The sequence below is a fragment of the Paramormyrops kingsleyae genome, chromosome 23, assembly GCF_048594095.1.
Source record: "Paramormyrops kingsleyae isolate MSU_618 chromosome 23, PKINGS_0.4, whole genome shotgun sequence".
NCBI classification, from domain to species: Eukaryota; Metazoa; Chordata; class Actinopteri; order Osteoglossiformes; family Mormyridae; genus Paramormyrops; species Paramormyrops kingsleyae.
In genome coordinates this window covers 12,309,807-12,448,736 of record NC_132819.1, presented here as the reverse complement: position 1 = coordinate 12,448,736, position 138,930 = coordinate 12,309,807, and the positions used below count along the sequence as shown (strand labels likewise).

Here is a 138,930-nt window from a genome sequence, read left to right as displayed (position 1 = left end):
CTGACAAAGAACTTCTTCACACGTTTAGCTCCAAATCTTGGCACCCTGTGGTAGCTATTCGATGGAAGTTCCTCAGGAGTGAAGCCCTAGGGTTGTAGTTTATGATGTTTCGGTTGAGCAAACCAATTCCTCAGGACGCATGAATATTATTGAACTCAGCAGACCAGCAGTTTGCATGTGCACTAACCTTAGTGAAGAACTTGTGGCTCAGGATTTGGTCTAACGTGGGCCGATCCTGTGGATCCCTTTGAAGCATCCAAGAAATCAGTTTCCGGGCTGATGAGGAGAGGGTCTTGGGTAGAGTGTATTGTCCTTCTGTGACACGCTGCATGATTTCCATAGCTGTGCCATCAAAGGGGTATGCACCAACTAGCATTGTATACCTGTATTGAGAAAATGAGCAAAGGCATTTGAGTTTCAATTGCATATAACAACATTCTGCATAGGTGCATTTCAGATACCATGCATTCTTGACTCTGCATTCTGACTGTGAGGACGATTGAGAAGGTATACATACATGATACACCCCAGCGCCCAAACATCTGCCTCTGGCCCGTGTCCCTCCATCTTCCACACCTCAGGAGCCGCATACTCTTTAGTGCCACAAAAGCGTCTACAACACACACAAAATGAAAACAGTATACACGTCCTTTAGCCTGCTGCATGAGCAATTTGAAAGATTTGCTAGAGAATCTAAGAAAAACAACCCACTTCTGCCTCATTTTCAGTGGCTCCAGCTTCGTTGCCAGTCCAAAGTCGGCCAGTTTCAGTTGAAGGTTCTCCGTTAATAATAGGTTCTCTGAAAGACCAATGACTCAAATACTTCACCTAATAACACCAGGCATTAAACAATTGCAGAATACAACAGCAGGCAGCAATCATATAAACCACACAGGAAATGCCATGTAAAATACCAACACTAACGTGAAGAATAAAACAAATCACGTGTACGCGCACACATACCTAATTTGAGGTCCCTGTGGAGAATGCCTTCACCATGCATGTATTTTAAAGCCTCGATGAGCTGCCTCAGGTAAAAGCGCACTTCAGGCTTGCTCAGAGTCTCTCTTTCCTGTAGGATGTCTAGCATCGACTGGAATGGGAAAAGGAAGGACGGCGTGAGTCGACATATAGTCTTAACCTTAACAAACTGTCTGCAAAGGCCAGAAACAACTGGGCTCACCCCCTTACTGCACAGCTCCATGAAGATGTACATGAATTTCTCATCTTCAATATGATGGGAAAAATTCACGACTTGCTGGTGTTGCAGCCTCTTCATAATCTCCACTTCTCGGAGACTCTGAAATGTCAGACGCGTTACCACGATGAGCATAAGGGAAATGCAGTTTAACTGTGAAGGGGGCTGACTTCAAGCAGGATTCAGACCACATACCTCTTTTATTCCAGCAGAGTCCTTTATAGGAATTACCTTGACCGCAAAGATCTCTCCGCTGAAAATGTCCAACATCTTATAGCATTTCGCAAAACCTCCCTAAAATCACAAGTGTATTAAGATTTTAAGAATTTCTGCCATATCTAATTGTGTGGCTGATTGTCCATTTTCCGGAATCTACTCTACAGTAAGACTAATAAATTGCAACTTAATTGTGTAAAATATCTTTATAGTTCATACTTCTCCCAACAGTTCCAGTTTGCGGTAAAACCGCTCATTTCTGGGATCAAAGACGATCTCAGGCACTTCATTTCTCCGCTGAGCTTCGAGCCATGCAGGACAAGCCATGTTGCAGTAAGACTGGAGAAAGACAGAGAACGCAGAGGGAGCGTCTGTAGTAACTAGGCAACGGAACAAGGTACGTTCCATGACTACGCAACTGCATCGGAAATTCGAACGAAAACATGAACATGTTTTTTTTTCAAAAAAATCACAGGTATTAAATAAAACTTTTCTGCAAACACACCCATCGGCATTATATAGTTCGATCAAAAAAAAAAATCAATTTCCGTAACTCGATCGTGCTCTAGTTTTCATGAAAATATTAAATCAACCATCTGACACGCTTTTTGTACCCTTTTCAGGTACCCAAACCCAAGGGAGGGAAACAAACACCACGGGCAGCGGCTGTAAATGGCGCGCGGAGCCCTGCCTCCGTACTGCTAATATACCGAGCGGAGAGGAAGCCGGCAATTAGCCAATGTAACTGTTGCCATGATATTATTTTATAAAGGGGAATTTAAGTTGCATTTAGTTAAGTATATTTATTATTTAATTTAGGAATCGCACTGTTATTGTGCTGGAGTAATATACTTAATATACGATTAATACCAAAAAAGGGGGAAAATAGAAAAAAAAATATATATACTGTATATATATATATATATATACGATTCCTGTGATAAGCAAGCCGCAAGCACGGACATTGTTGAACTCTGGAAATGAAAGTTAATTAGTTACAATAACGTAGACCGACAATTTCCCTTTGTGGCATATGCAGCCAAGGATGTATTTAATGTTTCTTTGCAAGTTTTTTTTAGTAATTCTGCAGGCTGTGCACGCTATTAATTTGTTACATATTTTCCTCCTCACTTTTTTCAAGCTGGATTTGGAAAGGCGAAATTAACCAGTTCCACGAGGGAGCTACACCGAGGGAACATCGTTTTTTTGCTATAATATAGTAATATAATATACATATTTATACTTCATATAGGCCTATTATTGTTTGTTAAACTAGCAAATACAGATGGAAAAACAAAACCTTTAATTACTACTACTAGAAACTTTGTCTGTGCATCCAATTGTTTTATGCGTCAGTTTGAATATCTTGCAAGATGCCCAAGCTAGCGACTCCCAAATCACTCACTGTTTTTCTCATATTACGTACTCGCGTTGTCAGGCACAATTGTCTGCGCTTTGTTCAGTGGGATTTTCCACTAAACGCTACTTCTGCCTCTCAAAACTTTTTTTCTTCCTTTTACAGAGATTGCAAATTAGCGTCCTACTAGTTGAGAAAACCGTAAAATACTTCCAGCATAATCATCATCTTCTTATCTGATATTCTTACGCTCCTCATACTGCAAAGCTTATGCCCTTAACGTCACAGCAGACGGAAGTCACTGCGCTCACACCCGCTGAGTGGCAGAGATACTGAGGGGCAACGTTAGCGTTCGGCTTGAATGCTTGGAAAACACGAGATATTTATTTATGTTGCTGGATGTACATGTGGTATCATATTTTCTAATGAATTGCTATGCATTGTTATGTATGTAGACTATATATGTAGACAATATTTTATCTCTGGTATTGTTCATTGTTATATAATATTTTCTGACGTTGTATGTAAATTATTCTGAATAAAATATATATATAAAAAAACAAAAACACATGAGTTATAGGAAAGAGCTGACATACGAGTGATTGTATAAATCTATTTAATAAGAAATATAATAATAGACTGCTAAAAACTAAATGTACTTTATCGTGTAATTCTGTTTCTGTTAGCTTCTTTATGTTAGCCCTGAATGTATGAATATCTAGCTTTATTAGTGTTATATCTTATCACTATGTTGAAGGACAAATATATCATCAACCCTCTACTTAGACAATGTGCAACAGGCTGAAGCTGCCAAGGTTTGGTATGATAGGAAAATGTATAAAAATTGGTGTAAAACAGTATGGACACACTTGTAAGTGTCCGGCCTTGGTTGCAACCTCATTGTTGTAATAAAGACTGAACTTGGATCTACACGAGTGGCTTCTGACTTCTGATTTGGCGGGGAAGGAAAAACCACAACATTAAACAACAAGAAGTCTTCTTTACCCCTGTTGTTTGTGCTTGTCTGACATCATGAGCAGCGGGTTCCAGGGGCGCTAGGCAGTGAAACCACATGGGCCTCCAATGATTCTGGATGCACACATAGTCATACACAATGGGAAATTCAGAGACATTAATTAGCCTGACTGCATGTGTTAGCATGTAGGACACACATGGACACGGAGTGAAGGCAATAGTCCAGGAGGTGCGAGGCAACAGTGTTACTCACTAAGTGTTTACAATATGCCTCAATACTCAAAAACATACATGAATATATCACAGCATAAGAGTGTAATTTTTTTTTTTAAATATAGTGATTGTGTTCATTAAAACCACTGACCTATTCTATTTTGCATTACATAATGCTGACTTAGCATCTATCCGTTACATTGTGTCTGCCTTTTTTCCCTTAATTGATGAACATCTTTCTGGCTGCTGATGGCAGCACTAGTCGCTGGGCTGCTGGCAAGAGATCCAGCGCTGATGAAGATGGAGACAGAAGAGCCCAGAGACCCCCTCTATTCCACTGCTGAAAGAGAGAGTGCAGGGAGTCTGGTGGTGCACTGTGATGTGACATACGCTTGTCCAGACTGAACATACATAATACATAATTTTTACATAATAAAACAGCCACATCTCATTGCGGTGTGGCAATTAGCAATGAAAATGTCTCTCTGTGTTCTTCTTTTAAAATGTTGAAAAAAAGTGGCAAGGTCTGGCAAGCAAGGTTTGGTATTTCACAAAGGAGACAAACCAAGACTGCAATGGGTTATTCCCTGCCTTGCTACCACAGGTTTTTGCATGAGACCTGGACCTAAGCAACCTTGAATAGGACAAGCAAGTATGGAAAATGGATGGATGGATGGATGGATATATCACACTCGGCTGCGAACTGTCCCAGCGAGAGCTGAAGGTCATGGTCCGATGAGGCCAACAGGACCACATCATCTGCAAAAAGCAGAGACCTAATCCTGAGGTCACCAAACCGGACACCCTCAACGCCCTGGCTGCACCTAGAAATTCTATCCATAAAAACTATGAACACAATCGGTGACAAAGGGCAGCCCTGACGGAGTCCAACCCTCACCGGAAACAAGTCCGACTTATTGCCGCCCATGCGGACCAGACTCTGGCACCGGTCATACGGGGACCGAACAGCCCTTAAAAGGAAGCCCAGCACCCCATACTCCCGGAGCACGCCCCACAGGACTCCCCGAGGGACACGGTCGAATGCCTTCTCCAAGTCCGCAAAACACATGTAGACTGGTTGGGCAAACTCCCATGAACCCTCCAGAACCCTGCGGAGAGTATAGAGCTGGTCCACTGTTCCACGGCCGGGGCGAAAACCACACTGCTCCTTCTGAATCCGAGGTTCGACAATCCAGCGGACCCTCCTCTCCAGAACCCCCGAATAGACCTTACCAGGGAGGCTGAGGAGTTTGATCCACCTATAGTTAGAACACACCCTCTGGTCCCCCTTCTTAAAGAGGGGGACCACCACCCCGGTCTGCCAGTCCAGAGGCACTGCCCCCGATGTCCATGCGATGCTGCAAATGCGTGTCAACCAGGACAGCCCCACAGCATCCAGAGCCTTAAGGAACTCTGGGCGGATCTCATCCACCCCCGGGGCCTGGCCACCGAGGAGCTTTTTAACCACCTCAGCGACCTCCACCCCAGAGATAGGGGAGTCCACACCCAAGTCCCCATACTCTGCTTCCACATTGGAAGACGTGTCGGTGGGATTGAGGAGGTCTTCAAAGTACTCCTTCCACTGACCCAAAACGTCCCGGGTTGAGGTCAGCAGCACCCCATCCCCACCATAAACAGTGTTGATGTTGCACCGCTTTCCCGCCCGGAGCCGCCGGATGGTGGACCAGAATCGCCTCAAAGCCGTCCGGAAGTCATTTTCCATGGCCTCACCAAACTCTTCCCAAACCCGAGTTTTTGCCTCTGTTGCAACTATATATTTAAAGTTGTTTGTTCGTTTAATTATAATATATTATTTATGTTTGTTGATTTAATATGCATAATTATTTCGTTTCTGATTAGACTGAATTGTATTTGATGATAACATAATACAATATGGTTGAACATCATTACCCATGATACCATGCAAATACCAGCATGCAAGAGTTTTTTTTGAAGAATAATAAAGGAGAGACCTTTTGAGTTGTCGGTGGTTTTATGCTGGCTAACTTGAAAACGAAGAATACAATAGTAAATTTGGTGCCGAAACCCGGGAAGTTAGTCAACAAACGTCGAAATGGAAACGGATGAACAAATGGGTAGATTAATTAGGAAACGAAGAGCAATACGAGGGGCTACAACTAGACTTCTGCAGTGTATCGACACGGAGGTTAACCAAGAAAATGCTGATGTTGGACGTTTGAGTGAGTTAATAGCGAACTTGTCTGTTAAACAAGAAGCACTGATGGATTTGGATAAAGAAATTGAACAAAGAACTGCCACGGAAGATTTGGAAGGAGAAATCATGAACGCGGAGGAATATAAGGAACGAGTTATTACGATGAAGACGCGTGCAGAAAGAGTGATCCGGAATGTTCAAGAGAACGTGAGTAGCCTAAGGGAGCGCGAGGCAGGGAGATTGCCAAGCCAGAAATCAGTAAAGTTACCTAAATTGACGATTCAACGATTTAGTGGCGATTTAAGTTTATGGAGAGATTTTTGGAATCAATTTGAGACGGCAATACATAAAAATGAGACGCTATGCAAAACTGAAAAGTTTACGTATTTAAAATCGTACCTTACCGGCGCTGCAGCCAAAACAGTGACTGGACTAATGTTATCAGACAGCAACTACGACCATGCACTAGAGATTTTACAAAAGAGATATGGAAGGAAAGACCTTATAGTGAATGCTCATATGACAAAGTTGCTGAATCTTAAACCGGTGAAGAAATCATCTGACATTGCTGCTATAAGACAGCTCTATGATGAATGTGAGATACAGATACGTAGTTTGGAGTCACTAGGGGTTGTGTCAGAGACTTATGGCAGTCTGCTCTGCCCAGTCCTGCTGCAGCTAATACCCGAGGACATAGCTCTCCTGTATAATAGACAAAGATGTTTGAGTGAAGAATGGCAAGTCTCAGAGGTGATGAAATTTCTACAAAATGAGATCCTGAGCAGGGAGAGAACAACGCAGTTGTTAAGAGGCAATATAGAGAAAGATAGTCATAGCCTCCATACACCATTTAAAAGGACTGATGCAACTACTGAGTTAAAACATAAAAGGAGTCTGTCATCAGCTGCTGCTTTGCACACTGCTAGCCAGAGGACACTAAATTGTGTATTTTGTGATGGTGTAGAGCACAAACCAGAACTTTGTCCTAACTACAATGTAGCTGATCGAAGAGAAAAACTTAAAAGGATGGGAAGATGTTTCGTGTGTCTTGGACCGAGGCACATAGCAAGAAACTGTAGGTTTAAGGACACCTCATGTGACCAGTGCGGAAAGAGACATCACAGTGCTGTATGTGGAACCCATGAAAGGTCTACACCACTCACCAGTGACAAATTAGAAGATGTGGTCTCTTCATTTGCTACACATTCAATGAAGGTGAAACCAAGGAACCAGAATACAGTGCTGCTACAGACTGCCCAGGCTCATGCAGTAGGTCCAGGTGGACGGAGATTAGTACGCTGCCTGCTAGATGGAGGAAGTCAAAGGAGTTTTGTGTGTGAAAAGCAGGCGAGAGCTCTGAAGCTACCTGTTATAAGACAAGAGACCTTCACTCTTCATACATTTGCCACCGCTGCACCTGTAACAACGAAACGCAATACTGTAAAGGTAATTCTGGAGAACATTTGGGACAAGGGACAGAAAATAGAAATTGAAGCAATTGAAATACCACAAGTGTGCACTGCTGTGATGAAGGTTCCAGGAGACCGCATTCAGCATGAATTGAAAGGAAGAGGTCTACAGTTGGCCGATGTAACTGAAGATGGCGTTGCTGAGGTCGAACTGTCAGTGTTAATAGGGGCAGACTATTACTGGAGCACAGTGTCAGGCCGCGTAGAAAGACTTACTGGCTCGCTGGTCGCTCTTGAGAGTGTATTTGGATGGTGTGTGCAGGGACCAATGACAATGTCAAGCGTTAATGAAGCAGCATGTATGCATATTCATGTTGAAGAGGATAGACTGATCTCAAGCCAGCTGAAAGCCTTTTGGGAGATAGAATCTCTTGGCATCACAAGACTGGACCCTGGTGATCCAGAAGAGGAGAAGGCACTTCAGAGGTTTGAGAAAACAGCACAGTTTAAGAATGGGCGATATGAAGTGGAGTTGCCATGGCGGCATGAGAAACCAGAACTCCCTGACAACTACAGATTCGCAAGAAAAAGATTTGAAGGACTGAAACGGAGGTTGCGGTCAGATGCAGTCATCTTCCAGAGATACAGTGAAGTAACAGAGGATTATCTTCAACAGGGCATTGCTGAAGAAGTGAACCAGGGTGAGTGTTTAACATCACCTGTCGAATACTACTTACCTCACCATGCTGTGGTACGAGAGGATAAGATGACAACAAAGCTAAGAGTGGTGTTTGATGCCTCTTCGCATGAAGAAGGCTGTCCCTCACTAAATAACTGTCTGTCTACTGGTCCGAACCTGAATCCAGATCTGCTTGGCATATTGATCAGATTCCGACTGCATGAAATTGCATTTATGGCCGACATTAAGCAAGCCTTTTTGCAGATCTCTCTTGCAGAAAGGGACAGAGATGCGGTGAGGTTTTTGTGGTTCACTGCTACCCCGAAGGAAGATGTTGATGAGAAGCTGCGCGTGTTGAGGAATGTCCAGAGTGGTGTTTGGAGTGTCATCAAGTCTATTCTTGTTAGCAGCTACAGTGAGAAAGCATCTTCGGCAGTATGAAGAACAGCCTCATATTGCCCAGCTTATTAAAGAGTCATTATATGTTGATGATTTTATTGCCAGTGTTGGTGACGTCGAAGAGGCAGTCTCTGTGACAACCAGAGCAAAGGAAATCATGTCTGCTGCTGGCATGAACCTGTGTAAGTGGATGACTAACTCTATAGCACTGAAGGAAAGGTGGAAGCAGACACCTATTGGCCAAGCTGAAGAACCAGAGGCCCATGGAACAGTGCTCAAGGTACTTGGCTTAGTGTGGAGGACCCAAACTGACGACTTTGTGTTTGATCTAAGACCTCTGTTGAAAAAACCAATGAGGAAGAGCACCAAAAGGAGTGTTCTTCAGCACTCAGCCAGCATCTTTGATCCCATAGGGTTTTTAACCCCTTTCACCATAAGAGTTAAATGTCTGCTGCAAGAGATGTGGGAAAGAGGGCTTGACTGGGATGAAGAACTTCCACCTGATCTGAATCAACAATGGATTAGCTGGTGTTCTGAGCTCCCAGTGATTCACCAAATATCTATACCACGCTGGTATGGAGAAAGAGTGGAACAGAGTGGCAGTGCATCTAGACTCCATGTGTTCTGTGACGCCAGTGAAAAGGCGTACAGTGCTGTCGCCTACTTACAGTTGGAGCAGAAAGACAGAAAGCTGGCTGCTAGACTGGTTGCATCCAAATCCAGAGTTGCTCCTTTGAAGAAGCTGTCATTGCCGCGTTTGGAGCTAATGGGAGCACTGATAGGAGCCCGGCTGGGAAGAAACTTGATAAATCTGCTTAAAATGGAAACCTATCAACTTTACATGTGGACAGACTCAATGATCGTACTACACTGGATTCACAGCTCAGCACATAAGTGGAAACAGTTTGTTGCCAACCGAGTGACAGAAATTCAATCCCTGACGGACCCTGCATCATGGTCTCACTGTAAGGGTAAAGAGAACCCAGCTGATCTCCCCACCCGTGGCCAGACTGTGGTGAACCTGAGTCGGAGTCACCTGTGGTGGAGAGGGCCTGAGTTTCTGGTCTTATCTGAACCTGAGAAAGAGTCTGATGACTATTCAGTGGAAAATGACATGGTCAGAGAAGAGCTGGAAGTAAGTGAATATGTAACAGTACAGCTAAGCAGTGAAGAGCATGAAGCAACGAATCCAGTATTAGACCTACAAAAACACAGTAAGCTGGTGACAGTATTGCGAATAACAGCCTGGATAAGAAGATTTGCCGACAACACACGCTTGACCACAAAAAGGAAAGGAGAACTGACCGCAGAAGAATTGTTTGAGGCAGAAAAGTTCTGGATGAAGTTGACGCAACGACAAGGCTTTGCAAATGAAGTGTCACTTTTGGAAACTGGGACGGCTTTAAACAAAGATTCAAAGATTAGAGAGTTAAGGCCGTTCTTGGATGAGGATGGATTGTTGTGTGTTGGAGGCAGGTTGCAGCAATCCGACTTCAGCTTCAGGCAACAGCACCCATGGATCTTGCCTGCGAAAGGCAAATATTGTGAACTGTTAGTTCAGCACAACCATGAACACCTGATGCATGCAGGTGTGCGAGACACTCTGGTTCAATTAAGAGAAAGACACTGGATATTGCGAGGGAGACAGATGGTGAAAAGTGTTCTATCGCGGTGTAATGTCTGCAGAAGATTCAAGGCGAAGCCTGTACAACAGGTTACTGCTCCATTGCCTCGTGACAGAATTACAGAATCTCCTCCATTTGAAATCACTGGTTTGGATTTTGCTGGGCCACTGTTTGTCAAGAGCGGCAGCACCCTTGACAAGGCCTATGTTGCATTATTCACTTGTGCAGTGACCAGAGCAGTACATTTAGAGCTCGTCTCCAGTCAAACAACAGAACATTTCCTGTTAGCTCTGAAAAGATTTGTCGCTAGAAGGGGACTATGCAAGGTCATTTATTCGGATAATGCAAAAACCTTCAAACGAGCTGACAGAGATCTGAAAGAGCTATGGCAAGGAATTAAAGAGCAGCAACTTTTAGAACATTTCTCAAAAAGGGGTATACATTGGCGATTCATCGCTGAAAGAGCTGCCTGGTGGGGTGGTTTCTGGGAAAGGCTAGTTAGATCAGTGAAAAGCTGCCTGAGAAAGGTTCTAGGACGTGCTTCCCTGAACTTTGAAGAGCTTACCACCATTCTGACAGAGGTAGAAGCCATCCTAAACTCCAGACCACTTACATTTGTCAGCAATGACCTGGATGAACCACAGCCACTGACGCCAGCCCATTTTCTTGTGGGAAAAAGACTTACCTCTTTACCACCGAAGCAGTTTACGGCTGACTCTGAGAATGCCAATCTGAACAGAGAAAAGATTACAAAGAGATGGCGGTACCGGCAACGGCTCCTTACAATTTTCTGGAACAGCTGGCGAAAGGATTACCTGTTGAGCCTAAAGTCAGCCCATTGTTCCAACACATTGCAACCTACTTTGTTAAAGGTGGGAGATATTGTCCTCCTTGGGAATGACAACGTGCCAAGACAGACTTGGAAGCTAGGAAGAGTGGAGGACCTGTTTCCTGGTCGTGATGGGAAAGTTCGGTCCTGTGCAGTCCGCACATCGTCTGGAACCTTACTGAGAAGACCAGTTCAATTGTTATATAATTTGGAGATTTAAATGATGAACTAAGGGTTCATCGGGGGGGAGTCTGTTGCAACTATATATTTAAAGTTGTTTGTTCGTTTAATTATAATATATTATTTATGTTTGTTGATTTAATATGCATAATGATTTCGTTTCTGATTAGACTGAATTGTATTTGATGATAACATAATACAATATGGTTGAACATCATTACCCATGATACCATGCAAATACCAGCATGCAAGAGTTTTTTTTGAAGAATAATAAAGGAGAGACCTTTTGAGTTGTCCGTGGTTTTATGCTGGCTAACTTGAAAACGAAGAATACAATAGCCTCAGCGACCGCCGAAGCTGCATCCCGCTTGGCCTGCCGGTACCTGTCAGCTGCCTCTGGAGTCCCACAGGCTAAAAAGGCCCGATAGGACTCCTTCTTCAGCTTGACGGCATCTCTCACCACTGGTGTCCACCAGCGGATTCGCGGATTGCCGCACCACAGCTCCGGTCAGCCGCCTCCACAATGGAGGCGCGGAACATGGCCCATTCGGACTCAATGTCCCCCGCCTCCCCCAGGACATGGGAGCACATGACATTGCATAACATACACCTTATAAATGTCTGCAAACAACATCTCACGTAAACCATATAAACAACGGTACCCATTACAGAGAACAGTTGTATTAACAATTCTGCTGTTAATTCCTCAATTCGCTTTTACTGTTGAAGCATTCAAATTTTAGGCGCTACTCTGTTCAAGGTAGGATCATTAGAAATTACATCTAGCAACAGTGCATTCAATTGTGCTAAAATATGTGCTAAAATATGAACCGAGTTCAATAGGACCCCAGTTTCTCACACTTGTCATCAAATGCACATTAAGAGATGTTCATCTTACTGTACAACCTTTCAAACACCATAACAAATTTCTTCAGTACTTTCTCAGCAGTAATAATGTCAACCAGTTTAACCTTTTCCTGAAGCAGAGTATAAATTCCAAAAACAAGAAGGAAGAGGTGCTTCCAGTATTTTGTGGAAAGAACACCATACAACACTGGTAATGCATATAATAAGAGATCCCCAGTCAGATGCTTTCCAGTATTTCTGTTCTTTTACTGAACATGGGACTCCTGTTAATTCTACTGGAGATTGGACCATACATAGTTAGGTTATATACAGTACACATATGTAACTGAAGAATGAGTTACGACTGGCTTAATAAGTGATTTCATAAATCACGTTACTGTACACACACACACACACACACAAAACAGACAAACAATAATAAATAGACAAATATAAATATTAAAATCCCTCTGGGTTAAAAATAAAAAGCCAATAGACAATAACCACAGTAAAAAAAAATCACACTGATTTATTTGAGACACATATGGCAGGCAGGACAAATGAACATTTAAATTTGCTTGCCCAGCATAGACTCAAGAAGTGTCCATGTGAAAGATTTGCCCGGAAAGACATTCTTGACTTCTTTGCTTCTGATGCGATGCTCAGCTGCCTGTTTTCAACCTTGGCAACCACATGTGAGCTGGCATTTGGTTCCACAAGCTTCACCATAGACCAGGGGTGTCCAAACTACGGCCTGCGGGCCGACTGCGGCCCACTGTCCATTTCTAATTGGCCCACTTCAAATTGCAAAAGCATAATGGAATGTGGCCCACACATGAAAATTGACTGTTGTACTTCTAAGATTTTACACTAGATGGTGCTGTTTTTAACAAGATAGCTCCTACACCAGGGATCTCAAACTCCAGTCCTGGAGGGGGCATGGCACACGGGAGGAGCGGACGAGCAGGGTATGACGTAAACAAATTAAATTATTAAACATAATTACAATTTATTGACCAAATTTGCCGAATTTAAATTAAATACGCAAGAGATGGGCTGATATAGCTAACATCTAATATGTTGGCCCAACCCTCAGAATATTTTTCTTTATGTGGCCCTCACTAAAACAGGTTCGGACACCCCTGCTACAGACCAAAGGGCTGCTGTTCTCTCTGCTGATTTTCACTTTACATTGGCTGCCGGGCATATCTGCAAGAAAACATGGGAAAATCAGGTATCTGAGCCTGATGAACTGAGAGATACTGGACTAGCAAGGTCTGTGTTGAAGGAGCTTACCTTTGGGCCTCCTTTTTCCAAACATGCGCCAGAACAGCCTGACAAAGAACTTCTTCACACGTTTAGCTCCAAATCTTGGCACCCTGTGGTAGCTATTCGATGGAAGTTCCTCAGGAGTGAAGCCCTAGGGTTGTAGTTTATGATGTTTCGGTTGAGCAAACCAATTCCTCAGGACGCATGAATATTATTGAACTCAGCAGACCAGCAGTTTGCATGTGCACTAACCTTAGTGAAGAACTTGTGGCTCAGGATTTGGTCTAACGTGGGCCGATCCTGTGGATCCCTTTGAAGCATCCAAGAAATCAGTTTCCGGGCTGATGAGGAGAGGGTCTTGGGTAGAGTGTATTGTCCTTCTGTGACACGCTGCATGATTTCCATAGCTGTGCCATCAAAGGGGTATGCACCAACTAGCATTGTATACCTGTATTGAGAAAATGAGCAAAGGCATTTGAGTTTCAATTGCATATAACAACATTCTGCATAGGTGCATTTCAGATACCATGCATTCTTGACTCTGCATTCTGACTGTGAGGACGATTGAGAAGGTATACATACATGATACACCCCAGCGCCCAAACATCTGCCTCTGGCCCGTGTCCCTCCATCTTCCACACCTCAGGAGCCGCATACTCTTTAGTGCCACAAAAGCGTCTACAACACACACAAAATGAAAACAGTATACACGTCCTTTAGCCTGCTGCATGAGCAATTTGAAAGATTTGCTAGAGAATCTAAGAAAAACAACCCACTTCTGCCTCATTTTCAGTGGCTCCAGCTTCGTTGCCAGTCCAAAGTCGGCCAGTTTCAGTTGAAGGTTCTCCGTTAATAATAGGTTCTCTGAAAGACCAATGACTCAAATACTTCACCTAATAACACCAGGCATTAAACAATTGCAGAATACAACAGCAGGCAGCAATCATATAAACCACACAGGAAATGCCATGTAAAATACCAACACTAACGTGAAGAATAAAACAAATCACGTGTACACGCACACATACCTAATTTGAGGTCCCTGTGGAGAATGCCTTCACCATGCATGTATTTTAAAGCCTCGATGAGCTGCCTCAGGTAAAAGCGCACTTCAGGCTTGCTCAGAGTCTCTCTTTCCTGTAGGATGTCTAGCATCGACTGGAATGGGAAAAGGAAGGACGGCGTGAGTCGACATATAGTCTTAACCTTAACAAACTGTCTGCAAAGGCCAGAAACAACTGGGCTCACCCCCTTACTGCACAGCTCCATGAAGATGTACATGAATTTCTCATCTTCAATATGATGGGAAAAATTCACGACTTGCTGGTGTTGCAGCCTCTTCATAATCTCCACTTCTCGGAGACTCTGAAATGTCAGACGCGTTACCACGATGAGCATAAGGGAAATGCAGTTTAACTGTGAAGGGGGCTGACTTCAAGCAGGATTCAGACCACATACCTCTTTTATTCCAGCAGAGTCCTTTATAGGAATTACCTTGACCGCAAAGATCTCTCCGCTGAAAATGTCCAACATCTTATAGCATTTCGCAAAACCTCCCTAAAATCACAAGTGTATTAAGATTTTAAGAATTTCTGCCATATCTAATTGTGTGGCTGATTGTCCATTTTCCGGAATCTACTCTACAGTAAGACTAATAAATTGCAACTTAATTGTGTAAAATATCTTTATAGTTCATACTTCTCCCAACAGTTCCAGTTTGCGGTAAAACCGCTCATTTCTGGGATCAAAGACGATCTCAGGCACTTCATTTCTCCGCTGAGCTTCGAGCCATGCAGGACAAGCCATGTTGCAGTAAGACTGGAGAAAGACAGAGACCGCAGAGGGAGCGTCTGTAGTAACTAGGCAACGGAACAAGGTACGTTCCATGACTACGCAACTGCATCGGAAATTCGAACGAAAACATGAACATGTTTTTTTTCAAAAAAATCGCAGGTATTGAATAAAACTTTTCTGCAAACACACCCATCGGCATTGTATAGTTCGATCAAAAAAAAAAAAATCAATTTCCGTAACTCGATCACAATGTACACCCTAAGAGTTTTAATAAGATATATATATTATAAGATAAGAAGGGAATATTTGTAATAGTCTATTTTATTAAAGTGGTCTTTTTTGTGTTTTAGTATGAACTGCCATGTGTGCCTGTTGGATGAAATAAAGGTTTATGGTAAAAGGTACGTGGTTAGTTAATTGAAATGTTTGTAATGCATCCATTTGCATTTGCTAAGTGTGGTTTTTGTTTGGTTATAGTTTGCCGCTTCTCTTTATGATTTAGTTTGTATGGTTTCTTCAGTTAGTCCGCCGCGTGAGTAGTCGAAGGTCCGGGCGAACTAACTTTTATTTCTTTTTCTGTTGTCTTTTGGTTTTGTGTGTTAGCACTGCTAACGGGCCAGCTGGGTTTTTGCAAGGTCATACTGGCACACGTTTGAAGTGTGCACGGTTTATTGGTGCATTTGCAGTGTCACAGTGTATGAATTAATGTGCATGTCACTCTGAGTGGAACACGTGTATTTGTGAGAGACATGTTCAGTGTGTTAAATGCCTACGTGTGACCGCGCGGAAGCTAACCCGATGAATTATGGCTAGTACTATTAACTGTGGAGCAGTGCTAACTGTTTGTTTTCCATTTTGTGCAAATGTTACTCTCTTTTTGTAATAAAGAATCAATTTGTGTATTTGTATTTGTGACTTGGATATTGTCAATCCTCTTAAGTTTACACACACACACACACATATATATTATATATATATATATACGATTCCTGTGATAAGCAAGCTGCAAGCACGGACATTGTTGAACTCTGGAAATGAAAGTTACAATAACGTAGACCGACAATTTCCCTTTGTGGCATATGCAGCCAAGGTTGTATTTAATGTTTCTTTGCAACTTTTTTTTTAGTGATTCTGCAGGCTGTGCATGCTATAAATTTGTTACATATTTTCCTTCTCACTTTTTTCAAGCTGGATTTGTAAAGGCGAAATTAACCAGTTACAAGAAAACCACTTGTGTCTGCCTGTGCCACGAGGGAGCTACACCGAGGGAACATCGTTTTTTTTTGCTATAATATAGTAATATAATATACATATTAATACTTCATATAGGCCTATTATTGTTTGTTAAACTAGCAAATACAGATGGAAAATGTATGCCAAAAAACCTTTAATTACTACTACTAGAAAGTTTGTCTGTGCATCCAATTGTTTTATGCGTCAGTTTGAATATCTTGCAAGATGCCCAAGCTAGCGACTCCCAAATCACTCACTGTTTTTCTCATATTACGTACTCGCGTTGTCAGGCACAATTGTCTGCGCTTTGTTCAGTGGGATTTTCCACTAAACGCTACTTCTGCCTCTCAAAACTTTTTTTTCTTCCTTTTACAAAGATTGCAAATTATAGTATCCTACTAGTTGATAAAACCGTAAAATACTTCCAGCATAATCATCATCTTCTTATCTGATATTCTTACGCTCCTCATACTGCAAAGCTTATGCCCATAACGTCACAGTAGACGGAAGTCACTGCGCTCACACCCGCTGAGTGGCAGAGATACTGAGGGGCAACGTTAGCGTTCGACTTGAATGCTTGGGAAACACAAGATATTTATTTATGTTGCTGGATGTACATGTGGTATCATATTTTCAGATGAATTGCTATGCATTGTTATGTATGTAGACTATATACAGTATGTAGACAACATTTTATCTCTGGTATTTTTCATTGTTATATAATATTTTCTGACGTTGTATATAAATTATTCTGAATAAAATATATATATAAAAAAACAAAAACACATGAGATATAGGAAAGAGCTGACATACGAGTGATTGTATAAATCTATTTAATAAGAAATATAATAATAGACTGCTAAAAACTAAATGTACTTTATTGTGTAAATGTGTTTCTGTTAGCTTCTTTATGTTAGCCCTGAATGTATGAATATCTAGCTTTATTAGTGTTATATCTTATCACTATGTTGAAGGACAAATATATCATCAACCCTCTTCTTAGATAATATCTAACAGGCTGAAGCTGCCAAGGTTTGCTACTGAAGGGAAGGGATTCGCTTGAGTTCGCCAAAAGTTCACGGCTGAGCATTTTTAAAAAGCCAAGTAGAGATGGACTGAATTTGGCCCGTGTGTTTTAAGTTGTGGGGAAAAGTGCTGTTACTTTATGATGCAAAGATATTGTTAAGTTGCAAAGGAGATGTTTTAAGTGAAGGTACTGTTGGATTGCAAACAAAAATATTGGTAAAGTAATAAGGCCAGAGAGAGCCCAAGTATTAAAAGTTGTGGGGATTTTGAAGGTCTGCTGGATCGGACTGGTTGTGTTAGAAAGATAAGCTGAGAAAAATGTGCCTGAAGAGCCTTTATTTTAATGGGGAAATATTGTGCAGAAGTGGGGAGAAGGAGCATATGTGCAATTTTGGGCTGAATCAGAGGAAGAACACGGATATATTTGACAGATAAGGGTTAAGGTGAATAAAGCAGAAATAAGTACCTCAGAGGTGAGAAAGATTGAGACTAAAATTGATCTGTGCATTTCCATAGAAAGTTATTGACAGTAGTGCAAGTGCGGGTAGGTGAGTTTAGAACTTTGACAAATCTTAAAATAATGGTTTAATGTGCTTAGGATATACTATTTATAAGAAAGCGTTTAAGACACAGGTCATTGGAGCTATTAGCTACGTTGGAGATTTAAAACCAATATATCGGATGAAAGGAAGAAACAGGATACTGAACTCAGAAGGGTATTAGAACACATTTTTTGGGGGAGAACAATAGTTCATAAACAAGAGGTTTTTGTGACCTCTGATGAAATTAGGGAGTGTAGCTGAAAAAGCATAAGGAGGCTTGTGTGTACAGTGGACAGATAAACGTAAATAAGGCTTAATAAAGGGAGAAAAAGTCTTTGAGGATTTGGCAGAAGGGAGGCTTTGGTATATTAGTGCCCATAGATAATTGGGTGCAACGTTAGTGGTTTTAGTCAGGAGAGGGAGTAAGTAGAAAACAAATAATTTAGAGGAAGTGACACGTCAAGGTGAAGTAGGTGCAGTCTGGGAGAGAATTATTATTAAGAAAAAAAATATAGAAGAGGGGCTGACCGTGGGGAAATTAGTTAATTCCTATACCAGACGGGAAAACAGCCCCAGTGAGGGTAGAGTACAGGAAAGCATCAAAATGCAGGCCCCAGTAAAGGCAGCAGAAATACCAGTACAGCAGTTGGGGAGAGAGCACCCCCTGCTTAAAGCGAGGATACAAAAGATGTGTAAAAGTGGGGGAATAGAACAAAGGCCCTGGTAACTAAGTGGCCTAGAGGGGGCACATGGGATGTGGCAGTGTGTGAGGAGATGGAGACTCTGATAAAGTATCATAAGGCTAATAAGAACACAGAAAGGCGTAAAAAGAAAAGGAGTGAGGAACTGGAGGTACTGAGGTTATTTAAAGCAAAGGGAGAGGCCTGGAGAAGGGAGCAGAAAGCCATGAGAAAGGCACTAAATGAGAAGAAGGGGGGAGAGAAAGAAGAGATGAGGCAGGAAGAAATATGGCCGCTGTCATATCAAAGTCAGTGTCCGTTAGTGGAAGCCCCCCCTCCTTCATACAAGGGTCAGTTTCCAGTAATAGAGGGGAAGGTAGAATTCAGAGGTGAGGTGACACAGAAGGATGAAGGAAGTAGGGATCAGAAAGGAACGGCAAGTTGTTTAGATGGATACAGGGAAGTGAGTGCATTGCTGCGGCAGGCGGTGGAGGAAGGACTGCGAGGGAGTGAGAGAAGAACAGAAGGCCAGGCATGTGGGCCTGAGAAACAAGGGAGTGAGATAAACGTGGGGTATGGAGCAAGTGGAGTGGAATATTGCCAAGTGGAGAAACAGACTAAGGCAAGTGGTGGGGCTCGTTACTATGCCTGAGGAGCAGTACCGTGAGCAGCTGATCTATGTTATTGACTTGTACAGAGAGGAGGAGGACTCTGCTAAAGAGCAGAGAGAGAACTGACAAAGAAATTGAATCAGACACAGCTGGAGGAGCTGACCGGCAAAAAGAAAAAAGTCCAGGCACCAGTGGTCTCTCCGGAACATTCAGCTGAAAGCACCAGCAAGGCTGATCTTCACTCCCTGTAGGATGTTTCCTTCAGATGGTGCCGGAGCAGAGCTCCCGAATTCAGCATATGAACATTCTTGGATTGAAATGAAATGTTCAGGGCGGACATTTTGTGCTCATAGCAATTGACACGATACAGAGGGGAAGGCTTTGTTTTCTATGTTAAAACGTAGGTCACAGATCATGCAGTTGTTTGTGATGGGTGGATCCTGCCTATGCTGTGCTTCCTGTGCTTCTTGGGGGACCTTCGTCTTGAGGTAACATTGCTTTGGACACGCATGTACATACACTTGCATGCAGCCCTCCAAGCACACACAACAATTTTGTATGTTTGTATAGCCGTGTTACTTTCTTTATTCCTTATTTTTGTTTGTGTTCATAAATTTATCCATTTCTGCACTTCTTTCAGATGCTGTTGATCTTTTGCCTTTTCTTTTCCTTCCCTCTCCTTTACAGGTGCAGCAACTGGAAATTTTGTATTGTGTTTTCTACTTTACTCATATCGTTTTTTTCTGTTTTTTTTTTCTTTTTCTTTTTTTGGTTCTTTTCTTTTATTTCTTTTTCATCCCCCTCCTAACGTGTCTCTCCTCTTCGGCCAGCTCAGCCACTGCAATATTTTACATGTGCTTAAAAAAAAAAAAAAAAAAAAAAAACATTGCTTTGGATGGATGAATGGACAGATGGATAAATCTGTGATTGATAATTATTTATATGTGCAAATAATTATTATTTTGTAAAATACTTCTTAAAACACTTTGCATACTACTACTGTTTCATTGTTTACTTCATTCATTGGACATTGTTTATACAGTATATAGACAGATGTACTGGGACACACTGTTGAATCATTAAATTGAGCTGTTTCATTTGTTCTGAAGAGCTCAGTGAATTCAAGCATGGTACTGTCGTAGGATGCCACCTTTACAATAAGTCAGTCTGTGAAATTTCTTCCCTGCTAGATATTCCACGATCAACCGTAAGTGGTGCTATTGCGAAGTGGAAGCATTTAGGAACAGCAGAAATTCAGCTCTGAAGTGTCAGACCACGTAAAGCAACAGAGGGGGGTTCCTGAGGTGTAAAATTCACCAACACTCTTGACTCAATAACTGCAGCGTTCCAAACTTCCTCTGACATGAGTCCTCCAAACTTCCTCCCCAGCACAAAAACTGTGACCATGGAATGGCCTTCCACAGCTGAACAGCTGTATGCAAACCCCACATCACCATCACAATGCCAAGCGTTGGATGGAGTGGCATAAAGCATGCTACCACTGGATTCGGGAGCAGCCGGGACTGTGTTCCGTGAAATGAATCATGTAGTGATGCCAAATGAAGCTTCATGAACCATTTTCTGCATTCCCCACTAGATGGCGCTCTTGGTATGCGATACAGGCATGCATTGAGCTCTTTTGTTAATAAAGACCACCATCTAGTGTCAGAAAATATAGCAAATGGTTCATGAAGCTTCATTTGGCCATCAATAGAATCATGCTTCTCTGTCTGGCAGTCTGATGGACGAGTCTGAGTTTAGCAGATGCTAGGCCAGGGGACAGCAATCTTTGTAAAGCAAAGAGTCACTTTTTTTTACTACAAAAAGTATATGAAAGAATTAGGAATCCCAATAAATGTTGAAGCATACATCCAATCTCAGGTGCTTAAGAAAACTCAGAAAAGCATACCATTTGACCGGAGACATACTCCCGTCGTAGAGAATGACTTTGAGGATGATGTAAATTATGCAATTAAGAAAACACAGAAGCGCGCGATGAACTGCCGCATTCACATATAGCTAAAGATATATCTAAATGAAAAATAATATTAACCCATAAATAAATAATTTATCTTTACGAAAGTATTATCATAATTATGTTAAGACATGAAAATGCAAATGCGGCTGTCGTTCTGAGAAGAGCCACAGTCACGTGGTCAAAGAGCCGCATGTGGTTTGCGAGCCGCAGGTTCCCGACTCCTGTGCAGGAGAATGTTACCTCCCTGACTGCATTGTGCCAACTGTAAAAACTGGTTGAGGAGGGATATTAGGGTGGACAGCGGACCTTCACAGCAAGAAGGTTCTGGATTTGGTTCCGGGTCCTTTCTGTGTGGAGCTTGCACGCTCTCCCCGTCTTCATGTGGGTTTCTGCCTCGAGCTTCGGTTTCCTCCCACGGTCCAAAAGCATGCAGGTTAGGTTGATTGGTGAGTCTAAATTGGCCGTGTGTGTGTGTGTGTGCGTGTGCGCGCGCAACTGCCAAGGGTTGGTTCCCACTTGCACCCATTGTTCCTGCTCCGGTCCCCCCCCCCCCGCGACCCCAGTTGGGATTAAGTGGTTTCAGAAAATAGATGGATATTGGGGTTGTTTTTCAGGGGTAGGGCTAAGCCTAGTGAAGGGATCTCTTAATGATTCAGCATACTAAGGCATTTTGGACAATTCTATGCTTCCACCTTTGTGGGAGCTGTTTCGGGAAGGGCCTTTTCTGTTCCAGCACGCAATGCACACATGATTAATGCTACACACATCAGTGCCCGCGATCCCCAGAGCCGATCCCAAAGATAACAATGCTTTGAGGGCGGTGGGGGCGTTCATCTTCTATCATCAGTGATTCCATCATGATATCATCTACTTCTCGTCCTGGTCACCAGAAGCGGGACTTGCATCCTGTCCTTCAATGTCTGCAGACTGGAACCTTCCAGCAGTGGCTGGTGTGGATCTAGCTGTGCCTTTCACTGATGAGGAGGATCTGGAACTGGCCATTCCACTGGGGGAAGTTCCATTTGGCCAGCACTCAGGCTGCAGGCTGTGCAGAGTCCCCCCCATTTGAGATGCAAGGGCTGCTTTCAGCCCTTACACGCATCTAATTTTAAAAAAATCATATTTAATAGCAAAAATATACACAATGGATTTTAGTTTAATATTGCAACGCAATTCCAACAGAAACCTGTAATGCCATTTTCGACCACAAGATGCAGACATAGACCATAAAATGCGGACTCGGGGCTCAATGCGACCCCTAGTGGAAATAGGAAAATGTGAGTTTTTCGTATAGAGATGCTGAAAACCATGCTTTCAAAACAAATCAGTGAGTTTACAATAATCTTGAATGTGTTTTCTAAACTGAAAAGCCACAAATAGGGCTGGGCGATGTATCAGTTTTTTAAGATATATCGATATATTTTCACGCGAGATATAGATTGAGACAATATCGTTTATATTGGTAATATTTGTGCTGCTTTAAAATTACACTCGTAGAGCAGCAAATTCGCCTATTTCATCTGAAGGGTCAAAATGCAGTGAGGGGCATTCCAGTGAAAACAGAAACGCCCCTCATCATTTAAAATGGTTCTTAATCCATTACATTTAACACGATTGCCCACAACAGGAAACAAATTTTGCCAGGTGTTTCCTGCTTTGCTTATATATAATAAAACCATTTTCTCGTGAGAGACAACGAATATAAATAGTTGTAATTGGCCTACAAAGCCAGGACTACTGCTTAACCCCCCTGTGGTGTTAGGGACCCGTTTTTAAGTATAAATGCATAAAAGCACCACATAAATTTGTGTACTGCATCAAGGCTTTTTGACTTTGTCAGGAACCTGTATTTAAAAAAAAATCACTAAATTGCAAATGCTCTGGTGAAGATTATAACTGCTCTGGTGTTCAGGTCGGCACCAACCTGCTTGTAAGTTTAAAATGCATAAAAACACCACAAAATTTATGTACTGCATCAAGGCTTTTTGACTTTGTCAGGAACCTCTATTTAAACAAAATAAATTAAAACAAAATGAAGGCAAGGTATGCCCATACGTGTAAGGCAAGATAAAACCAATTCAGTTTATTTATATAAATCTCTTGAGGTTTATTTTACCATTATTTTTTTAGTGAAAACGAGAGGTATGCTGCCAAAAGAAAGGTCCAGAATGCCACACCAAAAAAATTAAAACCATTCTTTTCATGGATAAGGAAGCCTAACAAGGTAACCAAGAGATAAGAAACAAATTGGATGATAAATAATTGTTTTGAGGGTATTTTATGGCTGATTTAAGATGGCACTGATCCGTCTAACATAAGAGATAGGAACAAAAAGCTAACACAATTCGAAGGTTAACTTCAATACCGATTGAATGCCGTTCACATTACGATACCACTACTACTGTTTAATTGAACTGCTGTTAGCACGTTTGTTTTAGACAGTGATTATAGTACATCTAGACTGACCAGCGATACTCGTTCCTGGTCCTCACGATCCCCTGCCCTACATGCATTTCCTACCCCAAAACACCTGATCCGACTACTAATTATCAGTGTAGGATCGGATGTTTTGGGGTAAGAAATACACAATATTGCCAAAAGTATCGATTCACCTGCCTTTACACACATGAACTTTAATGACATCCCATTCTTAATACATAGGCTTTAATATGGAGTTGGCCCACCCTTTGCCGCTATAACAGCTTCAGCTCTTCTGGGGAGGCTGTCCACCAGGTTTAGGAGTGTGTTTATGGGAATTTTTGACCATTCGTCCAGGAGAGATCAGGCAGTGATGTTGGACCAGAAAGCTTGGCTCGCAGTCTCCGCTCTAATTCATCCCAAAGGTGTTCTGTCGGGTTCAGGTCAGGGCTCTGTGCAGGCCAGTCAAGTTCCTCCACATCAGACTTCCTCATCCATGTCCTTATGGACCTTGCTTTGTGCACTGGTGCACAGTCATGTTGGAACAGGAAGAGGCCATCCCCCAACTGTTCCCACAAAGTTAGGAGCATGAAATTGTCCAAAATGGCTTTGAAAGCTGCAGCATTAAGAGTTTCTTTCACTGGAACTAAGGGGCCAAGACCAACTGCTGAAGAACAACCCCACACCATAATCCCCCCCCCCCCCCCCACCCACCAAACTTTACACTTGGCACAATGCAGTCAGGCAAGTACCGTTCTCCTGGCAACAGCCAAACCCAGACTCGTCCATCGCATTGCCAGACAGAGAAATGTGAATCGTCACTCCAGAGAACACGTCTCCCCTGCTCTAGGGTCTGCTCTAGGGTAATCTTTTTCTGAGTGATAATATATACATATCCAAATATATATACATATTTCCAAATATCAATCAAACGAATGTTGAATACCTAACTTTACCACCATCAGAATTTTCAGGGTGAAGACCCCGATATTCTCGACTTGAACCGTCCTTTTATCTTGATACACAACACAATTTAGCCTCTAATTAAATTCATTTTTACACTTTAGTATCTATGTCTTCAGACAATCTTGAAGTATAGGGGTGAACTTCCACAAAACATTGCCATATATTACTGGATTAACGTGCGGCCAACGAGTTTGCAATTTGGTTTTTCCCAATGGAACGCAATTCGATCATTAAAACATGATTTTCACAGTACTCAGTCCAAGGAGCCTTGCTATGTGTTAAAATTATTTCTGAATCAATCTGGTAAACATTCTATCTAGTAACTTTAGGACAGCATATTATCATTACATTTACATTCTTATTCTCTTCATTAAAACAAGCCTTCAGGTTCCCTTAATAATTTGAAGGAATCACTTTCAGTGAGCCGAGACCAGGGATCGGGGGTCTACACAGAGGTGCGTCTGGCGTGCAGTCTTGAGGATGGTCTCAGCCAGCAGGCTAGTAGGCTTAATCTCAGACGAGCATGTTAAAGAAGTTTCAGCTGGAGACTTAGTCCTTAAATGCAGAGAATACTCTGCTTCATACTTCGGCTAGGAAACTACATCTTGGGTTGTTGCAACTGAGCCTAATTTTGAAACTAATTGGTACTCCTGATCTTACTGCATCAAAGCTGGAAAGGACAGTCGTGGCCAGAAGTTTTGAGAATGACACAAATATTAATTTTTGTTTGGGAGAAGTTGCTCTCAGATGATGTTTTGGTTCCATTCTTTATTCATGACTGTTCTTAGGCAAAACTGTGAGTGAGAAGAAACTCCACACATGGAATTTCAGGATGCTTTACTGTTGGCATGACACAGGACTGATGGTAACGCTCACCTTTTCTTCTCCAGACAATCTTTTCTTCTGGATACTCCAAACAATCAGAAAGGGGGTTCATCAGAGATAATGACCCCAGTCCTCAGCAGTCCCCCAGACCTTCTGCAGAATATCAGTCTGTCCCTGATGTTTTTCTTGGAGAGAAGTGGCTTCTTTGCTGCCCTTCTTGACACCAGGCCGTCCTCCAAAAGCCTTCGCCTCACTGTGCGTGCAGATGCACTCACACCTGCCTCCTGCCATTCCTGAGCAAGCTCTGCACTGGTGACCCCGATATTCTCGACTTGAACCGTCCTTTTATCTTGATACACAACACAATTTAGCCTCTAATTAAATTCATTTTTACACTTTAGTATCTATGTCTTCAGACAATCTTGAAGTATAGGGGTGAACTTCCACAAAACATTGCCATATATTACTGGTTTAACGTGCGGCCAACGAGTTTGCAATTTGGTTTTTCCCAATGGAACGCAATTCGATCATTAAAACATGATTTTCACAGTACTCAGTCCAAGGAGCCTTGCTATTTGTTAAAATTATTTCTGAATCAATCTGGCGTTGGTGGTGCCCTGATCCCACAACTGAATCAACTTTAGGAGACAGTCATGTCACTGGAAAGTCTTCTTTACAACAATTGAACCTCCCTCTTTGAAGTTCTTGAAGATCCGATAAATGGCTGATTTAGGTGCAATCTTACTAGCAGCAATATCCTTGCCTGTGAAGCCATTTTTGTGCAAAGCAATGATGACACACAAGTTTCCTTGCAGGTATCCATGGTTAACAGAGGAAGAACAATTTCAAGCACCACCCTCCTTTTAAAGCACCCAGTCTGCTATTCTAACTCAATCAGCATGACAGAGTGATCTCCAGCCTTGTCCTCCTCAACACTCTCACCTGTGTTAACGAGAGAATCACTGAAATGATGTCAGCAGGTCCTTTTGTGGCAGGGCTGAAATGCAGTTGGAAATGGGTTTTTTAGGATTAAGTTAATTTTCATGGCAAAGAGGGACTAATTAATTAATTAATTAATTAATTGCAATTCATCTGATCACTCTCCATGACATTCTGTATTATATGTAAATTGCCATCATAAAAACTGAGGCACCAGACTTTGTGAAAATTAATATTTGTGTTGTTCTCAAAACTTTTGGCCACGGCTGTACAAAAGAAAGCTTCATTACACTGCCCCCTGGTGGACACATTTTTTTATTTTCCTGATTGACGTAAAAGACTCGTGTAGCGGCCCTTTGTGCGTACATGGAGTTATACACTCACCTAAAGGATTATTAGGAACACCTGTTCAATTTCTCATTAATGCAATTATCTAATCAACCAGGCAGTTGCTTCAATGCATTTAGGGGTGTGGTCCTGGTCAAGACAATCTCCTGAACTCCAAACTGAATGTCAGAATGGGAAAGAAAGGTGATTTAAGCAATTTTGAGCGTGGCATGGTTGTTGGTGCCAGACGGGCCGGTCTGAGTATTTCACAATCTGCTCAGTTACTGGGATTTTCACGCACAACCATTTCTAGGGATTACAAAGAATGGTGTGCAAAGGGAAAAACATCCAGTATGCGGCAATCCTGTGGGCGAAAATGCCTTGTTGATGCTAGAGGTCAGAGGAGAATGGGCCGACTGATTCAAGCTGATAGAAGAGCAACTTTGACTGAAGTAACCACTCGTTACAACCGAGGTATGCAGCAAAGCATTTGTGAAGCCACAACACGCACAACCTTGAGGCGGATGGGCTACAACAGCAGAAGACCCCACCGTGTACCACTCATCTCCACTACAAATAGGAAAAAGAGGCTACAATTTGCACGAGCTCACCAAAATTGGACAGTTGAAGACTGGAAAAATGTTGCCTGGTCTGATGAGTCTCGATTTCTGTTGAGACATTCAAATGGTAGAGTCAGAATTTGGCGTAAACAGAATGAGAACATGGCTCCATCACACCTTGTTACCACTGTGCAGGCTGGTGGTGGTGGTGTAATGGTGTGGGGGATGTTTTCTTGGCACACTTTAGGCCCCTTAGTGCCAATTGGGCATCGTTTAAATGCCACGGCCTACCTGAGCATTGTTTCTGACCATGTCCATCCCTTTATGACCACCATGTACCCATCCTCTGATGGCTACTTCCAGCAGGATAATGCACCATGTCACAAAGCTCGAATCATTTCAAATTGGTTTCTTGAACATGACAATGAGTTCACTGTACTAAAATGGCCCCCACAGTCACCAGATCTCAACCCAATAGAGCATCTTTGGGATGTGGTGGAACGGGAGCTTCGTGCCCTGGATGTGCATCCCACAAATCTCCATCAACTGCAAGATGCTATCCTATCAATTTGAGCCAACATTTCTAAAGAATGCTTTCAGCACCTTGTTGAATCAATGCCACGTAGAATTAAAGCAGTTCTGAAGGCGAAAGGGGGTCAAACACCGTATTAGTATGGTGTTCCTAATAATCCTTTAGGTGAGTGTATGTCACAGCTGCATACTTTTAACACATCATAGTATCTCTGCATTCTAGCTGTGTTAACTGACATTCCTCTTCCACACTTGTACATTTCTGAGTCTGGTGATTATAAAAAAAATCATCCTCTGCAGTGAAGGTGACTCTTGGTCTTTCTTTTCTAAGGCAGTACTCATAGCACTTGGTTCTTCCATCTGCACTTTTGATATTAAAGTTTTTGATCTTTTCCAGAATGACTGATGACTGTATTTAACGACGGGCCCTAAGTCACACTGAGTTGCTAAGTTGAGCTGTTCTTGCCATATGATGGACTTATACAGCCAGAAACAATTATCTTGTCTCATGATATATGTGAAAAAACATTTCAGAGACATTCATGTTAATTAAGATATGATCGTTGTTCAACATTTTCTAGCTCTAAATTTCACTGAAATGCTAAATGAAACTGTTTTGGGCGTAAACCAAAACAATGAAATGAGAAAGCAAAAATGAGAAGCAGTGCCCCCTGTTGCCAGTTTACAGCTTCGCTGGCAGTCTTTGTTTATGTTTTACTCCGAAAGCACGTTGTTGCCCTTGCTCTGATCCTATTGGCTAATCCAGTCCAGATGCAGCCAATGAGCGCACACTTTAGGATTCGTCCCGTTATTCAAAAGTGCTGAAAAATCCTTTCAAGCGTCTACCTGGTTAGCCAGATGGCGTTGTCAATTATAGCATACTTTAAAGTCTGATGGTGTGTCATAACGAATTCGATTTTTGTATTGCGTAGTGTCATTATCGTTTTCTTCAATTGTATAAAATATTTCGTTATATAAAATATTCATAATCGCTTGATGGCATCTATATGCCGTTAGCCAGACACGACCGAATTTAATCTGAGTTAATCTGACGTATATTTCGTTTTCTTATTACGAGAAACGTCTTTGTTTTCACCCTTCAGTGCTCCGAAGACAGCCGGAGGGCGGACATGCGCACTGGCCGCCGCACTTGGCGCCAGCTGACAGCCGCTGCGCTTCGCGGTAAGGAAGGGCGCTTTGCCGCCCGCTTGATAAAGAAAATAAACTTTTTAATGCAATCACATTTTTGTTTCTCTTAAAACTACTACGAGCACATAGTGTCATCGTTGCCCATTTTTGCATTTTTAAAATTGACTTTTTGTTTGCTAGTCATTTGCAAACAACACGGCAAGTAAAACTGTAATTATGTTGTTTAAATAGTTTATAATGGCATCCGTTGCAATTATGTTAAATAAAATTATCGAAAATGAAAAGAAATGAAATAATTTTGCCGTAGAAGTTTTTATTCCGTAATATCTAGCTGTGTTTAGGGCCGACTTGAAAATGAAACTATGGTGTCGGCTTAACCTTTTCTCATTCCATCCTTGTAATAATGGTTTACTCATGAACAGCTATTTTGAAACATTGAAAAAGAGATTCATGTAAAGTAAAACACTTTTAACTTTTAATTGGGGGTGTTTAAATACATAACGATATGAAAACAGTCGATCGTTCCACCGGCTTAAATGTGTTTACTTTAAATACGTTTTTAAAGAGGTCTAATTACAAATAAATTCAGAGGTAAAGTTATTTAATGATAGACATTGTTATGTTTCGCTAAGGATGAACGAATTACACGATCAATACGGCATTTGAATGAAATCTCGTCTTGACTGCTAGAATGCCGCGATGAGGCGGAATACGGAAACGTAATGCATTCAGTTTATACTAAGGAAATCATTTATTATGAACATAATCTACGAGTTATAACATCTACCATACCCGGGCTTTCCATATTATAGGTGCACCTCGAATGCATGGCATCAAGGTCTTTGATGTCATAAATTTACAGTTATACAGTAACTATTCGGCCATTACTGAACTTGACCTACATATGGAATCTGTTTCGTGTCCCAATAGGGGCGCCCGGAAGATTTATTTTTGGATTGTTTATTCAAAGCTTACGTGATTTGTACATAACCAAGGACATTTTAAAAAAATCTTAAATGTTGCATTAATTAAATTAGTATTTTCTCGTTTCTCAGGAACTGTCGGGGTAAAGGAGAATGTCCAGACGCAGGTAAAGGACGGTACTTCAAGAAGGGATGTTTCCAGATGATTGCTATCTGGACAGCACCTTAGTGTAACAGAACTAATGTAATGTTTTCTCTTTTTCTGCAGTGCACGTTTAATAGCTAAAGGTAGGAATGAAGCCATTCAGAAGGTCACAAGGACAAGAAAAAGACTGTTGCAGGTGTGTGATACTTCATAGAATGTCACTTGGTAATTTCATGTAGAAATGGACGCCGGTAACACAGAGGCCTTGTTTTTCATTGGGCAGTGCGACAGACGGCAGACAGGACCTGCTACAGCTGAAACTGAACTATTCAAGATAAAGGTAATGATTCATAAACAATAGACTGATTAACTATATTTTTTCACATCAGTTTTGTAGAATCTTGCCATTTTGTACGACGGGTTCTTCATTTCGCTCCAAGGCAGTCAAGAGCTCACTTCACTGTGCAAAAATGTATTTTTCCCCCACACTGAAAAAGTGATAAGTATTTGACAACTGTAGTTTTCATTACTTCCTCCTGCGATGGGTTGGCTCCCCATCTTGGGTTGTTACCATAACTATGGCATTTTATATTTATAAAACATTTTTCTACATTTCCTTCAAAAGCCTTTCTTACAGATCTGTAATATAATCGTTATGGCTCTTTGTATACATTTTTGTCTCAAATTTATGTACCGCGTTTAGCTTTGAGAAGATCATAGTCATTTACATGAATCATGCACGGAACTCCAGGAGTGAAGATGATTCAAAATTATATTTGACAGAGTGTTTATAGGTCAGTGTTTATAGCCAAAGTGGATTCCTTCCTCCGCAGGGTCGTTGCTCCACAGTCAATGACCTCCTCCCCATTCTGACGGAAACTCCACATAAGGAGCTGGAGGTGTCCAGGTACCTGTCCGAGGTCAGGAATCTGAGCACATCTCCGCTGCCTTGCCTCAGGTAGGCACCGCTTGCCACCTCAGATCGTTCGCCTGCCTCTTTGTCAAATTAACGCATGTCCCGTTCAGCCCCCGCCCTAATGGTACAGCCCCACGCCATTACACTTAAGGCTTCAAGCGACTTATGTTACTTCCGACAGCTGGGCCAGCTCAGAAGATGTGTGGATTAAGATGCTCAATAAGGATGTCAAGTATGTCCATGACAAGAGCTTCGTGCAGCGACATCCAGGCCTGCATCCACGCATGAGGTCCATACTGTTAGACTGGCTTATGGAAGTAAGTAAGAAATAGGCCGTTGTAACGATGCACTATGTAATTACTCAGCAAAGTGTGAATGAAGACAAATATTATTATTACATTTTCATCATAAAAAAGCGCAACTTCCAAATTTTGTAATAATTGCCGCAATATGTAATAAGTTATTACAGAATGCGGGGAGATTTATTACATATTGCTTTCAAGCTGTCTATTACAAAATGAGGCAGATTAATACAAAATGCAGGCACTATTACATAATGAAATGAAAATTTGTTTCATTTTGTTGTTACATAATTATTACATAATGCATGTGTTGTTTCATTGGCAGCTTTTATCATCCTTACTCTGTATATCATGAAGTTTGATTTTCTTAAATCTAGGGTAAAAAAAAAAGCATAGAATTGCTTGAATTAGCATAGAGAATGGTTTCACTTTCCGTTTAATAGGTCAGTTCTGCAGTGTTGAATTGTGTTTATGTATCCAGGTCAGCGAGGAACACACCCTACAGCGTGAAACGTTCTACCTCGCGCAAGACCTTTTCGACCGGTTCATGCTGACACAAGAGGCGGTCGACAAAACCAGATTGCAGCTAATTGGGGTCACAGCTCTGTTCATTGCCTCCAAATTAGAGGTAATGATTGGCTTATGTAATTTTTTTTATTAGATTCAAACATCCATCCATTGCACTAGTATTTTTATTATTATTTGATGTTGTGGCTTGGCCAACACTTACGCCGAGCAACCAACCATTATACTTACTTACACAACTTCAAATGAAAAGCCTTTTCTAAGAAATTTCCAATCTATTGGTAGAATACAGGAACTCTTTGTGCCTATTAAATACATTAGTGTACTGTACTACATCTGAACCCACCTGATTTAAATGAGAAGCTTAACAGAGCGAGCATTGTGCTAACAATACAGAGGTGGTGGGTTCATATCCCAGGGAGCAGACATAAATTATAACCTTTCCCTCTACTATAAATTGCTTTGGAGAAAAGCATCAGATAAATGAAATGTGAGTTTGGTTATAGCAAGATTCATTAGACTCTCTGCTGGTTCCTCTCTATTGAGAACAGAGACTGAAGGCTTCCCTAAGACATTAGCTAAAATAATTTCATTGTTAACATTTAGATGGACTGAAGGCTAGGCTATTGCTTTATACATTCCTGTGTTCTGTAGGAAATCTACCCTCCCAGACTTGAGGAGCTGGCTTACTTCACAGATGGGACCTGCTTTGAAAAGGAGATCCAACAAATGGAACTGATTCTTTTAAAGGTGTGTCACCCTAATACAAATGATACCCGTGTATTTATATTGTACATGTATGTTATGGTGTGTAATGATGTGTAAGTTGTTTGAGGACATGATTACGATGATTTTGATTTGCTGTGATTTCGTTAAAATATTTTGGACGTTGTTTTCCTCAGGCTTTGAATTGGGAGATCCGACCTGAGACTGTCATCTCATGGCTGAAGCTTTATGTTCAAGTTTCATCTCTGAAGGATGACCATAGACTCCTAGTGCCCCAGTTTTCCCCAGATACCTACGTACGGATCACACAGGTACTGTGCTCACCTCCTGCCTCTTGAAAACAGCTCAGTAATAAATCACCGTAACTCTCCCTGAGCTTTCTAGTTCTTTACATGAGTATGTTTTTTTAACCGTACCTTGGTGGTCTCTCCCGATTTCAGCTCCTGGATTTATGTATTCTTGACATAAACTCCTTGGGCTACCAGTATGGAGTCTTGGCTGCTGCAGCCCTCAGCCATTTCACTTCCTTCGACGTTGCCCAGAATGCATCAGGTAAGTGCCGCATTCAGTCTGAGGCTCATTCTTCCCGTTGTGAAGTTTTACTGGGGATTCAGGAATGCCCTTTCATAGAAAGAGTTGAGTCACATGGTTTGCTTTGTATGGATGAGGGTCTCTCCAGCATTGGTCCATAATGGGCTGTCTCAGGTACCTGAATGCCGGCTGGTAAAAATGACCAAGCCCCCTCGCCCCCAGTGGGCCACTAACACTTCATTAACAACCAAGCATTGTGGTTGGAAAGTTTGAGAATCCCTGGTATAGTTGGTACAGATTCTGATCTTGGGAATTTGCAGGAACATATATAGGCTACAAAAACCCATCAAAGATTAAAGCAATAGGAAATGATGGGAATTTCTCATAAGCAGTTTTTGGGGAGTGAATTAAGCTCAGGTCGTGGTTGACATTACCACTAGTGACAGGTGGAAGAGAGGAACAAGAAGCCTGCTGAATTCACTGCTGAATTCACTGCTGAATTCACTGCTGAATTCACTGCTGAATTTACTTTCCTTGCTGTTGTTATCCAGCATCATAGAGGAGAAACGGGAGGCTGAGGTTCCCTGGCTGATTTCATTAGGTTTGTGTTGTGATGTTCTGCTACTGAAGGCCTGAGGCCAGACGTCCTCGCCGACTGCGTGAGCTGGATGCTGCCGTTTATGAGGACAGTCAGTGAGTCCCGTGGCACACGGCTGAAGGGCTTCCCGACCAGGTCTCAGGAGGATGGATACAACATCCAGACCCACACGGATTACCTGGCCATGCTGGTGAGGGGCCCCCGTGGAGCCACTTCAGCTTAGCACAGAGCCAGATGCTGCTTTTGTTATCATTAACTTCAGCTGTAGCTGATTCCAAGTCGGTGACTATTCTCAATGTTTGTCTCACCCCAGAGAGATGTGCAGAAAATGCAGCTGGAGACTGTTAGCGGGTTATCGCCTGGGGCTGAGAGCACGACCCTAACGCCACCCAAGAGCGCAGAGAAACGATCTCCACACTGATCCTCAGGTCTCATCAGGGGATCTGGAGGTGTCTCTACACCCCATCAAATGTTCAGAAGCTTGGAAGGCTGGTCTAACTTATTAAAGCATTTTACACCTCTGCAGATTAATAATTAAGCATTAAAGGTATGCTAATGAATACTGCCAGCAAACATGTACAAAATCCTAATTTTTAATGCTTGAACTGGTCAGAGGCCAGTTTTGAAAGCTGTCAATAAGTTTTGATATGCCAGATAGCTAATACTCAGTGTCTCGTTCACAGTAATATTTATGTAAACTAAATGCACAATGTGAAGCTACATGAAATATTTGTTTCAATCCAAGGAAGGAACTAGCTTGTGTCAAACAGACATCAGCCGTCTGTGTGGCAGCACTGCCTGGCATTCCTGCATTCCTGTTTTCAGAAGAATTTAACTTTATTGCAGGTAAACTGGGGGAATGGGTTGATTTTTCCTCAATGTCTTTTTTTTTTAGCGTGTTGTACATAAAGTCTGCGTGTGAAGCAAGTCTTAATATTAAAATTTGATTTGACTTAAAAGTGCCTGTAGTCACTGGAAGTGGGATCCTCGTGCATTTGTGTGTAACTCTTTACCCTATTCTGTCCTGTCAGTAAAGTGCACAAATTGTATCACCTAACTGTCGGTATCAACCGATACATCAGCAATTAGTCATCAGCCAATGGTTAAAATTGGGCCAATATGTGCTGTCGATAATTCCCTTTAAAATGGTGAAAGTTAGGCTGGGTAAGGGTTAAGGTCGTCATGTTGGGATTAGTGTTTTCCCCATAGAAATGAATGGAGAGTCCACACTAAGATATAATTACAAACCTGTGTGTGTGAGCAGGTATACCTTATGGGGACACAATGTCCCCACAACGTGATGAATTCCTGTTATTTTTATATATAATAAATACTGTTAACCTAAAGAGTAGAATGTGTAAAGACCATATGAAGTCCATATATCAGAAAGTACAAAAGACGTGAGCAATACATGTGTGTGCAATTGTGTGTGGTGTTTTGAGATGCCACAGTGTACTTCACATATAAACAGTTAATGTGCTCTGTGAAAAAGATGCTCTGCTACGAGTACAAGCTAACAGAGAAACATATACAGAATGCGTAAGGTTTAACTTCAAGTATCAGACAGTGTGAAAATAAAGACGCGTGTGTGACAGTGAGGAAGAGAGTCGTGTCATTTAAGTGGTTACTGGAAGGAACACATTTATTATCTAAAATTGTCAGGGTCAGAGCCCGTCCGTCTCTGTCCTACGTGTCTCACAGCCCGTCCGTCTCTGTCCTGCGTGTCTCACAGCCCGTCCGTCTCTGTCCTGCGTGTCTCACAGCCCGTCCGTCTCTGTCCTGCGTGTCTCACAGCCCGTCCGTCTCTGTCCTGCGTGTCTCACAGCCCGTCCGTCTCTGTCCTGCGTGTCTCACAGCCCGTCCGTCTCTGTCCTGCGTGTCTCAGAGCCCGTCCGTCTCTGTCCTGCGTGTCTCACAGCCCGTCCGTCTCTGTCCTGCGTGTCTCACAGCCCGTCCGTCTCTGTCCTACGTGTCTCAGAACCCGTCCGTCTCTGTCCTACGTGTCTCAGAGCCCGTCCGTCTCTGTCCTACGTGTCTTGTCCCCTTTGCTGGCTGTCCTGTTCCCTCTTCTGTCACGTAGCCCCTAGTCCTTAGTATGTGTGCTTGCTCCCCTTGGCCACCATGCAGCTTAACTGGCTATGCGATTGGCCACTGTTGCCTACTGTGGGTTTGAGGCTGGCCTCTCGTCTGTTGGTTATTATTGTCTTATTCTTAGTTTGATATTGTTTTTCCCTGTTTAATTTGTCTTGTTTATGGTTCTCTGCCCTTGCCTTGGTTATGTTCTGTTTTACTTGTTTCTTGATTTTCTTATAGTGTATTTCCCTGTTTTTCCTTAGTCTCAGGTCTTATAAGATCCATAGCTCTGTGTTCATTAGTGTAAGTTACTTGTCTTGTGTCTTGTTGCCCTGTGCCCCTGTTGATTGGTTGTTTTTGGTAATTTGCACCTGCTTTTGTTAGTCCTCGTTATCATGGTATTTAAGCGACTGCCTTTGTTCATTTCTGCAGTTGGTCATTTTTATGTTACTCTGTGTTTTCAAGTTATGTTTTCAAATTCGGGGGCCGGGTCCTACCTAAGATGTGGCCTCCGTAGACCGCGAAGGCTGGAAGAGAGTGGCTGCAAAATTGGACGGTGTAACCTTCAGATCTTTACCTTGAAGCTCCTGCCACCTAGCAACCGTGACGGTACGTTCACGCGAGCAGCAGCCAATTGTGTCGTATCCCGAGCGAGAAGCAATGTGATTGGCTAAAAGTTGCTACGGCAGTCGCGGTAGACAAGCCCACCATCAAGTGGTGAACATACCAAGTGGAGAAACTTGAAAATGATGGAACCCCTCTACTTTTTAACATTTGCACCCCTAGATTTACTTGCATTTAACAGTGTATTCTGCCTCTTCCGCTACTACCGTCATTTTTTAAAGAATCCCAAGATTCATCACGGCTTTGGTCCGTAATGAATCTCGGGATGGGGTGGGCTGTGAAGGATCCACCCAACCCATCCTTCAAAAGCCAGGAAATGAAGGACGCATTTGTGGGCCACATCTGTAGGAGCCTTCGAATTTGGACAGCCTGTCGCTATGATGTAATCGGTCTACGAATGCATCCTAGGTAGCAGAACCTCCCAAACCTCGTTATCTGTATTTTTGTAATAATCAGCTATCGGTATCGGCCTGAAATGTCTTTATTGGTGCATCACTACCTGTCAGTTATGCTGCCCATCTGCATGAGGAACATTCTTAAGGTTCCACATTGACTCATGTACATGAAACACCTGAAGCTCTTTACAAAATGTTTATTTTCTAAAGCAAATTTAAAAAAAAAAAAAACTCCAGTCTAAAAGTAGAGCTTGACCATGGCTTGAAGAAACCTCTTCTTCCTTTTTTGTGCAGCCAGCTGCAGGACCTCGTCAGGGTTGCTGGCGTTCAGCTCTGTTTGCCCGATGGCTTTGATCTGACAAAAGACAAGCACTCAGCAAGCTGGCTTGCCCCACTAGAAACGTAAAAACACTAGACAGATCTCTGGGCCCCACCTCACATCAAAGCACAGCTCAGTACACTACTAGGGGCCGTTCATAACTGGCCAACGAAAAAATAGAGCCATGACTTACAGCTATTTGTCGTTTTTCATTCTCCCCTCGCTTATGGTGAATGTCTGAGCGTATGGTTAAAGAGGAATTCCATTTCACAAGAAAACAAGCCGACAGCTTTAAACACCGTAAGACAAAACAAAAGCAGGATACGTGTGAGGTACTCGAGGATGGTGACGTCCCAGATGTAGTCATAGAGGCCGTCCATGGCATCATGACTGGTGGAGAGAGAGAGAGAGAGTCAGGTCTGTCCCCACTCACGCCCGCCTTCTCAAATGAAAAGACAGAATCGGCAGTACTCAACCTGCTCTGCTCCTGAAGAGCTTTGAATGCCGTCATGTAGTCCACTTCTCTGAGGAACTGACAGAGCACTGCCACCTAAACAGCATCATTAATCACACTTAATGTAGCGCAGTGTAGGGCTGCAGCATATGGACATCATTATGTGTGATATACTGAGATAAAAATTACCTGAAATAAACTAGAGCCAAATAGAACTTATCAACCAACAGTGTGTGTCAAAGAAGTTGGTGGTGATGTAGCGAGTTATTTCAGACAAAAAGCAGCACCGATGACATTACTGCACATGCGTGCAAAATATTGTGCAGCCCTGAAACGATGTAATGTGCAGCCCTACCACAGAGCCATAAAAATGTCCATTTTCTTCGTCCACATTGAGGCAAAGCAGGTGACTGATACCAGTGAATGATGCGTGTAAATGGCTGAGCACTCTTACCTGAGTATGACAGTTCAGCAGGGAACAGCACTTGATCATCCTCTTCAGAACCTGATAAGGAAGAGTCCAGTCACACTGGGCTACAGACACCAGTATCTGTGGCAAACACGGCTCCATGGGTTATTCACACGGCGTTTCTCGGCTTAGGGATGGAACAATAAACTGCTGCACAGCCTGAGGGTGTTTTTATTCTGTGCTGCTGACCAAGTGCTTCTCGAACAGCTGACAAACATCTAAAAGCTAACATCAGCTAACAGCTACTCTAACGCTCAGTGTTCTAAAACGTTAACATGGATGGTCAGTTACAGACTTGAAAGAGGGAGACGCTCGGAGGTCACCTGGTCGGTGTAGACGTCCGGAGGAACGGCCTTGCTGAAGAAGTCAGAGCAGACGGCTCCGGCCTGGAGGTAGTAATGCAGAGCTGCCGAGTGCTGGCTGGTTACTGGGAGAAAGAAACGAAAGGATGCGGATGAGAGAGAGCGCGAGCGAGAGCGCGAGCGAGAGAGCCACCGCGGTCCCAGGCGCGGCACCCCCGTCTTCCTCGTTCCTGCGGACGCAGCGACGGGCCCTTACCGAAATATATGTCCGCCTGCGTGATGATCCAGGAGTGGTTGTTGGGGTTGAGGCTGAGCGCGTGGGTGACGAGCTCCTTGACCGTCACGGCGACGGCCTCCACATCTACGGACTGCAGACTTCAGGGGTGACGTGACAGAGTCAGAGTATTCAGGGCTAAGAGCTACACTATTCTAAGCAGAGCAGAACTTTAACATGCGAGTAAGGAAATGTATGTCTGAGTGCTGTTAAAGCATATTCATATAATCATACATGAATCATATAAACGAGAGAAAATCTTAATATTTACTTGAAGATGCATTAAAGAGGAGTGTATGGTGACAAACACTGTGCTCGATTCAAAGAAGCCTTTTCAGCAGCAAACACTTGCAAAACGGACATAATCCTTACTTTGGCAGAGCTGTGGGCCAGATGGACAGGTGCTCCGCTGTGACTTCATTGACAATGTCATCCTACAAAGCAGGAACAAGGTCAAGCAGAAGGGGGCGCTGTGTAGAGCATTGTTTGGGAACCGTTTGGCAAGAAACTTACCCTCACGATGCTGTGTAGTCTCACAAACAGCGAGATCAGAGTGGTGAGGACCAACGGCTCCTAACGGGAAGGAAAGGAGCTTATTAAGCGGCTGTCACACTCATAGCAGGCCAACGGCTTTATCCATCGTCTGTATTCAGAAGGGAAAAAACCTGCAACTTACCCGCAGTTTCTTGATGAAGGTAATAAATTTGCTCCTGGAATATCCACAAAGATAAAGAGCATTATTGGAGGGGGGAGATTAAAAAACAAAGGAGCAATTGGGGGAAAAAAGAATGAGTTCGACATTGTCCATGGTTGGGCAAGAATTGACCAACAGCAAAGAGGAGCGGACCATCTGTGGAGGCCGGGTCCCGGCCGCAGTGGCTCAGCGTGACGTACCGCGGCATGATGCCCATGGTGGACTCCCTCTGCTTGATCAGGCTGACGCGGCCGTCGTTGGCCCGCTTGTGCTGGCTGGACACGCTGCAGATCTGCAGCACCACCTCCCACAGCTCTTTGGCCGTACGCCGGCTCTCCTTGGGCCCTGGCAGCTCCTTGCAGGTGGCGGCCAATAGCTGGCCCAGCTTTCCGGTTGCCAAAGATACATACAAGGAGGCCGGGGGGGATTGGGGTAAAGAAAAAAGACCCATGTGACCTAATAACATCAGACACCTGGTAAGTGTGTGGATGAGATTGTCAAAGATGGCGAAGAGATGGAGAGACCGGTTTGATGACAGGCATTTAAGATACTAAATCACTCAATATTTCAGGTATATATAAGGAGTCTATATCTACCTTGACGTAGGCGTTGTTCAGAACCAGAGACTGGGGCACCTGCAGGGTCAGGTACTCGTTCTCCCTCCAGTTCAGCATGAAGGCTACACACTCCTCCCCCACAATTTGACGCAGAGGAACATCTACCGGGAAATAAAAGCAAACTAAATGACTCAGGGAATGGATGGTTTTATTTTTTTAATTCTTCACTTCGGCAGATCTGTTGGTCCTCCTCCATGCTCTGTGCTGATGCTCACCGTGTACCCTCATCTCCAGATACCCCCGCACACGGCTGACCAGGTCCGCAGGGGGACGCTCGCGGGTCGCCCCGGACCCGGCCCCAGCCTCGTGAGCCCGGACCTCCAGCAGCAACATCTCGTTCAGCATCACCTGCCGCAGCTTGGGGGAGAACTCCGTGACGAGCTCCAGGCAGGCGGAAAAGAGCTGGCGGGCATGGGCGAAGTCCTAGGACAGAGAGCACCGTGTGACACGCTCAGCCCAATTGGCACGACATGCTTCACACAGGAGCGCTGTAAGCAAAGGCAAAAGCCTAGTAGCTCTAAATTACGACTAGCTACCAAATAATGGTACAACCGAAAAAATGAACATTTGACAAAATGACTGGAACAGAAGAATTAGATTAAAAATTCAGTTTCAATGTTTCTGAAGTTGCTTCTGAGGAACATGCTGGGACTGGTGCATTCACCCAGATGACTGACCTTTATTGTGATGCAGTGCAGGCCTTTAGCCATGAGAATGTAGACAAGGTCTCGCGTCAGGTTGTCCTTGATGCCCAGAATTACGCTGACATAGTCTGCTGGGACCTCCCACTAGGTTTAGAGGGAAACACGAGTGAACTGTGTGTGCATGTGCAGCTGACAGTAACCAGACCATGTGTTGAGATGTACTCCAAGAAGCTTAGAAACTCCACCGCCAAATCCCTGCATTATGAGGACATGTGATGTGGTTCATTGTGGGCACAATTCCCGTGACCCCCGACCTTGCTATTTGCCCTCCAATAGGGCCGCTCCGCCATGCCGTGCAGCTCAATCAGGATCTGCCGGATCCTCCTGGCATCCAGAGACAGGATGAGCTGATGCTCCAGCTGCCCAATGTTCACGGAGGCCGAGGCTAATGGCAGGGTGGAATGAAGGACAATCAGAAGATTTGTCTCCAGGTTAATCATGGTGGATGGCTAGGAAATGACAGGGTACAGTCTACAGTGAAGAGCAGGGTTCCCCAATCCGGGTCCTGAAGGGCCATAACCCAAAACACAGTTCACAGATCTCCCCGTTCAAACTCGCCTTCTAAACCTGGTAATTACCTGATTAAGGTATGTTTGCATGGGGAAATCTGCAAACGGTATTGGACTCCAAATGATATTCTGGCCCTCCAGGACCGAAATTGGGTTTCCTTGGTTAGAGGACCCTGTGGAACCCGTATGAGAGTACCTGGGATGTCGTAGAATGAGGGTAGGGGCTTGCTGCTGTGGCTGACGCTCGTGGACCTCTTTCTGATCTGTTCCAGGAGGGCCTTCTGCTCGTTCTCCTCCAGGAGTTCCGTGAACAACTCATGGGAGGAGACTGTGAGGACCAGCGATGGGTCCGTCAGGCTCTCACACAGGGTCCTGCGAAGGCAGACACTCAGGGTGGGACCTTGGCACCTTCAACTAACTGCAGGCTCCACCTGACCTCCGGATGTGGTTCTTACTTGAGGAAGGAGGCCATGTTCCTTCTTGAGGACTCCAACGTGCTGGTCTTGTCTAAGGACTTCGTGCACACCTGGAGACACCGTACAAAGTCAACGGCACGTAACTCGCCTTTCTCTGCAACCGTATCTGCTGTCCCACTGACCAGCCGGCCCCATGCCACGGGCGCCCACCTCCAGCAGGTAGTCAATCATCTGTTTCCGGGGCCTGAGGAGCAGCTGGAAGAAGTGGACACTGACCACCTGGCCCTCTAGAGCGTCTCGCACGGCGTTGCACATGGACAGCTTGTGACACACCTCGTCCATCGCCCTGTCCCTGTTCAGCGCACGCACACACACACAACCAGTTTCAAATCTCGTCTTGTCTGGTACCAGCTCAACACCATCGCACTGAAAGTCAAATGATAAGCTTCACGTTCGAGGACAAGAATAAATAAGTGCAAAAGTGTGTGTCTCACCCCAGCTGGGCCTTGTGCGTAAATTCTCTAAGGATGGACTGTCTGAAGTGGTTGGGCAGACTGAGGGTCACGTTGTCCTTGATGAATGCATCGAAGAGCGCCTGGTGAGGAGGGAGGGGCCACAAAGCAGCGAGACTGTAAACGTCACACCGGAGGGGTATTTGCGAGCGGAAATGACACTTCTTGAGGTCACTGGTGTTTTCCATGCTCCTATCCAGACCTGATAGTTCTGAGTCTTGATGTAGGTGTTGATGGAGTCGAAAGGGGTCGGCTCCGTGTCGCCGGGATCCGAGGCGCCGGTGAGCACCCTGCACGCGTTACAGTACCCAGCCAGGCGCTTCTCGTCCACCCGGCAGTGCTGGGCTCTAGAGTCCAACTGGAAAACAAGCCAAAAGGCAGGGGGCGCCATACTCACACACAGCGAAGACTACCCACATTTTTCAGCTTGACAGACCTACAGCATTCATACACAGGGTAACTGTTGAGGCTGAGCACCAAAATAACAGAAATAAACCGGTAAGGGTACGACCCTTTCACCTAAATTAATTCATCATTATAAATTAAACAAAAAAGCTTTGGTACTGGAGGCTCATGGAGAGCATTTCAAATGGTTACATTTCAGATTAACTCCCTCCTCTGTTATCATCTGACTTTCTTTTTCTTTCTCTCTGTCTTTCTTTCTCCCTCCTCCTTTTCCCCCCCATTTTTGTATTATTCTGTCTTAATGATGCAATGCATCACAACACACCCATGTAAAGTGCCTTGGAGCGACTGTGTTGTGAAAGGCGCCATATAAAAAAATGAACTGATTTACGACCTGGCAACCAATGTGCTCAGCTAGTCAAAGAATTTATTGTACAATTAAAATCTTAAATGGAGGCTCAAATTTGTCCATCTCCGATTTCTATTTTTCCATTTCCCATAAATTCCGGATACTACACACTAGTTGAGCTGTTAAAATGACAGGGAAATGATCACTGGGAATTGAAGGGACTAGATTATGATCTTCATACCAGGAACAAGCAGAAGGGCCCATTTTGTTACCCAGTAGACATTAAATAAAGTTCTGGGTGGTGTAGCCGCCCTCTCACAGGAAGGAATCTAACAAGCAGGTTAGGTGAACAGCGGACACAAAGGCAAAGGAACATTCCAGAAGGCAGAAAGGTGCCGAGGGACACTGCAGAATGACACCTCACCTTGTGCAGCAGCTCCTTGGTTCTGAAGAAGTGCCCCTTAGCTTTCTCATAGGACGCTGCGTCAGAGCAGCCTTGCTGGAAGAAAATGGCGCCCAGGTCGTAGTGGACCTGTGTGGGATGAAGTGCAGAGGTGGGGAGGGGGGCGGCGTGAGAATAGGCCAAGAGGCTCATCGAAAGCACCAATGTCGAAGACAGACACTGTATGGCTGCTCTGCTTCATCCCTGCAAATCTTACTGGGAAGGAACTCTTACTCCAGTGAAATGGAAGTTCAGACAAACAGGAAGACGCACAAGCAATGACCTCCGAGTGGAAATAACTGTCAAAGACAATGAGGGCTGGTCATGCCTGGACAGACCTCTCGCTCTGATTTAAGATCTTGTCCTTAAACTTCATTTACCAAATTACCTGTCTAGGGCTGCTGGATTAGGCAAAAATCATAATCATGATTATTTTGGTCAATATTCAGAACACAAATATTTCACACAATTACTCACTGACTTTGGAAATATCATGCATTTGTCAAACTTTAAAAAAAAAAAAAAAAAGCTTGTCTTTTTAACGGTGGATTTCCAAAAACATTTGTGATTATTTTGTTTTGATAATCGCTGGAAGCCAAAATCATAACTGAAAGTAAAATTCAATGAATTGCGCAGCCCTACCTCTGTCTGTATGACTGAATATAAAGTACTTTGCACTTTTAGAAAGACAGGGTGAGCATTTTGGTATAAAAACACCCCCTGCTGACAAGCATTTAGTGAGGAGAGAGACAGGACCTCAGAACCCAGGGTGAGTGCAGCAAACACTAAGACTCTCTGGCAGATGTAACCCAAACCCAGCTATGAGGATGAGGTATAGGTTTGGGTTAAACCATGCAGTGCATGATCGTTCATGCTAATCTCAGCCACTGCAGATCTCTACTGCAAAGTGTGTTGCTCCCATCACTGAAAACAATACCAGAAGATTAACCAACGCTGACACAATATCATACATGTACCTGCATATGTAAAAAGTAATAGATCTATTCTTCAGACTGTAATGCCTATTTTCCTGACGGATTAACTGCTAACAGCCACTGCAGCGCCGGCCAATCACAAGTCCCGTGGACGCTCACCTGGCAGTGCAGCTCGTCGGCGCTGACCCGAAGCCCAGCGGTGGAGCTCTCCGTCTCGCCATTGGCCGCGCAGGGCTCGGCGGCCAGGAGGTCCAGTGTCCGCATGGTGTGCACGTAGAAGTCCCTCCTGATCCCCAGAGCTCCCTCCAGCACCGTGATGGAGTCGTCCAACTGCTCCCTCAGCTGCCGGAGGTGGGCGTGCGCATCATTATCACCATTACCTCCCTCCGTGGGCCACAAAGCACCTCCAAGCTCAGCGTGTCTCAGAGGGACACGCAACTTACCACTTTCAAAATGTTGTCTGTCATTTCTTTCTCCTGCTGCACAAGGCTCAACCTTCAGGCAATGACAATAAGCAGCTGCTTATGATTCAGCAAAACGGGACAGTCAGGCACCCTGTGAATATGGTGGATAGGCCCTTAACCGCTAAAACTGCACCAGGGGTACAAATCACTGTGCACTCTGACCCCAAACTTCCCTCTCGTGTGTGTGTCACATATGGAAGGTGGGATATGCAAAGCATGATTTTTGTTGTACCATCTACCTGAACAACAACAATAAAGGCATTCCATTAAAATAAATTCTTTTCATTCATGTGCCTTATCGGTTATCAAAAGAGTATCTTGGGAACATTTGTACCCATTTAAGGACACCAGTCTACATAAACCACGTTTGGACCGTGGGAAGAAACCCAGTCGGCCCAGAGGAAAGGCGAGCATGGTCATTCTGCATTCCTGTCATCTCGATATTTTAATGAGGCATCAAGCCAAAGCAGTTCAGAAAATCCACACACGTGAAAATTTCCCAGACAGAATGCTTAGTCTATAAGGCTGCTGCACTGTAAAAAAGCACCAATATGTACCTTTGACAGTACAATTACTTGTCACTGGGGCTGTACCCTTAAGGATCTGCCAATTGTACCCTATAGCTGTATGTAAATGTACCCTTTAAGATACAGAAATGGACTGTAACAGAGAAATGGAGGAACATTTTTGTACCCATGGGGGCACATTAATGCTGCTTATACCTGATAATAATAATAATAAAATAATAATAATAATAATAATCGTTACTTTATTGATCCTCTTGGGGAAATTGTCTTTACGCCTCCCTCAACTTGTTCTTTGTGGAGTAAGATGTCTGTGAAGGGCAGCCACCTGTAGTGGCGCCCAGGGAGCTGGGGGTTAAGGGCCTTGCTCAAGGAGCTGCAGATGTGCTGAGGCTGGGTTTGAACCGGCGACCTTCTGATTACAGGCACAAAGGCTTAGCCTACTGAGCCACACGCTGTCCCAACTGTTCCAGGTCTGTAACCTCTTGTCTGACAGTGTAGGAAATGACATTAACTTGGGACTTATTAATATGATAAAAACAGGATGGATACTATGAAGAGAGGTTGGGGGGATTCAAACTAGTGACCTTCAGGTTACAAACCCAGGTCTTCCAGCACCATGCGACCTACTGCCTGAGAGTAAGGCAGGGACACTGACATGTTGAGCTGGTGCGGCCCGGGCTTGGTCTGCTTCTCTGGGAAGCTGCTGAGGACGATGGTCCGGATGGCCCTGAAGGATACAGCAGGAAAGCGGTTCCATGAGAAGTCCTGCTGGATGCTACGACCAAACGACTGAATCACGGACTTTCTGCAGGTTTCATCTCGTTAAAAATTAAAAACTTTTTAAGACCATTATGAATGCAATTTAAGATCTATTTCATAAACATAATGACAGAAAAGTATGAGGGATATGAAAGAAAATCAGATACATAAGAACATAAGAAATTTACAAACGAGAGGAGGCCATTTGAACAAGTTGGGAATGATGCTCAGGATTATCAGAAAGTAAGTTGATTTGTTCACATTTAACACAAACATCCAGTTTTTGTTTTGCTAAACAGTTTGTGCTCAGCAGTTAGAGGTTATTGGTTCGATGTCGGTTTTGTTTTTTTAGTTTTGCTATAGCATGATCAATGATGAATACAAATTTTTCCCAAAAACAAATTTAAAAGCAATTTCCGCGAGTAACATGAAAAAAGCAGTGGATGGTTTGGGAGTCACTAGCTTGGGCTGTTTTGCACACTCGCTGCAGCGTGTGATACACGAGCGGCTGATGTCGCAATGATGTATAAGTGACGCTGTTGCCAGTGGGAGATTCCCAAATTGTGTACCATCGCTTGGTAGATATATTCAAACGGAACTGTAACTGTAAATGTCTCAAAAACAAGATGTACAAGGTGGAACAGTACGATATGTATATGTCTGGTAGCCCAATTAAAGATTTTGTGGCTTTTTTCCATTTGTATTTACTAATTAAAAAAATTATATATAAAATTTATCATATGAAAATATTAAGGTAAAAAGAGCTCTTGTATTGCCGTGTCGGCAGGTGTGTATCAGAATCATACTTAAAACACTAAGACATTGTCGGATTTTAGACTTTAAAACTTTATCGTTCTATGTGTTTCTGTACACCCTCCTCACCCAGTGTGGTCATTACCAGCGGTTGTAGATGAGCACAGCCATAGTGGTGGTCGGGGGCAGAGCGGACAGGTCGAGGTCGACGTGTTTCACGCCAGGGGGCACCTTGCTGACACACAGCAGCTCGTTCAGGAGCATGTTCAGCACCGGGATGGAAAGGCTGCAGGAAGCGACAGACATCGCACGTCAACATGCCGTTCACACCGTCTGCAGCTTGCAAAAATGTAACCACAAGCTCTGGTGTCTGCTCAGAGTAACCCAACCCTAACTGTGCAAGCCTGAGGTCTAGTCAGCCTCTCCCAGCCTGAATCACACACCCTTTCTCCAGCACATCCAGGTCCCATTTCAGGTGCGCTGACACCTTGAGGGCCAGCAGCTTCAGGGTTCGGTTCCTGCGGTTGTCTGCTGGGGGCTGCACCTGGTTTTGCTCATTCACAGAGGGCTTGGAAGCTTGCTCCAAGAACTGGATCACAAGCTGCACTGGTGACGGATCTGAGGATCATCACAGGGGTCAATTCAAAATTCTTTATTGTCATCTCTTTGTATACGCGAACAAAAACATTTGTGTACCATGCCCCACATTACCACCATGAAATGTCATTTCTCATCCCCACAGACACACCACATATAATTTTTAAGGTTATAGGACACTGACGAATATCTTTATATATATTTATTTTTTTTTTACTACTAAATAACTGATTAAGAAACAAAGGAATCGAGCTTACCCGGGGAGCTGCCCTGCAGATGATGTTCCAGCAGAGTTTCGTCCAGCAGAAACTCGAACCAGGATGTCTGCGGCGGAGTGCAGGGCCGGCTGCCGGTGGCCGCCTCACGGTCCGCCGCTTCGGCGCTCATCTCTGGGCGTAAGTAAAGGAAGCAAAGTGAGCAGGATGCAAGGCAGATAATGGGGAAGCTTCTGCAGAAACTGGCAGCCGGTAACACCGCCACAGCTTCTGCTGTAGCAAAAGAAAAGCTGCCTTTAGGGGACGGGATTATAAAGACTGATTACCGATACCAACCGCTGTGTTTTTGTTAACAGGATAGCAGGTATACCGTATTTACCCATTAGAATGCCACTCATTTTTCTGTCTTCTCACTTACTTTTATCAACGAAGATCAATATTATTTATGCACATCAAATTAATACCAATACCGTTTTTTAAATAATGTCTACAAGGCTTGTAAGTATACTATGTATATTAATATTTCACCCATTGAAAAAGATAATTCCGGGTCACAGTATGTAGGCCGCCATTGATCTTCTTCTGTAATTGTACCTCAGTTCGCACACTTAATGTATATCGCCATCTAGCGTCTTGGAGTTAAAATGACACTACATTCAACACCGCCTGGTCGGGAAAATCCCAGTACCCACTATCACAGGCAAAAGGATCCATGGCCATAATATGGACTAATGATATAAATAGAATACCGAACACAATAATAAGAATTCTGTTAAATTTACCAATTCGATACAATGTATGCGTATAATTTGCTAATGAACTTTATATTTTTTTTTGCATAAGTTCTGTTACTGTTTTATTGTTTATATGAGTGTCTGAATGAAAATGCAATATATAACTCACCATAAGGGGGTGGCGTTTGTGTATTAGAAATGTCAGGCAAAGGCATGGCAAAAAGGATTTTTGACTACTATCATTCTTTAAGTATTTTCTCCATTTGTATACCTTACGGGCTTAATATTCAAGCATGTTTTGTGATTTTTTTCCCCGCTGTGAAATTACATTAAGTTATAACCTACTGGAGATGTGTGGAAAAACCCTCCACCACCGATTTATCTGGCCACGGATTTAACAACAGTACAGTGTATGTCCATAGTGTACCTTGATGACCACTGCTGTAAATGAATGTAGCATAGAGAATAATTGAATTAATAATGCAATAATAGTAATAATAATAATAATAATAATAGTAATAATAACAATAATAATAATGCAATAATAATAGAGGTAAATCACTTAATCATGAATCATGACACTCAGGACTTCCACTGAATACGGAGAAAAAAAATACAACAAGAAAATGTAACAATTTTGTAAGACCATGTGCTGTTTATTAGCATATGAGTTCATTATTATTTGCAATTACAGAAATTTAGTGACCACTGCCTTGTTCTCTCTCAGTAGATTCCAGGCTCAAACTAACCCTTTACCAGATAAGCAGATTTGGGGGAAAAAAAAACAAAAAACAAAAGCAAACACCTATCCATCCATCCATTTTTTGTAACCGCTTATCCAATCCAGGGGCATCAGGGGTCATTAGCCTATCCTGTGGCTGCAAGGCAGCAAAAACAAACAATAGACATATTATACAAAACTTTTATATTTCTATGTAGAACCCTTCACAAGAAATATTGCCTGAAAACACAACAGATTAGGCATCTCATTAGATTGGCCTTTAATTAAACTAAAAAATAACATAAATCAAAATTTGGTTATTGTACAACACAAGTACAAATTTATAACATACAATCAAATACCATAAAAGCACTTTATTAAATATCACAGTATAATTCTCCAATTATGATTTGCATTTACTTATGTTTAAGTATCAGACATTTTGAGATTCTGTAATATTTAGATGAATAACTTAGCATAGTGTTATTTAGAAAAGAGAATGTAACCCAAATGTTTACATTTGTCACTTATTATTACCAGCAGATCCAGGTTAAGTCACTTTTATTAAATATCCTTTAATATGTGAGCATACTTTACTGTAACACTATAACACAAGAGAAGAACACAAAGGACCATCTTGTCAGAAGTAAAACAGACGCTGGGGTAACATGAAGAGCTGTTTAGCATATAAGTTTAACTAGTGGCCATTTTGACTTTCTTTCAATTCCTAATATCCCTTAAAACACAGTCTGGGATAGTGTCACTATAATTTGAAAGATTTTTTTAAAAAGAGCGGTAAAGAATCACCTGCAGTATTGACTTTTCTTTAAATACATCCCAGATTGTCTACTATTCACCAAGAGAGCTGCAGTCTGCAGAACACGGCTTAAGAGCGAGTGGGCAGCTTGCCGACATCTAAAACCATTCTACATTTACATATTTAGCAGACGCTTTTATCAGAAGTGACATACAACTGAGAGCGCAGGGACAGTCAGTCCCTGGAGCATTTGGGGATAAAGAGCCTCACTCAGGGGCTCAACAGTGAAATCATTCTGCCGCAGGGGGGACAAGTCTGGGCCCCCTGACAAAATGTCACCCGGTCCCAACAAAATTCATAATTTTACTGCCAGGGAATCCATGCTTCTACTGCATCCCTGCACTGCAGACCCCGGGATTTGAACCAGCAACCTTCCACTCATAGGCACAGCAGCCCGCCCCCCACCCCGAGCCAAACACCGCCCCATTCTGTTACGACAAATGGTGCCTTGGGGGTGGAATGCAGAGTCAGACACAGAGCCGGACACACGGAGAGCGTGTTCTGGATGGAAATGTGGCTAGAGCACCCCCCCCCCCCCCAAGAAAAAGTAAAAGGCACAAGGAACATTTTGCAGAAGCGAGGCGTTTCAGACAGCAACTGTGTCATTCATGACGCTGAACAGATAATTAACGTCCATCTAATGATTCACTAATATCCAGGTAAGGCCTGACGCAACTCAGCCCATGACACAGACCCCCCTCCCACCAAGCACCTTCATCAGAATAAAAGAGAAACACACACACACACACACACACACACACACACACACACACACACACACACACACACACACACACACACCAGGAACAGAAAAGCAGCAACACCAGACATGGCCTCTGTGCACAAAGGATTCTACTGCCTGTGCACCTTCCCCTGTCCTCAGGGGGGTGCCCTGCATCCGGCTGACCTGCAGACCGGGTCCAGGCACAGTCACCCCCCCCCCCCAGTCAAGCAACAGCCTGCCCTTCCAGCGTTAGGCCTGCATCATGTCTGATGAATGCATAGAGTACCTAACACCTTGCCTTCCTAAATAAAATCCACTGCAAGAGAGAAATGAACTACGATGAGTTTTAAATAAGAATATTTACACAAATTCAAAGTATATTCAAAAAGCAGCTTTTGAAACCTCAGACAAGGACGTTATCTTTGGCGCAAACATCAGATACATCACATGGTTTGTAACATAACAAGACAGTTAAAAAAATCTAAAACACGGACAAAAACAAGCAAAAAAGAATTGAACCATGTAAGCCTACTGCCCCCATTTTACATGCTATGTTTCTCTTAAACAGAGCCAGACCCCTCCTGGTCTAAAAGAGACCAGAATACTCATCCATGACACCACCTCAGTCAGCACCTCCGCCTACGCCATTTGTGAGGAGGCGAATGCGGAACAGACGTCAAACATGGCTGCTGGATTTCTCCACTCTGCTCCACGGCGACCTCACGGCACTCTGAAAAACTGAAAAACCCAGCAGTGATTCATGGGCTTTGCTGTAGGTGCGTCCAACGAATCCGCACCATCAGGCAAGCAGCCTGCAGTGATGGAACCATAACAGCATTGGGATTTCTAGGCTGGACACAAGGCATTGATAATACCTACGACTTTATGTGCCTCATACTGGTAACTAGATAACTAGGCATTCTTTGGGAACCCAGGGGTAGGATTACGCAGTCAGTGCCTTGGGATAATTCACTCTGAATCAAATAGAGTTTGGAGGCCATAGATGCTAAGGGCTGTCATCAGACCGGCAGAGGCTGGATACAGATTACTGCCTATGTACAAAAAGCTGGTATTGGGAGCTGCAGCTGCGGTCATTCGGCAAAGGAGGGGCAAAGCTAGAAGACGTGTCCTGTAGGCTCACGCAGGTCATAGCAGACAGAGCTGCACAGCGCACGCACATACACACACACGCACGCCCCAAAGTGACAGTAAACACCAGTTATCTTCAACCCAGTACAGAGCAGAGGACGAATACCTGGATACGAACGACAACGACAACAAAAACAGCAGCCTGGGTCGCGAGAGCCTGGGTATTTGGCTCCTTTGGCCAGTTAAGAGATGCAATTTGCCCTGATGTTTGTCCCAGTAAATGAAACATCAAGGTGGCTTCATTACAGCGCTTTTTAGAGGGACTGAACACAACCAGAGACAGACCTACAGACAGAGACAGAGATGGAAAGGCAGACAGTCCCTGTCATCAGTACTGGAAGGAGACCACGGCGTTCACTTTGTAGATGTGGTATGAGCGGTTCCAGAAGACCCTGGTGAAGTAGTTGATGTAGGGCGAGTAGTTCATCTTGATCTCCTGGCAGAAGCGTGCGTACTTGGAGAAGGCATACATCTCTCCTTTCTCATAAACGACCTGCGGGGGAGAGGGGCATTAGCGGCCAGCCATGAACATGAACATGAGGAACATGAGGACCACAGAAGAGACCAGAAGAGCCGTACCCAAGTCATACCGCAAAGAGACTGCTTTCCATTGTAGCCCTTATGAGGCGTAACCATCCACGCTAACATTACTCTGTGACTCCGCATGTCCCAATCGTGATTTTCATGCATTTTTAACAAAACTCATAGATTATAAACAGACAGTACAGAGATATTCCTCCTTTTCCTCAATCAGCCAATACAAGGTTCAGACCTGGAAGGGGTGCTTTTTCTAAGAAATAAAAAAAGGAGAGAAACTGTTTCTGATGTAATGGGGTTACTTCCTCATTAGGTCAAGCGCTACACTTAAAGGAAAATTACGCTTTATAAATTACTATCATGCATGAAAACTTTTGATACTAACTGAAACAAAGGGGCAAGAGCAAGGTTAGAAATTAGGCACAGAACCACAACCCTGCACTGGGTGAGTGACTGAAAGATGGATGGATGTGGGCATTTAGGTAGGACCCACGTGGCCATTGGAGATGTCCAGCAGGTCTTTTATCCTGCAGCCCTTGGGTGGACCCAGCTCGCTGCAGACCGCCTCCTCGATGATCACATGACTGGCCTGGTACGACGTCAGGATCTTGTAGATGTCCTCTGCGGACCGTAGTGCATAGACCTGGTAAATCTGAGGAACACCAGAAGCACAGCGAATCACCTCTTTTGTACCTGGTCTGTTAAATGTGCAGGGTGATGGCTAATTTACAATAGCTAACAGGAGTGAGAATCGGCAGTCACCTCCTGACATTGACATTTGCAGATTCGAAATGCCACAATTTTTCAACAGATTTTGCTGTAGAGCATTTCAGGCCTACATTTAAAGTAAAGGCAAGAGCTGTAATACTACATGTATTCGTCAACATTTTCAGTTTGGAACATGTAATTAAACGACAATAAAAACTCTTGACACGGGTGAAATCTAAATTCGCAAGTCGTTGTTCAACACGGAAAACATTCCGCTAATTGTGGCTGTGAGTTGGCAATAGCTAGTGCTGGAGAGCTTAAAGACCCCCCTACACCACAAAAATCAGTAGTCTGGGAATATTTTGGCTTCCCAATAAATTATGCCAACACCAGAGAGAGAGAGAGAGTAGTTGATAAGACTAAAAACGTCTGTCTGCTCTGTTATACCGAACTTGGATATTTTTCAGGAAGCGTATCCAACATGCTACCTCACTACATAATTTTAGTCCTGATTTTCCGCTTGCTGAAAATATTTAGTGATAACCAACAAAAGCTCCAGATCAGAGACAAATTGGTGTTCGATTAGGGCTGAGAAATCGGTATTCGGTTGCTCTTGGTTCAAAGATGTGACCAGAAAGAGTGATCGAAGTGTCGCAGACACCCGTCAGATATCTAGCAGGCTAAATATCTGGACCTGACGGTGACGCCGGCTGGCTTTGAGTGTGGCGATGAGCTGGACACGGGGTGAGGCGAAACCAGTGGGAGGAGTTTACGAGAGGTGTAAATAGTTCAATTTGTCTGGAAACACTTCTTAGTGTTCAGGGAAGAGGTATAGAGATATTCAGTGAAAGTTTACACTTCACACAGTTGCGGTTAGTTGTGGCTTTAAACTGAGATGCAGGAACAGACTTTGCACATGCTTATCATTCATTCATAACAGCACTGGGCCAAACTCACGGGTGTCAGTCAGCCCCTTAACAAAATCAGGCTGTGTGCAACGGGGTGAGTATATTAGCAGTACCAAATTTGAAAAGCAATTTCAGTAACCCATGTTTAAACTGATGTTCAGAAATCGTTTTCACGGCATTATTAAAATCATGCTGATGAACAGAATCAGCGTCGAGACGCTTCCTGACAAAGCAAACAGAGCCCAGTGCACTTCCCTGGCGCCGGGGCCTCGGCCTGGAGAATATGCAGTGTGACTCACGCTCTCACTCCTCCTGAGGAGGGCACTGTCAGTGTAGAGGGGCAGGCTGGTCACACTGCATCCGGAGCAGAGCTTCACTGAGCCCAGGAGCTGGGGGCTGCCCGCAAACACGGCTGCCATAGGGGCCTGTGTCCTGCAGAGGGCGCACAAGGCAGACATAATGAAAACATACTCTTTCATGGGACAGTACACTGTAGTATTTAGACAGATAATTCCATAATACTGCGAAAATGAACAAAATAATTAAAGAATTAAGCCCTCTTAACATGCCAGAATGAATAAGCTTGGAAAATGGAAGTTGTAAATTCTGCTAATCTGCCACTTAGCAACCCCCCCCCCAGCTCCCTCCACCGCCGGCACTGATAGGTGTAGAATCTCCAAACTTAACCTTTAACCGACAAGTACTGTACTACGGAAAGATGAGGGGACACTCAGAGCGGAGGGAAAGACGCTTCCTCACTTGATCCAGTTCATCAGCTCCACCGTGTCCGGGTCGTAGAATTCCTGCAGCTCGGATAGCTCCGTGATCAGCCTGGGGAAGTACTGAGTGAAGGAGACACAAGGACGTGTGCATGGCGTCAGTGACGCTGCGGCAGTCATGTGAAACGTCTGGCCTGTGGGCGGCGCCCTCGTGCACTCACCTCTCTCCACAAGCTGAACCCGATGATGGTGGGAACAGCTGTGCTGAGTATGAGAGCCTGTGGGATGATGGGAGAAGGAAAGAGTCACATTAATGACAGGCCTCCGCTGTGTCAGGCCTGAATGGAAAGGGTGTCTGCCCTCAAATGTACTGTAAACACCTGTGACTATTAAAAGACCATCTATGGAACTGATGATTACTGAAAAATTATTAAAAAAAAAACTGTAAAAATCATGAATGAATGAGGCTGAAAACTTATTACATCTAGATATTTAACAATTTATTCTTAATTCTTGTCTATATACACAAAAAAAAAGAAAACGTTTCTGGACCCTCAATTGTGGAATACATAAAATACAAAAAAAAAAAAATGATTTCAGTGCCATGCCAAAACCAGATATTAACAGAACTGGCATGCGTCTGTAACAGAGTAACAGAACTTCCATGTATCTGTAACAGAGTAACATAACTACAGCGTGTCTGTAACAGAGTAACAGAACTTCTGTGTGTCTGTAACAGAGTAACAGAACTTCTGTGTATCTGTAACAGAGTAACAGAACTACAGCTTGTGTAATATCCGTGTGTAATATCCAAGGCAAGTTGGGACTGGGTCTCACCAGCACCACAGGATGGACCGACTTCAGCCTGAGCCACTTGAACACTGTGACCCAGAGCTCTGGGGAGCAGACGCCAAACGCTGTGAACATGCAGACATAGGGAGTCCAGAGGTATTTCATCCTGGGGGGAGCGGGGGTGGTGGGGGGGGGGGGGGGCATGGGAAAAGTGAGCAATGGGTGGCATTGTTAGTGTTCAGCTTGAATGCCACAAAAAAAAACATCTAAAATGGGAAAGAGCTATTATGCGATTGATTGTACAAATAGATTTAACACAAAATCAGAGCCATGTTTCTTTACAGACTGCCGAGAACTAAACAAAAGAAGCAAATGGCTGAAATGTGCAGCAACAACTGGAGTTCAGGCTCCGAAACATGGATTTGCAGTTGTCATTTTGTGTCCATTAGGTTGGACTTTACCTTAAGTTATATACTGTCTTGACTACTCGTCGATTAAATATTCAGCATCATTTATTTATATTCTGTGTAACTGTAGAGCATTTATTTAAAAACATCCATGATGATGATGATGGGGGGGGGGGGGGGGGGGGGGGGGGCGTAGATGCATATAAGGGCTGTAACAGCCAGTAATGGAGTAACTGCCAATAACAAAATATTTTAGTTCTTAATGTAATAAAGGCTGATAATGTAATAACTTACCAATAAAGTAATAAACATTTCTGAGTCAAAAACCTATTATTGGCCATTTATTACACTATCGTCTTTCATTACATTAAGATGGGAAAAAATTGTTACAGGCAGTTCTCAGTAATGGTAGATATTACATTGGCTGCAACAGGAACTGTTCCACAAAGCAAGTTTAGACTATTATCCGTAGCTGTGAAAGTTTGTTCAAAACATATTGTCAGGAAACCTGATTCTTGGCCAATTCCTGATTTTTCATTCAAGCAGATAATTGCTTGTTTCGCAGTTTCCCCGCCTAAAAAGCCATGTTGCAACATGTTTTGCCCCTCAGTCTGTCTGAGGGGGGTGTGTGTTCCAGCAAGAAAGTGACATCAATTCATACCCTATATATAGTGACATGGATCATAAGGCCACATACAAACCCACAGTCATAAGATTCCTTATCAAGACAGTAGGGGGCGCTGTGGTTAAGGACAAACATAACCTCCATTTCAGGCCCTGCTATAGGATCTGCACTGCTCCAGTAAAACATCCAAATATAATAATATTAGATACTTTATTGATCCCCATGGGGAAATTCTCTTTACGCCTCCCCCAACTTGCTCTCTGTAAGTGAGAGCAAGCTGGCCATGAAGGGCAGCCACCCATAGCAGCACCCAGGGAGCTGGGAGTTAAGGGCCTCGCTCAAGAACCTGTCGTGCTGAGGGTGGGCTCGAACCTGCAACCTGCAGACACAGAGGCTTAGCCCACTGAGGCACAGACTGGCCCAAGTTTGTACAAGTTTAAGATACAGTTAATTTCACCAAAGCATCGGTTGAATTGAAAATTAAATACAACTATAATTAGACTGAAACAAAAGGACACATTTTAAACAGCAAGCGTTTTACAGGTGTTCTGGTGTGATCTGCCTCAGAGGACTCACCCCACAAACAGCATGGCCAGGCCCCCGAAGAGCAGGGTGTGGAACACATGGTAGACGACCTCCGGCTGCTGCCCAATCAGGCCGTCCTCCAGGCGGGGGGAGCTCTTCAGTGGCTGGCCGCTACTCAGGGGACACAGGATGTGTCAGTGCCGCAGGACGGAGGAGGCAGCGCCCTTCACGCGGGGGAGGGTGGGCGGCTTACCTGAGGCGGCAGTAGATGGCCTGCAGGGCGGACAGGAGGCACACCAGCAGGACGAGCAGGTAGAAGGGCAGCACAGACGCCTGCGTCAGCCGAAGGAAGAAGTCCTGGCCGGGGCTCTGGAGGTCATCCTGACACAGCAGCAGGTTTGTCACAAAGTCCCTGGATCACGGCGGGGGGGGGGTGTCAGGTGGCAATGCAGGTGACGCATTCACATTTACAGATACTCAGCCAAACACCGGCAGGTTCTTTAAAACAGTCAGTCGGATCTGGACTTACGTTGTGGAGTTGAGCCCAAATTTCGCCTCAAGAAATTTGAGTATATGGTCACTTTCACGGACGGGGATGATTTTCTGCAAAGACGATTCAGATGAACATTCTTGCTAGGGAGCACTGATTTTAGCCCATTACTCATGCAGTTCATTTTTTCCTTTATTAAAACTTTGATGCTGACATCAGTACTTTGTAACATAAACATGGTTTTAAACAAAAACTAGTTCACAGCCCAGATCACTGAGAGCACAGAAACCATCCTACGGTCATAAGGCTGTTTTAAATGTGCATATTTACCTCATTTCAGTTATTTACGCTTCAGATCTGAGCAAAAAACATGGACGTCATCACAAACTAAACATCGTAAACTGCACAGGCAATGCTCACCTTGACCAGATAGCTGAAAGTGATTCCGATAGTGAAAACCAGGTAGAAGTGCAATAGTATCTTCATAAGTCTGGCCAGTGGGGGGCCCACTTTCAAGTTGTGCTGCGAAAGGAGACATTGGCAGTGTCGGGTCCTGCGGTCCCAGGGTTATCGCCGCCCCCCCCGCTGAAAGTCTGAGGTTCTGGGCGCTAACTCTACCTGCAAGTACCTGGCAAGCGCTGAGCCAACCAGGAGGCAGAGGAGGGGGCAGCTGAGCAGGCTGGGGTTCTGGAACTGCAGTGGGTAGGCCAGCAGCAGCGAGCACAGATACACCTTATGGATGTCCGCCATCTGCCGGGGGGAGGGACATTGAGTGCTTAGACAAGAGCTCAGGAGGAATGATTACTCACACGTACTCACACGCGAGGATGAATGATTACTCACGCGTACTCACACGCGAGGATGAATGATTACTCACACGTACTCACACGCAAGGAGGAATGATTACTCACACGTACTCACACGCGAGGATGAATGATTACTCACACAAGAGGATGAATGATTACTCACACGTACTCACATGCGAGGAAGAACAAAGTAATTTACTGAACTGTGTATAATTCAAATACGCCACAATAAAGTACAGTACTGTACATAAAATATAGCTTATTGTAATTTCGCTACTGCACCTGGTTGGCTTGTTTTTAGCAGTTTATCATACACTTTGGTGAGTCTATATTTGTAATTGAGAGAAAATGACTTTCTTTTCCCATCGTGTTTTCTGTGCATCAGCCTCAGGTAGCTAGCCAGAAGCAGGCAGGTTACTACAAAGCAAAGTAGACAAGTAACAAAAAGAATTACCCTATTTTTTAATTTTCTACCATATGTTACGTATAAAAAACCCAAGATGAACACTGTAAGCAGACTACATGATTACTATAGGCACTGTCCCACTTTAGCTTTTTGATCCATATAAGCGCTCGATTTCAGTGCTTGACCATGCATGATCACTATAATTGGTTTCCACTGTATTTTACATATTGCTAGTGTTTAAACCAAGTGGTGCTATTACCTTTGGTATCTCAAACAGTTTTTTTGCAGTGTTTACATTTGACCTATTTTTGTTCAGTGTCGTCTTCACTAAAGCCACTTGGTGTTTGAGTTCGCCTCCATGCTGCTTCCATGTTGCAGACTGGACGAGGCGGAGTCACGTGACAACACGCGTGACAGTATTTCAAGGGGACAGTATATATGACCACACACTGGGGATTTTTTTTTTGAAGTATTAACAGAATTTAAAAAATAAAACGAAGTAACCTACATGGGCAAGATTACATCGATTAGAGGTCTGAATGTCAGTTTTGATTAATTGCCCAGCCCTACGACACTGATATTTATTTACAATAGTGATATGTTTTCTTTATTAAAATGAGAGGATCTAATTACCAGGATATGTTGTGTTGAGGACACAATGTCCTTTGAGAATTCAATAAATAATTTAAACCCTAGCTGGCTATTGTGTTTTCTTTTTTTAATAATGGCATATGCTACCTTGCGGGGCTGCACAAGGTCGAAGCAGTCGAGCAAGAAGAGCGCCAGGCCCTGGACGAACACCACGTAGTGCCCGTGCTCCCAGATCAGGATGAAGGTGAAGGTGGAAGCACTCATGAGAAGGTAGCAGAACATCTGCAAAACACAGGAGAGGAGTGAGAAATGTCTGCGATCCCTCACACAGGAGGATCACATACAGTCGACCCCTTCTGCATAAGAAATTAAATGGGAGTTTTTGGGAGTTTTGCGAAAGCCTTAAATGACACATCAAGAGACGCACAAAAAGTTTAGTGACCCCTAAATGCATAACATATGCTGGTCTGCAGGAGGCCAAGCAGGTTCATGGCAGCCTCTCACTGTGATCTGTCAGTGATCTTTGCCCTAAAGGGGACAAAAAAAATGTATGCAGTATTTCCAGATCGCGGGGGGGTCTGTGTGCCTAATCCCTGCGACATGGAAGGGGTCAGCAGTACAATTCTCAGCAGAAGCTCTCAGAGATGCGCTGGTCCTGGATACATACATCTTCTTGTCTACTTGAATCTTTGTTGTTGCTGGAATGTTGCAGCTATGCATGAGGTCAGTAAATCTATAAAGCAATGTTCCCATAAGGAGGTCAGTGCTGTTCCCATAAGGAGGTCAGTGCTGTTCCCATAAGGTGGTCAGTGCTGTTCCTACATACTGCTCACCTCCATGGAGGAGTGGATGTTGTTTCTAAGGAAACCAGTTAAGGCAGCGACTTGGCAGGAGAAATAAGGCAGGGCCCAGTTGTCCCTCAGCGGAATGGCGTAATCCACTTTCGTCGTGTCCGGCCTGGAGAGGGGGTGCAAAATAACAATGGGAGCTACCATCTGGGACAGGAGCTGGGGGGGATTCTAGTACAGAGAGACGGGTCAGACACTCCATGGCTCACCTGTTGATGATGTACCACGCCACGGCCAACATGCCCGCCACCCAGGTGCCACTCATCACCCAGCTAGAGACAAAGAGCGCCGTGACGTAGATGGCCTGCAGGCCGAACACCACCCCGATGTAGAAGTACACTGGCTCGATCACATCCTGCACAACGAGAAACATGTTTGCCACCATGATGCCTCATTACAAGGACATCTAATCAATCCCCACAACCACAGACGGCTTGTTTAAAGAATCCCTGTGTCATAGTGGGTGTCCTAGCCAATCAGACCACAGAATATTGTTCCATACCATAAAAACCAGCAGATTCAAGCACGCCCTGATTTTCCCAAGTTCAATGCATCCCTGGGTCAAAAAGGAGGGGCTTGTGTTTAACCAATCACAGCCTTTATTGTACAACATCACCAGATTAATTAAAACCAGCATTTTTTGTTAAGCGGCAAGGTGCATAGATTTGTAAAGTACCTATTTTATTGCGTATGCCCTCTGTTAATGGATGTAACATAGATACAAAACATAGAAGCATGCTTACCTAGAAAGGCTATACAGAGCAATGTAATAATAATAATAATAATAATAATAATAATAATAACAACAACAACAACATATTACAACAACGAGACTCAAACTGGCCAATCACAGGCTCAGAGGCTTAGCCCGCTGAGCCACACATCCCCGGCTCAGTGGTTGGAAGCCTTTAGTTTGAAAATGAGAAAAAAACAGCCCAATGTGATGATGTCATACAATGAAGACCATGATCTGTTAAAGATGTGAAACGAAATCCCTTTCCTTGTTGACCCAGGGACCTGTTGAATTAGGGAAAATAAACATGTCGACAAATATACCCCTGAATGATCAGACAGAGGCCCACAGTTAAACCTGCATGAATTTTCACCCGAACAATCAAAATGCTAAATTTAACAGCACGCTGTTTTGCAATGTCTTAATACTGTAGTTAACATGATTAATACCGATTTCACTTAAGAGTCAGGAGGGGGAAAAAATGGCGTTAATTTTGCATGGGCACAAAATCTTAAGAAAGGAGGCTATATGAGCAGCCATATTGCGACTCACCTGACTGCCGGTGACTCTGTAGAGGAAGCTGGTGACAAGCTCAGGGTACAGGAACAGCTGCTCCACTGCGTTGATAGTCAGGGCCGAAACGGTCCTGTTGTCCCGTGTCAACTCATATATTCCTTCCGTAGGGTGGGGCACAGAAACGATCAGGCAGGCAGCACAGACTGTCAAGCTCATTTTAGTGCAATGCTTCAAACAACAGCGATAGTCCACACCACCTTGCCCAATCGGGTCTCACAGTGATGATGTCATCGGGGGAGGGGCCAGTTACCTTTCTCGAATGAGGGCGCTTTCAGCATGTGCTTATAGTAGTAATAGTAGAGTCCATTGCCACCCTGGAAGGTAATTTCCCGTTCCAGCTCCTGCCATAACAGAAATTCACAGCGTGGAAATGACAGCAGAGAGAATATGAGGCCGATTCCTCTGAGGGTAAGCGAGTGAGTTCCCTACATGCCCTCCGTGAAGATGAAGACTCCATACCTGTCTGCTCGAGAACCAGAACTTCTTCTCATGGTAGATGGAGAGATAGACGGCATACATCATGCCACAGGTCACAGCTGCCAGGCAGCCAAAGAGGAGCTTCACCAGGCGCTGGACTAAAACAGCTGCAGAGAGGAGCCGGGTGAAGGGACGAGACTCACAGGCACTATGTCACCCCACCGCACTGCACCTCACAGCCAGGGGCACCAGACGGGGGAGGGGGCTCACTGCTACTCCATCATCCCTTATCTACAGCAACAGCCAGACACCTGCACACAACACCTGCCCTTCCACCCAGACTTTCAGAATCTAAGACAGTAAGAAAACATGCTGACATTTGCCAAAGTTCCTTGGTCTTTTGACGTCACAGGGCTCTGAATGCTCTGCTTCCTCGTCCCCCTTCTTATTGCTCTCCTCTTTCGCCTCCGTCTCCTCCTCCATCTGCTCCCATGCCCCCGAAGTGCTTGCTGGGCATCCGTCAACGGAGCCTGGCTGCTGCAGCTCCTCGGAGGCCAAGCCTTCTGCTGAAAAGGGCTCTCTCTGTTACGGGCCTCGGTAGCACACATTCCTGCTAACACTGATCCCGCAAACTACTGTACACTGCAGCTGACAGAAAAAAACAGCTTGTGTTTTGTTTTTTCTTCTTTTTTTAAAAAGCAACTTTTTTCCATTAAGGAGAAAAAACTTTCAGCATAGTGTTAATTTCACTTTAAATGGAAATGCAAAGTTATTACTAACATACACACTGGTGCAACAGCTTGATGAACTCGACCTAAAGTCTCAGAAAACAATTCTCCTTATGCAGTCTATCAAGCAGCATGGTAATTTTGGAGAAAAACATTTAAAAGGACCTCAGTCCATCGCAGGAAACTCACATTTATTTTCAGCATTATTATTGTTGTTACTGTTATTCTTTTTCTATGTGGAGGAACAATCAGTTCCAGATGTTTGTGCAAAACCGTGCATACCTTTGTCTTCAGGTAGCGGAACAGGGGAAGAGCCAAGCTCCGCGGACGCCTTGCTCAGGATGTCGTCTGATTCGCCGCATGTCGCCTCTCTCCTGTGTCTGAGCTCCGTCATCTCCCCCTGACAACACGCAGGAGACGGGGAGATCAGTCGGACAAGCGGTGGAGGACGGGGATTGCACATCTGTCACATCTGTCTCTATGGACCATCTGAAAAATATGATAATGAACTATCCTCTGACAGAAGAAGTGGTGGAATATAATGCCACGAGCACTATACAATAGGATGTAAAAGCACGGATAAATGCAATAACAAGTATAGGATATGGCCTTCGTGTTTTTCATACATCCGGCTGGTGCAGGTTACATTTAGCAACATCAATGAACATATAGATCCGCATCTTTAAAACACCAGAGGTAATCTGGTCGTACGATCACGATAAAATCCCGTACAGTTTTTTATCAATTTTATAGCCGACAAAAATTTTGTTCTGCACAGATGTGCCATCATATATCTGGCATATTGAACAAAACTGAAGCAGGAAACGATGATTATGATTTTTTTAAAACGTCTTCTCTCTTATCGTGCATATTAAACGAAAAGATTGCTCAGACAGCCTTGTGCTTATCCTGCTGATGTAGTTAAACAAACCCTACATTTAAATGCCCTCATATCCAAAAGTCATCCTAACATTCTTCAAAGTACTGCACACCAACGGCTATAAAAAGGAAGACTCAGTCACCAAATATAACCTAGACAGTTAAAAGTGTTAATTACTTTTCTTGTCGGCTACGATCTCGATAACCTTCAAAAATGCAGCATGTGCAACTTATTGTTATCACAAACATTACGCATATCCTGCTCTTTAAAGCAGTCGTACTTAATTAAATAATGTCAAACTATATGTAATACTCATCATCAGTTGTCACTGTTGGTTGATTATGGAATTAGCAAGCTCCCTTCCATAGAAATTCTTCGTATAAAACTAATAATGTTGAAACCACATACAAATGGACAGCAAGAGAGAGAACGCAAGGCAGCTTCAGTCCTCATCAGCTGAGTCAGATGACAGGTTCACCTAGCTTGTGCAGGAAAAAAATATACTGCAGTTAAAGAGCGATGTGTATTTCTTTCAACATGAGCTATAAAAAAGTCGATTTCCTTACCGGTTTCTGAAACCGAGTCTTACAGGAGATCCATGTAGCTTGCTAGGTTGGAAGATCCAAAATGCAAAATTTTGTAAAACGATAATAAAAAAAATACAAAATACTATAAATGCAGCATAAATTTGAAATTAAAAGATAAAAATTTTGCTTTCTCTCTGACTGCTATACATAAAAATAATTGTACAAGTCTGTTAAGGAAATTAACAAACTGGTTTCCTCCTCTGACGATAAGCTAAGACCTAAACAATTCAAGACCCATGACTCGTCTGGTAGTTGGCTGTTATACATATTTGCTTGTAAGAGTTTGTAAGTACACCAATATCAGTTAATTCTTATGTAATCGAGACGGAGAAGATTTCCTCAGTGAAGGTGTCATCATTAAATTTTAGCTTATATGTAGCCTATTTCACTATAGATGTCATGAGACACTTCGCGTGAGCCAATTGTCGTTTCGTTACTGTTGCAATAAACACAAAAGTAAATGCCCTGTCGGAGAATAACGTTTTGAAGATGCTTTGAAAACTTAATTACAAAAGTGGCTGAACAATGATGCTCACTGAGTGGGCATGTCCAAATAAGGAAATAACTTTAAAAGATTCTGGGTCTTCTTTTTATAAAATGTCTTTGTAATTTTTCTTTCCAGCCAGCCTGTGTACCGTTGAAAGGCGTCCGTGTGCTACCATATAACGCGTTCGTTCTTCACTATAGATGTTTGTGTCTCTCTTTCATTCATTGAAACTGAACAGCACGCTATATATTTATTATACAGATATCATTTGCCTATATATATATATATATATATATATATATATTACAGTGTGAAAAACATCTTTCAATTAAATTCCTCATTGATTTAAAAGTATAAAACCACGGTGTTGATATATCAATATAGAATAATGTTCCATCACCATAATAAAATTCTATATTTGTAGGTAATTCCGAAAATTAGATTAAAGGTGTGGCTAATACAGCAAAAATATAATTAAACAATATTAGTTTTATTGTATCCTAATTATTTGTCTCTACGATCCCTAAGTATGAGGTGACAGCCGGCGCGTCCCATATACAGTCCGGAACAACATTTTCTTGATCTGCGGCGCGGGGAATGCTGGTACTTTTAGTTAAATGAACCGAGTGTCATGCAGTGGGTTTACATTGCTGACGTTTTTCAACGTCAGACTAGAAATGCGCAAAACTACAGTTTAAATCTACGGTACTTTCTAATTGAACGTGAAACCCTAAACTAACTGAAATATCTTGTTCTAATGTGAAGGCACCGTCAGTGAGAGGCGGCCGCGCATGCGCGTTGGCCCTTGCTCGACGTGCGCCGTCGCTGATCTGTGGTGTGTCACCATAATGCTGAGTGAGGCCCCACCGGGTTACTCTTAGACAACAAAGGGAGGCAGTTCTCTGTCCATATGAGATTTACCCAACTGTGCGAAGAGGGGATCATGCAGGACTGACAGTTCGTCCAGCGATGTACGTCATAGAAACTGTAAACACTGTCTCATCGTAGCAGCGGTAACACACCGTAATTCATCTAGTTCAATCTGTTAGTATTAGAAATGCCAACCAAATTAGATTACTATGTTGAGAGGGTGTATTTACATTTTTGTACTCTTCTGCATGTTAACCAGCGGTAATGTGGTTATACAGCATCTTTGATGTCGTCGTTACGAGCGCTACCTCTGTATTTACAAATAATGATTGTTCAATTCATATGCAGAAATAGGTAGATAGGCTGTTTTAATGAACTGCAATGTGTTTTATATGTACTGTTGGGCGCAAAGATCAGAAGACTTCCAAGCGATTGAGACTTGCTAGTTGAGGCATTATTATCTTAATGTGGTATACACATCGTCTATTTAAAATATAGTGAATCATAGGCACACACACATACACACAGATTAAGTATCTATACCTTTGTGAGGACTCTGGAGAGTCCTTCATAAGTAACCAAACAACAGATTTTTTTAATATATAAAATTGAGTTTGGTTCTCACAAAGTCAAAATAACAGGTTTTTATCACATTGTGGGAACATTTGACACACATTATGGGTACTTTAAAGAGCCCAGTTCACCCAACTGCAGAGTCCAGAGTACCTGAAGGAAACCCACACGGGGGGGGATTCATCTTTCTGAATCCCACAGTAATCCTCTATTTGCCACTCTCCAGACCTTTGCGGCGTCCCTGGTGTACGGCCAGACGTGGGGGAGAGAGCGCGGGCGGTCATGGATGCGGCCGCGGGAGAGAACCAGAACCTGCGTTCCTCTGGAAGACAGGTCAACGTCAGACTGAAGCGCTGCAGCAACAGCCCTGCAGGACAAGTAGGTGCAAAGCAGGATGTGCGGATGCTTCTTATGTAGAACTCCGGTAGAACGGGGGAGCCAAACATACTTTTTATGAAAAGGCCGTGAAGAGGACACAGAGAACACAGTACTCACCCGAGTATGTGACTCAGACACATACTCCGCAGTCTTAGCTATGCAATAATTAAAAACGTAGAAGCTGTAGTTATGAAACAATAACTGCATATGGAAAAGATTTTATTTGGGAATAAAGTAATAAATGTAATAGTATGGGTGGTGCAGTGGTTAGCACTGTCGTCTCACACCACTGGGACCTGGGATTGAGTCTCCACCATGGCTCCATGTGTGTGGAGTTTGCATGTTTCCACTGGGTATGTATTCCAGTTTTCCCCCACAGTCCAAAAAGGTGTTGAGGTCGATTGGCTGGTAGGTGTTAGTGTGTTAGTGTGCCCTGAGGTGGGCTGGCGCCCCATCATGGGTGGTTCCCTGTCTTGCCCCCAGAGCCTCCAGGGTGAGCTCCAGACCTCCCGTGACCCTAAATAGTAGGAGCAATTTCAGAACATGGATTGATGTGTTATGAGTGGTTTTTCGTTTGGAACAAAGGCAGCCATAATAGCATATTTGGTAGAGTTTTTTTTAGTCTCTTAAGAGAACAATTAAATTCTTGGACAAAAAAAAATCCTATTTTTTTCCCCAATCTGAAATGCAAAGGGAGAACGTGCAAAGCGCATGGCAGTTAAACTGCTGAGAACCGGCAGCTCCGTGTCCAACTTTCAGCAAATACGCCGCAATTGGGGTCACTGTGGATGCTGCCTTTTCCCCTCAGAGCCGAAGGAGAGCAGCAGACACAGAGGAGGAGGAGGACCAGTCGGAGAAGAAGCACAGGAGATGTGAAAAGTCAGGCTGCTCGGCCACGTACCCAGTGTGCTTCGCCAGCACCTCCGAGAGGTCTGTGCCCGCTGTCGGCCAATCCAGGGAGTCCGCCCGTCACGGGGAGGGCGCAGTCCACGCTGACATCTCATCTTGTCCCTTTTCAACCGTTCCAGGTGTGCGAAGAATGGCTACACATCGCGATGGTACCACCTGTCCTGCGGAGAGCATTTCTGTAATGAGTGCTTTGATTACTATTACAGAAGGTAGGAGCGAGTGACAGACTGAAATAAAAAAGCACTGTGAGAACCTCTTGGGAAGTTGTGCTGCTTATCATTTAATGTAGGACAAAGCATCCGGATCCACCATTACTCCTGTTACTATCAGCCCATTCAGAGCGCGCACGTTACTTTCCAGAGCCTAGCTAGTCTGCGTTCCGTACTGCTAAATGGGTTTTTCCTCATCTTGCCACAAACAGTCATAAAGATGGTTACGAGAAGTATGCCAGCTGGAAGAGGGTGTGGACGGGCAATGGGAAGAGTGAGCCCAGTCTGAGAGCCTTCATGGCCGACCAGCAGCTGCCGTACTGGGTGAGGACAGACATCCCCATTCTGTGTCGTATGTCGTTTCTTGGGCCGAACAGAGGAGGACCCTCTGAAGGAGATCCCACATGCCAGCAGCGATAGTGACTCATTGTAGCATCTGCAGTGCTATGTTCTTGATGCACTGTGTACAACGTCCGTCCCACCAGGTCCAGTGCACTAAACCAGACTGTGGAAAGTGGCGACAGCTGACCAAGGAGATCCAGCTGACCCCCTCGCTTGCTATGACCTACCGCTGTGGGATGAAATTCAACAACGTTAAGGTGAGATGGTGAGGATGAGCAGCAGGGCTTGGAGGACGCTGGTCCGGCCGCGTTCTTCCTAACCGTCTTCTTTATTCTCAATTCTTAGAACGAGGGTCCCGACCAGTGCTCCCAGCCAGAAGACATGGTGGGAACAAAAGCAACATCTTCTTTACTCTTGAGTCAAAACTGTGATTGAATTGAAGTCAGAATCCACATCAGTGACCAAATGAACCTGGCACTTACTCTTAGAATTTCTTAAAGGGGCAGTTCACCCCGAAAATGCGTATCACTGTGCAGAAGATATCGCGCAGTGATACGATTGGGGTGTGGAGTTCGGCAGAAGAAAATAGTTCCTATGTTAAAGTCTGTGAATTATTATGAATAACCGGGTCATGATTTCTGGTGAGAGACATCGCTGTTTAATTTTTCTAATGAATTTTCTACCACTTTAATCACCGCAGAACAAATGCCATTCACTCCCGTTATATTAGAGAGAAACCCGGCATTTCTACGGTCGGTATCTCCAAAACTGGGCAACTCCCAGCAGAACGATCTAGATGGATAGATAGCATTAAAGCTCCCCTGAAACATGTATTTTTTCAGTTTTAGGGTGAAGTACCTTTAACAGAATGTCTGTATCTAATTGTTCATTTGCATGTGAAAATGTGGTGGTGTGGATAGTGTGGCTGACCCTGATTCCGGCCCTGTGTCACCAGCGGGTAGCCGAAGTGATCGACAGCTGGTGGCATTCCATGCTGATCCTGCCGCCGCTGCTGAAAGACAGCCCTGCCGACCCGTTCCTCATCGCCTACTACCCCGACTGCGTGGGCATGAGTCCCTCCGGCTCCCCCTGCAACATCCCCCTGAGCGAGATGAAGGCCGAGCAGCTCCGGGCCCCACAGACGCAGGGTAAGCCCGGGGAGGTCCGCCACGCGATTGGCTGTCGGCCCACGCCGCCGCCACACTGACCGGCGTGTGCCCTGTTCAGTTCCAGGGCTCTGTCCGTATTTCCAGCCTTTCTACCAGCCCAACGAGTGCGGCAAGGCGCTCTGCGTGCGGCCAGACATGATGGAGCTGGACGAGCTCTACGAGTTCCCAGAGTTCTCCCGCGACCCCACCATGTACCTCGCCCTGCGCAACCTTGTCCTGGCCTCCTGGCATCGAGACTGCAAGGTGGGGCGGAGGGGAAGTTCAGTGGGAAAGATCAGGGTTGATTATGCTTCGAGGAGGGTGTACATATCCATACGCTCATGCCTGATTTAGTGTGCTACACGGCTAAGGACCTCCTAATGTACTGGTCTTAGGAGCTATTGCAGTACAGGTCTTTGGGTCGAGTGATGTACTGCCCTTGCGGCCTGTAATAAGCTATCGCTGCCTGCTGAAGCACAGTGACCCAGTAGGTAGTGCTGTTGCCTCACATCTCCAAGGTTTTGGGTTCAGGTCCCGCCTTTCCTGTGGGTTTGGAATCGGCGTGTCCTCCTCATGTTGTGTAGGTTTCCCCCCTGTGGTTCAGAGGCATGCTGTGAACTGGTATTTCCAAATTGCCCATATCACGTGTGTGTGGTCCAGGTATACAAATGTCCTCACAATGTGATTAAAAACCTGTTATTTTGACTTTATGGGGACTTTTTTTTTGGGTCCCCACAAGGAGAAATTCAATTTTATAAAAGTCTCTGACTGCAATCAAAAAACTAAAAATGCCAAAAGACCTGTATTTTGTTTGGTTATGGTTAAGGTTAGGGCCGGGTATGGGGTTAAGGTTGTCATTGATGGGATTAGGGTTTTGCCCATAGAAATGAATGGAGAGTCCCCACAAAGATGAGTACAGATGTGTGTGTGTGTGTGTGTGTGTGTGTGCGTGTGCATGTGTGCATGCACCCTGCAATGGACTGGCATCCCATGCATGGTGTACCCCAGTTTTGAAACCTGTGCGAGCTGGGTTGGTGGATGGATGGATGGATGGATGGTGTGAATGTGGCTCTTTTCTTGGTAATGTGACTCATTCATTAGTCGTCCTGCTCTTAGTGGAGCCAGAACAAGACGTGTCAGTAACACAGTCCTTTCGGACGCCCACGTGGGTCACAGCTCACCTACGACGCAGGCGACTGACACCCTTCCTCTGTGCGCAGACGGTGCTGACGGCGCAGACATGCGCAGCCCACGTCATCGTGCGCGGGCTGGTGCGCGTGCGCTGTGTGCAGGAGCTGGAGCGTGTGCTGTGCTTCATGACCCGGAAGGGCCTGATCAACACCGGCGTGCTGTCTGTCAAGGAGCCGCTGCTGCCCGGGTGCTACCGCAACGTACGAGTACGCCCCCCCCCCCCCTCCACCCCGCCTTGCCTGGCTCATTGTGATCATACCTGTGCATAGAGTGCTGTACATGCAGGAGCAGCCACAGCGCTGATCTTGCCTCCTGATCCTTACAGAATAAGGTGGTGGTGATCGGAGCTGGAGCCTCAGGCCTGGCTGCCGCTCGCCAGCTCCACACTTTCGGCATGCAGGTGGGTGTCTGGTGGGGGTCAGTATCTACGTGCAGTTTGCCTGCTCCTTCCGTTGTTGTTGCCTCTCCACCTGCATCCCAGGCTCCTTTCTTTCATTCATAAACATTAATAAAAGGTGCTGCCACTTTCAGGTTTATGATCCTTGACCTGTCTCACTCTTTTTTAATTAATTCATGTTTTTTTTTTTTTTTGCCCTAAGGTGGTGGTACTGGAAGCGAGGGACCGGATCGGGGGCAGGGTGTGGGACGACACATCCCTAGGTGTCACTGTGGGGCAGGGGGCCCAGATTGTCAACGGCTGCGTCAACAACCCCATTGCACTAATGTGTGAGCAAGTGGGTGTCTGTCTGTCTGTGTGTGTGTGTGTTTGTGTGTGTGTGTGGTGGGGGGGAGTATGTTTATATTACGTTGTGGGGATCAAATGTTCCCCACGGTGTAATAAAAACCTGTTATTTTGACGTTGTGGAGACCGTTTTTCAGGTCTCCACGAAGATCTGTGAATGCATTCAAAAAAAGTAAAAATGCCAAAAGTCTCTTATTTTGTTTGGTTATTTATGGTTAAGGTGGTCATGTTGGGATTTCAGTTTTCCTCATAGAAATGAATGGAGAGTCCCCACAAAGATATAGTTACAAACCAGTGTGTGTGTGTGTGTGTGTGTGTGTGTGTGTGCATTGTAACTTTACCAACTGTCTTGTTAAATGTCTGTCAGTCCCAGTCGTTGAGCTTCAATGCGGCCGGTGTTTCTCTTTGCTGGTGCCATTTGTCTCTGTTTGGCATATGCTGCTGTGACTTTTGAGACAACGGACACAGTTGCAGGTATCTAGCTGGCTAAATATCTGGACCTGTCAGAGAATCCACATCCTGTAGTGTGAAAATTGTTGTGACCCGGTTGTGACCGGCAATGAGTGCAGCGATGAGCTACAGCCAATGACGGCACAAGGAACAGTGTGAGCGGAAACACAGGAGAAGCCCTGTACAATATCAATAAGCATGGCTACACCAAAAATCCTGTCTCGTGCATGGTAATGTGTCATTCCCCCGCGTCACTCCTCCCATGTGTTTTCATGACAAACTGTAGTTGGGAGACCAGACAGGCCTCGGTGAAAGGTCTTGTAATCTGTGACTCCATCACTGATCAGTCATGTTGTGTGAAAATCCCAGAGATTTCAAGATTCCCGATTGGAAGAGGAGTTGTGCAGATCTGACGGCTTTGAGAGTCGTGTAGGGTGAACTTAGCACAATATGACACACCTTTATATCTGTGTTTGTGATTTAGTTGCCTAAGTCGTTTTTCCGGTGACTTCCTGAGCCCCAGTGTATGTTCAGATGTACGTATGCATGTACTCCGTGTGGGTCTGTTTTTCGCTTCCCCATTCTGCCCTGCTCACATGCCCTGGATTTTCCCCTTATATAGATGGGTTTTAAGATGCATAAGCTGGGTGACCGGTGTGACCTGATCCAGGAAGGTGGACGCACCACTGATCCCGCCGTGGACAAGCGGATGGACTTCCACTTCAACGCCATCCTGGACGTGGTGTCTGAGTGGAGGAAGGACATGCCCCAGCATGTGGACGTCCCTCTGGGAGGTACAGTAACACGCTCCTCTCCAGGGCACTTCTGCCAGCTTCTACATTCCGCACCACATCTTCTCCTGGATACGGACTTCTGCATTAACTGAGTCCTGTCATTTACTGGTCCAGTTTAGGGGTTCCCAATCCCCCAGTACCAGTACTCCACCAGGCTGCAGAACTGCAGTTTTGTGGAGGAGTTTGTTGATTCCCCCAAAAAAACTATATATTTTTGCCTGTCCTGTTCGCATCTGCAAAAATGGAAACGAATAAACTTATGAAGTCGGTCTGCCCCCCATCACTCTTTAATACAATGTAAACCGGTCCACGGTCATCCAGAGGTTGCAAACCCCTGTTCTGATTGTAGCTATAGACAGTTAAATTGTATTTTAGGCTGCATCAGGCTGTAGCACATCGCATACAGACTTGTCCGCTTTATAGTCTTTTGGTATATTTAGTAAAGCATATATCCGTTAAGGAGATTCATTTACTGTGTTTTTCTCTAATTGACTCTTCATTCTCTTTGGCAATAAGTAACTTTGAACAACTCTGGGTGTTCTTTTATTGTGACAGAGAAAATCCAAGAGGTTTATAAGAACTTTCTCCAAGAATCAGGGATTCAGTTCAGTGATCTGGAGGAGAAAGTGCTTCAGTACCACCTCAGCAACCTGGAATATGCCTGCGGCAGTGACCTCATCCAGGTACTGTACCCCCACCCCCCCGCTGTGCCTTGTCCGCTCAGAGCGGCTGCTGCATACTGACTCGCACGCCTTGCCGTCTAGGTGTCCGCTCAGAGCGGCTGCTGCATACTGACTCGCACGCCTTGCTGTCTAGGTGTCCGCTCGCTCCTGGGACCACAACCAGTTCTTTGCTCAGTTTTCCGGCGACCACACACTTCTGACTGCTGGCTACTCCTCCATCCTGGCCAAGCTGGCTGAGGGCCTGGACATCCACCTCAATACCCCGGTACTTTACCTCGATTCAAAAAAAGGAAAAGCTAATGTTATATAGTAACCCCTTCACATTCACTAGGGTTGGGGGAAGATCCCCGACAAAGGTGAATTTGCGAATAATACTTGGGCCCCCCAGTCTCACCCTGTCTGTTAGCCTGAACAATAATTTTAAAAGTTTATTAGTAATGTATAAACAAACAGTTCTGTACACATAGCATGATATGATACCCAAGACAAGACTTTTAATATTAAAGATATAGAATACACGTGTTGTTTACGGTTGCTAATCATTCTGTCCCCTACAGGTCCAGAGCATCGACTATTCTGCAGACCTGGTTAAAGTCACTACATGCAGTGGCTCTCAGTACACTGCCCAGAAGGTAAGGCTCATTAGGCATTATATACCACTTTAAATCTCTCCATCATGTTCTTTTTACATGCCTTGTGGCACATTAAGCTGATGTGGCTGATCAGTGGGTTTTCCGCCGCCTTCTTTAGGTTCTGGTCACCATCCCGTTGGCTCTTCTTCAGAAGAACACGGTTCAGTTTAACCCTCCGCTTCCTGAGAGGAAGCTGAAGGCAATTAACAGCCTTGGGGCAGGAGTTATTGAAAAGGTGTGCATGTTTATTTTTAAGACCAAATTGGCAGAAGTGTGACCATGTATGACGGTGTCTATATCCAGAATCTGTTTTCTGGTTTGCAGATTGCGTTGCAGTTCCCGTACCGCTTTTGGGACAGCAAGATCCAGGGCGCTGATTATTTTGGCCACGTCCCGCCCAGCCCTGAAAAGAGGGGCATGTTTGGGATGTTTTACGATATGGACCCAGAGGTCAGGGCAGGTTTGAGTGCCTGAAGCATGCATTAAGGTGGCCGTATACTTCAGATGAAATCAATGGAAATTATGTCATTTTGGTGTCAATGTAGCATGATATGAGCTACATATACCCTGCCTGTGCTGGGGTTGTTCTTTTGTCATTGTTCTGGTCCCACTCACTCTTCACGATTGGCTGGCATGAATGTGACATCATGGGGTTGGTCAGAAGGACTAATTATGCAGTTGCCCGCATGCTTTGCACTGTAATTTCTGTTAATAGTAAATGTCGTAACTGTGTAATGCTGGCTGTGGAATGCGCGTTTCCTTTATGATTTACGACTGTGTCCCATGTGTCCCCCAGAGAAAACAGAGTGTCCTGATGTCTGTCATCACGGGAGACGCTGTGGCCACCATCAGGAATCTGGATGATGTGCAAGTGGCAGACCTGTGCATAAAGATGCTACGTGAGATGTTCAGGGAGCAGGTAAAGCGGCTCCGAAGCATTTCCCGTTTTTCAAGTGCATGTAGTGTGATTGTTCATGGCAGATAAGTATCTTGTGATTTGGCCACTTTTAGTATGTAATCTTGAATTTTTTTTCCTTTAATCTTTGTTTGCAGGAGGTCCCAGATCCGGTGCAGTATTTCGTCACACACTGGAGCAAAGACACATGGTCGCAGATGTCCTACAGCTTCGTGAAGACTGGGGGTAGCGGAGAGGCATATGACATCATAGCTGAGGAAGTACTCGGGAAGCTGTTCTTCGCAGGAGAGGTGAGATATACCAGTGAGCGCTACAGAAGGTGATTTCATGTTATGTTTTGTCGTGTTTTGTCACTCACTTAAATGTGTACAAAATGTGGCTGTTTATCAGGCTGTGTTTATCAGGCTGTGTTGATCAGGCTGTGTTGATCAGGCTGTGTTGATCAGGCTGTGTTTATCAGGCTGTGTTTATCAGGATATGTTTATCAGGTTGTGTTTATCCTGTCTGTCTGCAGGCTTCCAACCGGCATTTTCCCCAGACAGTGGCTGGAGCCTACCTGAGCGGCGTGCGGGAAGCCAGTAAAATGGCAGCTTTGTAGCTAAAGGAGAGAGTGGGCTAGTAGCACAGTGTGCGGCAACACTACAATGGTGTTAACCTGGATCCGGACCCGGGAGCTACAGCTGTGTCACTCTGCATTTCCCAACATGCATTGCAGCGCAGCTCTTATTGTCTAAAGGACACACTTGTGGGTACTAATTAAGACTTTGTGGGGAAAAAAAAGTGTTTCCAATAGAATAATGTTAAACGTGATGAAAGCGCTTATGAATTACTCGGTTGTACGATGTTACTATATGATTTAGCACTTTTTGTTTATTTGTCGGGACCGCTGTTTGCACAGGAAGTTTGGGTACTTGTGTATACGATGTGTAATAATGAGTAAGGACACAAAACTGGCTTTGATCACTCCAAGGCAGATGAAAGACTTCCATCATTAATATACATATTCAAAATGCATTTTCTACTGAGTGAATTCTATACTTTTCGCATATGTCCAAGGCTTTTGTAATAGTGTTCGATTGAGAAATTACAGAACAGCATATTGTGCTAGTGCTTAATATATGCTAAGTTAACTATATTTGTTTCTGAATCCAATATGCCGCTTGTAATGAGATATATTTCATTTTTTGTCTGTATCTATGTATAATTCTCTGAAAAAGTGGTGGTTAATAGGTACAGTCACGCTGGTTTCTGGACAGATTCCGGCAAGACGACACAACCACACATTAAAGAAAGAAACAAATCAGCTGATTATCCATCCATCCATTATCCATACTGCTTTATCCATCTGGGATGCGGGGAAGCTGGAGCCAATCCCAGCATCATCGGGCGAGAGGCAGGGTACACCCTGGGCAGGTCACCAGTCCACCACAGGGCCAACACAGACAAACAGCCACACACACTCACATGCACACCTATGGGCAATTTAGAGTAGCCAGGTGACCTAATCTGCATGTCTTTGGACTGTGGGAGGAACCTGGAGCACCCAGAAGAAACCTCAGCTGATTATAAATGTAACTTTTTTCATGCGGAGCTTATATTCTCAAATATAAGATTAAAATACAGTGTTAGAATAAAATGTTAACTCAGTTACACTGTGTCATGGTGCTTATGCAGCCCCTCACTTAAGTGAAGAAATTTCCTTAAGCTCAAGATACCATGATCTAATATGACTGTTGTTATGAAAATTCACTAAATGACCACGAGTTATATTTTACCTGATTCTACAAATGTATGTATTGGCTTCGGATTTTATCTACGTTTTGCGTTGAATCACTTCTAGTATAATTCACAATGGGTTTTGGCTCACATAGGCTGTGGAAGTGATTAATGTTTCTTAGATTACACTACAGACAATAGTATTTAACTCAATCCCGTTATGCAAAATAAATTATGCAGCTAATTAGTAAAGGGAAAATGCGATTTAATTATGGGTTACTGAAATCTTCCAACCGCGCTTATCTAGTACAGGACCGTAGAGGGGAACCTTATTCCAGACAGCACAGCCTTAAAGGGCACGTACACGCTAACATTCACATCGACTAGGGGCAATTTGAAGAAGTCATCTCGCCAACATGTATATCTTTGAACTAAATAGGAATGGGGGTGACATTCTCATCCTCGCTCAAGAGGCGTGAAACAGCAAAGCACTGTTTGTCCCTAGTGGCAGTCTGTACCGATCTAAAAAAAGCTGTAGTAGCCATAGTAACATGAAACTGAGCGCTAACACAGTCAGATACTACCGCTGCGACCAGGTACATGAAATTCTTTGTCATCTTCGACATGCCAGTCGACAAGGGCTAACTGGAAAAAAAACGTAGACAGAAATGCTTTCCACGACAGTTCAGATGACGAAAAGTCCTTTAAGGCAGGGAACTAAAGCGGTCAAACACGCAGTCCGTGACAATGATGAGCAAACTAAGGTTGGTTAACTTCACTCGTTTGTATTATTATTAGTATTTATTAGTATATATTAGTATTTAAAGTTTTAGGAGGTACTTGCTTACTGGTCGCTATATGGTTTACGTTGCTTTTAAATTTAAAGCGTGTCTCTTCGAAACTCATGGAAATCAGACGTGTGATAGAACTTCTGGAGGATCCATTTGCAGTAAGTGACCGGCATATTTTTATATTCCTGCCCAGCTCATGGCACTTGCATCATTGACAGGTATCGAGATATACAATGAAAATAAAACTGTGTGTACTTTAATAACTTTTACACATTAGCTATCGTCATATAGTGGTCTAATTTTTGAGAACAGACAACTTCTTGTCATTGGTGAGTTGATTTAGGACCTTTGGGTTATTGTGTCTATATAAATCATTGCCCTTGCGTTTCCAGGAAACTTTGAAAGAGAGACAGCTTTTCCTTCTGAAGAAACTGTCTAAGAGGTGGAAGTATGGTGTTGTATCCTTCATCTCATGATTTATCTAATTATAACTTTACCTTTGTCCACCACTGACCTACATTGGAAACATTTTTACTCTCTAAAGGTTTTTTTTAACTGGTGTTGCCTGGCTTTGTATAACTGTATCCCAGTAGAATGGAAAAACCTACCACCTAAAATCCCCACTGTCCCAATTATTGGTGATTTGATCTCCAGGGATGTTTGGTGTTTAATGGCTTTTCCATGGTTATAATCACTTGAGATCACTTACTAAGCTTGTTTAATTAATACATGCAGAAGATAGGTGCACTTTCAAGGCACATATGTTCCATCTTTAACACATTGTACTTTAAGGAGATTCTTTGGTTATATAAATGGAGAATTATTATAGACTTAAGTATCTGTGAGTCCTTTAGTATCTCACTTCTGTGCTGGATTCTGCTAAAATCTGGAACTCTTATCTCTCTGAATAGAAATTTTATCAGCAATGTAATTGTGTATTTTCTCAGTATCCTTAGAAGTATATAACTTTGATTGACTGCAGCAGTGTGATATAGCAGATATTAGATTTTTCCCTTGAAAGCATTTGTTCTGTTGATAGTCTTATGTGTTTTCCTTTATACTGACACATTACAGTTTTTGAAAGACCTTGCTGGCATTTTCAAAATCCTCAACATATGCGCACTCAAAGGTCATCCCCAGTACACTCAGGTGATGTGTGACCTGCTCCAGATATGCCGGTAAGACGTGTCTCCTCAGCAAACTGAGCTCTACTGTACTGGCTGATGCACCGTTTAATAATCAGCAATTTTTCTCTCTCTTCAGGCTTCCTTTCTTGAAAGAAAAGTCCTCGGACGAGTTAAATCACGCAACAACTGTCAAAGAATGTTTCTCTCAGCTGGGTATGACGTGGAGTTGGAGTTGGTCTTGGCAGGACTTGTCACTGGGGGTTGTAGGAGAGAAGCTGACATGATCTGCTGTTTCAGGTTACCTGATGAGGGTTCCCAGCACTGAAGTAAGGATAAAGATCTGTGATTCCATCATATCCTTCTACAGTCCCCCTCCTAATACCAGCTATCCAGATGGTATGCCGCTGGCACTGGCAGTAGCAAAGTAGCATGTCACATTCCAAGTCTGTCTACATATGCTCATTGTAAGCGGGAGCAGTGCTTCAGTATGACCACATGAGGGCAGTAATCTACAATTGGATGGCTTTATGGCCAGCTATTAAATGTGTCTCATCTAATTCAGGGTTAGGTCACTAATAAAAAAAGATTTCCAGCTGGCATATAGCAAAAATAAATTCAATAAGTTATAAACAAAATACTATTACACAAAATGGCTAGAACAATGTAACGCAGTCATAGTCTCACACATAGCTTTGCCCCAGTAATGGATATAATCGTACCAAGACCACAGCTTTGTCTTTCTGATGTTTTACTCTCCTTTTCTTGCAGAATCAGCCGCTCCTTTTATGCTAGAGGCAGCCAATGGTCTTTTAGACCTGAGTATTGGCCGCGCCCCCTTTAAATCTGATAGAGCAGTAATGGGGCAGAAAAACAAGGGTCCTAAAAATTTTAATGATGGTAGTTGCAGCAGATACCACATGTCATAATTGCATAGTGTTTATTTAATATATGTAATATACTGCTATACAGTAGACGAAGGTTGGACATTATTTTAAGATAATTTTATTGATCAGAAAATGATCCCTGATATATAGAAGAATAATGCTGTCTTGCTTATGTCATCCAATCTCGCATCTTGTGCATGGCCCTCTGGAGGGTTCTGGCCCACCAGCCCCAGGTTCAAAGCTCAGATGGTGGAGCGCAGTGGGCTGGCTGAGACCTTGGTGCTCTCCATGGCTCTGCTGGAGCAGCAGCTGGAGGTGAAGCTGCGGCTCCTCCAGGCTCTTCAGCTGCTTTCCAGCTCTTCAGGTGAATGTTCAGGATGTCGACCACATCCAACAATGTCGCCTTTTACCCTCATCCATGTTTCTTTGTACAGGGATCCTCTGTTAATTCTGGTCATTGGCTTTGTGTGTGATGAGACTGACCAACTATTAAAAACTGCCATTTAATTTTCATATTTATCGTAGGTTTAGGTCACATCGAGCCTATTTATAGACATAAAAACCACAGACTTCATTTCTGTGTTGCAATTTTCAAGAGGTCACATTTCTTGAAACAACACTGATTTACCGCAGAGGTGAACTGTGACCTGATCCTGAAGGCGCAGGGGGCCAGGATGCTCTGCACCAGGATGCTGGAACCAGATCCGTCGGGACAGCTGCTGTTCCGCTCCTCTGAAGTGCTGTGGAACCTACTGGAGAAAGGCTGTGCAGAAGAGCTCAGCTCCCAGCTCAGCGACATGGACTGCATCCTGTGTGTAAACTAGGGACCATGTTATTAATGTAAATCAACACTAGGTGGTGCAGTACCTTTAAATGTAAAAGTACTTAAATGACTGGGCAGCATGTTTCGTGCTTCCAGCTGAGCTGATTAATTAACCATGATAGATTAAGGTGTCGGGTGGCTCAGTGGGCAGCACTACCACTCATACCTCCAGCGTTGTTGTCCTTGAGTTATGAGTTTCATCCTGCAGTCTAAAGGCATGGAGTCAGTTGAACTGGCAACTTTGCTCATAGTATGTGAGTGTGTGTTCTGCAAAGGACTGGTACCCCATCCAGAATTGCCTTGTGCCTTATATTTCCTGGTTATAGGCTTCTGGTGCTGTGTCTCATTGCACTGGATAAGTGGGTCCAAGATGGATGGATGGGTGGATTTTTGAGTTGTTGAGAAGCGGCTGTTTTCTGGTAGCTCAGTAACTAACACTCTGGTGGTGCATTCTCCAGCCTAGCTGAGTTTGCACGTTCTCCTTGTGTTCATGGGACACATGCTCTGGATTTGTTCCAGATTTTTCTGAATTGCCCTTATGTGCTTGTGTGGGTTCTGTGGTGGACTGCCGTTCTGTTCAGGGTGTCTCCTATCTTACACTATTGCAGTTACTGGGACAGGTTCCAGGTAAACCACTGCACCAGATAATCAGCTATGAAAAATAGGTGGAGGAGTCATAGAGTTTGTGAATGATAGACTTTAATTCTCATTAGAATGTTGTAGACTTACCTACACTATACATCAAAGAGTATCTAGGCAGCCCTATTAATTAGATGAATTGGCTAATTCAGCTACATTCATTGCTGACACAGATTTATAATTAAGCAAATGGCCATAAAATCTCCAGAAACAAAGATATGCAGTGACTTTGAATCATCGTAGGATGCCATCTTTCAGTTTGCAAAATTTCTGTCCTGCGTGAGCTGCCTGGGTGAACCACAAGTTCAGTTGTGAAGTGATCAGCCACACAAACTCACAGAAAGGGACTTGATCATCCAAAAAATTTACCCAACCTGAATGGCAGAAAATCTCAACAGCAATGTTCCAGCTTCCAATGGAATGTCTTCTTAGAAGTGTAGAACTTCTTATAGAATGAGAATGAGATGTTGGATGAGCTGCTGTCCACATATTTTTGGCAATACAGTGTAGCTGCAAGCGAGTAAATCACGCTGTGTAGACACAATAAAATGAATGCTGTAATCTTCCTGGTATTGGAGCTTCGTGTGACTTTATTTGCTGAACAGCATAATCAGAAGAGGAGGAAGTTGTAATTAAGAGCTCAGTTGAAATGAGAACAACCTGTGAAGATCTGGATATCGATACCTCTGGATTAGAGGGCACCGTGAAAGGAAGAAAGTTCAAATGATTTAATTATTATCTTTAACAGATGCACTTAGCCCAGCTAATTTCAGATGTCATGTAATGCATTCCGGACCATAAGTGGTCACCGATTATCTGGAATAATCTGCTTGAGTCTACCTTGGTGTTAACCCCAGTTACAGAAACCTTATACCAACATACTGTAGGGAGTGATCCAGTATAGTCTTGCTCACTTCCCGCATGTCACCAGTTCCACAGAATCATAAACACACTGTGTTTACTGTCTCTCTGTGTTGTAGGTGTTTAAAAGAAGCTTTTCTCAACCTGCTTTTGAGTGGATATCGGCAGTACGAGCTGCAGCTGAGAAACGACCTGCTGGTGATTATCTCTCTCATAGCAGAAAATCCCACCGCACCGCTGATCGTAAGTGCAGAGCGTCTAGTGGTTCACATTCACTAACATTCAGAGGCAGACATGTCAGGTCCAGAAAGTAAAAATCCAGACCACGATTTTGTTTCAACCAACCAGTTGAGTTTAAAGAGTCACAGTCATAGAGTAACCAGCTGATTGGTGGAAACAAAATGTTGCTCTAGATTTTTGCTTTCTGGATTTGAAATTTCCACCTCTGGTAACATTCATGTAAAAAGATTACTTATAAGTAAGATGGATGGATGTAATATATGAGAATTATTCCACCACATTTTTGATTTCCTGATTATTTTCTTTGTTTATCAGGAGAGTGGCTTAGCTAAGCAGCTCATCCTGTTTCTCACATTCCCCGAAAGTAAGTGTTCATGTTTTATAATGGTGTAAACCAGTAATTAATATTTAATATCTTCTTGATATTTATATTATTCTTAATTATGATGCATTATCAACAAGCTCTTTACTAGACAACTGAGATCAAATTGTTAAGAAACTGAACTGATATTTGTATCTTTGTGTGACTTTGTCTCTACCAGATGCTGGTAAATTGTTTTCTGCTTTGCCCTAGTTAACACCCAGAATCCACTTCTTCATAGCTTCAAGCTATCTTTAAACAATGAAGATTTTGAGATGAAGAAACTTTTCTTCAATTTGATTTTTGTGATGTCAAGGGATCTTTCTGCTTTGCAGGTAATTGCAGTAGAAATTTTAGTTAGAAATCTTACCAGGTGAAATTTATGCATTTGTGTCTGAAGTATGAATCATTTACTTTATAAACATCACGTTTTAGTCATGTGCGTCGCCACCATTAAATCTGAGGGGGACGTGTCCCCCTTACATTTCATAATTGTTCGTTTGGACCCCCGGATATTTAACATAAAATATTAGTTTTATGCCAGTGTGTCCCCCCCCCCACATTCAAAATGCTTCAGACGCCCTTTAGTGATAAGAAACTGAAGATGTATTTTACTTTTATTCCTTTGTGCATTTATGCTCAAATAATTGGGACCATTTATCTTTTACCAGTGTTCATAAATGATTGACCTTAGTTTGTTTACCCTTATGTATCTCATTTTGGGTATTTTTCAGCTGTTCAAAGATGGCCGGGTCCTGTTGGCTCTGCTGCATCATGCCAACCCTAACAGGAAGGTGGAGCGGCACGACTGGTCCTCCGCCCAGCAGGAGGAGCTACAGCTGCAAGCCCTGGCCACACTGGCGTCCGTGGCGCCACTGCTAGTGGACGAGTACATGACTTGCCAGGGGAACACACGCCTGCTGCTGCTGTTGGAGTGGTGCACAGAGACAGGTGACACGGTGGGGTGGGGTGGGGGGAACAGGAACCTGCAGCATAGCCCCAGAGCCTATGGGCGCAAGGCAGGGAATAACCCAGGATGGGGCACTAGCCAATCACAGGGCACTCGTACACCATTCACACCTACAGCAATTTGGCAATTCCAATTAGCCTCAGCATGATTTGGACTGTGGGGGGAAACTGAAGTACCCGGAGGAAACCCCACAATGACACAGGGAGAACATGCAAACTCCACACACACAGAACACTGGCAGAGACCCAGGTCCTAGGGGCGACAGTGCTGACCACTGCATCAGTGAGGCGACAGTGCTGACCACTGCATCAGTGAGGCGACAGTGCTGACCACTGCATCAGTGAGGCGACAGTGCTGACCACTGCATCAGTGAGGCGACAGTGCTGACCACTGCATCAGCATGCTGCCCTATTACATGTTTTGTCCCATAATTTCTGAATTTGAGTTTCACTAAATTATCATTCTTTGTTTTTTTTAACTATTAAGTCAACTGTGTACATAATTAACTTAATATGAATGTAAGATATTAAATTAAACTGAAATGACTTTTAAAATTGCAAAAACAAACACAATTAGGACCACTTGTAAACCTAGGAGATACATCTGTCAACATGTCTGAAAAACAAAATCTAAAAAATGCTTCTTTGCAGATTGTAAAAATAAATAGTTCAAATACATTTTAAAAGTCAAAAATGCAACATCATAACAATCATAATGAACTAAATCTCATGTTTTCTACTTCCAAGTATGGTCACATATCTCTAGTAATAAACACTCCTATAGCCGTAATTTTATTTATTTACTTTTTTTTTTAGCTTGGGCTGAATTTCCTGGCAAAATCTCGGTGGTTTCTGCCTACCCCCTGTCATACACACACCTGGATAATGTCATCTCAACTGAGTTGAATGTGTTTCCAACAACATTTCCAGATCCGTGTAACGGAGCCTACAGACAAATACAAGAAGTCGTTACCAGTTATCAAGTCTGCTAATATTAGTCAGTGAAAACTACTGCTAGATCACAGCTAAAATTTCTTCATACATCTGGGACCATGTTTTACTGGAACCGAGTTGGAAATCACTTCGAGAGTAGTAAGCATTTTATTTTGGTGATGTCATTTTTTTTTTTACCATTTTTCTCAAAAAAGGGGATATCAGGGCAATTTCTGTTTTGCGTAACACTGATCCACACATGAGCAAAACAAAACAGACTTGGAGAGGTATTTATAGGTCAGTTATTGTGAAAAAAACGGAACCGTTGCCTTCACCTCGTTTTGTGATCAGGAATAACATTTCAGGAAGTACTTTAACCTGTTTAATGTGTGAATTAGGAGGAAACTTATGATGCTTTTTGGTTGACCTAAAACTCGGGAGGTGAGCAGAGACCTTTCGAACTGTCTACCTCAAACAGATGCCTACTTTGGACAGGAGAACAGCTGCCGTGGTGCTGGGGGCCGAGGCAGCAGAAAGGCCCACCTGCGCTACTGCATACGTCTGCTGAGAGCCATGACCTCTCTGGCCAATGAGCAGCTCAACCAGGACCTGTGTGACCAGGGGGCCATCGGGCAGCTGCTCGGTATGGACATCAGAAGTCTGCAGCTTCTGAGCATTTATGCTAAAAAAGTAAAACATCTGTAGCATTGTAGACCAACGGCAGTGTAACCGCGTCTCTGATCAAGCTGCCATCCCCAGTGTCTCATCACACCCGTCCAACAGTCCTCTACTGGCACAGAGTCAACTTTGTGTGCTTGAAGCAGGTGTGTAATCACTCACAGGACTCATGGCTAGTTTTGAGAAAGACGGTGGGGAGGACGACGCCATGACGGTGGAGATCAAAACCGACATCCTGCTAACGCTGTCGGCACTGTGCGAGGAGGACCTCCACAGGAAGGTAGCCGGTCGAAACCTCACTGGGATGGCGAAGGAGGATGAGGCTGTCCCATAGTGCCAGCTGAAATACATCTGCACATAGCCCTTAATTACCTCAGTGCGCTGGCAGATTTGAGAGGAGCACCATTCAAAAGTCAGCAGCCATACCACCTGCAGTTCAGACCAGGTGATCAAGCTGAAAAAGTAAAACAATGTAAAACCGAGGTCCTGACTCTTCGAGGTCATAAAAGATCCTGGAGCATCTTTGGAAAGAATAGGGGTGGTACCCCTCTGTCCTGGCTAAAATGACCACCTTAGTCCTATCAAATCTGGCCTCCTTCTTATCCTCCAGATCTAATTGGTGAATATTCTCCTGTTCCTTCATCATCCTAGCTAATATGTTGTGGGTTTACTGACACAGAATGGCTGCCGTTGCACCATCTGGGTGGGGGCTACACAGTGGTGGCGGTTGAAGTGGCTCCCCACTGGTTTTGAAAAGCACTATATAAATGTAATGTTCATTCATTCATTCAAAAGCACAGTAAACTGCTGGGGTTTTTCACAGGAGCTGTTCGGGCCTGATGGAGTGGAAATAGTGACACGTTTTCTCAAGTTGAGCATGGCAAACTTCTACAGCGGCCTCGGGCATAACAAGCTGATTCTTTCCACTGTGGACGCCGTCTGGTAAGTGCCAGCGCAGAGTGGCTTTGATCTCATGTTAAGCAGCTTTTGATGCTGCTTAACATGATGCTAAGGTGTGTCCCGTTCTGAAGGTCCTGCATTGTTGGGTGCTACATGACTGAAGATCTGTTTCTGGAGAAGGAAGGAGTATTTCTTCTGCTTGATTTACTTCAGGTCAGAGAATAATATTGTGCTTATATGCTCAAGTTTATATATTAATGTACCATTATTCCTTAACCTCACCCATTCATGCATTTCCAGTAGCTGCTTATCGAGTAGGGGTCATGGTGAATGGGAACCACAGGGCGTAACCTGGGTGTATCAGAGAGCGTAGCACTGGGCATAACACAGGACGCAGTCTGGGTGTATCAGATAGCGTAGCACTGGGCATAACACAGGACGCAGTCTGGGTGTATCAGAGAGCGTGGCACTGGGCATAACACAGGACGCAGTCTGGGTGTATCAGAGAGCGTGGCACTGGGCATAACACAGGACGCAGTCTGGGTGTATCAGAGAGCGTAGCACTGGGCATAACACAGGATGCAGTCTGGGTGTATCAGAGAGAGTACCACTCCGCATACCCCAGATCATTGTCTGGGTGTATCAGAGAGCATGGCACTGGGCATGCCACAGGGTGTAGCTTGGGGGTATCACAGGGCAAAGCACTGGGCATAACACAGGGCTTAACCTGGGGATATCAGAGAGTGTAGCACTGGGCATACCATAGGGAGTAGCCTGTTTGTATCAGGGAACGTAGCACTTGGTATACCAGAGGGCGTACTGCAGGGTGTAGTTGGGCATAGAGTAGTCATTGAGCAGCTTTACTGTTATTCCGTTCATTCCTGTGCTCACAGCGTGAGGATATTCTGCTAAATCAGTATGATTCACATTCTTTGCCTTTGTGCTTTCAGTCCTGCCCTCAGTGCATGCAAAACGAGGTGCTCGGGACCCTGCTAGAGCTGTGTGACAACCCAAAGACTCTGCCTTACATGAGTGCCTGGAGGAGGGGGCAGGAGGGACAGACCGCGGCGGCGCTCCTCACCCACCTCTGGAGGGAGGAAGAAGGAGAGCTGGGCGTAAGGCGCCACCCGTCTGGAATGATCGCAGGTGAGGCCCTCGGCAGCCCCGTGCACCCGCAGGAGAATGTCCTCAGGGCTGAGCAAAAACACACACACACTCGCACATGTAGGGTAAACATATCCTTATGGGGACCGCTCATTCATTTCTATGGGAAAAATGCTAACGCTAACTATGACAACCTTAACCCCTACCCTGCCCTAACCATAACCATAAGTAACCTAACAAAATACAAGAGTTTTTGCATTTTTAGTTTTTTCATTGCAGTCACAGATTTTTATTAAATTGAGTTTTCCCTTATGGGGACCAGGAAACTGGGTAAAAAAAATGGGTATTCATCATGTTGTGGGGACATGGTGTGTCCCCCCCCCCCCCATAAGATAAGGTATACCCACTCGGCAGATCTTGTGGGGTGGGTGCAGTGGTCAGTACCTACTAAAAGTGGTCCAAGGAAGGCCAACCAGTGAATTGGCAATGGGGCCATGGGCTTCCAAGGCTGACTGAGGTGTGTGGGGGATGAAGGCTGACTGAGGTGTGTGGGGGATGAAGGCTGACTGAGGTGTGTGGGGGATGAAGGCTGCTCCATCTGGTCTGATTCCCATAGAAGAGATTCTGTAGCAGAAATTGCTGAAAAAGTTAACTATGATAGGAAGGTGTCAGAACACACAGGGCATGGCAGCTTGTTGCGTATGGGGCAGGATAGCTGCAGACCGGCCAGAGTGCCCATGCTGACCCCTGTCCACTGCTGAAAGCACATGTGAGCGTCAGAACTGGACCATGGAGCGATGGAAGAAGGTGGCCTGATCTGATGAGTCGCGTTTTCTATTACATCATGTGGATGGCCGGGTGCGTGTGCCTCATTTACCTGGGGAAGAGACGACACCAGGGTGCACTATGGGAAGAAAGCAATCTGGTAGAGGCAGTGTGACGTTCTGGGCAATGCTCTGCTAGGAATCTGTGTTACTTTGACACATACCACTTGTATACACATATGCACACTGTATGTAAGGTTATAGCAACAGTCCAGTAGTATTTCCACGATTTGTTGCTTTGTTCCTTGGATGGCCAGACGTCAAGAAACCCATCCTGTCTGCCTGCCAGGAAGATGCTTCAGCTGAGCCATTGCCTGCAGACCGACCCAGTGCCTCTGTGATGGACGTGACAGAGAACCTCCGTTCCAAGATTTACTCCATATTCTGTCGTCTTGGTGAGTTGGGAGGCTGTCTGACCTGACAGCAGCAGGTAGGGTGATGCATTGAAGCTGCATGTTGTTAAAATGTTTGCAGGTTTCGAAAATCTGCCTGGATTGTCGACTGAGGACTACGTCACCCTTGCGATTATAAGGAGATACTTGGATTTTAAGGTGAATAAATCAGTTCCTATTTACAGCATGGATTACACTTTGAGGTTTATGTACTGTAATCTGCTTTGTGCTGTAATTGTGCGATGGGCAGAAACCTGCTGCCATCTGTCATACGAGTTCACGGATTGCTAAGTGTGGAAATGGCTTTACCGCAGGTGGGGGAGGTGTGGGAGGAGATCACCAGGAAGCTGGAGCTTGAGGGGGTGAGGCCTGTTTCTCCAGATGGGGTGGGCCTGCAGGCCGTCGCGGAGGCAGCAGAGAATGTGGCCCGGGTGACGGCCTCACAGCAGGCAGAGCTGCTGGAGCATCAGCGTAAGAAGGACATGGATGAGGAGCAGCTCCTGTACTCGGAGGTGCTCACCATTCACTTCATGGGCTCTAGTGGGACCTGTATGCTTGCTGGTCCTTAACCCCACTGTCCCTCTTCCAGCAGCATCTGTTTTACAGATATATCCCTTATTTCATGGGGCTTGAACGATGTTCAGTCTTTTTTTCTTTATTTATAGATACGATCTAACCACAAGCAGGAAGAGCTGATCAGAAAATCCTGGGAGCATTTTGTAGCTAAGACATCCGACTATAAGATTTTGCTGGTGAGTTTATCATTCATTTTTGAACTTTGCATATTGGTTTCAGTCCCATAACTAACTGGAATTTAAGCCTTAATGAAAACTGAATGGATATTTAACAGAACCACATTTGAAAGAAAGCCACCTTGTCTGGTAGAAGTGAGGTATTTTAAACTGGGGGGTGCCCGTCCGTGCCAAGGAATTGCAGGGGGTACTCAGATGAGGGAAAAAACAGAACTGTATGGACGAGTTGAGCTGGGGGCAGATCTATTTTGAAATTCCAGTGTTAAGAAATATTAAAAATAATGTGAACACATTATATGCCTGTACACATTATATGGCGCTAACAAATTAAAATAATTTAAATGGGTAAAATAGACAGGCACTGCTTATTGAATACATTGAACTGTTATGAATAGTAACCTAATGAAAGTTTACTGTGGGAAAGTTGCTCTGTTAATGCTTACATACTTGGAGGAACCAAGGAGAAATTTCTAGCTGCTGGTAGCTTGACAAGAACATGTCATAGCAAAGAAACACCTAACCTGAGCAAAAGCAGAAAATACAAGAACGCTGGTCGCGGATGGTGATTTTTAAAATGAGGGAAGCACAGTGTTGGCAGTTTAACCAAAAGAGGTCTTTTTTATTATAGTCAGTCAGCTACTCGTATGTAAATTCTGCTCTCCTTTCTTTTTCTACAAAGTGCTCTATTATTAGTAGCATGGCACCTTCTCAAGCAATTTGACCATTTTGAAGACAGACAGCTTAGATAATAAGCAACTACCAAACTAGCTTACTAAAAATCACTGAACTTGCACTGAACATTAAACAAATGATAAAACTCAGTTAGAACAACTTTATTTACAACATTTACAAAAGGCAATGGTGAAAGATAACACACAAAACAATAAACTGTCATTAGTATTGCAGAGAAATGCTTCTGTGCCCCTGCATGCAACAGAATCAGTGAATACTGCAACCCAACACTACCGACAGCGAGGGAAACTTGTCAGTTGTGAGCATTAATGTCATTGGTAGTTTATCCTGTCTTGCTGAGACGTCTCCCAATCACCTTGCAGGAAAGTCTGGCTTCCAGAGGAGTCTAAAATATCTGACTGTGAGCCTATCTGTCCAGTCAACATTGCCTAAGCAAAAACTATTTATGAAGCTCTCCTAGGCTCCCAGTGAAGCGCAGCGTCTGGGCAGGCTCCAAAAACACGTAATCAAAGCATACTCTGTTCTCCTTTTAGACAAAGAGTACATGAATCTTCCATAGACTTCCACTGATACACAATGTGAATTAGCATCTATGGGCTGTATGTATCCTGGCTTCAAAGGGAAAATTAAATTATGTTATGGGAGGTATTTTCTGCAAAAAAATAAAATGAAAATGATAAAATGAAAATACAATCTTCACTTTGCCATTTAGCTTTCAAAGTCTATGCGCAAAAATCCTGCCAAAGTGAAAATTAAAATGACATAGCACCATTTGCACTTTAATTTTCCACTCATGTATGAGTCAGATGTGAAAAATAAAAAAATAAAATTAATAAATAAAATTGAAAAGCCTTTGTATCATTTTCATGTGCTTTTCAAAACAATGCTTTTCATTTTCCAATTTCACTTTTCATTTCCAAAAATGCTGTGCTGTGTAGCTTTCCAGGCATCTGTTAGAAACCACTCTGTTAGGCATGTTCCTTCACTTTTGGGAATATCGTATGTATGTTAAGAGTGATATCAAAGGGATATTCCACTAAATTCATCTTCCTGGGGATAAACCCTTGCTGTGATTTGTAAACCCTTCAGGTTGCTATCAAATCAAGGCAGCACTGAACTGCAGGAAGTTTTCAAAGTCATTGCAGACACAGTTAGGCAACCAGCAGTTTCACTTTTACTTCAGTCCTCCTAACACTCGATATTTTGGTGGCTCTTGCAAGCGAAAGATCTGCTTCATAAAATTAGCCTTTAGCACCAAGAAGGTTAGATCAGCACTGAGGTGGCTCTCAGTACCTCTTATTGAAGTAGAAGGAACAAACAATTCAGATCCCCTTGGTTATGTTTTATCCAATGTGGCAGATATGGATCCACTCACTCCAAACACCTCACTGATGGGGATTGCCTGACTGAACAACTCCACAGGTTGTTTGCATGGAAAACAGCTCCACAATCAGTGCAGATGGAGACAGCAAAGTTATTTGAGACCACTTCTGGATTAACTTCTTTAGGAATTATATCCACACAATTCAGGCCAGTTATAACTGGTAGAAAGATGAAACTGAAAAACACTGACTTAAGGCCATTTCAGAAAACTGAACAACATCATTCTGAAACAAACATATTTCTGCCTAGGTATGCCATTCTATGAAGGCTTGTATGCCAAGTCCGCCAAAGTTGCATTGTCATGATCCGCAAGGATGGGAACAAGTCGCTCTTTGGCGAGTCCTAGTGAAGTCTCAAGTCATGTGCCCTCAAGTTTGAGTCCAAGTCTTTCCATCCATCTGTCGAGTCACAAGTCATCAAATTTGTGACTCAAGTCAGTCGAGCTGTGAGTCATGTAACTCGAATCACTACCTTGTATCTTGTACCAAAGTCAGTTTTTTTTTTACCTTTAGTGATTAAAACTTGCTGCAGCAAAAATCCACTACAGTGCGTCATAGGTTAAGTCATTCATAAGCAGAGAAAGGTTGAAAATAGAGTGTCTAACTCTTTCAGGGTTGTCCTCAAACAGTATCTATGTCCATGTACATGCAGGAGTGATGCATCTTTCCAAATAACTTAGGAGACCTTGCATTCAGCCAAATGAAAATGCAGACAGCAGAGAATTAATATACACTAAAACTATAAAATTAACGTTACGGTATCACCTTAAGTATTCTCGAGTCATAGGATCCAAGTCAAGTCCAAGGCTCAAGTCATCTGCTCTCAAGTCAAATCGAGTCCAAGTCTTTCCATCAGTTTTGCCGAATTAAGTCTGAGTCCTTGAGTCCGAGTCAAGTTGTGAGCGATTGGTGACTCGAGTCCGCACCTCTGATGATCTGTCATTTTTTCATTTGGAGAGAGCTTGATTTCTGAAGATTTCAAATGCATTAAAAAATGAATGAACAATAGGATGTCAATCTTTTACACATGTGATCAATTTTTTTGAATAGGAAGAAAACATTTTGTTTGGTTTACATGACTAGCCTATTTTCAGCTGTTTGCAGCTGTTCTGGTTGCCTGTTTATGTTGGTTTTATTAGATTTTTTAAGGTTTAATATTGTGCATTTTATATTATATTTGTATTCTATTTTATGTTATTGGATAATATTAAATTATGGCTATCTGTTTTGTTTTTAGTTTTGAATAATTTATACAATTGCATAATTTATAGACTTAGCTATATACAATCAATATCCAACAAAAATCTGGTTAAAAATAAACACTCAATTATGATTGGATCGAAATAATCACATGACACAGTTGGAAGAAAAAATAGGTGTAATGTGTAATATTTGCAAAATATACAGCTTTCCCTAACTTTAAATAGACTAATAATTTTGTGGTTTAAATGTATTATAGTGTTAATTATGGAATTAAAAATTAGTTTTGTAACAGTAACTAGGGATAAAACAGTTACCGGTTTTACGGTAAACCATGGGGAAATTCCCGACATTTAGTGCTACGATTTCAAATTTTAATTATTATTATTAAAACTGAGCTTTGAAAAACTCACTCTAATGCTGTCTAGCATCAACCAGAGTGAGGAACGGTCTCCCAGATGCAGGTGTGCAGGGCCAGCATGCAAAGTGGGTTTGTTTTCTGTCAGTGAAAACATGGCAGTAAGATTTTTAATGTTAATTCAAGGTGTTACTGTTTTAATGTTTATGCAAACAAAAAGTGCATAGAGCTGCTGTGCGATTATCAATACAAAACTTGGTGAAATGATTTCTCTCTGTGTCAATAGGCCTACTTTTTGAACATTTTTGGGACATTAACAATACAGCGATAATACTGATATCCATGATAGCCATGGTCATATAATTGTGATGCAAAATTTTCATACTGTTTCATCTCTAGGTGTAATGTGTAATATTTACAAAATATACAGCTTGCATTAATTTTAAATAATGATTTTGTGATTTACATGTGTTACACGGTATAATTGTGAAATGAAAAATGACTTTTGTAACATTAGTACCGTAATCAGACCTGAACAGGCTACGCCTACAGCAGGGTGTTGGGGGGGATTTCGATACGAGATCATGAATGATTGCATCGCAGTTTCTGTCTGAGTTTCAGAACCGCTACACCCTTAGTGGTGAGAGTTACTCCCTTTGCTGTGTACTTTGGGCCTTAAGACTTTGCAGACCGTTTGCACGCACATACAGCTGCATAACACACTAGAGCAAAAGGAAACCCGGAAAAGCATAACAGGGCCCCATTCAATAGGGTGGCCAGATAATCCCTGTCAGGGAGGACACTTTGAGTTCGGACAGGGTTTGTAATCTACCATTTCAATTAAAAGGACGTGGATTTCACTTAAGCACTGAGTTCTTGCTGTATGTCTCCTATAATCATAGTAATTGGCAATAATGTTAATGTGAAGCAGCTGGATGAGCCTTTCAATCAAGGAAACAAACTAGTCAAAGCAGAAAAAAGAACTAAACTCTACTTATTTTTAAGTAGTTTGTAAAACCTGAAGTACCTGAAAGTGCCCTCCCTGACATGGAATATCTGATCATCGTACCCTAAATTATTTTATCAGCAAATCAGCAAATTGCTACTAAAGTAACTATAAAACAGAAAAAGCTGAGATTGTCACCTGGACTGCACCACAAAAAACTTGTACCACTCCCAGTACTTGAACATAGAGGGTTTCACTACCTGAGAGATCTCTGTGCATTACCCATGGTGACCACACGATTGTGTACGTAACTTGGCTTTTCAAAGCACTGGCCTGATATCAGATTGCACTGGAACATGTGGCACACAGCCAGCAGAGCACTCCAAATTCTTTCACTCTCATTGGTGATGCCAATGCACAACCAGGTACTATCAATCAAAGGGTATCTATTGTGTTAGCGGAGGCTTATAGGAAGAAGCAGAGTACTATAGCGTGTGTGATTAAGTCCTTTTTGAATATGAGAGATCATGTAAGGTTTGAAAATTTTTACTTTCTGTTCCCTAGAAGCTGAAAAGGCATTGTTTACCAGTTTGTCTGTGTTCCTGGTTTCCCATTTCACCACTGAAAATAAAACCAAAGCAGAGAAAGATGACACTACACCTTTCCCCCCTCTCAGCATATCATCCGTACGCACTCACAGTATGAAGTTCTTATTTATACTGAATCCCTGTGGGGATGCAGTAATTAATGTATTTAGTTCATTTCTTTAATTACAGTTATTCCAATTTACAGGAGTCCAAAAAGTATCAGGAAAACTGTATAGAGTCATCCAAAGTGAAGACTGAAGATGCTGGATCTGTTTTTCACTCCACCCGCATCTCTGGATTGTATGTCACAGTAAGTGTATCGCTTTCGAAGCAGCACCGAAATTGTATCACAAAGCAAAAGATCATTTTAACTCTAATCTTAATCTCTTGCTGATTCACCTTTGATATTATACTGTGTTGCACTGGTTTCTACCGTGACATGCAAAGTCACCTAGTGCCTCAATCAAAATGTGTTATAACCTGAGCACTTTTCATCAGCTTCTTTCTGGAGCGGCATTTTGAAAATTCACAATCCCATCATACATTAAAGATGTCTTTGCGATTGTCATTTCATGCCCATTTATTATTTAGTTATATGTGCCAACCAGCTGCAGACCCACAACCCCCACATACCTGTTGCTTTTTGGTTGCTTTGCAGAATTTCTGTGGCCGTGTGGTGACAGTGGAGAGCACCCCCATGCATCTGACTGGAGGAGCGCTGGCCCACACAGAGCTGGCCCTGGAGAGGGTCCCTATCCAAGGGGGAGCCCCACAGAAACTCCCCATAGCATCTCAGGACCAGGAAATACTCCACCAGAGCCAAATGCCAGTCGAATAAAAAGCTACTGTCACCTTTATCTTTTTTTTTTGCACTTTGCACCTCTCTTCTCTGGTTCTCTGAATCACAATTGCCTGGAGCCATAAAACTTACATTGACTCAGTCCACTTTTTGGGAGAAATGCCACGTTCAATCCAATTTGATATTTGTTCCACTTCCTGTTACAGATAAACCAGGTGTTGTACACGTAGTCTGGACTGGATTAAACCAGACCCAGTCATTTTACTTCTGTGAATATAGCTTTCTACAGCGAACTGCATTTATTATAAATCATGCGGTTTGAAACCGAGATGCTAAACCTTTGTTTTGTTCAACAAACACAAGTGGTGGATGACTGCATTCTCATTGTAAATTCAACAGCCTATTGTAAAAGGTTATTAAAAAATATTATTTCAAAGTATTAATGTCTAGCACTATGTAACAAGCAAGTGCAGGATAATAGAAATGGCGACACACATGAAGTGACTCATCCATCTACTTCCACACTACTTATCTACTACAGGTTCTTGGAGATACCAAGTAATTGTGTTACCAAAAAATACAGTTTTTTGTGGTACAACAGAATCTACTTGTCAATAGGTTAGTTGCAATGATGGAGTTCTGCATGTTTGTGAAGCAGAATAAGACACAAATCAATGTCAAGGTTTAAGTGTTTTGTCTAAGTTATAGGAAATTGTGCACAATAAAATAAAATGCCAGTGCTTTCCTTTATCGCCTTTGTATCAGTACGACTATCCAGCAGCTATCCATCTTCCGACTGCTTCTCCAGGTCAGGGCCATGGGGAGGGTCCTCCCAGGCAGCACGATGCAGGCCATGCACAGGATGCCAGTCTGCTACCTGGGGAGGTTCCCTGGGTAGGTGGTAAAGTGATTTGACTGGCCGATTTAGACAGGATGAAAAATGCGTCTTTTTCCCAAATTACCAGAGATAGCAAAGATACAATGAATCCCATCCAGATATTAACGTCACAGTTAGCGCTTCTGAAAAGCAAATGACGGCTGTGGAAGGCTGTGTCTGTGGAGCTCCGTGCCAGCACAACCCTCTCTGTTTTTACATTGGAATTTAAAATTGACCTATTTAATTGTGCATTTTGTTAGCTCTAATTTTCTTTTCAGTTTTATGATTTTATATATCCAAATTCATTTTATGTTTTTATTGCTTTAAAATCTTTTTTTAATGTACAATGTCCTTAGGTATCTTGAAAGACTTGTTTAAATAAAATGTATTGTTTTTATTATCTTAAAATCTATTTATTATTATTTTCTTGTTATGTACAGTGTCTTTGGGCTATTTTAAATAAAATGTATTATGTCCCCATGTAAAACTAATCCTCTCCAAATACAGCTTAATTAACTCTATGTTTTGGGGTGAGGAAACCCTTGCAATAATTCAAGAACATGTAACTACCACATACACACACAAAGTGAAGGTGGGATTCAAACCAACGACCGTGGAAGTGTGAGGCAGGAGTACTCACAATGCCACTATATAAACTGGTAGAACATTCTATCACATGCCAAATTGTACACCTTAAGACACATTTGGCTTGCTCATAACTGTAAACCAAGGGCATTGAATTTATCCTGAACCAGCACGAAAGTGGGTTTTTGTCTTGATTTCAGATTTGTGGTAGCTGGGTAGCTCGTTCAATTTAAGGGAATTCAAATGTCTTGCAGAAATACTCTGTCTTAATAACTATATTACCCGACATGCATCACAGCCGGAAGTAATTTTAATCACGTGATTGTAGTGGATTATAGTATATCTTTCTCTTTTCCAGAATATAATTTTCGTCTTTAACGGGTAATAAAACAATACAAAATACTGCTTCCTTGTAAATAACCGAAAGGAACATTATGGTTTTTGTATGTGAAAAGTGACGCAATGAAGAAAATCTTCCTTAAAACATTTCTTACAGGAGCAGGAAAGAGAAATTTATTTCCCAGGACGAAGTGCTGAAGCTGTTTAACCACAGAAAATCGTAGCTTGAGAGGTTTGCGCATATCATATCGAGAAATGTAAACCACGAATATTAAACCGATTTTAATTGTTACACATTATGTGCTTTTGTTTGTTTTTACTTCGTACGACGCGTAACATCGCTACTGTTTGACAAATAAAACCTTTGAATCTTGAATTGAATTTAAATTGAATTTAAAAAGCTTTCCAACATCTTTTAATATATTACTTCATTTGGAAGCCACGTTCTTCAAGTGCATCAAATTTTAAATATTGATAAAGTTTGTTCCCAGGTTCGTACTATGGAGAAGGTGATCAACTGTTTCAATAGACAGCCCGGAGCCGCAGTGAGGCTGCTGTGTTTTCCCTGGGCCGGTGGCGGATCCATTCATTACGCCCGCTGGGGAAACCTGCTTCACAGCTCTATTGAAGGTTTGCCTGGCGGACCGTCAACACAAATGTACAGGGACAGGTGACCTGTAATAGCTCTACATGCTGTCTGGCACTATGAATAATTTCATCATCATCATTATTATTAATAATAATTTTAACAGTTTTAACCTTATTATTTGTTCCTGACCAGTTTTTAGATTTTGATATTTCCTGAGTTTTTACATTTCGAACAGTCACGTTAGGGGGCAGTTTAATCTCCACCTTTAGTTAAGGATGGTGTCTATTCCTCAGTTTACCATCCAGGGAAAAACGCAAAGGTTTTCCGGTTGTATTCTGCTTTGGAAACCTTACCGGGTCGATTATTGTTAGAATGGTAAGATATTAATTGGCAGGAGAACAGTGCTTTGAAGGGAATGATCTGCCCTCTGCCCCACCTGCAGTGTATTCCATTAAGCTGCCTGGGAGGGAAGCCAGAGTGAAGGAGCATTTCTTTGGGAGCATGCAGGAGGTTGTGGATGAGGTTGTCAGCGCACTGCTACCAGCACTGCAGGAGAAGCCCTTTGCGTTGTTTGGCCACAGGTATAACACGATGCTTGGTGATGGTCGCGGCTGATCCCACAGTCCATAGTAATGAGGCCTGTGTGACTTGCCCGTTAATATTTCTGTGTCGTAGTTTTGGAGCCATGACCTGCTGTGCAGTTGCTGAACACCTGAAGAGGGTACACAATATTGAACCTGTGCACATGTTCCTGTCTGGAGTCTCTGCTCCCTATGTAAGTCGGATGCTGAGGTGGAAATTTCAGATCCAGAAAGTAAAAATCCAGACCAAGATTTTGTTTCAACCAGCCAGTTGAGTACTCTGAGACTGTAACTCTTTATACTCAATTAGCTGGTTGAAACAAAATCTTGGTCTGGATTTTTACTTTCAGGACCTGAAATTTCCACCTATGGTGGGATGTGAAATATTTTTTACAGTGCCTCACTTATTTCTTTTCCCTTCCAATATTTACAAGGTTTTGTGTTTCGAATCCACAGTCAGAGACACGACTTCAGGCTCCTAAGAAAAGCAGACTCTCTGATGAGGATTTTCTGCATTGGATGAAGGTTGCCGGGGGAACTCCATCAGAAATCCTGGCAGATCCTGAGATTGTAAAATTGTTCTTGCCTGTCCTGAAAGCCGATCTTCACATTGTGGAAAACTTCAAGTCAGTTCTCTTTATTTTATTTTTTTAGGACACTTGAATTGAGGCTAAAGCCATAACCCAAACACATGACCACCCAAGTATAGTTAAACCATGATTGTAGTCTAGTTGTGGCAGTACACACTTGCAGAGATTGATGCTTGCTAATGTTTTTGGCTATTTTGCAAGTAAAAGCAAGATGCTGTCTTCACCCTTAGGATTTCAAGACCTGATCACCCTTTTCTCTCATGTCCCGTGTCCTGTTTTGATGGAACTGAAGATTCTCCTCATGATCTAGAAGGTGAGAATCAAAAGTATATAGAAACTTCTTCAAAAAAACAAACAAAACAAAATGAACAGCTTGTGAGTTTAGCTTGTTTATTTCAGTAACATATTCAAGAAGGACACGAAGGCAAACCAAGCCTCAGCCACTAGTCTTTGCATTGGAAGCAGCCTTAGTGGTATCCAGAATGGATAGATGTCTACAGTTAACCTTGAGTCTCTTCAGTACCCCGGAGTGCAGAATTAAAAGAGAAAACCTGCACTCTACTTTTCCTATTTCATGAATTATATTTCTGCTTTTTGACAGCCTGGAGGGACATTACGAGTGGAGAATTCAACATACAAATGCTTCCTGGATCCCATTTCTACTTGAAAAATAAACCCAATGAGAAAGTCCTGCTGGACTACATAATGAAGCACCTTGAGACAGCCGAAATGGACTACTTATAACATAAATAATAATAGTGTTATAAATGTAATTTAAACAGAATTTCCTACTGTTATGGGGCCTTTATTGTGACAATTAACTCAAAGCTTTTATGGCTGGAATCCAGATGATCTAAACTGTAGTTATAAAAAAATTATTTCTAACAGAAAATCAACTCTTATTCCTTTTCAGATTTCTGAAGATATTGACCTACACTAAATGCTATTGCCACGTGCTTCTTTTTTATTAACGTGGTTATTTTGACTTGAACAACTCTAGCTGATCCAGTACTGTTGTTTATTAGGAATGTGTCTGCTGTTAAGAATTGCACATTACAGATGTCATTTGACCATATTTTAGGTGAGAGCACGGAATAGGCTATGTACAGAAATAATAAAAGAATAACCCAGGAAAAGATTAAATCTAAGTTTCTATCCCAAATGGCAGGTGTGTTTTAGTTTAAATTTAATTGTTTAAATTGCATTTATTTATCATAAACTTGTATAGAAATATACGTATTTGTCCACTGTATGGGTTTTCCGAAGTATCACATAGATTTCTGAACATTATCAGTCGATTTTTTTGCCTGAAATTTGTAATAAAAGAGCCAGAAGGCGGAGGTGTGATGCGGGGCGAGCGTGACAAACGGAGAGCTGCTCGTCTTTGTTACGTCATCACGCCCGGCCATTGTGGGCGGTGTTAGTGTAATACGCGCAAACCCGGAAGTGCTGTCGCGTTTTCCCCAAAACATAAATTATTCTTTTTTATTTATATACCTAAATAATGGGTATAACAAAATTAGCCGACTTGATTCGCAGTGAGGCTCCCAGTGCCATCTCTTACAAGAAAATAAACGACTATTCAGGTCAGTTAACGAGTACTTTAATCATTCTTTGTTACTTTAGGTGGTCCAATTTGACAGAAGTGCTGGGTGAGTGGCAGGATCATCGTTGTATCGAAGTTGGAATAAAATGCTCTCGAGGGTTGCCATCTCTCACGCATCTGGCGTGACACTCAGGCTTTCAGTCTGCCACTCTAAGACAAGAAATCATACAGCAAATCTATATATTTCCATTGTTAACCTGAAATTAGCTATATAAGAAGCGTTGGGGTTGTTTGCAAAATCTACAAGGTAATAAAACTTACATACGTGTAAATGCGTATGCATGTGTATGCATACTGGTCTGCAATTGGAAATCTTCTAGCCAACTGACTAAAATTGGCAACCCTCGCTGATAATATGAAACTGAAACCAGCACACTAAGATATGCGCATTACACTAACATTTCGGAAACCTTAAGCCATACAGCCACTGTAGGTTTCTAACGTTGCGTTTAAGTTTGATAAAGTAAAGTGTGGTGTTTATGTGGATCATTCTCAACATGGAGTGCCTTTGGGGTCCTCAGTATAGCGGTTAAAATTTTATACAGATATTGGAAAACGCTATTTTTATAGCATTTAGTTTGATGGCATGTAAAGGATTTTCACGTTGCAGGTATCGCTTAGTTATCGTTAATATTCATTTTAAGCGATTAAGTATCAACAATGTTAAATATACTACACATTTCTTTAAGTCATAAATAATGTATTACGTGATTCAAGTCTTTTGATAAGTTAGTTGCATGTTTCATTGTAATGTTAAACATTTTGAGTGTGAGTTTGGAATTCTTGTCCACCCTATATGGTCTTGACTGACCTTAGTGATCAGTCACATCACATAATACCTCTCTGAAAAGGCCATTTCCTTTAGCATGATGGCTTTTTTGGTTTGTGACAGGGTGGTGTCGTCTTGCTATTGTAAAGTAAAAGTTGGTTAAGCTTTACACATCACTTCTGAGCAGTCTAAAGTCTAAAATATATAGTAAACTTTAAAAAGGGTAAAAATGCAATATTTTTCCCAACCTAGCTCATAGTGACAGTGACCCATACAGCTTTTTATAAGGAGTTAATGAGTAATTTGAATTCTGAAAACTATGAACTGTTGTTATGAAACTATAAAAAAAAAATTATCATGAAAATTTGTGTAGCCTTAACCTCAGTGCGGCGTTTCATAAACTGAAGTGAGGATCGTGTGATGGCTAGTTGTTCAGCAATGCAGGTATGTTGGAGCTGTCGTTAGCTGTGTGGAAATACAGTAATCCCTTCACATCTGCACATTTGACATTCGTGGTCTTGGTTATTTGCGAATTGTCCATGAACAATTAAACGGGAGTATTTTTGGAGCTTGCCAAAAGATCACATAAACTCGCATGTATTGCAAAAGTAGTATACAGTCATGGCCAAAAGTTTTGAGAATGACACGAGTATTGATTTTCACAAAGCTTGCTGCTTCAGTGTCAGATGTTTCTATTCTATACTGAAGTATAATTACAGGAATTTTATAAGTGTGAAAGCCTTTTATTGATAATTACATTTAGTTTATGCAAAGAGTCATTATTTGCAGTGTTGGCCCTTCTTTTTCCAAGACCTCTACAATTCACCCTGGCATGCTGTCAATCAATTTCTGGGCCATATCCTGACTGATGGCAGCCCATTATTGCATAATCAATGCTTGGAGTTTGTTAGAATTTGTGGGTTTTTGTTTTTCCACCCGCCTCTTGAAGATTGACCACAAGTTCTCAATGGGATTAAAGGCTGGAGAGTTTCCTGGCCATGAACCCAAAATGTCCATCTTTTGTTCCCCGAGCCGCTTAGTTATCACTTTTGCCTTATGGCACGGTGCTCCATCATGCTGGAAAAGGCATTGTTTGTCCCCAAACTGTTCTTGGATGGTTGGGAGAAGTTGCTCCCGGAGGATGATTTGGTACCATTCTTTATTCATGGCTGTGTTCTTAGGCAACATTGTGAGTGAGAAGCAACCCCACACATGAATGGTCTCAGGATGCTTTACTGTTGGCATGACACAGGCCTGATGGTAGGGCTCACCTTTTCTCTGGACAATCTTTTTTTCTAGATGCCCCAAACAATTGGAAAGTGGATTCATCAGAGAAAATGACTTTACCCCAGTCCTCAGCAGTTCACTCCCTGTACCTTTTGTAGAATATCAGTCTGTCCCTGATGTTTTTTTTGGAGAGAACTGGCTTGTTTGCTGCCCTTCTTGACACCAGACTGTCCTCCAAAAGTCTTCGCCTCACTGTGCGTGCAGGCACATTCACACCTGCCTTCTGCCATTCCTTAGCAAGCTCTGCACTGGTGGTGCCCAGATCCTACAGCTGAACCAACTTTAGGAGACGGCCCACGGTCATGAAACCAGTCAGACAACTTTTGCTTTGTGATATGGTGCATTAAATGATTTAATAATAACTTCCATATTAAGTTCTTATTAGCCATTAGAAGATGGGTAAATTGTGGCAATGAAGGAATGCACATTGTGGGCAACAATAGTCAAATAGGCTGTGCCATTCAAGTGATGATTGCTTGTTATTAACGAGTGTAAAGTGTGCCAAGAAAACTGGGGTTGCACCCAGTATTGGTTTTGACTTCATCTGTTGTTGTAGCCCATCCCCGCAAGGTTTAAAACATGCATTCTGAGATGCTTTTCTGTTCACAACAGTTGTACAGAGTGATAATCTGAGTTACTGTAGCCTGTAGTCTGTCAGTTCAGAGCAGTCTGGCCGTTCTCTTTTAACCTCTCTCATCAACAAGGTGTTTCCATCTGTGGAACTGCTGCTCAATGGATGTTTTTTGTTTTTCACACCATTCTCCCTAGAGAACTCTAGAGACTGCTCTGTGTGATATTCCCAAATGAATAGCAGTTACAGAAATACCCAGACTAGCCCATCTGGACAATCAAACCACAGTTAGAATCACTAAGATCACATTTTTTCTAGTGTTTGATGTGAATATTGTATGGTAAATATTTGATTACCATGAAGGTGTTTACATAAGCTAGAGTAGTGTAGAGTCAGAGGTCATGGCTTAGAACAGGGATTTTCAACCTTTCCAGCCACAAGGTCCAGCTGTTTATCATTAGAAAGCATCAGGGTCCATAGGAATAAAAGTCACAAGCTCAGTTAATAACCTCTCATTTTCTTAAAGCTAGGGTATGTGATTTTAATCTGATACATTTTTGTCAAACCTTCTCCTCACAGTCCCCTAGCCATCTGTTCTGTGTGTGCGCTGAAAAAAAAAGGTGTTTCTCTCTAGCCCTGGCTCTGTAAACGGGGAAAAAAAACAAAGTGGCTCGGACTGAGCCACACAACACTGTTCCAGCCAATCAGCAACAGGGGGCGCTCATGCTCACACACAGGACAGGGGTGGGTAGACTGGGGAAGCAAAAAGGAGAAAGAAGGGGGACCAGGGAAGGTAAATCCGGCGCATGCTGATGTACTGAAGCAATAGAGGTGGTCGAGGAACAGCCAAAGAGAAGAAAGATCTGGAAAAAAAGTTCTTAGATCAGGCAAAGGTGAAGCAGAAAAGGCGTGGCAGATCAGTAGGCACTGCAGCAAACATTATGGATGAAATGTGCTGAAAATTCTAAATAAACTTTTCAAACAAACTTTGGCTGTGTAGTATTGCTAACCCACCCATCCATCCATCCATCTATCCATCCATCCATTATATAACGTAGCTGCTGCCAGCTGTTGCTAGCTAACCAGCAATAAGTTACTGCAACTCCATTTTAAATCAAATTTCCAAAAACTAACATAACAGCTTGACAGCCGTGAGTACTAGCGATAGGCATGCTCATTGTTTTCATTCATTAGAATAATGTTCGGTGTTTTCTTACACGTGAATTAGCCATTAGGTATTTGGATATGACAGTGATACGTTATGCTCACCTCCCCCACACGCTCGCTCTTGTGAACTCGCCCTGCAGCAGTAATCAGGCAGCATGACTTCATGTGTGTAGGAAGAGTGGCTTCGGAAGGCTGCCTGAAGAGAGAGGGTGGGATTTTCAGTTGGATGCTGGTTTCTGCAGAATCACATACCCTTGCTTTAACAAGTGCTTATTTTCAGACATTTTGGTGTGATGTAGAAAATGAAAATATTTCAAAATGATTAGTCTTTGTAGAATGAAGCAGCCAGTTCAGCACTGTGACGCATGTCTAGCGTAAGACTAAGTGGGGAAAGATAAGTGAGGCTTGGTGTCTGTGATTGGCTCCGACAAGAGTTGCTTATTGTTTTCTTCGGATGAGAAACACATATGGATTTGGGATTGGTCCACTGACACAGACAGTTTCTTGTTAAGATGACAATTCATAGTTTATTCGATAGATCTTCTTCAAACTTTGTAGAGGTATTATATCGGCAACAAATTAAAAGTGATCAAATTTTGAGATAGATCGGCCCAAAACCGAAGCAGCGCCACATAGTGGGGAAAAAACGGTAGATTCAGATATTTAATTACAGTATGTTAGTGCAATAACTCAAAAAGATCTGACAGATCTTTTTCAATCTTTGCAGACATGTTGTAAGTTTAAAGATATGGAGATGAAATTTTAAGACAAATCACAGCACAACTGAAGCAACAACGTCTAATGGCAACAAAGAGAAGGATGAGTTAATAGGAGGCTTAACCTTATGAACAGGATACATATACTGTATGTTATTATTACTTTATTTATGCTACTGATCTTGGATGGATCTTATTACCACGTCACAAAAACATTATATGGGTGAAAATCTACACCAAAAATCTTGCCTGTGATAGACCCCAAATCAACCCAAAATTGTACAGGTCAGTGATTCTCAGTCTTTGGGATGCAAGATGATTTTCTGAATATTCTATGATTGTTCCAAGCACCTGTAATGCTGGATTCCTGTTGTTTTTGTCCTGATTATTATTTCTTTCTTCCTCGATTATCTAAAAGGCATTCCATGATCAAACTGGTTTGACTTAAAAATGTGAAATTTGCGGTGTAGGTATATCGTATAAAGATCCAGGGTCCCTGTGAATAAAGACCCCTTTTCAACCATTGTGCGACATTATAATAACGTTAAATGCATTTTGGCCCGTGACTTGTGGACTGTGAGTTGTACATTAAAAAATCACTGTGTTCAGGCAAGTGAGCCGCATCAGAAGGCATGAGGCATACCCACTTCCACATATAATAATAAAAAAAAAAATTGCAAGAAATGTGAAACCTACTTTTGCAAACATATATTTTCACTCAAAGAAAAATACTTCTTGTCATCAGAATTTCTGACCTGAATTCTTAAATAATTGTTTTGCGCATATTTTATTTTTCGCTTTATTTGCTAGCTATTGGGATTTGTTTTATTTATTTTTTTATTTTGGTATGCATTGTCAATTTTGGTAAAACGTTACAAATCATTGACAGATGGTCAAAATGTTAACAAGCCTCAGTGTCTCAGTCAAAACTCCACTCCTGAGACGTTTCAGAAGGTTGGTGCAAAAACAAATGGGGGCGCTATAATTACAGTACATTTCTCCCATTCACAACTTGTGATTCTGAGGACTACACCGTTCAACATTTAAATATGAAATTTTAGTTATGGGTATAGCTTGAGAAGTCCTGGTGACATGCAAAAAGGAACACATCAGCCAAAAGGTGGTGCTGTAATGCAAAAGAACATGTTTTGGTTAATGATTAGTCAGATATTCAGACTCTTTATGTATTTCTCTTCTGTGAATTGAGATGCATCTACTGGTATATACTATAATATGTCCTTCTTCACATTAGTTCTTCTATTGATTATGCAAAACTTGCTTTGCTGACCTGGTCAAACATTATTGACTCCTCATGAGTGCCATTAACTTCTTATGTTCCCTAAGGTAAATGAAATGCTCATGGTAATGATAGAATGTTAACATGATAAAAATGATACGTAGACAAGAGGCTTCTTCTGGTTAGCTAAAGAAATGTCTAATCGATACTGAAGTCAAGAAAACTGAAAGCAGAAGTCCAGATTCATTACAAACAACACATTTATGAGCGGTTTGGAGGTCTTGATAAAAATTGCATGACAAAGCTAGCATCATAAAATCATTTGTTTTCCTGTTACAATACTAAAAGATAGTTATGACTATACATAAATACATAAGCCAGTAACAGTTATTTCTGCTGATCAGTCACTTATTTTATTGGTGTGGTGCATTGTGTTGAGAGACGATTTCTGTAGCATGGTTGGGTATTGTTTTGATTAGCCCTTGGACAAGGCTGAGGACCTTGATGCCATCTTATTGGGAATGGTTGTGTTGAGGGCAGAAGTATAGTTGAGGAATACTATTCTGATGCTTGCATCCTTGGTGACTTACAGTCGTGTGCAAAGTGACGCAGATGGAATCCTCTGTTTGCCCATTTACTCGCATGCAAACACATATTGATCCCAGGAGGAGGGATGGTTTCCCTTAATGTGAGCCATAACCAGCCTCGATAAGAATGTTGTGTGCATGTGCCTGAACACAAATAGGTCATACTAATCACAAAAGCTCAGACAAGATCTCGCAAAACAAATGACACATAACACACACGGCACATGTCTCAAAATGAGATCGACTAATTATGTTTAACCATTCACATGTTTGCCAATATTCATTGTTGTCTTCTGGGTAAGGTCAGGTCAGGTCAATTTGGGGACAATGCACTGGTACGGTGACTTGTGTGCCATATCATTTAGGCATTGTTAGTGCATAACATCAGTAAATCATTTTGGCGTTTAATCACTAACCACAGTTCCTGGTCCTCATCCTGAAGCAATGTTGTTGTGTAAGTGATGTGCAGCAATTCCTTGGCTTTCATAGTTTCCATTAAGAAATGTCATTTAGAATTATAGATTATAATTGCACTTTATTTTACTACTGTGATTTGCCTGGCCGGCACTACGCATATAAAAAATTAATTGACGCCCTTCAGACCTGAGAATTCGACAGTGCTTGAGTATAAAGTATTATAATTGCTATAATTACAGTCCATAAATTATTACCTTCATGCATGCTGCAGAGTCAGTATGAAGCTTGAGCTTGCCTCTGAAACACCAGGAGATCATATTAGGTTCACATAAATATCTATTTGTAAATTGCAGAGGAAATGTCAGTGCTTTTAGTGCAGGAGAAGGCTGTTCCTTTGAGGTGAGGATCCAAAAAGAGCCAAAGTCAACTTTGGTCAATTGCAGCTAGGTAGGAAACTTTCCAGAAACTTCACATGGGAAGTTAAGCTGGGAATTTTTGAAATACAGTATTCAGCTCAAACAGGCATTTGCAAACTTTTGTAAATAAATACTGCAAAAATATCAAGTAAATGACTTCCTAATCAATAGAATGCTGTATTTTGTTGTTATTTATAGACTATAACAGGTGTTTTGTCTATTATAAATGAGCTGAGTCAGACCGTTTCAGCGAACTGTGGAACTCCACATGAACCGTCAGATATGGCAAAGAAAGCAAACTGTATGACTAATACGACATAGAAAATGAATTATAAGCAGAGTGTTTTGATGCAAGTGCTTATTTGGATGTGTTTTTATGCACACTATTACTCACAAGCACTTGGTTATACAGTGATAACATGATTAGTGCCGTCAAGTTTGGCATCTTGCAATTCTGATGTTATGTGTGTGATTTCTATGTCTCAAGGTGTTTGTGAGTAATTGTTTTTAAACTCAATCAACACAGTGTGTGGTGTTCAGGTCCCAGTGATTGAACTGTCAATGAAATGGTGTTAGCTAGCTAACATTTACCATATCTGATTTACCGGCTAGCTAGCTACGGTATAAACACATTTTGATTTAGCATTTGCTAGTTAAACTTTAATACCATATACCAAAAGTATTTAACCCAGTAATATCATCAAAACTTGACTGGATGCAGTCCTGGGCTCAAATGCAGGAGTGTGGCTTCAACAGTAATCCTGTAGTATGCAGGATTCTAGAAATGATCTGTCTCGCCCATCATAGAGCAACTTGCAGCACCACTTCTTCAGTGATAATGTATAGCTTTCATACTCTGTGCTAAATGCCAAGCTACCAAGCAGCTTGTCTTCATGGCACACTTACACTACATTAAGAAAGAGATAATTGTCCATTTCTGAAACTGCAGCATCATGCTTTCATTAAAAGGCACTACTTGAAGATCTGTGAGCTATGATGCTTTTGGAAAACTGGCTCATGTTTTGTAATGCAAAAAGTTGCTCCTTTCGCAAGCTAATGGTCACGACCCTGAGGTAACTAACTAGCTAGCTAAGTAAAAAGTAATGTTAGCCCTAGAAATATATCGGTATAGGGTGAAATTTCTTCACAATCAAGGCATCAACCATGGAAGGTTCATCAGTAATATAAAGGAAGGGCTTCCGGATGATCTTCGTATTATGATGCTTTTGGGATAACTTTCCCCTGTTTTGTAACACTGAGTGCTGTCTCTAACGGTTCAGATTCTCATTGTGCTACGATGCTTTTGGGAAACGGCTGTCTTGTAGCATCTCTCCTTATTCGCTCTGGAAAATGGAGAATTAGGGCTGTCAAAGGATTCACTTTTTTCAAATTACCATCAACACATATACAATTATGTTGCGATAATTATATTTAGTGTAGAAATCTGTTTATTCCAAACACATTTCAGAATAATGACTAAATTTGCAGACCACTGCTGTATTTTCCCTGATTTTGCTCATTGTGGACATGGATGTCATGTTCATGCCCCCAGTTTGAGTTTGTCCTGCTAGAAGTAGCCATTATAAGAAGGGATGCACATGGTCAACACAATGCTTGGATATACTGTATTAGGTTGTGGCACTTAAACAATGCTTGAATGGTACTAGGGGGCCAAGAAAACATTGCCCGCATCATTACAACACCAGCAGCCTGAGCTGTTAACACAAGAGCAGTTTGGTCCATGGATTTATGCTGTTTGTACCCAATTCTGACTCTACATGTAGCAGCAGAAATAGTCATTCATCAGACCATGCAACGTTTTTCCAGTCTTCAACTGTATCATTTCTTTTTTTCAGCTGACAGGAATGGAACTCAGTGTGGTCCTCCTCTCTTGTAGCCCATATATCTGAAGGTTCAATGTGGTGTCCATTCCAAGATACTTTTCTACTCACCACTTTTGCAAAGAATTATTATTTGACTTCCTGTCCACCCTTCTGGCACCTTTCTTATCAACATGTGTTTTCACCCATACAGCCGCTGTTCCCTGATGCTTTTGTTGCTGTTGTTGTTGTTTTGCACGATTCTGTGTAAACCGTAGAGACATTTGTGCAGGAGATTAGCATTACCATTACCACTCCATCTGGCAGCAACATGCATGTCACGGTCAAAGTAATGTTATTTCCCCATTCTGATGTTTAATGTGGGCATTAACTGATCTCTTCACCCATCTCTTCATGATTTTATGCATTTAACTGCTGCCACATAAATTGACTGATTAGACGTTTTTTGTGAATGAGTAGCAGGTCTTCCTAATAAAGCGGCTGGTGAGTGTACATCTGTCTATCCCAGACTTTTTGGTATCGACCACTTCTCTACAGTACATATTTTCCTTTTTCTTTGGTGCTGAAATGTATACATTTTCCAGTGATCTATTGAATGCCACTCTTCATAGACTCGTTTGCTGTGTGTATATTGTGTTGTTTGTGTCATTGTCTTTTCAGCCACTTCAGTCACTTGCTGCTTATGATCGCAAAACTTGGTGAAACAGTCAGTCATGATACAAATTTTAGTGTTACCGACATGGTGTCGCTATCGTCTCTCTTCCGCGATAAACGTACCCGATGTGACTCACCTGGGAACACTCCAGAAATTCTAGTGTGAAGACAAGGCCGCAGGGCTGGCACGCAGGTGAGAATGAAAAGCCGCAGACTGCGACCGCCAAAGTCCAGCTTTTTCCTGTTCAACGTTCAATCTCTGGACAACAACCTGGACATTCTCAGGGGAAGACGTAAATTCCAAAGAGATCTACATAATTGCTGTGTTTTCTGCTTCATGGAGACATGGGCTCACCAACAGCACGGTGGACCAGGTGCCAATCGGAAAGAATCGTTGGGCAAGAAGAGAGAAGTTGGTGTCGCTTTCTTATAAAGCGTGCATGGTGTACGGGCATGGAAATAATTTCACAGAGCTGCACTGCGAACCTCGAGTATCTTGATCATGGCCGTGGTTTACATTCCACCACAAGGAAACACACACAGCACTCAGAATGAACTGTATTGCATAATCACTACATGTGAGAATGCATACCCTGTCACACTGTAACAAAGCCGACCTCAGGAATATTTAGCTTGAATACCGCAAACACATCTCCCGCCCAATAGAGGCGCTAACACCCTTGTTCACTGTTACACCATACATAAATAAGCGTACTGCTCACTGCCATGTCCACACCTGAGAAAACTGGATCATGCCTCTGTGCTGCTGCTTCCTGTTTACAAAGAGAAGCTTAAGTGGGAGGAGCAAGTCACATGAACGTTGAAGTGCTGGGCATGAAAGATGGAGTTACACTATAGGACTGCCTTGATTTTGGGGACTAGGACATGTACTGGGATTCATCCTCTGATCTGGATCAGAATGCCACTGTGGTGACATTCTAGTGTTAGTGGCTATATAGTCACTAAAACAGACATTTTTTTCCTAACCAGAAATCTGTCATATTATCAGAGACCGCACTCGTGTTTCAGTACATAGTGTACAAAAAAATGTATGGAATGGCATCACCTGTGCAAAATATGAGTACAGCAACAGTGGAATCACAGTTTAACTGTATGCGTTACGCACATTGGATGTGGCAGGGAATGCAAATTTTAACTATAAACTGCAATTGCGTGCATTCTCAGGTGCCGGTGCATGTCTTGTTGATCATCTGAGCCCGGATTACACCCATTTTCAGCTTGCAAAGAAAGATCTCCCCCCCCCCCCCATGAAGCTAATTTTACTGTCACTGTCGTGGACATGAAAAAGATTTTTTAACCAATCCGACATCCACAAAGCTACTGGTCCAGAAAGTTTTAGGATGCGTTTTAAAAACACTGTCATCCCAGCCAAGCGGATCCATAAACTGCTAGATCTGGGATTCAATGCCACCATGTACAACTGGATCCTGGATTTCCTTGGATTGTAGAAACACCTTCTCAACCCTGATTCTCAGCACTGCCCTGAGCCCACTGCTGTACTCACTGTTCCCAGTGCATGGCCAAATACAGCACCTACTCCATGATAAAGTTTGAGGGAGACCCCACCATTGTGGACCAACAGTGATGAGATGGCCTACAGAGGGATGGTGAAGCTCCTGGCACAGTGGTGTTAGGACAACCATTAATGTCAGCAAAACTATGGAGCTGCTAAATGATTCCAGGAAACAAGATGCGACTCGTGCCCCCATCTGCATTGAAGGAGACGCTGTGGGAGGCTGGGCAGCTTTCGGTGCCTTGGAGTCACCCTCATCGCCAACCGCATGTGGACGAAACATACCGCAGCTGCCCCTCGGTGCCTTCAGTTCCTCAGAGGCCTGGGCAAAGCCCAGATGGCCGCTACAGTCCTCACTAACTCCTGCAGGCGTGCCGTGGAGTCCATCCTCTCAGGGTGTGTTACATCCTGCTATGTCAGCTGCTCCACACAGGACAAGAAAGCCCTACACAGGGTGGTGAAAATGGCTCAGAAGATCATCGACACACAGCTCCCAGCAATCCAGGACATTTATACCGCACACTGCCTCAGAATGACAAAATGCATGATGAATGACTCTAGTCACCCAGCAGTGACACTATACACCCTTCTGCCCTGTGGTATGTGGCTCAGGACTCCGCACACGCACTAAAAGGTTCAGGGACAACTTGTACCCTAATACTATAAGACTGCAATATTAATACTAAGCTCTACACTGCTGTTACTTACCTCTCTTTTGTACTGATCTGTCCCATGCTCACCACTTTGCCCTGTCACTTATCATTTGTTATTATTTATTGCTAGTTTTGTATTATTGCTGCAGCATTCTCTATGTACTACCCACTGCGTCACGTTGTATTGCTGCTTTGCCATGTCACGCATCACTTTACTACCTCGTGTCGAATGTTGTGTTATATGTTGTTAGATATCTCACAGTACTTAGTATTAATTGTATTGTAATGTTATACTGTCCTGTTAATTGTCCGTGGTCTGTGGAGAAGGCATTCAAGCAAGAATTTTGTTGTACTCTGCACACTGTACTTTGTACATAGGACAGTAAAACTTGAACCTTGAATCTTGAAATATGTATGTAAATTTTCGCAGGATTGTGTCACTGCATTTTTTAAAGAGCACTAATATGTAAATGTTTAGATGCACATTAATATTGTTCTTAAAAAACATTACTATATTTTGTACGTTCTTAATTTCATGAAATCAGTGAATTGCTTTTAAGTACTAGATGTCAGGTACAGAAATATACACTGATCAGCCATTACATTAAAAGTGCTGACAGGTGAAGTGAATAACATTGATTATCTCATTACAGTCGCACCTGTCGAGGGTGGCATTATATATTACAGTATATACCATAAAATGGTTCAGAGATGGTTGGTGAAACATGAAAAAGAGTTTTGTGGTATTAACTTGGCCTCCTAATTCCTGAAATCCCAGTCTGATCGAGCATCTGTGGAATGTAATAGACAAACCAGTCCAATCCATGGAGGCCCCGCTTCGCAACTTACCGGACTTCAAGGATCTGCTGCTAATGTCTTGGTGCCAGATACTGCAGGACTCCTTCAGGGGTCTTGTGGAGTCCATGCCTCGATGGGTCAGAGCTGTTTTGGTTGGTTGTTTTGATTGGGACCTATGCAATATTAGGCAGGTGGTTTTAATGTGATGGCTGATACGTATCTATACAGTACTATGCAAAAGGGAATGATGCCAAACGATCTTCCTGTTGGTGTAAAACTATGACATTATATCTGCCTAAGAGTGCTAGCTTAGCCATTTCAAAACCTCTCCTAAAGCACCACAGTACCATCCAATACAACCATGGATTTTTTTTTTACACAACCATTAGCACACCGTGTATGGCTAATCAATACCGCACTGACTTTTAAAACAATTAATTAATTGAACTGAGTGTGAAATGTAATGCATATATGGAATGACTGAGGTCCAATCAAATTGTAGGGGAGGTGGGTCCAAGCAAGTAGAGGAGGCGGGACCAACCAATCAGATGTCTTGGTCACACCTCCTCTATTTGCTAAGACCCAACACCTCTACAGTCTGATTAGTTATCTCTCTGACCCAATAATTTTTCCATCTGCCCACAGAACATTTCTGTCTAAGTAAAATTCCCATGAGTCTGAGGGTGTCAATCTTGGCCGATATTTAAACTTGGTCGACGATACAGCTCTTTTAAACCATTTATCCTTATCTGTAGCCACGATTGTGCTAATTAACAAACTTGCTTCCATACATGAGTAACTTTAGAAAAATTGGATAAACTATGTCAGTTTGACCATTTTTGTCTACACTCTCTAGTGGACAAACAAGGGAATGCGATTGAGAAAGTGATTTCATGGTGGCATTTTTCATTCATTTATTTACTTAAATCTCTGAATTTTCCTATAGGATTAGGCTATTTTTTCTGCAGTAGCTAATAACTGTGTCTTTTTGTCACAGGCAAAATTGTTGCTCTGGATGTGTCAATCGTACTGAATCAGTTTCGCTCTGCTGTCCCCAATTTCCGCATGAGGTGAGGTTTCTGTGTTTTACGGTTTATTTCATGTTACTTGGTCAGCATATAATCATATGTGCTGCATATAATATATAATTTGGAGCACAGTTTTGTACTCAGATAACAGATATGTGGCATGCAGATGAAATTTATGAAAATGTCAAAGGCGTTTCATATTCTTCTGCAGCATTGTTATTAGTTTGATCTGGAGTGTTGTGATGTTGTTCTAAAGGCTAACATAGTCTTAATTCCTGTTGCAGTGCCCTCACTGGCCTATTCTTTCGTACACTGCACTTCCTGGAGCATGACATCAAGCCTGTCTTCGTGTTTGATGGACTTCCGCCTGAGCAGAAGAAGACTGAGGTGAGGATGGGAGACATACCCTCAGTCCGGAGTCCCTAATGAAAGGCACTCGCGTGTTTCCATGTCTTCCACTAGACAAGCTCATCGTGTCTGACATAATCAGTTAACCTTTCTTTTTTAAAACCAAGCTTCACTTTCCATCACATATCCAGATCAACAGTAAAACAATTACCTGACATTCTAGGTTCACAAGAGACATAATAACTCTCCATAATTAATGCCACTTCTTAATCTGATGAGACTTATTAAGAGATTGTTTCCACAGCTGCAGAAAAGAGCGAAGGCTGCTGGTCGTTCAAGTTTCTATATTTCTGGCAAAGGTGAGAGATACTGAGACTGCATTCAGTGCATTGACGCTTTCTGTAGGATAAGGCCACATCCACTCAACCTGTGATTTTTGATTTCTGTCATTTTTGATATTGGTTGAGGGCATAATCAGTACCTTTATTTATCTGAAGTGACATATATTTGTGAAAGGAGGGTTAGCCAGTGTCTGGAGCAATTGTGGTTAAGGGTCTTGCTCTAGGGCCCAACCCTAGGGCCGACCACGGGATTTAAACTGGCAACCTTCTGGGACACATGAAGACACAGAGGTCTAATCCTCAGAGCATCACATTGCCCTGAGTATCTCAGTGGATAGAACTATGGCCTCCCACAAAGAGGATTGTGGTCCAGACGGCCATGCAGTCTCCTGCAACAAATATCAGCAACAGAACCGCTGGTTGCATTGAAGATGTTGGTGACTTTCCACTTGGCACCATCATAGGACACCATCTGTCCAAAAATTCAGATGACCACATCTCTGCCCTGCTGGAGCTGCCCTGGTCAGCTGCAACTGAGGTGATTGTAAAGGTCAAAACGACTGGGAGTAAGTCCATAGTGAAGTGGTGGGCAGCCCAAGCTCACCGAATGATGCTGGCCGATCAGGTCCCAATAGCCAACCGGAATGACAGCAAATCCCACTAGCAATGTTCCGACATCTAATGTAAAGCTTTCCCAGAAGACTAAAGCCTATTTTAATAACAGTGGGCCGACACTTCATATTAATACCCTTGGTTTTAAAATGGGGGCAGTGGTTGTACAGTGTTTAGCACTGTTGCCTCACACCCCTGGGACTGAGAGTCGAGTCTCCACCAATTCCCCATGTATGAGGAATTTGCTTGTTCTCCCCATGTCATCGTAGGGTTTCCTCTGGGTACTCTGGTTTCCCCCCACCGTCCAAAAGCATGCAAAGATGAATTGGAGTTAGCAGGATATACCATTGAATGGTGTATGTGCCCTGTGATGGGTTGGCACCCCATCCTGGGTAATTCCCTGACTTGCACCCATAGCTTTTGCAGTAGGCTCCAGACCCCTTGTGACCCTGAATAGGACAAACAGACAAATGGATGGATGGATGGATGCTTTGGACAAGCTGGTCCACATACCTTTGACCATATAGTGTAGATATCCAGTCATCATCCAGACACAAGACAAAAAGTCAGTCATGTGGCATTTTAATCAGTTTTTTTTCCAGTCAGTTTTTAATCAATAAGTCATTGTGTTCAGGAATGACGGATGGCCTTGTTGTAGAATCTTCACTGGTCTCAGGCCTTGTGCTTTTCTCCATAGACTCCCCTCGCATCCAGGACTGTAAGCGCATCTTAGAGCTCTTGGGTGTCCCTTACATCCAGGTCAGTCCCTCCATTACAAGGAATGATGGTAACATGCCATCATCACCACTTAGTTTGGGTCCTCTTGTTTTTCCTTCCAAGGTCTATTTAATGATGTTGTTTCACCGCCTTCTTTCCAAGTCCGCTTATTTCCATGTGGTCGTGTATTTCTACAGTACTATCTGATATTGCTAGTGGTAATTTAAAAAGCGCAGTGAAGTGATCCTGACCTCTTGGGCTTGCCAGGCCCCGGGGGATGGGGAAGCGTTCTGTGCCCAGCTGGTGAAGCAGGGGAAAGTTGATGCTGTGGCATCAGAGGACATGGATACCATGCCTTTTGGCAGTGAACTTCTCATTCGCCAGTTTGATGCCAAGAAGGACAGGTAAGGAAATGTAGATTACATTTGTGTCCTGTTAATTTGTTCTGTGGTGTAGAATTGGTTCAGCATTTGTTGGTTAACTCAACTGTTACATAAGTTCTGTATGTGATGGTCAGTATTGGAATAAAATGATTTTACAGTGCAAGTGTAGAAATTGATTTGATCTGTTTTTATCTCTTTTGGTCATTTCCAGTGATGTTGTGGAATATTGTCTCTCTAAGCTATTGGATGTTCTCCAGTTGACCCACAAAGAGGTGAGTTTTTATTCTCTTCTCAATCTTTTTATAGACCCTTCCTTAGAGGTTTAATTTGTCACAGAAGTGCTTGTCATCTGTCAACTGCAAAAAAACTAGATCAGGAACTTGTCTTTCTTTGATTATCTTCCCCGGAACTAGTTTCACATTCCCTTTATGTAGTTTGTCGACCTGTGCATCCTCCTGGGGTGTGACTACTGTGAAAAGATCCAGGGCCTCGGGCCTAAAAGGGCACTGAAACTAATCCAGCAGCACAAGACCATAGAAGAGGTGGTGCTTCATATCAATAGACGGGTGAGCTGTAGTATTGTCCTACCTGCACACTGACTTGCTAGAAAGAATTCCCCTGGACCTACTGGGCCATATTCTCATTCTTTCATCCATCCATCCATCCATCCATCCATCTCCACTTGTCCTATTCAGGGGGTCATTCTTTCTGAACCTAAAGTATTTACAATTGGAAACTATCCTACTTTCTAAATACTGCTATTACTGTAACGCTTGCATTCACCTATTACAGTTTTATTAGTAAATGAGTTTTCCATATTGGCTTCTTTAAATTAATTTCTTTCATTTATGGGCTGCAAAAACAGAGGCCTTCAGCACACAGACTAGTTAGCTAAAAGCCACACTGTGACAGCAGATTATGATAACAGTGTTTCAGGCAGTGCCTCGGCCATCAATACAATAGAAGACATCATTTATAGATTTATGGTGAGTGTCATACTGTATGACTGAGTAAACATTTTGTTTACTGTGCAAATGTCCATTTAGTTCTGTACTTGTGCCCTGCGCACCCAGAGAAATCATTCCAGTTAGTATTATTATGTAATAGCATAAAAGTTTAAATCTTCATCAAGCAGAATATCTAATCGTGTGCCAGAATAGAGTGTGCAGTTACAATAAATAATTTACATGACTTTCGTTTGTCAGCTTGATGGTATCTGCTGTGTCATTGTCCCGATTTCCACTGTGACCTTCTGATTTCTGATTTCTCTTAGACTCATCCTGTCCCTGTTAGATGGACCTACAAGGAAGCACGTAGACTCTTCTTAGAGCCACTGCAGTGTAATCAGTCAGATCTTATTTGGACCGAGCCCAACGAGGATGAGCTGGTCCGGTTCTTGTGCCATGAGAAGCACATAAAGTAGGTCCTGCCCCGGCCCATAAAGCAAGATGCAACAAGTATAAACAGTATAGGAAAGCCAGATTTCACTGCTCTTTCTAGGGAGTCCAGGGTCCGGGGACGGATGGAGAAGTTCCATCAGATGCTCCAAGCAAGGAGGAAAGCTCGTGAAGAGGAGAGGAAGACGGGTCAGCATCAGCAGACTCGCATGGAGGACTTCTTTCGGGTGACACGAAAACGACAGGTGAAGTGCTAAGACATAGCAGCATAATGCTAAGATCTTTGTGACTGCCTACATCAGATTTCTGTAGATCTGTTGCCAGTGTAAAAATGCCAGAGCTCCACATCTGAAAATCAGGTATAGATGCAGGAGTGGGCTCCTTAAAGGTGCTAACATTTGGAAAAAGGTGATTGATGTCTTAAATGTGACAGCTGTGTTTCTGGTGAAAGGCCTCGGAAGTGTTGAGCCCCAGAAGCAAGAAGGCCAGGCCTCAGTGACAGGGGGAGTGTTACGGAGGACAAGTGCCTGCAGAAAAGTATAAGCCCAAGATCCAAGCAAGTGAATCTTCTGTTAAATGACAGGGAACTTCCTTATGTGTGATTTCATTCAAAGGATTGGGGCCAATTATGTAAAACTTAGTATTGCAGGGTGACATATAGAAATATTATTCTATAGTGTCATTTTATTTTCAAGGCCATTTTTATATAGAACTGTACCAGCGACCATAAATTAAAAAAAAAAAATCATCATTATTATTGTTATTATTACTACAGATCAGGTTAAATTGCAGTAATTTTGTCTTTGCTTTTTGATCATGCCTTTGATATACCAACATTACTGGTATCTTACCAATATTATTTATTTTATTTGTTTAATTAAATTTGCAATATAATATTATGAAAAATATGGTGTCCGTTGCTTTAAATTTTGTCGCCGGGGGAAACCTAGTGATTGCATTTGTTCTTCAAAAGCTGGCTGAGTAAGAGGAGCTGAGCTGACTGGATGCCCTCTCTTTGTCCAGATATGTACAACCCACAGTACTTTTCTCTATATATGTCTCTAAAGAGGACAAATACTGGTGAATAAATAAAATATTTCTTTAATGGACATCAAACAACAACTTCATCTCAGTGCTTAAAATAGTGCTTTACAGCAGCGAACCATTTCCTAAGCCTAATGCCTCTGTCCCCCAAATGTGATTCTGAAGTAGTAATCGGGCAGCATCATCGCGCGTCCTTCCAATCAAGTGCATATTTAAAGGATAAGATCAATGGAAGCCCTGTGAATGCTGCTGCAGTGTAATGGAACTGCTGTAGATACCGGGCGAAATTACAGCCTGTGGAACGGAACCTCATTGTGCAGCCTGAGAACAGAGGAGGTCGTACCACTAACAAATCATTTGGTAGTAAGTATCCTTAAAAATGAACATTAAATATAAACTAAATTACCATATTTTGTGAAACTACAAAGGAAATTTTATATATACACATCCACATATACATATCTATTTAACACACAGCCACACGTACACACTTCCTCTTCTCCCATTTCCTTCATGTCCTTGTTCTGGTGGTTCAGGTTAAGGCGTCTCAGCTTTCTGCCACTGGAAATGGCATAGGCTGCGAGTGAGGGGCGGGGGGCCGTATGCCACACTAGGGCTATTTCGGTGTGCTTTTCGGCTGGCTGGGAGGGGGCTGCTCCCCCTGCGCTGTGGGTCTGTCCGCCAAGATGAAGGAATCATTAGAACGGGTGCTGATGCGGAGCGGCGTCAGGCGGCTGGCGTTGCTGGGCGACCAGGGCAGCTGCACCTGAGCTCTCTGGGAGGGGGCCACCCCGTCATCTACCACGGCCGACCATGGCGGCGTGTGCAGGGGGGACGCATGATCCACGTCTGGCATGAAGGCTGGGTTCTCTATCCCACCTATCAGAGTACAGGGATCAGGTCACATGTTCGCAGAAATAAAACGTGCCAGCTGGAAATGAAGAGTAATTGCTTGTGTGGTGAGTAGCACTGCCGGCTAAACGGACCAGTAGACTTAGAGACCTGAGACAAAGCTGTCTGACTAATAAGTGACTAGTTTGGTCAATGACACTTATAGAACTCTGCAGGTTCTATACGTTATTCTATTAAGCTTCTATTAAGCTTCTATTAAGCTTATTCTATTAAGTGTGGGAATTACTTCAGAATAAAATTAATGTACATAATGTAGAATTTAAAGGATTTGTGAAATCAGTCTTCAATTGTAAGAAACGTCTGATTGTGATGTGAGATCCTTAATTGGTTTTCAAGCCCCATCTGGCTTTCTAGTGCACCTTGGGGACACACAATGAACCTTTGTCTTATTTTCTGGTCCATCACTGCTGCTAAAGCCATGCTTACCTCCAGATCGAATGGAGAGTCTTGTGGGACCTCCACCCCCAGATGCTACACCACCCGCAAAGTCAGAGGAGAAGACATTGTCATCTGAGAAGTCTGATGGCAAGTGGAGAAACAAGTGAAGAAAATTGCATCGTTCAGTCACTGTAATGTTGCTAATGTTCCATAAGTGTGATTTTGCAAATGAGAGGACAGTACTGAACAGCTACTAATTATAGTGTGCTGAATGTCTTAGTACTCAATGGTAGTTATCCAGAGTGTTGAATGCCAAAATGTCACAAAGCAAGGTTATGCTATAATTACCTGCGTCTTCAAATGAATGGGTTTTGTGTTTTCCGTTCGGTATCTGGACAGAATGAGGAGTAACACAGTCACACGCGAAGGGTAACCTCTCGCATGCAAGCATGAGCTGTAGGGAGTAACTGGCCAGAATTCTGTACCTGATCCTTCTTGGCTGGTTTGATCTTCTTGCTTTGGGTGACGCCCATCTTAGTAGATTTGAAGGACTCCAGGCGGTTCCTCATCGTGCGCTGGAAGATCTCCTGGACTTCATTTTCGTCTTTGTTGAGTCCCATTTCTTTCCTGCTGTACCTGTGTCTGTGCTGAAAGGTAGCAGGCAGACGAACAGTGGAGAGGTTCATCTTTGGCTTTCTGACATATCAACCCAACTGGTATTTGTATCTGTCCTGCTGTATTTTTGCAGATGATTCATTTGCAGCATTTTAAAAATTCCTTGCCAGACTCAATTATTCAAAACTGACCTTAATTTTGCCCCATCCTTAACTCATTGTCAAGGGTATAAAACATAAGAACATAAGAAATGTACAAACAAGAGGATGGTCATTTGGGCCATAAAGCTCATTTGGGGAGAACTCAACTAATAGCTCAGAGTTGTTAAAATCTTATCTATCTCTGATTTAAAGGAACCCAGGGTTTTAGCTTGCGCTTCACTAACAGGGAGACTATTCCATAATATAACTACAGGCTGTGTAAAAAAGTGCTTTCTCAAATCCATTTTAAAATATTCTCCCGTTAATTTCCACCTATGGTCACGAGTTCTAGTATTTAAACTAATATTGAAGTAGCCATTTGGCTGAACAGCATCCAGACCTGTTAGAATCTTATATACCTGGATCATGTCCCCCCTTAGTCTCCTTTGCTTGAGGCTGAACAGATTCAGCTCAGCTAACCTCTCCTCATAAGACATTCCTCTAAGACCAGGAATCATTCTTGTAGCCCTACTGTACGTTGCCTTTTTAAGGTATGCTGACCAAAAGAATTTATTCTACAACCTGGCTTCCCTAAGGTCCACCAATGTTTCTTATTTGCTAGGTTTACTGGCAGTCCCCAGGTTAAGAATGTCCTTCATATGGACAACTCTTACTTATGAGCAGGCTGCCATAAAGCCTATTATATTAAAAATGTGGGTTAAATACACTGGATTGAAATAATGAACGCGCACTGCTTTGTGACACTCGTGAAAACACTGCACAGCTTCAGCAATTCATTGGCTCGAGATGCAGTACAGTACAGTACAGCACTGTATGTAGTTACTTTTATTAAGTACTGCATTATTATTTTTCTGGCTTGCCTATAAATTCTGACAAATTTAAAATTTCATAAAGACAGACTTAGGGAACGGATCTCATTCCTAATTTGGGGGCTGGCTGTATTAGGTGTGTATGTGGCTTGTATATTGTTTTCTTTGACTGGTTACCTGTTTCCTGGCCTTATACAGGTGCATCTGCAGCACATGATGTGTATTGATGTTCTCTGTGTCTCTCATGCTCTTCCCCCTCATGTCCTCCTCCACGTCCAGACACACTGTAGGCACGTTGTCCTGCCTTTAAGACCAACATGAATAAGAGCACTGCTGATTGCAGAACACACTTTCCTAAGACTGGTTGTCCAGAAGTCCAATTTAAGCAGTGCAGAATATAATATGAAGAGATATACCCCTGGTACTTACATAATACAAGTCATCGGTATGGTATAAGGTCCTGTGTCTGAGCTGTCAGAATTTATGTCTGGCATAATATCTGAAATATCTGAAGCCAACTTTTTCTTGAAGTCAAGGTTTACATTGTTCTCAGACCGAACGAAGGCCAAAGATCCACAGCGTTCACCCTAAATCAGGAAATAGGGGACTTAATTGCATGCTACCAGTGGATCACAGTCATTCCCCAAAGAATAAACATTGAAAACACTCTTTCTAAACAAGGACACAAGAAATCAAATGCACCCACAATGCATTTTTCAGCCTTAATTGAAAATGGCAATGCAGGTGTCTAAGATCAATATTATGGATTTTGTTCTTTTTTGGTAATTCAAGTGGTAACATGGCAAAGAAGTGCCAGCTTCAGTGTGATCAAATTATCAGTTCTCAAGTGATTACAAAGCTGAAAAAGAGAATGAGGAGCAAAGTACACGGTTCAGTTCATGTTCTATGCCATGACCTCAAAATAAGGTCATGGTTTTCTTTTGTTAAAGCCCTGTTCTTAAAAATGGGATTCTAACTTCCCACGCCTGGTCACTCCCAAGCTGCCCAGGTGCGTCACGCTTCTATAATGGCATGCCTTCTTACACACCGGGGGATAATCAGAACTGAGTGCCTCAGGCATATTACGATACATCTCTAAAGGCAACGAAGCGCAGGAGACGAAAGATCACCTCGGTGACGTAGCTCATAGCATCCTTCAGGTTGAGCTGATGGAAGACATTGAAGAGCTGGTCCTGCTTCTTCCGGGCTGATGACTTCATCAAGATGGGGCGCAGCCACTTTTCCTCAAACTTATTCCACCTAGTCGTGAGACCAAAAGGGAATATTCACGTTACACGCAGCAACACTGACACACTGACAGCAGTGCGGTGAATCTTATGGAGCACAACATGCGCAACATAGAAATGATGTTTCATCATTCAGTTGCTTGACTTACTTCTCTCTCATATAGTTGTGTCCGATTTGCCCAGATATGTCTTCGATCGCTATGAGAATGTGATCAAATGCCTGAAAAAAACGAAGAATAATGAGGAAGCACCAGTGCCAATAGGCTGGATTTCATACCTGGACGAGGGACCTTATTGTAAGGAATTTGAGTCCTTACCCTGTTCTGTAGCTTCTCTATCAGGGAAACCTCAGTCTTTGATGTCCTTTTCACTTTCAGCCAGTTGACCAATGGTTTCATAGTCACTCCCTGGAACAAAAGAATTGCTATTATGCTTTAGAGCTTCTTCAAAATTCACACAATGTATACTTAACTGGCATTATTTTCATGTATTGTTATATGGAGAGATATATTTCATCACTATTAAGTCATTTGTAAAGGAGAACTCATGGCTGCATTTTATTAGTCTAGTAATTACATAAGAACATAAGAACATAAGAACATAAGAACTATACAAACGAGAGGAGGCCATTCGGCCCATCGAGCTCGCTTGGGGAGAACTTAACTAATAGCTCAGAGTTGTTAAAATCTTATCTAGCTCTGATTTAAAGGAACCCAAGGATTCAGCTTGCACTACGTTATCAGGAAGACTATTCCATACTCTGACTACACGCTGTGTAAAGAAGTGCTTCCTTAAATCCAGTTTGAAATGTTCTCCCGCTAATTTCCACCTATGGCCACGAGTTCTTGTATTTGAACTAATGCTGAAGTAACTATTCGGTTGAACAGCATCCAAACCTGTTAGAATCTTATAGACCTGGATCATGTCCCCCCTCAGTCTCCTTTGCTTGAGGCTGAACAGATTTAGCTCAACTAACCTTTCCTCGTATGACATTCCTCTAAGACCAGGAATCATTCTTGTGGCCCTACGCTGCACCTTTTCTAAGGCCGCTATGTCCTTTTTAAGATATGGTGACCAAACCTGTACACAATATTCTAGGTGAGGTCTCACCAAGGAATTGTATAATCTTAGCATTACCTCCCTTGACTTAAACTCCACACACCTGGAGATATACCCCAACATCCTATTGGCCTTTTTTATTGCTTCCCCGCACTGGCGAGAATGAGACATGGAAGCATCAACATACACACCAAGGTCTTTCTCATAATCAGCTACCTTTATTTCAGTAGGTCCCATAAAATACCTGTACTTTATATTTCTGCTCCCTACATGGAGTACCTTACATTTGTCTATGTTAAATTTCGTCTGCCAGGTGTCGGCCCAGTCACTAATTAAATTAAGATCCCGCTGTAGCTGCTGAGCCGCTAGTTCAGTAATTGTCAATTGTCTTTATTTATTGTAAGTCTTACCTGCAACACAACAGTAAAGTACACTACTATGAGTGTGGTGCTGATCATGAGGTTCTTCTCCCTGACTTTATTTCCATCCAGCATGAAGGCCAGTGCATAGGCAACAGCACCCCTTAGACCACCGTAACTCAAGACCACCTGATCAATTATCTCAAGGGGAATGAGTCTGAAACGGTTCAGGATCCAAGTAAGGGCGAAAACTCCTGTGACAGAATAAGAGACGCACAATAAACAAAAACAGCCTGAAACCTGAAACTGGTTATAAAATTATCATCTAGAGCACTGGTCACCAACCCTGCTCCTGGAGATCTACCACCCTGCAGCCTTAATTTAACACACCCGATGCAGATAAGTATTGGAGCCTGCTATGTTGAAGCTAAGTTGACTCTAATACTGAGATGCTACTGAAGGGCCTGATTATCTGCATCAGGTGTGTTACATTAGGGCTGCGCCTAAACTCTTCAGGGTGGTAGATCTTCAGGAGCAGCGTTGGTGACCACTGAGCTAGAGTATAGGCAAATTAGGAATTCAAAATGGTTTCTAATTTTTTAATTATTTGATTTTATTATTTGATTTGCAGTCTTGATGAATGCAATATTTTAGAATGGCTTATGCCAAGACAGAAGACAGTGAGAGCATCAATCACAGCCCCTTTTCAGACAAGTACAAAGGATGCCATCTTACCTATGATCCTGTACACTAAAACAAATACAAGTGTGAGTAGTATGAAGGCCGTGTTCCACACCCAGATCTCAGGGTCTATGGCAGAGATTCCCAGGAAGACGAAGATGATGGTCTCCGAACCATTGGCGAACACCTTCATGGCATATCTCACCGTCGTCACCGACGACTCCGCCATGTTGGCGTTGACGTACTTCTGACAGCAGACGCCACAGAATGTGATCCTACAACACAGTGGAATGAAATGGCTATTTATGCTACTTATATTAAGGGAACAGTAACACAATTAGTATTACAGGATCCTCCTCTGCGTTATCAGACAAAAACTACAGAGAATACATGCTTGCATGTTAGTCAGCAGTCTCGATGAAGGCAAAATTTTAAAGCGCTTACGCCAAAATGGAAGAGAGGGAGAGCATTTCAGCTGTCAGGTAGGAGAGGTACGAGACGACGAAGATGAAGCCAGGCTCAATGATCTGGATGTTCTTCGTGCACCTGGTCAGGAGCGAGAGAAGGACGGCGAACACCACTCCAACCAGCGCCCCTCCAAAGGCCACCACAAGGAAGGACACTGGGGGGGCAGCCGTCATTAGAGCACATGGGTGCCAGGACCAAACAGGGACACCACACCGGGACAGACGACAACAGTGTTCAGTTTGGTCACTGCTCTCTCTCAATGCTTTTCATTCATTTTTATTTTATTTTGGGTGAGAAAAATGCCTGGAGGAATCATGTATATTTCACTTATTGTTTTTTTAATTAACTAAATTATTCAGCCATTTTTGTTATTTATTTCAAAATACTAGAAGTGGTCAAACTACAGTGGTCTGAGCAGATGCCAGGAGGGAAATAAATTGTATTACAGAATAATGAAAAATAAGCTTAGTTAGGTGACAATTTCTAAGAATGTCATGTCTAAAAGACTCCATGTCTACATTCATAACACGTTATACCGCACACATAAAGCATCATAAAATTGTATATAAGTTTTTATAAAAAGGCATAACACATTATAGCCATGTTTTTGTGCGTTATGAATGCTTTATGAAGCTCTCATCTTCTCATCAACATTTACAAGAGAAATTGATCACTAAAAAGGCCTACAATGTGATCTACTTAGATTTCCAGAAGGCCTTTGATGTTGTCCCCCACAAACGGCTCCTGCTTAAGCTCAAAGCTGTAGGGATTTTAGGGACTGTAGCAGCTTGGATCGAGAACTGGTTAACAGACAGGAAGCAGCTGACAGTTATTAGAGGCACAATGTCCCAGTGGGCCTGTGTTCATAGTGGGGTACCGCAGGGTTCAATTTTAGGACCACTACTGTTCCTAATTTACATTAATGACATTGACACCAATACATACAGTAAGTAACCAGTAAGCTTGTTAAATTTGCAGATGACACCAAGGTGTAGCAGATACCGATCTAGCAGCATAGAGGCTACAACGGGATCTTGATTTAATCAGCGACTGGGCTGATACCTGGCAGATGAAATTTAACATAGATAAATGTAAGGTAATCCATGCAGGGAGCAGAAATATAAAGTAAATAAAAAGGCCAATTAAGTCAAGGGAAGTGATGCTATGATTATTTAATTTCTTGGTAAGACCCTACCTAGAATATTGTGTGCAGGTTTGGTCACTATACCTTAAGAAGGACATTGCTGCCTTGGAAAGGGAGCAACGTAGGGCTACGAGAATGATTCCTGGTCTTAGAGGAATGTCTTATGAGGAGAGGTTAGCTGAGCTGATTCTGTTCAGCCTCGAGCAAAGGAGATTAAGGGGGGACATGATCCAGGTATATAAGATTCTAACAGGTCTGGATACTGTTCACCCAAATGGCTACTTCAATATTAGTTTAAATACTAGAACTCGTGACCATAGGTGGAAATTAGCGGAAGAATATTTTAAAATGGATTTGAGAAAGCACATTTTTACACAGCCTGTAGTTAGAGTATGGAATAGTCTCCCTGTTAGTGTAGCGCAAGCTAAAACCCTGGGTTCCATTAAATCAGAGATAGATAAGATATTAACAACTCTGAGCTATTAGTTGAGTTCTCCCCAAATGAGCTTTATGGGCCGAATGACCTCTTGTTTGTAAATTTCTTATGTTCTTTAATACACTATCGATACCTTCATAATGTAGTACAAAGCATCCTTAATTCTTATACTGACCATTATAATGCATTATGATGGTATCTATGGTGTATTATAGATGAGAGCTTCATTGGAACTTATGATGTATTATATGATGTATAACATGACATGACTACCTTATGCTTTATTAGTTCTTATACCAATCAATATAATGCATTATGAAGTTATCTCTAATGCATTATAGATGACAGTTTTAAGTAAAGTGTTAACTTTCGGTAGTTAAAGTATAGGGGATGATATAAAGCTATTATAAAGTGTTATAACAAATACGTTAATGATTTAGCAGAAGTAAAGAGCGAGGCGGTGACAGACTTTATTCGCTTACCTATGCCTTTAATTATTTCTACTGCATTGATTCGATCCGCTCCTAGAGTTACAAAAGCGTCACAGACATTGTACAGCACCTGTGGACAAGCGAGGAAAAAGGTTATACGTGACTAACAGAATGAAATAATACTAGATTATGGTTCCACAATACCTATAATAATTGCATGTATAATACAAAGAATAATGCATGCTGAATGTTAAGGATGATTAGATTTTGCACATACCACTGTCACACCGTCGTTGAGGAGGGACTCTCCAAAAACTAAGATAAAAAGCACCTCATTTACATGGACTTCCTCAAAAACAGCCAGTACAGCCACTGGGTCCACCGCAGACAGCAGACTCCCAAAGAGCATGAATTCTAGCAGATTAATCTTCAGGTCACCTAGAAAGCAGTACATGAGACATTGTTTCTTCTGGCATCTCACCAATCAGTGTGGTGTACAAGCTACACATGAATCTATGCATTTAATATTCTGCACACAAAACAACAACCATCGGATTTACTAGTACTTTCCCCTCACTGTTATGCAGTTCTGGGAATAGAATGATGAAATAAACAAAGTCTGTATACATATGGAGCACAGAGATGATGATGTTACCCATGATTCCGCCCAGGTAAACACCCCACAGTGAGAGGCCCACAGTGACAGCATTCCAGACGGTCCCCAGAATGGCATAAGTCAAGATGGCACCCATGTTGCCGAAGAAGAGCTTGTTGGGCATGAAATAGCCTGCGTCCAGGATGATCTGGGGCAGCAGGTAGTAGAAGAAGGTCACAGGGGTCAGAGTGAAGGTCTGGGCCTTGTCTGCCCCCCAGATCATTCCACCCAGGACGAAACCAATGAAGATGAGCAGTGCACTCTCTGGGATGGTCGCGGTCAGCTTATGGTTCAGTTCAAACACTGGAACAAACACGAAGAAGCAGAGGGACAATGAGAATCCTGCGGAGAAGTGTTACCTCCAACATTTGTCCATCATGATATCAGTGTCACAGCAATACCAACAAGAGACTCACCAATTTGATTCCATTTTGCTAACAAATCGTACAGAATGCTTAGTCAGATGTGAGATATAAATCTGCAGTCTCACTGCATCACCAAGCATCTCTGAATAGCATGAAGTAATATGTCTGTAAGATCTCAGCTGTTTTCATTTTTGGCCGCATCAGCTGGTCACATCGGTCTGAAATACCAACGCCGGGGGCATTTCTAGCTATTGAAAAGATCAGGGGCTTAAGTCAAGTTTACCTGGGGCTTGTCTGTTTTTTTATTTTGAAGGAAAACTGGCACTGGGGCTAAAATATTCGGGGCTAAGCTTAAAATACCCAAGTGATTAGACCTAAAGACACCCATGCCAACAAACTCAACTTCACTCATATTTCATTTTAAAATAAAATGCTTAGTTTCCTTTAGCAATTTTATAATACATATTATTATAATATAATACATATTATTATACGATTATAATATAATACAAACCGGAAAACAGACAATACACCAAGCTTTGCCAAGTTAAACATTAGATATCTCTCATACCTCACTCACTCACTATATTTACGTCTTTAAATATAAAAAAATGTTACAAGGGAATCCAATGTATATCCTTATTTGGCTATATAAAGGTACTGATCACTTTTGTCAGTAATAACATTCAGGTCAATTAACTGCCAACATACCACAGACTGTAATAATAATATTTAGGGATGGTGTTGAAAACCAAGTGGATAGGGTTGGTGCTGTAGACGCTACTGCCAGGTCTTACTCACACGCTACTTATTGCTTAACTACCAATAATCTTTTGGCAAAGTGAAAAAAGACCAATGAACCATTATTAATGTTAAAAGTTCCCGTGGGAGCTGGTTTCCTCTTTCATTATGCCCAGGCACAAACCAGCTCTTCTCTTCACTAGAGATTGTTGAGACACAGTTCACAGATTTACAATAGTCACTCAATTCTGGCACAGATGTTGTGAAATATATTAATGATCAACTGGTTTTTTGGGTACAGAGTGAGAATAGAATATAAGCATTAAGGGTATAATTAACCTTGCCATTAACCTAGCTCTTTCTGCCGCCGTTGAAGCTGTCAGCTGTGAGACTGAACATTAAAATGAATGACCTCCACACTTCAGATTGCTGGTCAAATGATTACTCAACTCCTGTTTCCGACCTCTGCCTGCGTTCTCCAGAGGAGACTGCATGTAAAGTGACTTCCGATTGGTTAAAAATTAAAATGAAGTCATTCCGCTTTCCTGCCCCCCAGTCCCCCCAGTGGAAACTATGACAAAATAGCAAACTCACGTCCAATTGGCCAAGCCTCTGCCATGCTTTGAGCCCTAACAAACTCTTAAGTTAGTGTACAGTCACCAAGAAATTCACCAGTGAACAATGGAACTGTGTTAGTCTGAGTGATAAAAGCACCCCCCCCCCCATTCGCCCGGTGTCATAGTCACAGCTCTGAACATTTAAAGCTCACGGCATCACAGCACCACACATGCCCTGCAGATCCAGCTGTGTGCCATCTGGACCTGTGGCATCTTCATGAATAAAATATGCAAGAGGAGAAAGTATGCCATGCTCTCTGTGTCCACTCTACAGATCCTCCTGTTTTCCGCTCAAGACAATCAGCATGTGCTGAACACTAGACATTACCCACTCGCTGTATGTGTACTGGTTTTAGTAAAAGTCTATCACAAGATAACAGACTGCTAAAATGTTAATTGGGTCATCATTTCAATTGAATGCAGAACATGGGCAAATAGCTACTGAAGAAGAAGGCATAAGAAACTTATTGAAAACACTGTTATGCAAATTACATATTGGAATTCTCCAGCTAAATGCCAATAATTTAAACAGCATCAAGATGTTTGGCTAGAATATCCAGTGATAATGTCTCACAGCCCCTGTTATAACCATTTTTGAATAAGTATATGCACGGATATTTTTTGTCTTAATGATACGTACCCAGCTTTGCCAGCCCTGTCACAAATATCCACAGAGCCACAATGTAGGGCTGTGTCACATGGTCCCAGTGAAGAGACACAATGGACAACTCTGTCAAATTTGTCCCTGAGATGTTGGCTGGCGGCGGCTGGCCCAATATGGTCATGGGCTTCCCATCCGTAGGTGTGCTAAAGATGCATAGGAAGAGCAGAAGCCAGAGGAGGCTGCTTTCCATCTTACTCCCCATAGCTTCCAGCAGCAAAGAAAGCACTGTTCACACTGTAGAGACCCCCACAGACACAGCAGGCAACTGACAAAGTGTAGGATATTACTGAACGCAGGGGACTTCACCGCTCGGATCCTGCCGTGCGACAGTGCCGGTCCAGTGAGGGCTGGGACACCTTAAGACACCCGAGAACATTTATCTGCCGTGCTAACCAGGGGGCGGGTCATTGGTTCTCAGAAAGACATAGTTAAGCTTTCATTGAGCAGGAGATCTTTGTGTTCAAAATAGGGGATTTAAGCAAAGTACATTCATATAATAAGATCCGATATTTTTTCCCAAAATCCTTTGCAGTATAGATCTAGTGTAGCTTTACAGAATTCTTTATGTGTGCCAGGTGGTGGCTTGGATAGCGCTAAAACAACTACTGGATTTAATTCATGGAAATACCATTCACTAGGTTCTGCAGTACAACAGAACGGTGAAACTGATTAATGCAGGAAAAAAGAGTTCTGGGATATTCTGACTGAATACCTCTCTGCTGCAGAGAGAGTAACATATTGGGGTATTACTATTGCGTTTTTTTTTTTTAATGGAATTTCAGATCTTTCACTATATTGGTCACTGAGAGTGTTGATCATATCGCTGGCTGTCCTGATATTCCTGAGCTCTCATGGAACATATATACAGAAACAGAGCCGAAGGCTGCCTTCCGTGTCATTGTCCCGTGTCAGATGGGGAGCAAAGCCCAGCCGGCTCTGAATATATGTGCCAGGAGGGTAAAGCATTTACACTGAGTCTCATTGTCTGCACGCTGTGTCATTCTGTTCCCATTGTTAACTTTCATTACCTGCTTTCATGAAAATTTAGAGATGTATATTGAATGTGGTCGCACTCCACCCTTTGTAATGTGTGTGTGTGTGGGTGTATATATATATATATATATATATATATATATATATATATATATATAACTTTTTGGTTTCATACATTAATCTGGCAGAACTACCCTCCAGTAATTAACACTTCCTCCTCTGTTTGGTTTAATGATTCGCAGCCTGAGCAGATCTGAGCGGGGGACAGAGGTCACGGAGGTGCGTATAAGGACATCGTCCCCGGGAGGGGGGCGTCCGTCGCGATGCGCCTCATGGGCCCCACATTTCGTAGTTTGTACAGCTGCTCACTGGTGTCTCCATCGCGAAATCTGTAGGTATGTCTCCTGTCATCACCAACCCCACAGAGGAATTTCAGGGAAAAGGTTTCAGATTTAAGTGAAAAGGTTAAGAATTCTGGTGGGCATGGGTAGGGGGGCAGTGCCTAGATCTCTTACATGGCACACAGAGATCAGAGATGTAACTCATATTATTCTCCAGGTGATTAACCCCATCCATAACTAGCTGTGCATGAAGACCATCAATCCCCTTTGCTCCCCGGACAGCGAATCATTAGCAAGTACAGACGCTCCTCTACTTACGAACGAGATACGTTCCGAACAGCCCTTCATAACTTGACATGTCGTTATTCAACATCATTTTAAGGGTATACGCAAGTACAAAGAACTTGGATGCTGGGAGTCCGCACGCTGCGCTGCTGCGCGGCGGGAGTAGCGGCCAGAAGTCGTACTGGGCGGAACTGGCGCGCATGAAAAAAGAATTGATGTTGCGGACAGGAAACGGGAGCCCAACAAACATAATTTGGACTTACAGTCCTCTTTGTTCGTATGTCTGAAAGTTCGTAAGTTGAAAGTTCGTAAGTAGAGGAGCGTCTGTATTGACTGTTTGTGACCAAGTAAACAGTCTTACTGTCATTTAATTTATTTAAGAGTTATGGGGGAATTAAAACATTGTGAAGTGCAATTTATTCAAACGTACAGTACATGGCCTGCCTGCATTGTCCTGGCCTGTCTCACCTTTGCTGCAGGAGGATAGCTAGTTGGCCACAGAGAGCAGGCCTTCTGCACAGCGGTGGAAGACAACTGCCACCAGCTGGCAGCACTAAGTCATTGCAGTCATGGTGCTGCCTTATTATTGTATGGCAAATTATAGTAATACCAGTCCAGGGTAATAGCCGCCTCAGTGTATGTGTGTGGAGGGGGGAAGGAGGCTTATCATTTCTTAATAATGATGACCAGATTAACAGCTAATTTCACCTGCTTAATGGCAGATCTCGCCTGGCAGGCATCTGGCACAGGACTGTTAAACATTGCTGAGGATTCCAGGTAAGTGCGCCATCGAAGACCAGCGTGAGCTTTTCAGAGAAGGTCAGCGGCACCTTGGGAACGCAGCAACATGAAAGGTGAGCTGAAATGGACACGAGTTTTGCATTTGTACAGCTGGATGGGCAAACAGAACCCCCCCCACTGTTAAAAGGCATAGCAGCACTCGGGGGAGGCGCCGACATATTCCACCTGCATCGGAAGTCCAGGCCGCTACTCAGCATCCATATTTCATGCAAAAGTCACTTTAGCAACTATAGTTACTATGCATACGTGAGCTGAAAATTTTGATAACATTTTTTAATCAAAACATGTCAGCCGATTGTATGGAGATGTATTTTTATCTATATCTACCAGCAAAGACTTATAACCAAAATGTCAGCAGGTGAATTTGTAATTAAGGGCAGGAGCTGGGGGGGGGGGGGTGTCTAACTGGTACAGCAATACAAGCTGCTTAACATGCAATATAGTGAGCAGCTTTACAGATGGGTGAGGATATGGCTTTGGCCTATAAAAACAATGTAATGCTGCTTCACGCTACCAGCCCAGACATCATTATCATGCTTTTCACAATTTCATCATATTGGTCTGTCACCTTAATAAGGAGCGATAAGACAGAGAGCTGGAAGCTGAACCGAACCTCACCGGAGGGGAGCACATGATGTTGGCAGTTCTGCTTGCCATTCCCAACTCCCACAATGCACTGGGGTGAGCACGCCTAGTCTTTATCAGCTCTCTGCTCTCTCTCGGTGAAGGGACCGACCAGAAGTGCGTCAATGTAAAGCCTGGCTGCCTGCTCACATGGTGTGCAAGTCATGTACCGGAAACCGTGCAACCACTGACCACTTTGCATCACCGAGCAGAACTAGTCACTGGAAACTACGGATTCTCAGTTTCCATCCATCCATCCATCCATCCATCCATCCATCCATCAATCCATTGTCAGTTGTTATTGTGATTCAGTGCTAAGGTGTATGTCAGTGAACTCTGAATGACATGGCAGCCAATAACAGGTGACTCACATCAAGATACACACATATCTACAGACAGTCGCATAATGACAGGACAACTTAAAGCAAACTTGAGTCACAGAGAGCTGGAGGTATGTGACAATACAAACTGTCATTATGCTGGCTCATAATAATAATAATAATAATAATAATAATAATAATAATAATAAAAGCAGGCCAGTCCAAGCAGCTAATTCAGCTGGCAGCATGTCTTTGGACTGTAGTATTCAAGGGGAAACGGGGGAGATCTTGCAGACTGTCATGCAACACACACACAAAATAGTATCTTTCTATGGGCATAACCCTAATCCCAGCAATGACAACATTAACCCAACCCAGCCCTAACCTTAACCATTAACCTTAACGTTTGGCATTTTTCATTTTTTGATTGCAGTGACAGATTTTTATAAAACTGAATTTCCTCTTGCGGGGACTGAAAAAATGGTCCCCATAATGTCAAAATAACAGGTTTTTATCAGATTGTGGGGACATTTGGTCCCCACAATGTAATGTACACATGTCCACCCCCCCCCCCCCCCCCACAACACACAGCTCCTGTATTCCTATCATTAATATTCCTCCATTGATTTCTATTGGCATAATAATAACTATGATAACCTTACCCTCTATCTAGCCCTAACCTTAACCATAAGTAACCAAACAGAATACGAGACTTTTGGCCATTTTAGTCTTGTCACTGCATTCACGGATTTTTACAAAATTGAGGTTTATATTGTGGGGACCTAAAAAATGTCCACCCAAGTTAAAAACTACCAGATTTGTTCCACATTGTGCAGACATGGGTCGCTACAATGCAGTAAATACAAACCTACGCACACGCACACATACATAGCGTGGGATTCTGAACCCCGATGCTCAAAGTATGAACCAACAATAATGAAAAGGAGGAGAAGAAGGAGAAAATGAAGAAGAATTTATAGATATGTGTTCTTTTCTATTTACATGATTTTATATTTGTGCATTTTTCCAAGAATGACTTCGGTAACAAGGGAATAACACGAAAGGCTCCTTGGGCCGAAGTGAGCACTGTCAGATACTCTCTTCAGCCAATTAGAGAGGAGCGAAACGTGCATCTAACGTGTCGCTTCTGGCTGAAAAGCAGCCTGTGCTGGGGTGCCAACTGGAAATATAGAGAACTAGGTAAAGCTTTACTTCGGGGGGGATAGATAATGTAGTATTATGCTATTACTTATGTATTAATTAACCATGAACCTTGCCACATTGTTCAACACAACTTCAAGTACTTCCTGGTAAAATCATCAGGCTACAGTAAAGAGTGACCCAATGCCGGCAGAGGGGGTAAAACAGCGTCACTGCAGCACACGCAAAGCCGCCACTCACCCAGTTTGCAGAGCCAGCAGACCAGGACCCAGAGGGCCATCAGGTAGGGTTGCTCTACATGGTGCCACTTCCAGGTCACGATGGGCAGGCTGGTGAGGCCGGAGTTGCCTTCCGTCCCATTTGTGGCGTTGGTGTTGCTTTGGGGATCTGTATTATGTGCCGAGGAAGCCCAGGTGGTGCCGGCCAGCGCTGCCAGGAGCAGCGGCGTCGCTGCTCCCCATGGAAGCTTCATCCTCAGGCTGCTAGGCTCTCTCCGGGCTGCCTCAGCTCTCTCCGGGCTGCCTCAGCTCTCTCCGGGCTGCCTCAGGTCTGTCCAAGCTGCCTCAGCTCTCTTCGGGCTGCCTCAGCTCTCTCCGGACTGCCTCAACGCATGCTGCTCTCTCTCACTCTTACTCTCTTGCTCCTTCCCCGTTGTCAGCGGTGATGACACCCTCTGGCACGAGTCCCTGTTCTGCTCTGGAAGCCGCCCGTCTCGTGTGCACCTTTTTCACTGCAGGTGTGGCTCAGCCTCGCCAATTCCTACAGGTGACCGGGTGCCACGCCCATCCTGCGCAACGTGCCTGCTCTCCTCATTTACCAATAAACAGAGGTGACCTCTTCCCCTGCCCTCAGGCTAAATTAGCCTCAGTCCTGGATTTACGCTGGTATGCTGCTCATTGACTGGAGAGCAGGGGCACTTACAGTACCTACACCACACCCAGCCAACGGTAGTCCCCAAATGAGACACCTGCAGACAGAAAATCAGTGACTTCATTTTCAATGACCAGAGGGAATGATTACATTGAGAAATTAAAGTGATTAAAAATGCAGTTCATATTATACTAAGTTGCATGTCTTAATGTCAATGATAGGGGCAATAACATTTAATACGTAGGAATCCCCTGTAATTATGTTCATGCAAATTACTGTCTGTTACGGTCCCAGACCAAATGTCGGGAACAACGCAACATAAGAAAAGGCCACAGACTTCGGTCTAACAATAATTTATTAACAATTCTTTATAATCAAACATTGACGGTTGCAAAACACACAAACACAAAAGAAAGAAGAAGAGCCCTACCCTTACTTCCTAAGAAGTATGAACCATTTGCCTACCTCCCAACCAAGGTCCAAAGGTAGACAACCAATTAGGTGAGTCTTCCGAAAACTAACTTACTACACTAACTGATCCTAAACCAAAAGTGCAAAAAGGTTGACAACCCATCAAAAGCAACATCTCCAAAAAAAACAACTTAACAATAACCAATACAAAAGAAGGAGAAAAAAAAGGTGCCAGCATATCAGCCTGGGGTAAAGTCAAGATTCCACATCTCCAAATGAAGGTTATTAATTTAAATCCAATTATGTGTGTCTCTGTGCTCAGAGTGTATGGCCATGTGGCAGGGGGTGGCAGGGGGTGGCATGGTGGTGCAGTGGTTAGCACTGTCGCTTCACGCTGCTGGGACCTGGGTTTGAGTCTCCACCATGGCTCCATGTGTGTGGAGTTTGCATGTTCTCACCCATGTCATCATGAGGTTTTCTCTGGGTATTCTGGTTTCCCCCCACAGTCCAAAAACATGCTGAGGCTGATTGGAGTTACTGAATTACAAGCTAAAAACATATAATGGACATAATTAACATAGTGTCACGTTGGCCTGCAATGATCTTTCTGCCTTTATATTTTCAATCAATCAGTGTTTTTTGTCCATTTGAGCATTTGAGCCAGAATACCTACAGCATTGATCGTGACAAAGAGAAAAACAAAATAACTGTCACTTTCCTTATGTCAAAACACGGAATGCCCAAAAATGTAAGAATAGCTAATATAGCTGATCTCAGGTATCTCTGTCTGCTATCTTCCTCATTCCTGTCCTCTACATTATAAATACAGGCATTGTTTGATGATGGACAAAACTCGGTGTTCACACAGCGGGTGAGGAAGTCCTAAAACATTCATAGTAAAGTGTCTGTGAGGGTTAGAAGTCAAGCCACAGCCCTTGATGTCATGAAGAATGAAGAAAACATCATCTAAATACAATTAACATATTTACAAACTTTAATACAGTATTAATGATAAATATAGTAATCCATGCATTAAGAGAGATCCAGATGCTCATGCTTTACTTTGGCATTAAGATCCCTTAAAAGGGGTGCACAAGGAATCTGGTGGTGAGTGAAAAGCCACACAGAGCAGCAGCAGGAGGATGGATGGTTTGGCCAATAGAGAGGTTAAAAGGAGAGAGGCTGCTAAGGAACAGATTGGAGAGAAGCAAGATGGCGGTCTGAGAGGTTACACTGAAACGCCATGGCGATGGAGAAAGGGTGATAGGATATCACTGGACTGGTTAAGGGGAGACCAAATAACAGTGGATTGGTTAAAGGGAGATAGGATTACATTGGACTGGTTAACGGGATACTGAATAACAGTGGACTGGTTAACGGGAGACCGAATAACAGTGGACTGGTTAACGGGAGTCTGAATAACAGTGGACTAGTTAACGGGAGTCTGAATAACAGTGGACTGGTTAAGGGGAGACCAAATAACAGTGGACTGGATAACGGGAGACCGAATAATAGTGGACTGGTTAACGGGAGTCTGAATAACAGTGGACTGGTTAACGGGAGTCTGAATAACAGTGGACTAGTTAACGGGAGTCTGAATAACAGTGGACTGGTTAAGGGGAGACCAAATAACAGTGGACTGGATAACGGGAGTCTGAATAACAGTAGACTGGTTAACGGGAGTCTGAATAACAGTAGACTGGTTAACGGGATACTGAATAACAGTAGACTGGTTAACGGGAGACCGAATAACAGTGGACTGGTTAACGGGAGTCCGAATAACAGTAGACTGGTTAACGGGATACTGAATAACAGTAGACTGGTTAACGGGATACTGAATAACAGTGGACTGGTTAACGGGATACTGAATAACAGTGGACTGGTTAACGGGAGTCTGAATAACAGTAGACTGGTTAACGGGATACTGAATAACAGTGGACTGGTTAACGGGAGTCTGAATAACAGTGGACTGGTTAACGGGAGTCTGAATAACAGTAGACTGGTTAACGGGATACTGAATAACAGTGGACTGGTTAACGGGAGTCTGAATAACAGTGGACTGGTTAACGGGAGTCTGAATAACAGTAGACTGGTTAACGGGATACTGAATAACAGTGGACTGGTTAACGGGAGTCTGAATAACAGTGGACTGGTTAACGGGAGTCTGAATAACAGTGGACTGGATAACGGGAGTCTGAATAACAGTGGACTGGTTAACGGGATACTGAATAACAGTAGACTGGTTAACGGGAGTCTGAATAACAGTGGACTGGATAACGGGAGTCTGAATAACAGTGGACTGGTTAACGGGATACTGAATAACAGTAGACTGGTTAACGGGAGTCTGAATAACAGTAGACTGGTTAACGGGAGACCGAATAACAGTGGACTGGATAACGGGAGTCTGAATAACAGTGGACTGGTTAACGGGAGTCTGAATAACAGTGGACTGGTTAACGGGAGTCTGAATAACAGTGGACTGGATAACGGGAGTCTGAATAACAATGGACTGGTTAACGGGAGTCTGAATAACAGTGGACTGGTTAACGGGAGTCTGAATAACAGTGGACTGGTTAACGGGAGTCTGAATAACAGTAGACTGGTTAACGGGAGTCTGAATAACAGTGGACTGGATAACGGGAGTCTGAATAACAGTGGACTGGTTAACGGGAGTCTGAATAACAGTAGACTGGTTAACGGGATACTGAATAACAGTGGACACAGTGGAGTGAAACAGTGTTTTGGTGGAACAGTAAAGGGCGGCTTGTTGATGTGGGATAGGATGACGGTGACGAGTTGAAGGGAGACAGGAAGGTGACGAAAATACTAAGGCGAGACAGTGTGCCCTAGATGTGCAGGACAGTGTCAGTGTTGGGGGTTGGGAAGATGATCTTCTGAAAATACCACAGAGTGCTCATGCACTGATCCTGCAAATTCCTTCACTTGTGTCTGTAAACAATGACTTTAAAAGTACAGCAAAGGAAGATTAAAAAATGGTCGACCAGGTCAGTAGAGAAGAGAAAGTCGATACGAACAGATGGCGAGTCAACTCGTATTTACTGTTCTGGGCCTCGTGCTGAACATGTACTGGACACAGCTAATTAGTGTGAATATGGGCAATGACAAGCAGTGTAAGCACACAACAGGCTGCAGGAGCGCGCTGTAAATGTCAGAGAGCAATGCAGCAGCTTCTCCTCAGAAGTATTTGACGTAAAGCACATTATTATTTCATAGACTCTAATATTTTAACCCAGCGTGCTATTTTTGCAGTTTATAAGAAAGCAATATAGTGATATTTGGAAAATAAATGGAAGTAATGTTTCGAAGACCGGCTTCTGCAAAGGACACCAATTGAAATGATGCATGCGTATAACAACGCATACAGATAGGCAGTGAAGCTCAGGGGATGGTCCGACATTTATGGCTCACTGGTAAAGGTCCAGCTTGCAGCCAACGCAGCCTGAAGCATGACCAGCAGCGTTTTGAATATCAGTCACATGATATAGCAGCTTCTGTTGTGTCTACATGCAGAGTCATTTACGGTAAATATGTGGCCCATGGCT

General features: G+C 43.0%; 10 protein-coding genes and 2 long non-coding RNA genes across 34 annotated transcripts in view; 6 read left to right on the top strand and 6 right to left on the bottom strand.

The window, feature by feature from the left end:
* Positions 1–2,917, bottom strand: part of LOC140581918 (serine/threonine-protein kinase PLK3-like) — a 3,545-nt gene extending 628 nt beyond the window's left edge. The window contains exons 1-9 of one of the 3 annotated variants that reach the window (XM_072705769.1): positions 2,820–2,917; positions 1,634–1,753; positions 1,394–1,492; positions 1,184–1,300; positions 964–1,093; positions 712–799; positions 518–613; positions 188–383; positions 1–86 (exon numbers count right to left, since the gene is read on the bottom strand). The exon at positions 1–86 is cut by the window's left edge and continues 38 nt beyond it. In XM_072705769.1, coding sequence (XP_072561870.1) covers positions 1–86; positions 188–383; positions 518–613; positions 712–799; positions 964–1,093; positions 1,184–1,300; positions 1,394–1,492; positions 1,634–1,753; positions 2,820–2,831 — 944 coding nt within the window. In that variant the 5' untranslated portion in view covers positions 2,832–2,917. Of the gene's footprint in view, positions 87–187; positions 384–517; positions 614–711; positions 800–963; positions 1,094–1,183; positions 1,301–1,393; positions 1,493–1,633; positions 1,846–2,545; positions 2,643–2,819 lie in introns of those variants that run through there. The other 2 variants (XM_072705770.1, XM_072705768.1) reach the window with 2 other exon arrangements.
* LOC140581919 (uncharacterized) lies at positions 1,921–3,730 on the top strand. Its single transcript, XR_011984964.1, has 3 exons — positions 1,921–2,155; positions 2,556–2,633; positions 2,937–3,730. It is a non-coding gene; the product is annotated as an uncharacterized lncRNA (long non-coding RNA).
* Positions 3,731–12,606: 8,876 nt separating this feature from the next.
* On the bottom strand, positions 12,607–16,682 carry LOC140581933 (serine/threonine-protein kinase PLK3-like). Its single transcript, XM_072705820.1, has 10 exons — positions 16,656–16,682; positions 15,070–15,189; positions 14,830–14,928; positions 14,620–14,736; positions 14,400–14,529; positions 14,148–14,235; positions 13,954–14,049; positions 13,624–13,819; positions 13,399–13,522; positions 12,607–13,311 (listed from the first exon to the last, which is right to left on the bottom strand). The coding sequence occupies exons 1-10, from the start codon at positions 16,665–16,667 to the stop codon at positions 13,175–13,177; spliced, it is 1,119 nt and encodes a 372-aa protein (XP_072561921.1). The 5' UTR covers positions 16,668–16,682; the 3' UTR covers positions 12,607–13,174.
* Positions 16,683–28,608: 11,926 nt separating this feature from the next.
* LOC111834093 (G1/S-specific cyclin-E2-like) lies at positions 28,609–34,575 on the top strand. 3 transcript variants are annotated; one of them, XM_023793020.2, is made up of 13 exons: positions 28,609–28,697; positions 28,905–28,983; positions 30,006–30,040; positions 30,142–30,214; positions 30,302–30,358; positions 30,852–30,976; positions 31,116–31,251; positions 31,718–31,864; positions 32,416–32,511; positions 32,664–32,798; positions 32,928–33,039; positions 33,649–33,806; positions 33,930–34,575. In XM_023793020.2, exons 3-13 carry the CDS (start codon positions 30,027–30,029, stop codon positions 34,035–34,037), a joined length of 1,161 nt encoding a protein of 386 aa, XP_023648788.1. In that variant the 5' UTR covers positions 28,609–28,697; positions 28,905–28,983; positions 30,006–30,026; the 3' UTR covers positions 34,038–34,575. The 3 variants fall into 3 exon arrangements, with proteins under 3 accessions (XP_023648788.1, XP_023648787.1, XP_072562080.1); XM_023793019.2 differs by lacking the exons at positions 28,609–28,697; positions 28,905–28,983 and adding an exon at positions 28,994–29,148; XM_072705979.1 differs by lacking the exons at positions 28,609–28,697; positions 28,905–28,983 and adding an exon at positions 29,761–29,788.
* A 2,315-nt stretch (positions 34,576–36,890) lies between these two features.
* Positions 36,891–48,030, bottom strand: ints8 (integrator complex subunit 8). 3 transcript variants are annotated; one of them, XM_023793013.2, is made up of 28 exons: positions 47,953–48,030; positions 47,467–47,598; positions 47,056–47,230; positions 46,758–46,898; positions 45,756–45,827; positions 44,553–44,604; positions 44,269–44,451; positions 43,157–43,264; positions 42,181–42,336; positions 41,961–42,061; positions 41,677–41,818; positions 41,506–41,576; positions 41,247–41,422; positions 40,796–40,926; positions 40,515–40,625; positions 40,053–40,260; positions 39,817–39,938; positions 39,421–39,605; positions 39,203–39,236; positions 39,040–39,099; positions 38,899–38,960; positions 38,509–38,627; positions 38,274–38,377; positions 37,936–37,986; positions 37,504–37,577; positions 37,353–37,417; positions 37,221–37,264; positions 36,891–37,063 (listed from the first exon to the last, which is right to left on the bottom strand). In XM_023793013.2, the coding sequence occupies exons 1-28, from the start codon at positions 47,954–47,956 to the stop codon at positions 36,947–36,949; spliced, it is 3,000 nt and encodes a 999-aa protein (XP_023648781.1). In that variant the 5' UTR covers positions 47,957–48,030; the 3' UTR covers positions 36,891–36,946. The 3 variants fall into 3 exon arrangements, with proteins under 3 accessions (XP_023648781.1, XP_023648780.1, XP_023648782.1); XM_023793012.1 differs by having other exon boundaries at positions 47,804–48,007; XM_023793014.2 differs by having other exon boundaries at positions 47,843–48,007.
* A 2,538-nt stretch (positions 48,031–50,568) lies between these two features.
* On the bottom strand, positions 50,569–64,258 carry LOC111834104 (probable C-mannosyltransferase DPY19L4). 5 transcript variants are annotated; one of them, XM_023793047.2, is made up of 20 exons: positions 63,832–64,258; positions 62,668–62,785; positions 62,035–62,223; positions 61,700–61,824; positions 61,491–61,581; positions 61,217–61,338; positions 60,141–60,286; positions 59,917–60,040; positions 59,231–59,365; positions 57,899–58,030; positions 57,701–57,802; positions 57,320–57,393; positions 57,044–57,202; positions 56,842–56,961; positions 55,279–55,399; positions 54,663–54,719; positions 54,482–54,564; positions 54,022–54,154; positions 52,600–52,758; positions 50,569–52,062 (listed from the first exon to the last, which is right to left on the bottom strand). In XM_023793047.2, exons 2-20 carry the CDS (start codon positions 62,777–62,779, stop codon positions 51,898–51,900), a joined length of 2,349 nt encoding a protein of 782 aa, XP_023648815.2. In that variant the 5' UTR covers positions 62,780–62,785; positions 63,832–64,258; the 3' UTR covers positions 50,569–51,897. The 5 variants fall into 5 exon arrangements, with proteins under 5 accessions (XP_023648815.2, XP_023648818.2, XP_023648813.2 ...); XM_023793050.2 differs by having other exon boundaries at positions 62,035–62,220; XM_023793045.2 differs by lacking the exon at positions 63,832–64,258 and adding an exon at positions 63,674–63,799.
* Positions 64,259–64,995: 737 nt separating this feature from the next.
* kdm1b (lysine demethylase 1B) lies at positions 64,996–75,479 on the top strand. 3 transcript variants are annotated; one of them, XM_072705703.1, is made up of 21 exons: positions 65,001–65,352; positions 66,009–66,160; positions 66,969–67,090; positions 67,189–67,278; positions 67,491–67,602; positions 67,764–67,877; positions 67,966–68,004; positions 68,576–68,768; positions 68,848–69,032; positions 69,989–70,159; positions 70,285–70,359; positions 70,559–70,693; positions 71,774–71,945; positions 72,501–72,628; positions 72,762–72,893; positions 73,186–73,260; positions 73,379–73,495; positions 73,585–73,710; positions 74,057–74,179; positions 74,314–74,466; positions 74,691–75,479. In XM_072705703.1, the coding sequence occupies exons 2-21, from the start codon at positions 66,065–66,067 to the stop codon at positions 74,772–74,774; spliced, it is 2,442 nt and encodes an 813-aa protein (XP_072561804.1). In that variant the 5' UTR covers positions 65,001–65,352; positions 66,009–66,064; the 3' UTR covers positions 74,775–75,479. The 3 variants fall into 3 exon arrangements, with proteins under 3 accessions (XP_072561805.1, XP_072561804.1, XP_072561803.1); XM_072705702.1 differs by having other exon boundaries at positions 65,002–65,310; XM_072705704.1 differs by lacking the exons at positions 74,314–74,466; positions 74,691–75,479 and having other exon boundaries at positions 64,996–65,310; positions 73,585–73,747.
* A 965-nt stretch (positions 75,480–76,444) lies between these two features.
* Positions 76,445–94,885, top strand: LOC111834102 (cilia- and flagella-associated protein 69). Of its 3 annotated transcripts, XM_072705845.1 has the most exons (23): positions 76,445–76,656; positions 76,779–76,841; positions 77,076–77,141; positions 77,758–77,861; positions 77,947–78,023; positions 78,108–78,206; positions 78,906–79,058; positions 79,328–79,505; positions 81,137–81,260; positions 81,573–81,621; positions 81,832–81,953; positions 82,353–82,569; positions 83,999–84,163; positions 84,363–84,478; positions 85,022–85,140; positions 85,230–85,311; positions 86,049–86,244; positions 87,284–87,421; positions 87,501–87,577; positions 87,733–87,930; positions 88,084–88,170; positions 93,542–93,646; positions 93,995–94,885. In XM_072705845.1, the coding sequence occupies exons 1-23, from the start codon at positions 76,561–76,563 to the stop codon at positions 94,172–94,174; spliced, it is 2,811 nt and encodes a 936-aa protein (XP_072561946.1). In that variant the 5' UTR covers positions 76,445–76,560; the 3' UTR covers positions 94,175–94,885. The 3 variants fall into 3 exon arrangements, with proteins under 3 accessions (XP_072561946.1, XP_072561948.1, XP_072561947.1); XM_072705847.1 differs by lacking the exons at positions 76,445–76,656; positions 76,779–76,841 and having other exon boundaries at positions 77,076–77,125; XM_072705846.1 differs by lacking the exons at positions 76,445–76,656; positions 76,779–76,841; positions 77,076–77,141 and adding an exon at positions 77,234–77,524.
* Positions 94,886–95,895: 1,010 nt separating this feature from the next.
* olah (oleoyl-ACP hydrolase) lies at positions 95,896–98,832 on the top strand. 7 transcript variants are annotated; one of them, XM_023793028.2, is made up of 8 exons: positions 95,896–95,978; positions 96,094–96,168; positions 96,428–96,566; positions 96,968–97,106; positions 97,201–97,300; positions 97,563–97,732; positions 97,927–98,009; positions 98,298–98,832. In XM_023793028.2, exons 3-8 carry the CDS (start codon positions 96,437–96,439, stop codon positions 98,438–98,440), a joined length of 765 nt encoding a protein of 254 aa, XP_023648796.2. In that variant the 5' UTR covers positions 95,896–95,978; positions 96,094–96,168; positions 96,428–96,436; the 3' UTR covers positions 98,441–98,832. The 7 variants fall into 7 exon arrangements, with proteins under 7 accessions (XP_023648796.2, XP_023648801.2, XP_023648802.2 ...); XM_023793033.2 differs by having other exon boundaries at positions 96,417–96,566; XM_023793034.2 differs by having other exon boundaries at positions 96,094–96,193.
* Positions 98,833–99,080: 248 nt separating this feature from the next.
* LOC111834097 (probable flap endonuclease 1 homolog) lies at positions 99,081–118,265 on the top strand. Its single transcript, XM_023793027.2, has 11 exons — positions 99,081–99,282; positions 112,947–113,019; positions 113,262–113,364; positions 113,630–113,684; positions 114,976–115,037; positions 115,263–115,399; positions 115,590–115,650; positions 115,813–115,944; positions 116,652–116,797; positions 116,879–117,020; positions 117,227–118,265. The coding sequence occupies exons 1-11, from the start codon at positions 99,201–99,203 to the stop codon at positions 117,272–117,274; spliced, it is 1,041 nt and encodes a 346-aa protein (XP_023648795.1). The 5' UTR covers positions 99,081–99,200; the 3' UTR covers positions 117,275–118,265.
* On the bottom strand, positions 99,284–99,627 carry LOC140581850 (uncharacterized). Its single transcript, XR_011984876.1, has 2 exons — positions 99,568–99,627; positions 99,284–99,452 (listed from the first exon to the last, which is right to left on the bottom strand). It is a non-coding gene; the product is annotated as an uncharacterized lncRNA (long non-coding RNA).
* slc9a3.1 (solute carrier family 9 member A3, tandem duplicate 1) lies at positions 117,861–134,824 on the bottom strand. Of its 3 annotated transcripts, none has more exons than XM_023793023.2 (16): positions 134,327–134,824; positions 127,175–127,477; positions 126,797–126,957; positions 126,571–126,649; positions 124,485–124,662; positions 124,095–124,315; positions 123,411–123,613; positions 122,259–122,348; positions 122,091–122,161; positions 121,825–121,954; positions 121,124–121,281; positions 120,872–120,998; positions 119,595–119,756; positions 119,458–119,500; positions 119,158–119,250; positions 117,861–118,698 (listed from the first exon to the last, which is right to left on the bottom strand). In XM_023793023.2, the coding sequence occupies exons 1-16, from the start codon at positions 134,556–134,558 to the stop codon at positions 118,436–118,438; spliced, it is 2,514 nt and encodes an 837-aa protein (XP_023648791.2). In that variant the 5' UTR covers positions 134,559–134,824; the 3' UTR covers positions 117,861–118,435. The 3 variants fall into 3 exon arrangements, with proteins under 3 accessions (XP_023648791.2, XP_023648793.2, XP_023648792.2); XM_023793025.2 differs by having other exon boundaries at positions 119,158–119,202; XM_023793024.2 differs by lacking the exon at positions 134,327–134,824 and adding an exon at positions 129,538–129,896.
* Positions 134,825–138,930: the final 4,106 nt, after the last annotated feature.

Coding starts and splice junctions, on each gene's coding strand:
- LOC140581933 (XM_072705820.1), bottom strand. Junction 13,820..13,953: donor TGGGCGCTGGGGTGTATCAT/GTATGTATACCT, acceptor TTCTCAATACAG/GTATACAATGCTAGTTGGTG. Junction 13,523..13,623: donor GCCACAAGTTCTTCACTAAG/GTTAGTGCACAT, acceptor CTACAACCCTAG/GGCTTCACTCCTGAGGAACT.
- LOC111834093 (XM_023793020.2), top strand. Junction 31,865..32,415: donor TCATTGCCTCCAAATTAGAG/GTAATGATTGGC, acceptor TGTGTTCTGTAG/GAAATCTACCCTCCCAGACT. Junction 32,512..32,663: donor TGGAACTGATTCTTTTAAAG/GTGTGTCACCCT, acceptor TGTTTTCCTCAG/GCTTTGAATTGGGAGATCCG.
- ints8 (XM_023793012.1), bottom strand. Junction 44,452..44,552: donor CAGACAACATTTTGAAAGTG/GTAAGTTGCGTG, acceptor CACCTCCGGCAG/CTGAGGGAGCAGTTGGACGA. Junction 41,577..41,676: donor TGATTGACTACCTGCTGGAG/GTGGGCGCCCGT, acceptor CGGTGTCTCCAG/GTGTGCACGAAGTCCTTAGA.
- LOC111834104 (XM_023793045.2), bottom strand. CDS start 63,718: ATGAGGACTGAAGCTGCCTTGCGTTCTCTCTCTTGCTGTCCATTT. Junction 62,786..63,673: donor CTCTCTCTTGCTGTCCATTT/GTATGTGGTTTC, acceptor GCGTGTTGTCAG/GGGGAGATGACGGAGCTCAG. Junction 57,203..57,319: donor TTTGGGCTCAACTCCACAAC/GTAAGTCCAGAT, acceptor GCCGTGATCCAG/GGACTTTGTGACAAACCTGC.
- kdm1b (XM_072705703.1), top strand. CDS start 66,065: ATGGATGCGGCCGCGGGAGAGAACCAGAACCTGCGTTCCTCTGGAAGA. Junction 71,946..72,500: donor TGTGGACGTCCCTCTGGGAG/GTACAGTAACAC, acceptor TTATTGTGACAG/AGAAAATCCAAGAGGTTTAT. Junction 73,261..73,378: donor CTCAGTACACTGCCCAGAAG/GTAAGGCTCATT, acceptor CGCCTTCTTTAG/GTTCTGGTCACCATCCCGTT.
- LOC111834102 (XM_072705845.1), top strand. CDS start 76,561: ATGCTTTCCACGACAGTTCAGATGACGAAAAGTCCTTTAAGGCAGGGA. Junction 81,954..82,352: donor GGGATCTTTCTGCTTTGCAG/GTAATTGCAGTA, acceptor GGTATTTTTCAG/CTGTTCAAAGATGGCCGGGT. Junction 93,647..93,994: donor TCTCTGGATTGTATGTCACA/GTAAGTGTATCG, acceptor GTTGCTTTGCAG/AATTTCTGTGGCCGTGTGGT.
- olah (XM_023793028.2), top strand. CDS start 96,437: ATGGAGAAGGTGATCAACTGTTTCAATAGACAGCCCGGAGCCGCAGTG. Junction 97,301..97,562: donor CTGGAGTCTCTGCTCCCTAT/GTAAGTCGGATG, acceptor TCGAATCCACAG/TCAGAGACACGACTTCAGGC. Junction 98,010..98,297: donor TTCTCCTCATGATCTAGAAG/GTGAGAATCAAA, acceptor GCTTTTTGACAG/CCTGGAGGGACATTACGAGT.
- LOC111834097 (XM_023793027.2), top strand. CDS start 99,201: ATGGGTATAACAAAATTAGCCGACTTGATTCGCAGTGAGGCTCCCAGT. Junction 99,283..112,946: donor GAAAATAAACGACTATTCAG/GTCAGTTAACGA, acceptor TTTTTGTCACAG/GCAAAATTGTTGCTCTGGAT. Junction 117,021..117,226: donor GGGTGACACGAAAACGACAG/GTGAAGTGCTAA, acceptor TTCTGGTGAAAG/GCCTCGGAAGTGTTGAGCCC.
- slc9a3.1 (XM_023793023.2), bottom strand. CDS start 134,558: ATGAAGCTTCCATGGGGAGCAGCGACGCCGCTGCTCCTGGCAGCGCTG. Junction 126,650..126,796: donor TCAACGACGGTGTGACAGTG/GTATGTGCAAAA, acceptor GCTTGTCCACAG/GTGCTGTACAATGTCTGTGA. Junction 123,614..124,094: donor TTTAGTGTACAGGATCATAG/GTAAGATGGCAT, acceptor ATTCTGTCACAG/GAGTTTTCGCCCTTACTTGG.